Source organism: Helianthus annuus, chromosome 3, assembly GCF_002127325.2.
Source record: "Helianthus annuus cultivar XRQ/B chromosome 3, HanXRQr2.0-SUNRISE, whole genome shotgun sequence".
NCBI classification, from domain to species: domain Eukaryota; kingdom Viridiplantae; phylum Streptophyta; class Magnoliopsida; order Asterales; family Asteraceae; genus Helianthus; species Helianthus annuus.
Genome location: NC_035435.2, coordinates 175,172,846 through 175,314,907, shown reverse-complemented (window position 1 = coordinate 175,314,907; position 142,062 = coordinate 175,172,846). Strand labels below are relative to the sequence as shown.

Sequence of the window (142,062 nt, the reverse complement as noted above, 5' to 3'; positions counted from 1 at the left end):
TTTATAAAGTCTAATATACTTTATTTATTATTTAAAATCAGTAGCAACTGGAATCGGGTCAAAAGACCTTGTAGAACTCAAGTTTTGGCCGAAAAGGGCATATTTGGTATTTACCGAACCGTAGCAATAACCGCAGGTTATGAGCAAGGTAAAAACTATTAAAAATCTTTAAAATTCCAAAAATATTATTTTACAACAGTGGGTAAAAGTTCTGGTGACGAAATCTTGGTTTAGATAGGCGTTATGCTAATTGCGCCGTTTATTACAAAAGTTTACTTTAATTGCGCTTTTTAGCATAACTCTCATTCTAGACCTCGGATTGACGTGAAACTTTAAGTACATGCTTATAATTTAGTAAGAAAGGTTATGGTCCGTTCACGTGTCCGAAATACTCGTTTTATTTTAAAAAGGGCGTTACGGTCAACTTTTAGGCGATTAACGGAAATGCGTAAAAGACCCGGACAAACAATGAACCGGTCACAGAGAGTTATACCATCATGTAACCTGGTACTAAGAGAGTCCTAAGGCATATCTATACCTCACTAAAACGGGTCAGAACTGAAGTCAAAGCAAAAGTCAAACTTTTGCGACATTCGGCTCCGAACCGGGTCAATATAGCAAATGGTCGATTTGAACGAGCGTAAACAAGTTTATATACTTAATATCATGTTTTAGGATCATCAAAACAGGTTTCATAGCATACACATTACAGATTATGCAAGATTCGCAAAAACGGCTTTCTGTTGACTTTTTAAACGTTCGTTTGACTCGACATTTGAACTAGTTAGAGTGGCGATCAGAGGGAACCCTTTTAGGGGTTTATTACCCACATAATTACCAACTCATAACTACTTTTGATCCGTCATAAGACTGAGCCATTACGGATTTATTTTGAAGTCAAACCGTATTTACGACGGTTTGGTTTTTAGCTATCTTACTAAGTAAAATCAAACTACAAAGGATATAAATGACTTACAGAAGCTTAGGCTTGCATAGAGAACAAAGAAGAAGGTTTGAAAGCTCTTAGAATGATCAGAGAAGGTGTTTTGAGTTGTGATGTAACTTATGAACAAAGGAGGCCTATTTATAGTGCAAGGCAAGCTTCAAGATCATCACACATTGGTCTACAACTGATCATGGATGATGGGCAGGTGTCCCATGGTGCTATGGGTCGAGTAGGGGGCGCCCATGCCTCTGGAGAACCCATCATTTATTGTTTTACCGCTTAAAAGTGCCAACAGCCATTTTTCTGTCGCTGGGCATCGCTTACGGACCGTATGGCTTAGGCCTTGCGGTCCGTAAGCCATAGGCGGATCAAAATCAATCATTCCCCTCCTTACGGTCCGTAAGGCATAACCTTTACGGTCCGTAAGGGGTTAAAATGAATATCTTTTTAAATCTTTTGTAATGATTATAAAAATCTTGGTAATTAATTACCTGACATTTCAGGTTTGAAGGGGTAACTTTGCGATATGGCCCTCGATTAATTACATTTAAGGACCTCGCGTTATTTACCCGCATTGTTAAGCCCCCGGTTAATTTATTTATTATCCGGAAAGTCTTAAATTATATTATTGACGCTTTTAACCCTTCTCTTACGAATTTGATCATAACTTTCTCGTTTTAAAACGGAACTTCGCGGAATTTATACAGTATATTCTGGTGAGCGTATAATACTGTTACAAGCCTCGGGAACGTTAAAGGGTCACTCAGAGGTATAATTTAAACATGTTGACACGGTTAACCCCTGTAGCTCGTAATCTCTCACTTTCTTCCGCGTTTCCCTTCTGTACGATCCATGATTTATTCGTTTGAAGGTACGAGCATCATTTAGGGTTACTATACAGTATATTTACCCTTTGTTGACATTTATAACCCTCGAATTTACATACTTTCAAGGCTTGTCAAAATTAGTCCTTTATTTAATATCAATGCCACGTGTAATCAAATAACACGTGTTAACACATCATTGGATACAAAAATTCGAGGTGTTACATCCTCACCCCCTTAAAATAAATCTCGACCCGAGATTTACTCAAATAAATAAGGGTACTTTTCTTTCATTGTGGCTTCGACTTCCCACGTGTATTCGGGACCCCTACGGGCATCCCATTTGACCTTTACAATCGGTACGTGCTTTCTTCGAAGCTTTTTCACCTGTCGATCTTCAATCGACAACGGCTTCTCTACGAATTTCAAGCTCTCATCTATATGCACATCTGTGTGTGGGATCACCAATGATTCATCGGCGAAGCACTTCTTGAGATTGCAGATGTGGAACACATTGTGAATTCCATTGAGCTCTTCTGGCAAGTTCAACTTATAGGCAACCGATCCGACACGTTCAATGACCTCAAAAGGTCCTATGTATCTCGGACTCAGTTTACCCTTCTTGCCGAAACGCACCACCCTCTTCCAGGGTGATACTTTAAGCAACACTTTTTCACCTACTTCGAAGTGAAAATCCTTACGCTTCGGATCAGCGTAGCTTTTCTGCCTATCTCGGGCAGCTTTGAGACGTTCCCGAATCTGGACAATCTTGTCCGTTGTCTGGAAAACTATCTCCGGTCCTGATAATTGGACCTCTCCCACTTCTGCGCAACAAACAGGCGATCTACATTTCCTACCGTACAATGCCTCGAAAGGCGCAGCCTTTATGCTGGTATGGTAGCTATTATTGTAGGAGAATTCGATTAGGGGTAGGTTCTTATCCCAGTTACCACCTAAATCGATCGCACATGCACGAAGCATGTCTTCTAACGTTTGGATAGTACGCTCACTCTGACCGTCCGTCTGTGGATGGTAAGCCGTACTGAAGTTCAAACGCGTGCCCAAAGATTGCTGGAAACTCTTCCAGAAATGAGACGTGTATCGAGTATCTCGGTCTGAGATAATAGACACAGGTATGCCATGTAAGGCTACAATCTTATCAACATAAAGTTGGGCTAACATATCGGAGCTATACGTCTCCTTGATGGGTAGGAAATGAGCTGATTTAGTCAGCCTATCGACTATGACCCATATTGTGTCGTTTCCTTTCCTTGTTTTGGGTAACTTGGTTATGAAGTCCATAGTTACGCATTCCCACTTCCACTCAGGAAGTTCAGGCTGTTGTAGCAAGCCAGACGACTTTTGGTGCTCGGCTTTGACTTGAGCACAAGTTAAGCACTTTGCTACATGGGCGGCTACAGACTTTTTCAAGCCTATCCACCAATAATTTGCCTTTAAGTCTTGACACATTTTATCTGCCCCAGGATGGACCGAATATTTGGAACAATGGGCTTCCTGGAGGATAACATCTCGTAGCCCTCCATAAATCGGAACCCATATTCGTCCGTTCAGTCTAAGGATTCCATCCTTGCTAAGAGTTAACTGCTCTTCAGTTACTCCTAACTTTTTCTTAGGATAATTAGCTTCCAACACAGCCTCTCGCTGTGCAGCTAATACCCTTTCAATCAAGTTATTCCTGACTTCAATGCTCTTGGCATTGATCCGAATAGGTTTCACCCTTTCTTTTCTGCTTAGGGCATCAGCGACTACATTCGCTTTGCCAGGATGATACCTGATCTCACAATCATAATCATTCAAGGTTTCCATCCAACGGCGTTGCCTCATGTTCAACTCCTTCTGGTTGAACAGATGTTGAAGGCTTTTGTGATCAGAATAAATCACAAGTTTAATACCGTATAGATAATGCCTCCATAGTTTCAGTGCAAATACAACGGCACCCAACTCCAAGTCATGGGTGGTGTAATTCTTTTCGTGCACCTTTAATTGTCGTGAAGCGTAGGCAATAACCTTGCCCTTCTGCATAAGCACACACCCCATGCATGTGTGTGATGCATCGCAGTAAACTACGAATTCTTCTGTACCCTCAGGTAAAGTCAACACAGGTGCGTTGCTCAGCTTTTGCTTCAGGATTTCGAAGGATTCTTGCTGCTTTGGGCCCCAAATGAACTTTTCTTTCTTCTTGGTTAGGGAAGTCAAGGGCGCGGTAATCCTCGAAAAATTCTCAATAAATCTCCTGTAGTATCCTGCTAACCCCAGGAAACTACGAATTTCGGTAGGCGTCTTTGGCTCTTGCCAGTTCATGACTGTCTCTACCTTAGCGGGATCCACCTGGATACCACGCTCACTTACAACGTGTCCCAAGAATTAGACTTCTCGTAGCCAGAATTCACAGTTAGAGAATTTGGCGTAGAGTTTCTCACGCTGTAGCAATTCGAGAATACAAAGGAGGTGGTTCTCGTGGTCAGCTTGGTTCTTTGAATATATAAGGATATCGTCGATGAAGACGATGACAAATTTGTCCAAGTACGGCTTGCAGACGCGATTCATGAGATCCATGAACGCAGCCGGTGCATTCGTGAGCCCAAAAGGCATCACTAGGAACTCATAGTGACCGTAGCGAGTCCTAAATGCTGTCTTATGCACATCTTCATCTCTGACCTTTAGCTGATGATAGCCCGACCTCAAGTCGATCTTTGAGAAGTAGCTCGCTCCTTGCAGCTGATCGAACAGATCGTCGATCCTTGGTAAAGGATATCTATTCTTTATGGTAACTTTATTTAGCTCACGATAATCAATGCACAAACGCATCGATCCGTCCTTCTTCTTCACAAATAGGACAGGTGCTCCCCAGGGAGACGAACTAGGTCTGATAAAACCTTTTGCCAACAGTTCATCCAACTGGGTCCTTAGTTCCTTCATTTCTGTTGGAGCAAGCCTGTAGGGTGCTCTAGCAATGGGAGCTGTTCCAGGAATGATATCTATTCTGAATTCCACTTGCCTATCTGGGGGTAACCCAGGTAGTTCTTCAGGGAAAACCTCGGGATATTCAGAAATGACAGGAAGATCCTCTATCTTCGGCTTGGGCTCTTCAATTATCACCTGAGCCATGTAAATGACACAGTATCTTTTTAAACATCTAGAAGCCTTGAGCATAGATACGTCCTCGGGTAATCCATACTGCGTGACTCCTCGAATGGTAAGCGATTCACCACTCGGGATCTTTAGCACTATAAGCCTTTTGTTGCAAATGATTTGTAACGCCTCGCGTTTTTTAACTTTCTATTTATAGCTTGTTGACTTATACTTTCCTATTTTAGACAATTGTACTCTCGTTTATTCCCAAATTTCATTCCGAGACTTGAATCCTAATGAAAAATTCATGATTTTGTTCATATTTGTGTTTATATGCTATGTTATGTTATTACACGTTGAAACACGTTGAAACTATGTTAAGCACGTAAAATGTAACACCCCGAAAATATAAAACTTTATATTAGAGTTATAAAGTATAAATAAATGAGAATTTACCAACTAGGAATTTTAACCTAGTTAGTTACAAGCCTAGAAATAGCTTATAATAAGGTTAAAAGCAACTAAACTATAAGTTGAACAAAGTGGAAGGGCCTAAGTTGTTAAAAATGAAACTTAATTTGATAAAACAAATAAAAAACAAACCAAACACCCCATTTGGGGTGTCTGGTCGTACAAGAACACAGGGGGCGACACAGGCTCCCCACCAAACCCTTGTGCATGTCAAACTTGATCAAATTGAGGGTTCAAATCAGCCCCAAATCGAATTTCAAGCACAAATTCATGAACACCTAGTTGAAAGGATCACAAGGTATGTAAAATTGTGATGTTTTGATCCATCTTAAATTCTAGGTTATTTGTAAGAAACTGAAATTGAGCTTGATTATGTCATGCGTGGATGAATCTTGAAGTAATATGATGTCTAGGAGTAAACCCTAGTCAATAACATGTTGGATTATTGAATAATCTATGAAATTCATGATGATCCATTGATAAGTTAAATGGGTTTTGTAAATTTAGATGAACACGAGAATCATGACTACCAAAAGTGGTGTTACTTGATTACTATGAAATGATTTTGAGATTAGTATGCATGTTTGACATGATGAAATCAATATGTATGTTTATATTGGGGCAAAATATCAAGTTATGAACTTGGTTTTAAAGATGTAAAATTATACCCGTTAGGTGTTCGTTAAAATGCCTAAATGAAAGATAAATGTGGAAAATTGGACAAAAACGCATGCTTGATGGACATGGCAAATTATGCGTTAAGACTTATAAAAAGGGTTCTAAACGGATTGTGAATTGAACTCTTTAGGCAAGGAATCCGGATCGTCAAAGGGACAAGCCGGTGGAAATACGAGTTTGAAAAAGGTGCTTAAAAGGTACGTAACTACGATTCCGTTACGTTATGCTTGATTCCGTATTTTCGCTAGTAGACTTTAAATTAGCATAATACACGAAATTGGCATTTGCTTGAAGTGACGAAGGTCACTAGGTAAATAAACGGGTCAAAGGGTGAAATTATCGCCCTTTGACAATATTGTCTAATGGTTTGTCGAGTTACATGTTTATAGGAATAAATATCAAATGGATAAGTACATCGCTAGTGCTTAGCGGCTACTAAGGCAAGGTATTGAAACGGGTCAATATATTGATCCGAGCCAGGTATGTATAATATCATAACTCATCATGTAGAATTTGGAGTTCTATAAGAGTTATACAATGTTAAAGTGTAGATATTCGGTTATCTTTAAGGTAAACCGAATAAATTGAATTATGTTCATGATGTTTTAGAAGCACATGGGTTTACAAATAAGATTATAGTTAAAAGGGTCGGATTTTGGGTTAATCAAGTATTTAAGGACCCTTGTAGTTAAAGAAGGATGAAAGTTGACCAAATTGCCCTTGTAAGCCAATTCGGACGAACGACCCTTAAAGGTGGTTCGGAAATAAGTTTTATGATTATATAAATGCTTGGGATAAGTTAGATAGTGAAAAACGTCAATTCTTGGGTCGAAGGGCTTTATATGAGTCTTTGCCGTAAAATGGTAATCCGAGAGGTAAAACTCGGAATATATAGGTATCCCCATTAAACCCAATACACATATAGTTGTAGTGGGAGGTTACTAGATAAGAAATGTAGAACTACAATGCTAGAAGGGTATGAAAGCGATTTCTAGCTTTAAAGTGCTTAAAATACCCTTAACGGGTCAAAATAAGCATACGAGCGAAAACGGGTCTAAATTGTGTAATAAACCTATGATTGGAACCTAATATAGTAGGTAATATTAATTAGAAGAAGTGTATGAGATATAGGAATCAAACAGATACATTTGTTTGATAAAATGCATAAACGGGTTAAAATTCGGTAAAAAGCTAACGAGTCGAAGGCTTAGAAGTCTCAAAATTTCTTATGTTGGATGTAGGATTTTAACTCCATAAGATGGAGGATTAAATTACGGACGCGTAGGAAAAAGAATCGGGTAAAACGGATCAATAACGAAGAAGTTATGGCCGTTTCCGTAAAAACTGGCATAGCTGAACTGAGCTGCAGACCTGCTGGAAAACGGTCTCCCTCGCGTGGCGCGAGGGAGCAACTGGGTTCCTTCGCGTGGCGCGAAAAACCCTGTTTTGGCGAAAAATTTTTATTTTAATCAGTTTCGCTTCCCAGACTCGTTTAAATACGTTTTAAGTTACGTATGACTAATCCAACTCATGTTTTATGAGTTTCAGGTATAATTTTAGCACCGGAGGACGATCAAGCACAACGAAGAACCGAACACGATCAAGATATAAGCTTCCGCACTTTGTATCGTTGTTATGTAAAATGACGAACTCACCCATAATATGTTGTATAGTTTTTAATTCTGTAAATAAAGTTTAATGAACCCGTATTTTCAATGTATTTGAAATCATAATTACTCGTTGTTTTCGTAAATTATACAAAACCTTTAAATAATAATAAGGGTGTTACATAAAAACAGTGAAATTCCATCTAAATCTCAGCTCCTAAATTCATCGTTGCCAAGAGATTACCCTAAACCGTACGAAAATTGGGAATTTATACGTTAATTCGGTAAAAATATCAAAATTTGGGTTAAAATGATAATTACAACATTTATTAATATTAAATAATTAATTAATATTTTAAATTAATTAAATAAATAAATTAAAATTTTTTTTTATAAAAATAAATAAACATAACAAATTTTATTAGTTATTAGTTAGCTTAAACTAACTAAGTTAGTTAAACCTTTGTAACATTGAGGTTAACCAAGTTAAGCCTAACTTGGTTAGTTTATTAAAGGGAACAACTAACTGAGTTTGAAAACTCAGTTAGTTCAGTTAAAACCAAAAGAATCAAAAAAAGGGGGTATCATGCCCGTGCCAGGGATCGAACCGGTGACCTCTCACTGAACAAACGAATCATCAACCACTCGGTCGGGAAAACCACATCCGCTGATTTTAGGAAACCAATTGCATTTAACCGTTAATTACGTTAAATCATATTCAAATTCTTTTAACCGCCAAACCTGCAAAACCGTGTATATGGAAACGTCCAGCCAACTTTCCTTTCTGTCAAGATCAAAAATTCCGGCCATCATCGTTAAATCATACCATTTTAACCACCTTTCCTTTTAAAACCAACCCTTCGAACTACTATAAATACCCGACAACCCCCATTCGGAAACCGCACACCCATCCCTCCTTGTCCGAACAATCCCGACACCCTCACACTCACCAGAACCCCCGAGCATCACCACCAGCCACCGCCGTGCCGCCGACGCCGCCGGAACTCGCCGGAGAAGACGACCGGCCGGTAGCCCTTCTTCTCCGAATTCCTTTTTCTTCTTTCGGTTCGATTCTTTTTACTGTTATGTTGTTATTTTATCATTTTATTCATTATTATAGTTGTTATATATACTTATATGAACTCAGTATTTATAAACATTTTTTTTACAATAATCAGAAATTAGTATTAATATTACTAATATTATATTATTCAGAAATATTAATTAAATCAGAATTTATATTTTTAGAATTATTATTATTAAATCAGTTATATTTAACAATATTATTATAATTATTCCGATTATTAATATTATTATTAATATTATTAAAACAGATTTATTAATATAAATATTATTATTTAATAGATTTATTTATATATTTTTATAATCTGAGATTTATTAATAGTACTATTAATATTATTAGCAGATTTATTTATATATTTATTTAAAACAGATTTATAAATTTAAATCTGACATAATTTATTTATTTCAGAATTTACATTATTTAAATCAAAATTATTTTTACATTTTAAATTTGAAATATTATTTATTAAATCAGGTTTATCTATAAATTTCCGAATATATATTATTTATTTTTCAGAATTTATATTCTATATTTTTAATCAGAAATTGTTATTATTTATTTAGTTAAATCTGAATTACCATTTAATTTCTAACTAAATCAGAATTTTTATTTTATAATAATTAGAATTTTCATGTTATATATATATATATATATATATATATATATATATTAATGTGAATTATTATATAAATAGATTTATCACTTTATTTAGATTGGCAATATTATATTATATATAAATCAGATTTATTATTCTAATTATTAATCACTAACTTATTTATTTATATGTATATATATATATATATATATATATATATATCCACATATCATAATTACTATCCAACAATTTAGTAATAACATTTTGATAAAATCAGTAACATTATCATAACAATATATATAAGTAAAATCAATATTTATTTTACTCATTTATTTGTCATATATTTTTTTTTAAATATAAAAAAATATGAAACATAATATTCTTTTTATAAAATGCCTTGTTATTTAATAATCTATAAATTCCCAATATTTAACAAATACTCAAAATTAATAGGGTAAATCTCTTGTGCAACGACACTTGGAACAATCCTCATAATCTCTTTCCAAGAAATACGCAACGCACTCCAAGGTGAGTATACATGACCCATTTTCGTTTTACACTTTTTGGGTGCAATATGTATTCCTTATCAAACATCACAATCACATCAAACATTTTATGCACACTCTATCCATTACACTATGTGATACATCTTAATCATGTTAGACATGTTATGCTACTGTAAACACCTAATGACTATGTGTTCATTAACTTCGTAAAAGCCTCCCCTAACAATGGTAGCGCTATAGGTTGAGAAACGCCCCTCCTGTTCTATGAGCAGGTATTGTTAGGTTTAACTATGTCAACCTACTCAAACTCGTTTGGGTACACTTTAATTGCGTTAAACTTTGGTTTGGACACATAGAGTAACATCGTTTCGAGTATATACTGTTAACATGATATTGTATTTCACATTTGGATATGAGCAACATTTTAAACACGTACTATGCTATGTATGAAAACTTGTATACTCGCCAACATGTTTTTGTTGACATTATTTTAATACATATTGCAGGTTGAAAGTACAAGATTCAAGAATCAAGCTAGGATGAACTCTAGAAACCCACATAACATTTGAATTATTGTTGAACAATATGTTGTATTGTTTGGAACTATGTATTTCACTTTAGAGTTTATGAAATGAATTAAATAAATTATTGTCACATTTAGTGCTATGTTGTTTTGAGCAATTGTTCGTCTCATCCCGATGTTTCCGCCATCGGTTGGGGTGTGACATGATTTGGGCCTGATTGCTGGATAACCAGTCCATGCCCAGAACAATGTCAAAACCGGATAATTTGAAAGGAAGTAGAGATAGAGGAAAAGAATGGTTCTTAATGGACATTTCGCATCCTTCTAGAATAGTGGAGACGGTTTCTATCGTGCCGTCTGCTAACTCTACCTCGTATTTTACGTCTAGGGTTTTGATAGGCATATTCAATAGTTCGCAAAATTTTTGGTCTACAAAGGACTTATCAGCGCCAGAATCGAAAAGTACTCTTGCAAATGTATTATTTACGAGAAAAGTACCTGTAAGTACATTGTCGTTCAGCACTGCCTCCTTTGCATCCATGCGGAAGACTCTCGCATTTGTCTTCTTGTGCTCCTCCGGTTTCCTGGTATTCTTAGGGCAGTTACTCTTGATATGCCCCTTTTCGTTGCAACCGTAGCACGTTGCATCCTTGATTTTCTTGCAGTCCACAGTCTTATGGTCCCTGGACTTGCATAGTCCACAGGCAAAAGACTTTGGCTGGGACTGTGAGTTTGACCCAAACCTACATTTCCCGGAGTGGGATTTCTGGCAGATTTTGCATTTGGGCTTTTCTCCTGCTTGCCCATCTTTCTTCGCTTCCGCCCCTCTTTTGCCATCACCGTTTCCACGGTGTTTCTTTCCTGACCTTCGTGAAGTGTCGTCCTCACGTTTCCTCTTTTCTGCCTCCTTGCTCCTTAGCGTCCTTAGACGGACAGCATCTAAAGTGAGAGACAAGGAGAGGTCAGTTACTGACCTGAAGGTCGTCGGCCGAGAGGCCTTCACACTAGCCTTTATCGCAGGCTCTAAGCCCCCAATGAAACGAGCGATCCTCCTTGGCTCTGGTGTCACAAGGTACGGAACAAAACGAGACATCGTATTGAAGCTCGTCAAGTAGGCCTGGCAGTCCAGGTTTGTCATTACCAATGACACAAAATCAGACTCGATCTTCTCCACCTCATGCTGAGGGCAGTAATTTTCTTTAATGAGAGAAATAAACTCCTCCCATGTCATCTTGTATAGAGCAGACTTACCCGACGCTTGTACCAACGCTCTCCACCACGCTAGGGCCTCGCCCTTAAATGACTGCGACACAAACTTCACCACATCCTTCTCCGCACACCCACTGATGTCCACAATAGTGTCCATCTCATCCAGCCAGGTGATACAATCAACAGCACCCTTTTCCCCTGTGAACTCCCGGGGTTTACAAGACACGAAGTACTTGTAGGTGCAACCCTTGGCACCGGATGCATCAGTATATTCCCGATCACGACGAACACTGTTCTCAGCAGACGAGTGATTATCGTCATCTTTCTTAGGTTTGGAGAGTGGTTTGGATTGTGACTTTGGTTTGGAGGGTGGTTTCGATACGGTTCTGCTTTGAGACTCAGTATATTGACGATCCAGAGCTGCCTGAACAGCGTTGTCAATCAGAGCCTTTAACTGTGCGCCTGTCAGATGCACTTGCGCATTGTCGTAGTCATCTTTATTTGTATGGCTGTTTTCTCCGTTGGGATCCGCCATTGTAACTTGTATCTGTTACAGAAGATAACAAAATTTTATTTAGGAGTTTATTATAGGATTGTCTTTTATAACAATTTGTTAATCATGGTAACAGAGACCATATCTGATTAACTTATTACTCACTTAGTTTTAGGATTTGAATGTATCCTATTTTAGCTATAACAATAATATTGGCGGCATAAAGCCTAATCACGAGGATGTTTTATAATATTAGCCGAGATTTCAGAGAATCAAAGGCATAGAGATTTGAACCATAGTTCTTTTATCTCTTTCTGACAGGGAGTCATAAACTACCACTGTCTTTTGTCCTTTATAAGACAATTATTACGGCCCCTAGGCACTCCACCACTAATGGATGTTTTAATAAGGTTGGCCCGTAGACAGTACATCACAAATGGATGTTTTAATAAGGTTGGCCCGTAGGCACTACATCACAAATGGATGTTTTAATAAGTGATCATCTTTATTGATGATTTAACCCATGATTTATTATATCATTACTTTGGGCTTTGGAATCCTTTAAGGGATTCTTGTATGAGAATGACGAGTGCGATTTTAACGAATCACATCTGTCATGATTTGTTAACATGCTTACAGAGGTTAACAGGGAATCAGAATCTTTTCAATTAGGTCTTACCATCTTGGCCGGATCTTAAAAGACACCTGGCTAGGTTTCACTCTAAGATTCTTTATTTAGGCAGATCAATTTAAAAGGAATGGTTTTGATTTATTTCATGTATAGTGATAACAAAAATGAAATTCATAACATAATATTCCAAAATTTTTAATACGATTACATACCGCCCTAAACGGGTCTTTTAAATAGTACATACCTCCATAGAGGTTTAAAATAAGTGACAAGTCCACGCAGGGACTAATACAAGATAAGTGTCCATGCAAGGACTAAAAGATAAGTCCACGTAGGGACTAAAATACGATAAATGTCAACGCAGGGACTTCTTTTAAAATAAACATTACATTAGTACGTACATAAGGACTAATGGTCACGTTTCTTCTTTTTGCCCTTTAGTAGGTTTGCTAAGCCTTTGAGAAATCCTCGGTGGCTCTTTTTCTCTTCCTCGAACTCTCTCTCCACACGATCCAGTCGGTGGAGTATCTCTTCATGCTCAGGAGGAGAGAAACGTGGTTGTGGCGCTTGTTGCGGAACTGGAGGTCTGGGAGGTGCTGGATACCCATGTGCTGAGTAGTCCGGTATTCCCATGTTCCCATGAGCTCCGTCGGGATAGCGTGCATTATACCTAGCCGACACCACATATGGGTCGCGCTCATAATTGTAGTTGTAATGCGCTTGTGATGACGGTTCGAACGGGCTGTAAGCCGTTGGACCCGTGTAAGCAGGTATGGGTTGGTCATACCCAAATGGTGGCGAATTTGGTGCAGCTGGTGCGGAGTTCGCCTCCTGTATAGGACTTGAAGGTCCTTCTTCTTGTAGTGGCGGGTAGTGGCTACTACTAGAGCGTCGAGGGGTGCTGAAGTGGAAATCCCCTCCTCCTCGTGTGGACATACGAGCATTTGTTCTCCTACGCCTTGGCGGATCAGGCATTACTGGCTGTACCGGTGGCGGAGGTGGTGGCGTAACTGCCACTAAGCGTGAATCCTCGGAGGGATCCTGCGGATGTTGCGGTTTTTGTGATGTCTGCTGAGGTGGTGTGTAGTACCACTCATGTCGGTCGAACAACGCTTGGAAGCTATCTGGTCCCTGATAGGGTGTGCCATGGAAGGATGACCCATCAGAGACTTCTATTGGATGCGTGGGCGTACCACGAGCAGGTTCTGTCGGATCAGTATCCTCGTCCATATGATCTTCGGAGAAATGATCTTGTGGCCCTAACGGGACAAAGCCTGAAGGTTCCTGGATGTAGTCAGCTGGATTGAACTGACCTCTGAAGTATGGAGTAGGGTCGTCAAAATTTCGGTGCGATACCGAACGTTGTAGAGGTATGAAGGAGGGTTGCGGGTTGTTGGGATCATTCTCTGAATTTGGCCCGAATGAGTGCCGGTATGATGGCGTCGAGCTGTGCGAGGTAGAATGCCTCGCAGGTTCATAAAGGTCTCTTCGCCTCTGCGGTTCTTCACTCCTTGTAGTTGAAGGAGCTCGCGTATTTGAAGGCCCGACTTCGTGATCGTGGTGAGTAACGATCTCTCCTCTGCCTCTTCTTCCCCTTCCCCTTCCTCGGAAAATCACTGGCGGCATATTTCCTGCTTTATAAAACTTTAGATACCAATAATAAAAGAAAAAGACAAAGTTGGAATAACAATTTGAATTTGTCCTATGTTCTTGTCTAGACTCAAGTATGTGCAATTGTGTCACTGATATTAAACACGTTAGGATAGTGTTTAATTCACTCAATGTTGGCTCTGATACCAACCTGTCACACCCCGATTTCCACGTGTATCACCGGTGGGCCCGGTGGGGGATTACCGTGACGTAGTTGGCAACAATATAGTCAAACCACACAATTATATGAATGCACAGCGGAAGCATAAAGATAAATATAATTCAACCTTTTGAATGTAATATCAAGTGTATTACAAAAGTCGAATTGTATCCACAGGGGATCATAAAAAAAATAAAGTATTGTTCAGTCAGATACAGCATCAAGTTTGCGAGACTATTCGTGATGCTAGGAAGCTATTACCAGCCAAATTTCGTGTAGTACCTGCACTTAATCTTTTGGGGAAAATACGTCAGTTTACACTGGTAAATACGTTCAACTGACACATTTGAAAAATGTTTATTAAAATTGATTTGAATGCACGAGGCACAAACTCTTTTATAACTTGGGAAAATTATTAAAATCTTGTGAACGAATTACATGTCCTTTTATGCGTTCAGTAGCCCGGATCCTGTCCGGGTTAAAGATTAATAGACACACCACATTGCGTAAAACCGTAGTGTAAAAACCAACGGCTACGTCTTTTAATAATAATAATGTCGACATAATATACCGGGTGTACGCCTACACCGGGATGTCGAGGTCGTGGCCATTTCGTAAAATGATGCCAAGGATATCCGGGACAACGGTCATTAACCCCCCAAAGGCTTTTAAGTAACAAGACTGTTTAAATGAGCCGATCACATTATTCAATTAACCACCTAAGCGATGGAAGATATGATGCTCAATCAAGCGGTATTAATATAACCGTATCCCAAGCCCGTATAAGGGAAAATAAGTTAAAAGTATTTACCTTTGCAAGTATATTCCTTAATGGATTACGTCACATGTAGCTTTTACTGGGGCTCCTATTCTGGAACGAAGGTTTTAATTAACCTATTAGAATCCTAACGGGTCTTTATATTGGCCGTAGCCTAGACCGGTTGGTTCCGAAATATAAATATGGTTTAATCGCGCGAAAAGGCGAAAACCGAGAATGGAGTGTGATTCCGACCCAACAAGTTCAGAGGCTTGTTTTATATGGGTTCAAGGTTCACACTCTGGATTTTGGGGTCAAAATAATATGGTTTGACCCATGTCGGCTAATTTATGAAAACTAGTTCCATAAGCCGAACCGTGCGCACAATAGGCGAAACGGTTAACCATGAGAGTCCTACGTTTATTTCCTAAGTCAATATGCCTTAAAGAGGTTGTGGTATCAGTAGGATACCTTCCGTGATGCCCGTAACGAGTTTTAGTTAATATATCGCCCCGTAGGGGTTTTTCGGTCATTTTAAAGATTTTTAAAGAGCTTTTCGAGTTCTACAGGAAATCTGAGTTTCCCAAATAGTTTATAAAGTCTAATATACTTTATTTATTATTTAAAATCAGTAGCAACTGGAATCGGGTCAAAAGACCTTGTAGAACTCAAGTTTTGGCCGAAAAGGGCATATTTGGTATTTACCGAACCGTAGCAATAACCGCAGGTTATGAGCAAGGTAAACACTATTAAAAATCTTTAAAATTCCAAAAATATTATTTTACAACAGTGGGTAAAAGTTCTGGTGACGAAATCTTGGTTTAGATAGGCGTTATGCTAATTGCGCCGTTTATTACAAAAGTTTACTTTAATTGCGCTTTTTAGCATAACTCTCATTCTAGACCTCGGATTGACGTGAAACTTTAAGGACATGCTTATAATTTAGTAAGCAAGGTTATGGTCCGTTCACGTGTCCGAAATACTCGTTTTATTTTAAAAAGGGCGTTACGGTCAATTTTTAGGCGATTAACGGAAATGCGTAAAAGACCCGGACAAACAATGAACCGGTCACAGAGAGTTATACCATCATGTAACCTGGTCCTAAGAGAGTCCTAAGGCATATCTATACCTCACTAAAACGGGTCAGAACTGAAGTCAAAGCAAAAGTCAAACTTTTGCGACATTCGGCTCCGAACCGGGTCAATATAGCAAATGGTCGATTTGAACGAGCGTAAACAAGTTTATATACTTAATATCATGTTTTAGGATCATCAAAACAGGTTTCATAGCATACACATTACAGATTATGCAAGATTCGCCAAAACGGCTTTCTGTTGACTTTTTAAACGTTTGTTTGACTCGACATTTGAACTAGTTAGGTGGCGATCAGAGGGAACCCTTTTAGGGGTTTATTACCCACATAATTACCAACTCATAACTACTTTTGATCCGTCATAAGACTGAGCCATTACGGATTTATTTTGAAGTCAAACCGTATTTACGACGGTTTGGTTTTTAGCTATCTTACTAAGTAAAATCAAACTACAAAGGATATAAATGACTTACAGAAGCTTAGGCTTGCTTAGAGAACAAAGAAGAAGGTTTGAAAGCTCTTAGAATGATCAGAGAAGGTGTTTTGAGTTGTGATGTAACTTATGAACAAAGGAGGCCTATTTATAGTGCAAGGCAAGCTTCAAGATCATCACACATTGGTCTACAACTGATCATGGATGATGGGCAGGTGTCCCATGGTGCTATGGGTCGAGTAGGGGGCGCCCATGCCTCTGGAGAACCCATCATTTATTGTTTTACCGCTTAAAAGTGCCAACAGCCATTTTTCTGTCGCTGGGCATCGCTTACGGACCGTATGGCTTAGGCCTTGCGGTCCGTAAGCCATAGGCGGATCAAAATCAATCATTCCCCTCATTACGGTCCGTAAGGCATAACCTTTACGGTCCGTAAGGGGTTAAAATGAATATCTTTTTAAATCTTTTGTAATGATTATAAAAATCTTGGTAATTAATTACCTGACCTTTCGGGTTTGAATGGGTAACTTTGCGATATGGCCCTCGATTAATTACATTTAAGGACCTCGCGTTATTTACCCGCATTGTTAAGCCCCCGGTTAATTTATTTATTATCCGGAAAGTCTTAAATTATATTATTGACGCTTTTAACCCTTCTCTTACGAATTTGATCATAACTTTCTCGTTTTAAAACGGAACTTCGCGGAATTTATACAGTATATTCTGGTGAGCGTATAATACTGTTACAAAGCCTCGATAACGTTAAAGGGTCACTCAGAGGTATAATTTAAACATGTTGACACGGTTAACCTCTGTAGCTCGTAATCTCTCACTTTCTTCGCGTTTCGCTTCCGTACGATCCATGATTTATTCGTTTGAAGGTACGAGCATCATTTAGGGTTACTATACAGTATATTTACCCTTTGTTGACATTTATAACCCTCGAATTTACATACTTTCAAGGCTTGTCAAAATTAGTCCTTTATTTAATATCAATGCCACGTGTAATCAAATGACACGTGTTAACACATCATTGGATACAAAAATTCGAGGTGTTACATAAACTAACGTATTTACCAAAAAGGCTAAGTGCAAGTACTATACGAAATAGGCTGGCTACTCCAGGCATCAATAATCAAGTCTCGCAAGCTCTAGATGTTAAAGTCTGTTGAACAAAGTTTCCTTTTTATTCTATCCGCCTGTGGATCATTTTCAACTATCTTGTGATACTTAATATTACAATTTATTCGATTGAAATGAATCTATCTTTTGCTTCCGCTGTGCATTTAAATTTGTGTTGTTTGACTATGATGATATCAACTACGTCACGATACTCCCCACCGGGCCCACCGGTAATAAGTGGAAATATCGGTGTGTGACAAATACCCTCCCCGAGACGGCATTCCAATGACCACGTCGGACAGAACCACGACAGCCGTTACGGAACCCTAGATCAATCGGGCAGAGTATCTAATACGTCTCCAGGGGTTATGATACTTACATCAGAGCATAACCTTGCTATTTAGGGGGTTATTATACCCGAGTATAATGTATACTACGTAGAAATTGAGGGAAAGAAAGAAAGTTTGAGCGAATTCGAGTGAAGGCCCCAGCTCCAGCTTTATAGGAGCTGAGTTCGGGTTCTACGCGGCCCGCGTAAAACAAGAGAAGAGCCTACGCGGCCGCGTCAACATCGGTCAACGTTATAGTTGATCCGGGTCATCGACTAGACCTGCTGGGTGTTGGGCCAGGTGGCGGCCCATGGTCGTGCCAGGTTTCACTTTCACGCGGCCCGCGTAAGGGTTAAGGGGTGAAAAACATGCTTATTTTTTATGAAATCAACACCACCGAATCTGAAACCAACAACTAACCCATCCATATTCCGATCAAACCGTCGCTGCACTGTCACAGTCACTATCACGTTCATCTCCTAAAAACACCAATTCCACAATGTCATGGTTCGCTCGATCTATCACCAACACCTTCAATCTCGACGACGATGAAGAAACCTCACAACAACACTCTCCAAACACCTCAACAGATCCACACCTCGAACCAGAAGACGATTCATCTTCACCTTCATCTCAAGGCGTCAAAGAAGGCTTATCAGAGATTGGAAGGAGGTTTCGGAGTGGGATTTCAAAGCTGTCGAGTAATATTGATGTGTCGTAGATTATGAAACTAGCGACGAATATTCTCCAACTGTCGCCAGACGGTGCGGAAGCTATTGGTGTTACGGATGAGATTTTGGTGTTTGTAGGTGATGGTTAGGAGAGAGAGAAGGCATAGTTTCTTTCTAGAGGGAGAAAGGGTTTGGTGGGGTGGGTGGGTTTTATTTGTTTTTAAATAATAAAATTATTTATTAATTTCTTTAAATCAGGTTAAAGACTAATTTGTCCTTACATGGGGTCCACATGGTCATATTTAACCATTAAAAGTAACTGAGTTAGGGCTAAAGGACATAACTTGCAAGGGTTTGCAAACATCGAGTACGTTTTCTGTAATTATTAAAGACAAAGGACACAGTTTGCAATAAGTAACATACATAAATGACGATTTTTGTAATTTACTCTAAAGTTAAAAATAAAACATACTCTAACAACAACCTTGTCTTCAATGGTATCTTCTGAGTGCTTGTAAGCCATCTCTAACAACATCCTTGATATTTGAAATCCAGTGGCCGTATGGTCTTTCAATATATAGTCTGTATATAAGATGTAATGATAATAAAAGTACCGATGAATTACCATTAAGAAAACCATAAGATACTGAACTACCTTTAATAAAAACGGTACAAGAATTAATCATGGGTTAAGAATACTGGTCTTGGAAGTATATGGCACCACTATCAACACCGATTTCCCAAACAAAATAAGTTCAAAACGCAAGAGTTTGACGCACGGTGGTGATTGAACACTAATTTTGGGGAGTTACTCAACCGGTGTTGGAAATAAGGAGCAAGAGAGAGTGCTAAAACTGTTGCCAACCTCCCCTTCTAGAAGCTTTTTAGTATTTTGAATGGTCATGATTAATAGTTGAAGACTTTGGAGGGCTGAGATCATCCCAAAAATCAGTTGAGATTAATGGGAACATTAGTATATATAATGATATTCATGTAGATAATCTATCATGCGTTTTATGTGGCCAGGAACTCGAATCTACAGACCACATATTTTCTGCATGTGAGTTTGCATATAGGATCTGGGTGAATATCGGATTATGATGCAAGGTCCCTCTTAGCTTTGCTTTTTCGGTTAGAGATGTTTTGGAAACGCGTAATCGCGCCGGACTAAAGATCATTCGGTAGGAAGGGAAGGGTATCAAGTAATTAATATTGTAACGTGTTGGAGAATATGGAAGGTAAGGAACGAAAGAAATTTTTTTCATAAAAAGAAACAAAGGTAGAAGAGATTATAGGAGATGTGAAATCTTTATGTTTTTTGTGCTACAAAAATAGGTCCAAAAATAAAGCCTTGGAATGAGAAAAGTGGTGTAGTTTCAACTTAATGTAAATATTTGTATTGTTCGGGGCGACTTTGCTTATTGGAAGAGGCGTGTGTTTTAAGGAAGTTATAATAGAGCGCTATGATCCTCTCTTACCCAAAAGTTCACTTTATTGTGTTAGCGTTTATTAATTTGCTTATATATAAATGAAATGATTTACAATTTAAACACTCACAATATAATTAAGGTTTATAATGACATCGTATTGGATTAGTTGGGATATAGGTTTAGTCAAGAGTGCGAAATTTCCAACAAAACATAAACATACATCACAAACTAAACTTGAAGTTCATTGGTGTAATATAGTCTAAATGGATTCACGTCAAACTCGATTCACACTCACGAACAGTGGCGAAGCTTGAGATTTCCGACCGGGGGTAAAAAAACATATATACCCAAAAATTCTATACGAAAACTATATACTCTCCGCTACTGAGCAAAAAGTTCGGGGGGTCGGCCGTCCCCTCCGCCCCCACAAAACCCTTGCTCACGAACATGTTTAGTTGTAAGTGATTATTTTTTGTTGCTCTAATGGGTTCGGTGGTTGATTCGTTCATTTAGTTTTCAAACATGTTTTTGTCACAATTTAAACCTATTGGGTTATTTTGCCTTACAGTTTAAAAAGATAAATGATAGATGAACACCACGTTTTATAGTTTAAAAATAATCAGCTTATACACTATCATTATTTTTTAATATATATTTTAAAGGAGTAAAATGTCATTTTAGTCAGTGAGGCTTAGCTAGTTTTGCAACATAAATCCAAAGGTTTCTTTTTTTGCATTTGTATCCAAAATGTTTTAAATCATGTCATTTTCATTCGATTCGTTAATTCCATCCATTTTCTCCGTTAAGTCAGGGACATTTTCATCTTTTTTTTCGAATACTTGTACCTTACGCTAAATGATTGAACATAAAGTAAAAAAAAAAAAAAACCGAATTGCCCTTTAAGTTAATAGAAAAGACGAAAATACCCCAACTTAACGAAGAAAAATGGATGGAGTTAACGAGCTGGACAAAAATGGCAAGATTTCAAAACGTTTGGATCTAGATGCGATAAAACAAACGTTTGAACGTACGTCGCAAAACTAGCCCAACCTAAGAGACGAAAATGACACTTTACTCTTTAAAGTATTAATGTGTAATTATTATTATTATTATCTATCTAACAAATATGAATATGAAGTGGGTCATGTTCGCCAGTTCGCCAGTTGCTTGGTTATTTTGTTTTTTTCTTTTTTAGTTTGACTACCTGTTGATATAAGATAAGAAATTGGGTTCGTTAATCAAAAACCTTAGACTATCTTCATTGGTGACCAAACCCAACCCAACCTTTTATTAAAAAAATCAATATCTCTTTCTTCCAACTACACAACCCAACATTACTCAATTTTTAACACACATTCACAACTCATCCCCACCTAAAAAATATGTTTTTTTAAACGAACTCGGTTTCTAATAAAATTTATATCAGGATGTTCACAAAAAAATAAATAAGAAATACCATGTATTTAGTTTTTTTTAAATGTTTGAATATTATAAGTTATTCGAGTAATTAAACTAATAGGGGAATTAGTTTGGGTTGCAACCAAGGTTACTCAACCAACTTGATTGCCAATTTTAATTTCATTTTTGATTTTATTAATTACCTAAAGTTTTGTCTTATTGGTGACCAACCCAACTTTAGGTCACCAGTGGACATAGCCTTAGGTATCTGAAATTTCTTATTCATTACCTACCAATTAGCACACACACCCATTTCCATTTATAATAACGAGTGATATTCCCCCGCGCTTCGCGGCGGGAATTCATTCGGTTTCTATTCGGTTCGTTACAATACTTGCACTCGTTGTAGTAAACGAAAGAGAAAACCTTACATCGATCGAAAACAATAAAAGCAAAATCGATACCGGTACCGATGTTCAGTTGAAGTTGATATCGGTTTAGTTCGTTTGCTTCCTATGTAAATTTTTTCACCATTGCCATATAAACTTTTTTGAAAACTACTATTGTGCCGCTATCGTACCAAACCAAATCCAAACCAACTGAACAATATTTGTATCGAATACTGGTATTTATTTTTATTGTTTTGCTTTCAATAAGCTAAGATCATATCGCTACCATACCGTACCGAACCTAATAACATCAGTACCGTTATTTATTACTTTTTATGGTTTCTTGTTTGATAATAGATATCGTAGTGAACCGAATCGAAATCGAATGAACAACATCAGTTCGGTACCACTATTTATCTTTATTGTTTTTTTCTTTCGATGAACTGATATTGAATAGATGGCGTACCATCCCAACAACATTGGAACCGATACGTATATTCATTTTATCGTTCCCGTTTTCAAAAGATTTTCATTTTTACAACTCTGTTTGTGACGATAAACGAATATCGGTACCGGTATCGTGACAATCTGAATCGATTGATACCGTTCGAACAACACATGTTGATTTCTATACCGAGCACATAAAGCATATCAGTACTGTAACGAATCAAACCGATAGCGATCCAACGCCCACGGTAATGTACCATCACAATGCGCTGGCAAATAACTTGCAATCTTAAAAAATAAATAAATATAGATGTAGATTTACAAGTTTACAAAAAGCTAACGAATAATCAAGTTAACGATGGCTTACCGTCCCAAACAACATTGGAACCGATACCTGTATTCATTTTTATCGTTTCCGTTTTCAAAAGATTTTCATTTTTACAACTCTGTCTGTGACGATAAATGAATATAGGTACCAAGATCGTTACAATCTGAATCGATTGATACAGTTAGAACAACACATGTTGATTTCTATACCGAGTACATAAATCGTACCGGTACTGCAACAAATCAAACCGATACCGACCCAACGCACGTAGTAACGTACCATCACCATGCACGGGCAAATAACTTGAAACCTTAAAAAATAAATAGGCATATATTAGATTTACAATTTTACTAAAAGTTAACAAATAATCAAATTGAATGCTAAATAAATAAAATACTACCATAAAAACAACTACAAGAATTATAAACAACTATTTTATTACTAAAGTAAATGAATAAGAAATAAAATATAAAAATTAACAAATCACTATTCATCAAGACTTTGTATTCATATAGATAATTTATTAATAACATAACTAATTTAATAGTTTTTTGTCAATGACTTTATTAACTTACTAAGTTTACTTAATTAAAACCTTATTAATAACCAACTATTTTATGCATATCATACTTGTACAATTGGCTTTGGGAGTTTTTCAAAATAAATTTGAAATTTTCATTTCTAACCCTAAGGTTTCAATTTTGGCAAGTTAAGTTTAAAATTTTAATCTTTGTTTCTTTTTTAACCCTAAAGTTTTAATCTTTGACAATTTAAGTTTAAAGTTTTAATCTTTGGTAATTTAACCGCTTTGATTAATTTGATTTTTCACTTCTAATTCAAAAGTTTCCATCTTATACAATTTCAACCCTTTGATTAATTTGATTTTTCACTTCTAATTCAAAATTTTCCATCTTTTGCGATTTAACCACTTTGATTTTTTTACTTTTAACTCAAAGCTTTTCATCTTTTGCAACTTTGGTCCCTTATACTTTTCATCTTTCGCGAAGTGTTGTAATCTTGGCTTTGGGGGTTTTTCAAAGAAAAAAAGGTTATGCATATGGTTGTTGTAACCATGGCTTTGGGGGTTTTAAAAAATTGATCTTTTTACTTTTCACCCAAAAGTATTTGATAAATTACTTTTAACCCAAAACTATTTGTTTTTTTACGTTTAACCCAAAACTTTTAATCTTTTGCAATTTATCCTCACAACTTTTTTTTCTTTCAACTTCGCTCCTTTATAGTTTTCATTTTCCGCAAATTTTCCGCATTATGCTTCGTTCTAAATTTTATGACTTAACACATCGCAACGTGCGTCTTTGGTTTAACGTTTTTACGTTTCGTTCTAAATTTTGCGAGTTAACACGACGCAACGTGCGTGTGTGGGTGAACGTTTTTACATCGTCTATTTTTTACCGTTTGACATGTTCAACAAAACGTGCAGGTCCTAAATTGACTTAGTTATAACTAAAAAATCCCCGCCGCATTGCGGCGGGTCGTAATTCTAGTTATTATAATTAAACAAGTTACAATCATAGTTTAAAATTCTTATTTGTAAGATCCTTTGTTTATATGATTTTTGAAACTTGATTTCCTATTTTCTTCCGTTCATTTCTACAATCACAAATTGGTACGGGTACCAATATCTATTTTTATGGTTCTTATTTGAATGTGAGCTAGTTTCGATATTTTTCAGTATTTTTGCACTACGAGTACTAACCCATTATGTAACTATGTTATTTTGTGTATATACCAAAATTCCGTCGCAATGCACATGAATTCTACTAGTTATATAGTATAACAGAATTTTGGTTAATGAGTTGTGTCCTTGTCAACCTGCAAACACTCATGTCTTGTTTAAGTTCATGTGGTTGGCACAGTTTTCAACTTTATATCATGTTCGGATTTGTATTAGAAGATTGGGCCATGTGTCGCCAGGTGCTTGGTGATTTTGGTTTTTCTTTTTTACTTTTACTACCCACTGATATAAGATAAGAAATTGGAAATGTTAATAAAATACCTTACCTTCTTCTGGTGAGGTACTTGAAACTTCTTATTAATTGCCTACCAATTAGCCCCCCCCCCCCCCCCCCCCCCCCACACACACACACACATCATTTTCATTTATAATAATTTATTAATAATTTAATTAATTTAGTTGCTTTCGTCAATGATTTTATTAACTTATTGAGTTTAGTTAATCATTACAATTAATCAAGTTATAGGCATAGTTTAAATTCTTATTTGCAAGATCCTTTGTCTATAAGATTTTTTTAAACTCAATTTCGTATTTTCTTACATTCCTTTCTACTACCACAAATTTGGTACAATATCCATTTTTATGGTTCTTATTTGAATACGAGTCACTTTCGGTATTTTTTAATATTTTTGCACTACGAGTACCGATCCATTATGTAACTATGTTGTTTTGTGTATATACCGAAATTCTGTACAACGTGCTTGAATTCTACTAGTTATATAGTATAATAGATCTTTGGTTATATGAGTCGTGTCCGTGTCAACCTGCAAACATTCATGTCTTGTTTGAGTTCATGTGGTTGGCACGGTTTTCAACTTTACATCATGTTTAGATTCGTATCAAATTTTTAGAATGAACTAATAAACTCGTGGATACAAAACATATTTTACTCCCTTGGATTACTATGAACTATGAAGTGTTCATTTTACCCGGTATTAGCTTTTTATATATTGGGCGTTTAACCAAATTAGTGAATAAACTTGTTTTAACTCCCTGTTAAGAAAATCAATGTGAGCTTTAAACTTGACTCCCTATTAAGAAATCCAATGAGCTTAAAGCCTTAGCCCGTCATAAGCCCAATAACGAACCCAATTGCCAATTTGCCATATCTCATTGGGCTTTGCAAGTCTGTTTATGTTCATGTTAATTCTTTTTCTAAAGATTAATAGTATTTTCAACTTTTATTTATTTGTTAAAAAACTGATATAAGATTTTTTTTTTTTCTGAACAAACACAATAGATTAAATACGAAAACTATAATTTTTTATGTATTGTTGAACTATTTAGATATAATATTTGAGTATTTAGCTTTTACTAATTACAAATATGAATTTAGCTTTTGAAGTCGAATCCATGAATTTATATATTGCTGAACTACTACGACTTCTCGTATTTGGAAAGGATGGTCCGTGAAGATTGAAAGCAACAACTAAGAAATATAAGTACGCGTAAACATTAGCCAAATTATATTCATTGTGTTAAGTGTTGACGTTTACTTAAGAATAAATGTCGTAGCTTACACCTCTAGTCTCGAAGCACATTACACAGCCTCTGATAGTCCAATGTCACACTTTTTAATCAATATTCCGCCATCTGGTCACACGCTGCTACATTATATTGTTTGTTCACATGATCAAGGTTAATGTGTATCATCCCATTGTAATAGGAAAAAAAATCTGAAAATGTGAACATCAAAATTATCATGCCCTACTATAATGTGGTAAGTGCTATCATGCCGTTTGACTAGCCAGTCCTACGGGCGGCGTTCCTCTTCACGGGTGTCCCGTCCCATCCCATCTTTCTGCTCCCTTCTCACCAACCGCCTATCATTTATCATAGGCATGCCCTTCCGCCGGGGCAACCCCTCCACGTACTCTCTCCTCACAACGTTTGCAGGTCCCGTCCTCTCTCTTCCACATACCCTACGGGTGTCTCATGAGTGACATGGGAGAAGGTCCACAAGCTGTGAACTGTAAGATTAAATATTTTATTTATATATTTAATCTAGTAGCCATCATTATCATTTATATAATATGGATCAAAATATATTAAAACCTATAATAAATTAGTTGGTAATTGTTGATGGGCCAGATTACCCTAATTAACTAATTGGGTTTCTCCTTGGGTGTATATAAGGAGATTACTAGAGAGGGATTAGGGTTAGACCCTCATAACATCACACTAAAATCGCCCTCCTCTCTCTCCATTACTACGAGTTCTTCAACCCTAAAGAACTCGGTACTACCATCAAGAAGATACATCCTAAAGGGGAACCAGACCAATCTGACGAACATGACGTCTACTTCCCTCTCTGGTGTGGTGACTGCTAATCAGGTACACACCTCTTATTTTATTGTTCATGATTGAATTTACATCATTAGGGTTTATGTTTTACCCTTGTTCTTATGATATAATCAACATGTGGTATCAGAGCGATGTTGATCATATCAATTCAATCATGAAATTCGTTTTTTTTTCTAACCTATTATTATGATTATTAAGTTCCTTAATCATAAATAATAATAACAAACTGATTCTGTAATTTTTTTTTTCTAATCAGTTTCATCATATCGCAACATGAATTGATTTGCAATTGATGATGAAAAGAATCTATCATATCATAAATGAAGTTTGCGGCAATCCTTAACCAAATTTTGTCCATTCTATTATAAATTAATAGAATTGAATGGGAAACACTTTTACTAATATTATATTTATGATATCAGAATGTGTGTTGTACCTTTAATCCAACGTTTTTTTTTTTGTTGGTAATAATGTAAATAACATTTAATTTTAATGAAATCCCCTTATTTAGGGATAACTTAGATTTTGATTATATTTCCTAAAGTTATGTATCTTTATCTTCAAGTTTCGTATAAATATTAATTTTATTTTTTAATTTATAATCGAATAACTAACTTGGATAGATAGAGATATTTTCAAATTATAATCAAATCCTTTAAAATTAGCTGATTCAAACTTATCACACTAATCAGCTGTCTCAGGAGTTTCGAGATAAATTTTAACGAGCCGATACCAAGATCTCGACTCGAGACCACAAGGTCACGACTCGAAATCATAAGTGTTCTCAAATCTTTATAACTCGAGACAAGGATTTCGACTCGAGACCATAAGGTTTCGACTCGAGACTACTGAGGTTTCGACTAAGGGCTTCAATCTTCACTACTCGAGATCGTGGTTGCGACTCGAGACCTCATCATTGAGTCGAGATCTCGTAAAACACAGTAGTCGAGACCATGATTACGGCTCGAGACACTGAGGTTGCGACTCGAGACCTTAATGAGTCGAGACCTCATAATGTTACAGATGAGTCGAGACTTGACTCGAGATCTCACTCGAGAACTCATAGCTGAGTCGAGATCTCACTCGAAACCTCATTATTTTAGGCTTTTTAATGTGAACTAAGACTTAGCTAATTAATAATTGGTTTTGTAAATACTTAGTTAATTAATAAGGATCAAATAATCTTTTACAAAACCAAAATGGCTTAACTTGAATGAGCTTCTGATGTATCACTTCTGGCCAAAGCTGATTTGATGCATCTATTTATTGTTCAAGTATTATAAAAGCTATGTTAAGTATGCATTACAAACGTGAAATGTCTTAATTCTGGCCAAAGCTGATTTAATTCATTTATGTTTAGCATGCTTGACAAGTGCATAACTAAAGTGATTGTCTCATTTCTGGCCAAAGCTGATTTGTCACGATTACTTTGCACACATACTTAAATGATTACACTTCTGGCCAAAGCTGATTTGTCTTTGTTTAAGTAGGACTTTAATAAGTCTATTATTTTGATGTTAGTAATAGACATATCACAATCTCTTCACATAATGATCCTTATATTAATGATTCTTACTTAATTTTATGATCATTTCGTCTGCCTTATTTTAAGTACCCATAATTTTACTCACTATAATTTACTTCTACATATATCTCATCCACTCTAATTCCTAAACCCAAAATGTTTGCTTTATTTAAAGTTTCTATTGGAATTAGCTCTTAAATTAAATCCTTGATTATTTCTTAAGACACGATAATCCTATTGCTCTCTTCTGATAAAGATTATAAAGAAGAAAATTAGAGCATGATGATCAGGACAAATCGAACATGATGTCTCTTATGATAATCAAGAACTCTCTAACATAATGCTATCACTAAAGTTATTTCAGATTAAGATTTTTCTAAGGCTGATCTCTTATATATGGAATAATCACTAGAACTCCTAAGATGCATGCCTTCTTTTAAAATTCTAAACTATAATGTTAAGTGGTATAAGTGAATACATAATAATGTACAATACCATGACCCATAAAGTTAAGGGCTTACGCATGGAAATAAGTACATTTTCCAGTACATTACATATTAAGATTTTCACTTGTACAATTTGATGCCTTATAAATCAACTATAACACTCAACAATACCAAAGTATAATGAGTAGGTTGATAAGCAACATATGTACAAAGAAATAAATGTTTGAAGCTGGAAAATAAGTTGTTACTCACCTTACAACCACTTAAACTTTAAAAGAGGATTGTTCTAAGGTCCATTGACAAAACACAAGTACAAAATCCCAACTCTAAGTTTCTTCAAAGGAAAATCTCACTGCATAATTATGTCATTAGACTAAACATAAGCAACGAGACTATCCATTATTCTAAAGAACAGTTGGATGAATTACTTAGATAGTCACTTATTAAAGATATTTAAGTCTACTAATTATAATATTCCTATTAACACATGATTACTTGACTCTAGTTTTACACGTTTCCTTACCAGAAGTTGACAAATAACTAACATGAGAGTTAGTGACAAAATTAAATGTTAAGGCTATAAGAACAATAATAAGCAATCTTCTAACAACGTTTTTCGATACCGTACATATATTCTAAGTATTAATCAGAATATAGTATCATAATTAAGCAATGTTATGAAGGTTGTGAGGTTTGCATGGTCAACATAAAGTCACACTTACCTTAAACTCTCATCTTATTTGTTCTAAATATCTGGATTGAAACATTACTAAGATAAAACTAGACGATACCTTACACTTTCACAACTTTTGTCATCATGCAAATGAGAATTTGAGAAAAAGAAAATGAGACTTATAAATCTTCATCCATTATAACCAAAAATTCATGAGAAATCATAACATGGTTCATGAGGATGATTTTTCAACTAATCTCATTCTAAGTGATTTTAAATCATGACGTTAAAGCCCTAAATATTACTTGGCTTAAGGAATAAGTATGGGTCCATCATAAGTCATTCATTGACATTCGTGGAACTTATTCCAAATGGAACATTCAGACATAATTCATTTATCATTTAAAGACTATCCACTTGTATCTAAATTTGTCGTATATGGCCCACAGTTTTTAAAAGAAATCTATTCATGTATGTACTTAATAAGATTTCTATTAAATATGTCCATGAGTTTTCTTATGACATTTGGACATTAAAGGAATCAAATAAAGTCTAACGTATATGTGATAGGTTCCCACGTCACGTAGCTCATTGAAACTTCTCTTGTAGCATTCTAGAGATATTAAAGATCAGTGGGAGCATTAAGTGTCTTAATAATAATTTGCAATAGTTGCAAGAGGTGGGGAGTGAAAACTTCATATTACCTAAATTTACACCTCTTGTACAAGACACTGCTCCATCTTGACACTGTTCTATTATAACTCGTCTCTATAAAATCTAATGCTACTCTTACAAAAGTTTCATTGTTGTTTAATTGTGGGCACACTTAGATTTCTCACCTAAAATAACATAATCCTCAACAAGAAAAACTACAAAGACTGACGTCATTAATTTGTTGCTCTATTAGAATTTGTTGGTCGTTAAATATTGACCCTAAGCATGCTGAGTTCCTAAAGATTTCTAAGGTCAGTGGGAGCAGTCAAAGTTCTTATCATGACTTGCAAGGAATACAAGAGGAGGGGGGAAGAGTGTCATTAAATTTCACTCCGAATTTAACTCCGATTACACCTCTTGTACACCATACTGCACCACTCTTACAAACTTAGAATCCTAAAAATGATAGCAACCTAACCAAGAGCTAATCCATAAAACTGAAACTTCTAACAAACCCAATAATCAACTCAGGAGGTCATCTAGGTTTAAAAACCTACTAACTTTGATGATTACATAACCTCTCTAATTTGGAGTTGAAATGGATTTTGGAAAAGTTTACTGATCCTATCTCTTCTAATTAAGCCATTAGTGTCAATCAATCTTCTGAATGAAATAAAACAGTTTTCTAGTAAAACTGATTTTATGTGTCCGCATAACGTTTAGGATTTGATTGAATTACCTAAGAGTGTTCATAACTAAACCAAATCCTGATATAAACGTTAAGACACAAAGAAGCATGATTGATTATCAAAGGTTGTACTCAGGAAGAGATAAATTATTAAAGAATCGTTATTACATATCTAACAAAAGATTTCTTTTAGGATCATCACTGTTCTAGTAGCTTATAATAGTTTTGAGCTACATTAGATGAACATAAAAACAATTTTCCCTAACAAATGGCTGACATATTTACATGTTCATAAAACAACCTGAAAGTTCCAAACTAAAGGTTAAAGAACACTTTATTTGTAAGCCAATAAAATCCATGTATGGTTTAATGCAAACATCATAATGTGATGAAATCTTAACGTGATTATTTTCATCAACAACCAAGTGGATTAATGTACCTACCTCAAGATGGGTGGGAGCAACTAAAATAAACTTGTCTATATAGATTACATTCTTTTGACAAGTATATGTTACATAAGTCAAAGCATTGTTAACACAAACTTTGATATAATAGATCTCAGAGATATCTCTTACGTGATAGATATCATAACATGCCGAGATAGACCTAATGGGACATTAGTTTCGTTCCATAAGTTTAACCTTAAATGGGTCCTTACATATGTAACAAACATTAATGCTCTCCTTCAGAGGATAACAGGATAAATGAGATTATTTCTTACGCTTCATTAATTAGAAGCCTTATGTAAATTCAAGTCTATACTCGTTTAGATATTACTCACATTGCAACACACTAGATATGTCTAGATTAATGTGAAGCATCTAATGGAGTATTACAATATCTTTAAAAGAAACGAGAGGCTGCAATTTAAAGAAGAAGTGAGAATTAAAACCGGTTTATTACTTTAACTTTGTGATATTCAAAGATGACAAAATGTAATTTCGGGTATATCCTTATGTCAGCAGACAAAACCTATCCCATGGAAGAGTCATAATGGACTGATATCAACAACCTAAGTTATAACGACATAATATAGTCACTAAATGTTGTTGGAAATTTATCAGTGGACTCATAAGTTTATTAACTTATTATAATTAATATATTGAAGACTTATTGTGATAAAGTCAGCTACCATGTCTCCTTGAACAGTAACAGTTCGAGAGGTGCTGCATTAAATTTCGATACACAATTAATTATTCGTTTATGAACGAATTGAGGAAACTAAATCTTTGTATCGAATGCATTCATGATATGCTTAAGGATCCTATAACTAAAAGTCTATCACCCATAACTATTATGTAAGCGCTTATAATAATCACGGGTTTATTGATGACTATGTACAACTGCATATCGTACTATGAGTGATTAACTTTTAATATTCCTCATCAGTTTGATTTTGTATGTCTCTTACATATGTTCTGCCGGTGTAATGACATATAGACAACTATAAATACAAATCAAACGCTAAAGGGCTTGTTTGTATTTTGATCATAACTGTTAGGTTTTAAATTAAGGCTATAGTATGACTAATGGGGGTCCTGAGTCGCATAATGATTCAACGGCTGTATTTCTCTGCTATAGTACTTGTTTAAGGCTAAAATGAGTATTAACTTCTGATCAGACTAATCTAATACTCATGATAAATGATTATTCGGCTAAGTGGGAGAATGTAAGATTAAATATTTTATTTATATATTTAATCTAGTAGCCATCATTATCATTTATATAATATGGATCAAAATATATTAAAACCTATAATAAATTAGTTGGTAATTGTTGATGGGCCAGATTACCCTAATTAACTAATTGGGTTTCTCCTTGGGTGTATATAAGGAGATTACTAGAGAGGGATTAGGGTTAGACCCTCATAACATCACACTAAAATCGCCCTCCTCTCTCTCCATTACTACGAGTTCTTCAACCCTAAAGAACTCGGTACTACCATCAAGAAGATACATCCTAAAGGGGAACCAGACCAATCTGACGAACATGACGTCTACTTCCCTCTCTGGTGTGGTGACTGCTAATCAGGTACCAGGGGCGGACCTAGCCTTAACGGGGGGGTAACCTCCGCTACGGCTTGGCTCGGAAAAATTTGACGTTTTTAGTGTAAATTTTGGAAAAATTTGATGTTTTTTCGATTTCGTTACGGCTTATTTATAAAATGTTACGGCTTGGCGTGAATCCTAAATCCGCCACTATCAGGTACACACCTCTTATTTTATTGTTCATGATTGAATTTACATCATTAGGGTTTATGTTTTACCCTTGTTCTTATGATATAATCAACATGAACATGTTCAACACTATCAATTTTTATTTTTTTTAGAGAAAGTATCATAAGTGGTCAGGCTAAAAGAGATTACAATGTTTACAAATCCAATCAAGATGGCTAATGTTATTGATATCGGATATCCAAATAAAGGTCATGTTTGAGTTTCTGTTTCGCCAAGTAATAAATAACCTGGAAAGTACGTCGAAGACATGATGCATATGTCATACCACGTTTGAGGGATAATTTGAACTTATCTCTACACAAAATTGAGCAATTACTTATCTTATTAATAGAAACAGATAAACAGAAACTTATATAGGCATATAAAGCTCGAGCAGGCTTGCCTTATGTTTTTTTTTACATTAATATACACTTTTAGTTGTAAATTTTAATATGTATATAACTAGTTAGATTACCCGCTCTACGCTGCGGGGTTTTGGTGGACATCTATTTTGGTTCCATATAGCACCCGGATATGCTTTTAAGAATAAAAGAATATCGACACATGTTTTACATCACCGAAAACTATAAAAATAAATTTAAAATTAGACAGCGAGACGGGGTGATTTTAAATTAAATGAAAACGGAAAGGTAAACGTTATCTCAAATATACTTTAACGAAAAAGGAACCTAAAACTGAAGCACTAAACATAAATAAAAGTAAAAAATAAAAATAAAAATAAAAATAAAAATAATAAAATCCCGAAAAAAATAAAGAAAGAAACAAAAAAGCCAATATAGAATGAAAACACTATTCACACAACTTGCTAATTGTAATTTATGTTAAAATGTAGACCAACTTAAATTTATACCAATACGTGCATAAAAATAAGCACGTAAGAAAATAGTTGCGACACGTTGTGGCGGTGTCGAAATGTAAAGTGACTCGAATTTATACCGTCTAATGAAAACGTCTTATATTTGATCCGAATCATTTTCGAAAACGTAGAAAACTGAAAACTTACATAATAATAAGCATAAAAACATATAATATTTAACCCAACTCATTTTCAAAAAAATTTTACGTCTAAAAGTAAATTAATTTGAATTTATACAAACATATACATTAATATAAAACTCAATTATAAAGTTGTTAGAAAATTAAAGGGTTTATAAAAGTCAACACTAAATGTTATGGTACAACTATAAAAAAAGGACAAAAGGCAAAAGAAAATTAAAAAGCAAAATTCGAAACGACAAAAGGAAAAAAAAACTAAAAAAATAAAGTTACTGTATATGCAACATCTTAATATAATATAATATAATATAAAATATAATATATTATATGCCGTCCCTGAAAACTCTTAAAAAAATTTAGGCCTCGGGCGACGAAAAGAATTGGGCCTAAAATTATGGTTAAGGTAAATGAATTACAAAAATTAAAACTTAGTGATAGAGTAAAGACTTAAACTTGAGATCTTTACATTATTTTGAGATGGTTTTTATCACTAGACCACCAATATTTGTTTACAAAATAAATGGATGAATATACTAAATATATAATTTAATAAATATATACAAGCTTATAAAGATTTTTCGGGCCCTTTGAAATATTGGGCCTCGGGCGTCGGCACGGGTTTGCCGGGCCCAGAGCCAGCCTGTAATATAATATAATATAATATTTTGTATGTATTTGTAATTTTTCAAACTACAAAACTCTATTAGACCAGAAGTCTAGTTAAATTAGGAATATGAACATTGGCTCGAGCTCATCTAATATATTGACTCTTTTTAAAATTTAAAGTAGCTAATCTTAAGTAGCTCACGAACTATTACTTCACTTTGAATAGAGTTAAATGCCCGGATAGTTACTGTGGTTTCTCTTTTTTCACCTTTTGTCTATAACTTTCTAAAGTTATAGCTATAGTACTAAACTTTTCAATTTTCCTTCTCGGATAGTCTCTGTGTCTTACATCAGTTAGTTTTCTCAGTTAAGAGGATGTGAAATGACTAGATTACCCTTGAACAATAAAAAATAAAGATGACCCACTCTCATCTTCTTCCTTCCCCCCCTCTCTCTCTCTAAAACCCATCACTATCGTGAAACACAATCCCTAAATTGATCAGATCTGACAGCGCCGACTTAACCATTTTAGAGGCATAAAACGAAGTGAAAATCCAGGGCTTTTATTCCATTGTCTTTGATGAAATTTTTTTGGTAATTTTTTGAATACTTACACTGATAAATTTTAGAAAAAAATGTCATTTCTATCCAACATACTAGAAGCTTTACACACAACCACACGTGTGCCTCCCACCCCCACCCCCACCCCCTCTTATATAGAGAGGGACACATACCACCTCTCTTTATTCTTGTTGAATTCTTCCTGTCTGTGTGTGAGAAAAAAAGATCAGGGTTTCTAAGAAAATGATGAATGTTGAAAGAGTATGTTGTATGTGTGGCGATGTGGGCTTCCCTGACAAGATTTTCCGATGTATCAACTGTCACCACCGCTTTCAACACTGGTATGCATGTCTCCCTCTCTCTTACACATACACAGATACACACGTATGCACGCACGATTAGACCTGTGACGGACCTATGAATATGTGAATAGAGCGTTTAACCAAAATTTCAAGGAGTGAAAGTGTGGTTTTAGCCTATAAAATTATTAGATAATATAAGCTAGATAATATTTAGTTCGATTATGTTATTATGTTATGTTAGTATAAGTTTAGAGACGGTTATGGTCTTCCATCCGCTCGAGTATATATGTATCATATGTCATATTTTATCATTTACCAATTCTTAATAAAAGAACACATTCATATTTTCTCTCAAACCCTAATATTCAATCACAGAAAACAGATTCAGATTCAATAAAAATACCCTAATTTTTTTTCAATGGGTGCACCCGACCACACGGTGAGGGGCGTGGAGGGGGAGAGGAAACGCCTCCACGCCGCCAACACCACTCAGTATCGGCGTGGATGGGCATTTGCCCAGGGGCGGATCTAAGGGGTTTTATGGGGTTCTGGTTTGGAAAAAATAGAAAAAAGTAGTGGAACACTTGTATGATTTTGAAAAAATATTGAGAATTAGCAAGAATCTACCAAAAGGAACCTAATGAAAAAAATTATTGGATCCTCCCGCTCCGTTTGCCCCATGGGACTTGGAGACTCTCACCGGCACGGGGGCATATGTTTTGGCGGTGGAGCTTGAATGCTTGATGATTGACTGCTTTGGGTTTGGAGGTTTGATGATTGGACGCCCCTTGCCCACCCCCCACCACCCCCATGTTTTTTAGGGTTTGGAGGACAAAACCCCGTGTGCTGCTGACAGGACAGACACGTGACTCAACGCCCCCTTCATCTTTAGAACCACACCTTGTAGTCTTAGGGTTTGTTTAATAATCTCAAATATAGAGTTCATGTGTTGTAAACTATCTTGAGCACACACCACTTTCACTGCCACCGCCGATGTTTGCGCCATCATCATAATCATAAAAATCATATTTTTAAAGTTTAAACTTTTAATAAATGGGAAAATAATTTGTAAATTAATTCATATAATATCTGTATCGTTTTGCATGTCTCATCGGTCATCATCAATAACATTTATGTGACAGTTTCTACTTCAAGTTTCGTATTCTTGCAGTCAGTTGTTATTTTGCTACAAATATGGTTATTAGTTATTACCAGTATTTTTTTATAGTAATATGTATGGTTTGTTTTAGCATGTTAGCTACTAATTAAATCTTTAACTGACTTCTTAATAATGCAAAGGTGCTTTTATAAAAAAAATGCAAGTGGTGCATATTGTAAATATTTTCTTTTGTTTTTATTTTATTTTGTTTTATTTTATTCATCAATTAAAACACGCTTCTAAGTTCTGAAGCAGATTAAACAATGCAGATGAAAGCTGTTCTTCAGACAAGGCAATCAGAAAACAATATTAGATTTGTGTTTAATAACACATGTTACAATGTTTAAATGAAGCATTAATATATTTTTCACATATAATAATATGAGATTTGTTTTTCACGTAAAAAACTTAATACATTATAGCAAGTTAATAAAAAAAATACTTACTAATATATATATCTATTATTACTATGATAAAAACAATATATTCTAATAAGTGTTGTCATATAATTCATGCAATCTGTATTCATCAACCTTGACCCAATTTTCATGGCAAAATTTATAGTGGTCATACTTGTTCAATTTATCTTTCAAAAAAAAAAAAAAAAAACTTGTTCAATTTATCATTTTTAACATGTATGTTAGTTCTTTATTTTTAAACTAATTTCATCATGTTTAAATTACTAGGCACGCTATATATATAACCTACACCGATTTCTTTCTAATTCTACACCGTTTTTAGACAACCGTTTGAGGTTGCACCAAATAGTTGTTTGACACTTAGGTCTTGCGTCATAGGCCCACTATCTTTAAACGGCCATTTGAGGATTTTCAAACATCCGTTTCGGGTATGGGAATAGCATGAGCCTGATTACTATATACATGTAGGTATTGTAGCAATGACTATAATGAATCATTGGAGCCGACGGAGCTTTGTGATTGGTGCCGAACCGAAGAAATCAAAGCCTCCAAACATCATAGTTCATCCAGGAAACCAAACTCAAAATTAGACAGTGGAATAAAAAAATGGACAGAATATTCCGGTTATAAGAAGATCAACCGACGTAACCGTCAGCATGGTGAAGGAAAGCCACCCACCGGAGCTCCTTCACCAAGGATTAGTACTCGAAGGTACAAGCTTCTAAAGGATGTTATGTGTTAAGGGAATTAAAAAAATTAATAATAATAGCTTTAGGACGTGGGGTGGTGTGCCTTTGTTTTAAATATATAACTGCAATCTTTTACTAGAGTATGCGTAAGTGTTACTTGTTTGACTAGGGCTTTTGTTTTTATTGAATATGGTCCTCCTTCATTAACTTCTTATGTGATCTATCTCTGTCAATGTATAATATGCATTATTGAGTTGTACCTTGTAACCTATCGACATGATCTGGAAGTGTTAATTAGCATTGTGGAGTTGCACATTTTGATTTGTCAACATCACCATGGCCTCTAGAAATATTATGTATGTATTATTGAGTTAGTACGACAAAATTTATGTTTGTTCATTGTTTATGATGCAGTATTTATGGATTGCATTTATAATACTGCTTATTGATATTTGTTGGCATGTTAAAAATTAAAACATATGTGGGTGCAAAGGTATCAAACGGACATTATGTGTATTCGAGTTGTCCATAACACTTATCGATCGAACAAGATCTTTTGTTTTTGTTTGTGTTCGTTTATTAAGGAAATGAACGTGTTCATGTTATTTGTGTTCGTTAATTAATTTTAGGTAACGACCACAAAAAAAAACGTTCATAAATATAATCAAACACGAAGAAGCGTTCATTCACTGATTCTATTTGATATTCTTTGATTGAAACCCAAAAATTAAAATTTTCAGAATTATGATAAATCAAAAATCATATTCAACACACGGATTACATACTTCATTACATGTGTTATACACTTAAGTTTGCAATACTTAGTGAGAAGACAAAGTTGGTGGTGGTTGAGCTTGAAGACGAAACCGTAGAAGGTTGTAAACAAGAAAATTAAGTTGTGATATATCCAAATAACATCGATACGTGTCGACATCCTTTAAATAATATAATTTACTTTGATGTAACACCGTTGACAGGATCCACCAGCATCGGCACCTCATTGCCATCATCGAAGAATGTTTACACGAGTCAGATGAAGAACAAATGTGCTTTGTAAAGAATTCTTTAATGACTTATGATTTTTTCTTATTTCTTCTTTTTTGTTCATTGTAATTTCATCTTTACATAAGTAATGGATCAAGGAGTGTCCGTTATTTAGGTTTATTATTCAAATGGCCTGTTTCAATGGCCAGTGATCAATAACCAATGTGTTTACCCAAGTACATGGGCACAGTTAGGGGGGAGGGTGTTGGTGCACTTGTGTCTGTACTTTGTCTGTATTCGGTCTGTATGTAAACGATGTCCATGTCAGTTCTGTAAGTTGACAAAGTCAACCATCCTCCGGTTTGACTTAGTCAACAGTTAGAAAGATGTTTGTCTGGATCGAAGGATAGCCTCGAAGGATACAACTGATCCTTCGAGATGCTCGAAAGATATGGTTCGACCATTAGACCTCGAAGGATGATCCTTCGAGGTCCATGTTGATCTTTCGTGTAACATGTGGTCGACAGATGATCCTTCGGACCATCTGTCGAATCCTTCGGACATAGCATCTTGAGCTGGGTATAAATACCCATGCATGTGTTGAGTTTCAGCAGACACACAGACAGAAAGATACCGAGAGATAGGTTGAGAGCATTCTGTCCAAAACTCACACACACACTTAGAGAGTTTATAGAACACTTCTGTAAACATTGAGCTTGTAACCGAACCCTCATTGCATTAATACAAGTTGTGTTAATCGGTGAACTTGTGTGTTTGTTTCTCTACTTGCTACTAACTCGGTTTGCTTGCTAGCTTGGATTCCGCACTCGCTAGTAGGTTTGTATAACAAGGTTTAGGTTCGTAATCCTCCGCGAAAAGGGACCTACAAGTGGTATCAGAGCCTCGCTCTTTACCTTGTTTAAAACCGGGTTTTTACAAGTTTTGGTGTGTTGAAACACTTGGTTTTGCACCTGTTTTTACTAAGTTTCTTGCATTTTCTTTGAGTAAAAACGTGTCTAAACTAACCGGGAGTGTTCAAGGTTGGGTTGGGTAACATAAAAATTGGTTTTTAGAAAACTTTGTGTTTTCCGGTGGTATTCCGGTGTGTTTCCGGTGACTGAACTTGAGGATAAAGTTTTGCCTTTTGGGGTATAATTTTTGAAAGTCAAAAGGTTGGTGGAAAGTTGTGCAGAAACATCCCTTCTGCCGAAAGCAACTTCACCAACCCCATCACCTTTTTCACCAACCTTTCACATCAGATCAGTTTGTGTCAGAAGTCTCGAAGGATATCTTTCGATATCGAAAGATCATCGTTCGATCAAGAGAGGATCGAAAGATTATTATCCTTCGATCCATCTTTCACAGTTTGAATTATATCCTTCGAGAAAGGAATCTTTTCGAAAGATTAGTGTCCGAAAGATTAGGATCCTTCGTATTGGTGAATCTTTCGAGATCTGTTATTCAGAAGATAAGGATTTGGCTCGAAAGATAAGGATCTTTCAAAGGGAATCTTTCGAGTTCTTGAATCTTTCGAAATCATTGTTCGAGAGTCAACAGTAATCTTTCGAGTACTGTTGATCCTTCGAACAAGGTTATATCTTTCGATTGTGGTCTGTCTATTGTTAACTAGTTTCTGTGATTTCAGATCTTTCGACCAGGATCCTTCGGTTGTGTTATCTTTCGGATCATTCTTACTTAGCATTTATTTTGCTTATCTATCATGAATCCTAGTTGGTGGAATCCGGCTCCAGACAATGGTGAATATACAAGATCAAATGTCACTCCCTCATGGTGGGGTACATCGGCTCCAGACGATGGAAAATACACGAATACCAGGTCATCTCCTTTATGGGCCGAGTCGCCGGTATCGACATCTTCTCAGGGAAATCAATGGGCTTTGGTATCGAATCAAACTCCGAGCATTCAAAGTATTCTACTAAGCGAAAGTGAAACAGGAAGTTTGAATCGACCTCCAAAGTTGATGCATTTGAATGAATATCCAGGATGGGTTGAGAGATTTAAAACATATGTTCTTGGTCAAAATACGGAACTGTGGATACGTTTCACCACAGATTTCGATCAAGCCATAGAGGTTGCTGCTTCAGATTCTACTACATTTGCTGATCTTCCAGAAGATAAAAAGAAAACCTATGATCTGGAAAAGAAGGCATACGCCATTCTCACTCAGGCGTTGAGCAAGGATATCTACCATCAGTTTGTCAGCTTCAAGACAACAAAGAAGTTATGGGATGGATTGAAAAACAGAGGAGTGGGAAATGCAGCAACACGTCAAATGCGTCATGATCTTCTCAAGAAAGAATTCGAAGGCTTCACTTGTATGGATAAGGAGTCCTTGGGAGATATGACAAGCCGATTTTATCATCTGCTTACGGAATTGGATAATTATAGTGTAGTGACAACTCAAGCTGAAGTTGTGAAGAAGTTTGCTGATGCTTTGCCCCCTCAATGGAGTAGTTTCTTGGAAATCCTGAAGTACAACGGGGTGTTGAGAACCACGAATATCAACGAATTCGTTCAACTGTTGGAAAACAAGGATCAGGAGGAAACATTGAAGGCGAAGAGAGTTCCATTGCCACAGAATCCAGAAATGTACTGTGGAACTTCCAATTCTTCGTCTGCAAGAACCAGTTCACATGCTCCACTTCAAACAGCGTTTGTCACAAGCACAGATTGTTTTGGCAATCCAATACAAGTTCCTGTTAAGCCACCTCCCACCACAGACATGTATGGAAATCCAATCCAGCCACCTCCACCTCCTCCTGCTCAACAACAACAACGTGCATGTTATGGAGGAACATCATCTGCTGGTCAACAATCAAAGTCAAGTACAGTACAGCTCGACACGTCAAGCTTCTCTAAAATCAGTGTAGAAGTGGCTAAGGAACACATGGAGCTGCTTAACACTGTAGTGAGCGCGTACTGTGGGTTGATAGAAGGTCAGATTGGCAACATTAATCTGACACAAGAAGATTACAGGCAGATTGATAAAGAGGAGATGGACTTGATGGACATCAAGTGGGCCTTTGCTAGTGCTGTGAGAAGAGCAAAGGATTGGATGGAAAGTACTGGCAGAACCAGCTTAGAAAGTAAGCGAGACACCAAGTATGGGTTCGATAAGCAAGCTGTAAAGTGCTTCAACTGTGGTGAACGGGGTCACTTCAAAAGGGAATGCACAAAGCCAGCCCAGCACGGGAATCAAAACCCCTTCAGGAACCAAGGCAACCAGCAGAACAGAAACAATGATCGTACATTGGTGCCTGTCAACAACCAAACCAACCGAGCACTTGCAGTTCAGGTGGATGAAGGTTGTGACTGGTCAATCCAGTTGGGTGGTGATGCTCCTGATGGAACAGCATGTTTTGCTCAGATTGTGAAGGAGCTAGTTCACACCAGTGGTGGAGAATCTTCTGCCAGTGGTGATGAATCGTCTGAAGATGAAGACTCCTCTGGATACAGCAGGAGTGTTGATGAAGAATCATCCAACTCTGGTGATGATCATGTGGGTGAGACATCTAATGTTTCAGACGATATTGACATTGATGAACTCTTGGGGGAAGCTGTAGCAGAAACTCAAAGAATATCTATTCTGGTGGATCAAGCTGCTTACTCTTCGTCTTCTCTCCATTCAGCCTTTATGGCTAATGTCGACGGTTCATCAAGTCAGGTATGTGTCGATGAACCCACTGCTGTTAATTGTGATGAATGTGCTAGGTTGCATGCTAGATGTGCTGACATGGAGAAAAGTATGTCTGAGTTGCAAGGCAAACATGATGCTTTACAAGCTAGTTTGTTTGACTTGCAAGACAAACATACTACTGTGAATGAAAATTTGAGTGACTTGCAAAGTAAGCATGACGCTTTGCAAGAAAAATATGATGTGACCTTTCTCCACAATCAGAAATTGACTGTGGACCTCTCTAAATGCACAGAAGCCAACATGTTTTATGAAAACCATGAAAAAGAATTTAAGTCAGTAATTGAGACATTAAAGAAGGATAAAACTGAACTGACTAAAATGGTTTCAAGAAAACAAACTGATATTAATTTGTATATATCTCGCCTTGAGAGTATGCAAAAAGAGATGGCTTGTGTGAAAACCGAAAGTGATGCGATCCAACTCAAGCTAGACAGTTATTTGAGTTCTAGCTATGTTTTAGATCACATCATTGACGTTCAGAAGGAAAGGAGAGATGTCACATGCATAGGGTACAAGAAGTGTCCACCTCCAGTGAGACATAATTATGATGCCATGCCTGATGAAGAGGACAGGGTTTTCTTTGAACCTTCTGTGCCTCTAGATGTTAAGGAGTTTGCTGCAGGACTCGGATACCAAAAGGAAGTATCCTCAGATTCAGATGTGTCAGCAGATACATTTGTGAGTGCTGAACAGAATCAAGATCCTCCAGTTGTGATTGAGGATGCTGATTCGTCTGATGATGAATCTGACGATACTGTCCCAGCAAAGTCTGATGCGGTAGCCAAAAATGAGGACATACCTCTTGAGAATCACATTCTATGTGATCCCCCTGTCAAACCCGCTAAGACTGTTGCAGCTGAGTCCTCGTCTGAGAAGGAGCCGGAGAGTGTGAATTTGCTGTACACTCTAGTTGGTGATGATAAAATTTACTCAGACAAAGATTTTCCCATTAAGAATGTCAATCAATCCTTAATCTGTAAAGTCTTTGAGAATTCGACGAGTAAGTTCTTGGGAAAGGCAGGACCTAAAGTTACAGTTACACAGTGTCCTCCTATTCCAAAGGCTGAAATTCGAAAACAATGTGGTAACAAGAAATTACCAACAGTGCCAACACAGCAAAATCACATCAAACCCAAAGGTAAAACACCGGCTCAGGCTAACAAGAAGCCGAATCAAAAGAAGAAGAAAAATGTTAACTTTGTGAAATCGACGGGAACAGACAAAATTGAAAAGTTTGAAAATCAATCTAACTTAGATTTTGTCAAGAAAGCTATTGTCGAGAAAAGAAATGAACCAAGCAATTCAAAACCTAGTACCTCGGGTTCACAAAGTTCAACATCATCGGCTAGACGATCACATGATTCTTCGGGGTTTGTAGAACGAAGATCATGTTTTGAGTGTGGAACCATTGGGCACATTATTAGAAACTGCCCATATCTTCATAAACAAAAAGGAAAGGTTGATGATCCCCGTGGCAAAACTGACCGTAAGCCAACTGTTTCCACAAAACAAGATCCCCGCCTTGTAAAAGAAAGGGAAAAGAAACAGAAACGCCAACAGGTCAAAAAGATAGAAAAAGCGATTAAAACTGATGCGGTTCAAAAACAATCTGTTGTTGTAAAACCAGAAAATTCTAAAACTTCAAGTCATCAAGAAGTTAAAATTTTAAAGAAAAACACTGGTGAAACCAAACAGACTTGGAAACCAAAAACGGTTGTTGAATCAGGGGGACCATCACAATTCACCAACCATCAAAGACAAGAAGTTATTGTCATTGATGAAAATGGAAGACCCAAGACCACAATGGCTTGGGTCCCCATCTCCAACTAATTCATTTGAGTTCATGTGCAGGGTGCTTCAGGAGGAACTATTAGTAGTCATTGGATTGTTGATAGTGGGGCATCCAGGCACATGACGGGCGACATGAAGCTTCTCTACGACGTTAAATCTATTAGAGGAGGTTATGTTGCTTTTGCTGGAGATAAAGGTGGATACATTACGGGTGAAGGAATGATATCTAACGGGATTGTCAGCTTTGACAAGATCAACTTTGTGCAACAACTTGATCACAATCTTCTTAGTGTTTCTCAAATCTGTGACAAGCAGTTCTCAGTACACTTTGATGCTAATGGATGTTATGTGCTGAAACCCGGCTTCAAAATTCCAAAAGAATGGATTCTCTTGTCGGCTCCAAGGATAAATGATCTGTACGTCCTTGACATGAGCCAAGCTATTACTACGTCTGCACAAGCAACATGTTTCGTTTCAAAAGCCACAGAAAAAGACACTATCTCTTGGCACAGACGAATGGGTCACATTCACTTACGAAAAATGAATCATTTGGTTTCAAATGAATTGGTGAATGGTGTTCCCCTCAAAAATTTTCATCTTCAAGACGTCTGTGTTTCGTGCCAGAAAGGAAAGCAAACAAAGAAGAAGCACCCTATAAAGAAGATCAACACAGTGGCAGTTCCTCTTGAACGTTTGCACATGGATTTATTCGGTCCTGTCAAGCACAAGAGTATTCGGGGTGATCAATACTGCCTCGTGGTTACTGATGATTATTCAAGATTTTCTTGGGTTGCGTTCATGGCACACAAGAGTGAAACCTTTGGTATTATCAAAAACTTGATCATTCAGATTGAGAATTTGTATAAGTTGAAGGTTAGGCGGATACGTAGCGACAATGGTACTGAATTTAAGAATCATTCCATGGCGGAGTTCTGCACTTCAAAGGGTATTCTTCATGAGTTTAGTGCAGCTTATACTCCTCAACAGAATGGTGTCGCTGAACGTAAGAACCGCACATTGATCGAGACTGCTAGGACAATGTTGGTAGAGTCACAGTTACCCATTCCATTCTGGACTGAAGCTGTGGCCTCTGCATGTTACACATTGAACAGAGTTCTTACAGTCAAAAGGCACAACAAGACCTGCTTTGAGCTTCTTCAAAAACGGAAACCAGATTTGTCTTATCTCGAACCGTTTGGAGCTCCATGCACAATCATCGACCCTAATGGAAAGTTTGGGGCAAGAGCAATTGATGGATACTTTCTTGGGTATGCCACCCCTAACTTACGAGTCTGGAATCTAGAGACTAAAAGGGTTGAGGAATGGTCTGAGGTCAGAGTACAAAGGCACACCTTGCCAGTCAAAAATCCGGGTCAACCTTGGATGTTTGAGTACGATGACTTTTTCAATTCGATCAATGTTGAAGCAGTTGAAGAAAATGCTGCGGCTAGGATGTTTTTCGAGAGTGACAATGCAACAGTTTCACCGGTGGTTCGTCCGATTCTTGTTAATCAAGAACCATCTTCTTCGGTGAACAACAATACTCTCAACAATGAGGATTTTCACGATGCAAACGAATTGAACGAATCTTCAGAGGATGATGAATTTCTAGATGCAGATCAAGAAGCTCCTACAACAGCAGTTCATGGTACTTCAGAGGGTACTCCTCCAGTGGATACACATAGAACAGCTGAGACTACTGCATCATCCTCTTCGTCAATTCCGGGTCTTGAATTGGTTGTTGATCTTAATCTTAACAACCTGGGTATAAATGTTCCAGTTCCAGATAATCCAGAAACAAGGATTCATAATACCCATCCTCAACAAAACATCATTGGAAATGTGCAAAGTGGCGTACAAACAAGAAACATGTTGCGAAACAACAACAATGCAGGCTTGTATGCAGCTATTCGAGAATCCGGGCAACAAAACGACTGGTCCTTTGCGTGTTATGTCTCACAAGAAGAACCAAGAACGTGGAAAGAAGCCTTGAAAGATAATGCTTGGGTTGAAGCAATGCAGGAAGAACTGCAACAATTCCAGAAGCTGGGTGTCTGGAAACTCGTAGAGAAACCTGCTGGATACAAGAAGATTGGTACCCGTTGGGTTTTCAAATGCAAAAAGGATGACCGCGGAGTTGTTATCCGAAACAAAGCTCGTTTAGTCGTTCAAGGTTTTCGTCAGATTGAAGGGATCGACTATAACGAAGTCTATGCACCAGTGGCACGTCTCGAAGCAATTCGAATCTTTCTAGCCTATGCGTCCTTCAAGGGATTCAAGGTTTATCAGATGGACGTGAAAAGTGCATTCTTACATGGTGTGGTTGAAGAAGAAGTATATGTCGAACAGCCTCCAGGTTTTGAAGATCCTATCCATCCCGATCGGGTTTGGTTGCTAAACAAAGCTCTTTATGGTCTTCATCAAGCACCACGAGCTTGGTATGCAACCTTATCACACTATCTGCTGGAGAACGGTTTTCGCAGAGGTCTTATCGACTGTACTCTCTTCATCAAGGAACAAGATGGAGATTTTCTTCTGGTACAGGTATACGTTGATGACATTATTTTTGGTTCTACTAATGATGTCTTGTGTAGGGAATTCGAGCGCATTATGCAGGATAAATTCGAGATGAGTGCTATGGGGGAAATGACCTTCTTCTTGGGCCTACAAGTACAACAAACGGAGTCTGGGATATTCATCCATCAGACTAAATATGTTGGTGACATCTTGAGCCGGTTCCAGATGTCTGATGCAACGCCCATTGGTACCCCATTGCCAACTAATCACGGAATTACTCCAGACTTGAAGGGAGAAGCTGTTAGTCCCTCAAACTATCGCGCTATGATCGGATCTCTCATGTACCTCACAGCATCAAGGCCAGACATAATGTACCCAACGTGCCTGCTTGCCAGATATCAAGTTAACCCGAAGGCCTCACATCTTGCTGCTGTCAAAAGGATTTTTCGTTATTTGAAGGCGTACCCTGACACCGGTCTGTGGTACCCTAGGGATAATAACTTTGATTTGGTAGCTTTCAGTGATTCTGATTTTGGCGGATGCAAAATCGACGGCAAGTCCACAACGGCTGGATGTCAGTTTTTGGGAAATCGCCTAGTTACATGGCAATGCAAGAAGCAGACGTGTGTAGCTACATCAACATGCGAAGCTGAATACATTGCTGCCTCAAGTTGTTGCTCCCAAGTTCTTTGGATCCAACAACAGATGCGGGACTACGGTTTTGAATTCCTAACTACTCCTATTTACGTTGATAATTCTGCTGCCTTAGATATCACTAGAAATCCTGTGCAGCATTCAAAGACCAAACACATCGAAATCAAATATCACTTCATACGTGATTGCTTTGAGAAAAGGCTAATCGATGTTGTTAAGGTCCACACCGATGACCAACGTGCCGACTTATTTACCAAAGCATTTGACAAATCAAGATTTGACTTTTTATTATTGGTAAACGGCATTAAGGTCAAGCAAGAGTAAAACCAACATCGGAAAATCATTTTTGTAAATATCTTTGTGTGTTTTTAAATTTATCTTAGTTTGTTGATTTTAGGGGGAGTAAATCCAAAAATCGGAAAATACAAAAACATCGAAAAATTTCAAAAACCTGGCGAGCAAAAGAGAAAATGATAGTACATCAGTGGTCTATCCAAACCTTTTTAAACCTTAAATGAAAAACGATAAGCATCTCTATATAAGATGTATCGGTAGGCTCACAATCATTTTAAAGTGTGCAGGGTGATATAAATCTTAATCGACTGAAGACCAGGTGGGAACCATTCATTGGCATATGGTCTTAGTACCGAAATTTCGTTTGATAGATTGCCGAGGTTCTGAGATATTCGGTCTTTATGCTGCTTATCATCTGGGTATCATGGTTGTATCTTTTACCGAAAAAAATAACGGGGACGCAAGTCTAGATCTTCCATGATATTATACATACGTGTACATATTACATACTGCATTCGACCTCAATAAGTGATAAACAATCACATGTCCAAATCAAATAAGTGATAAAATATCACATTTATCCGGGTGTCAAGTTCGTCTCTCTGCTGTACGGAAGTACTGACCTGTTCACGGACTTGCACCTGTGCCCTCATGCATACGAAAATCAAGTTCCTCATCAATAAGTGATTATATCACATAGGGCTTGTTTTCAATTCAAAATAAGTGAGTATCTCACAATTTATACGGTCAAACAGATGATAATCGGTATACTCACCGGTAAGATGAACTCTCGTGCATACCTTGATACGGGAATGTGTCGTGATGTGGATGAACATCGGTCGGTAAGTATAAATCATACATTAACGTATCCTCTAAACATGATTACATCTGATAAGTTGAGCTTAAGTGGACAACAATACCGATAATTGTTATAGGATGCTTATCTTAATGTTAACTAACTGAACAACAAGAGTGTTTTGGCATGACCGTACACTGATATGATTCTCTTACCCTCGAAACTCGCAAAAAGAATGTTTGTATATATTTATTTATTTACTGCTTAACTTTTATTGTCTTTTCTTTTAAACAGTTTCGTCGTTTGGTGCATATCAGCACGACATTAGCGGTGATGTCGTTTGATAACACTCAAAGGATTTTAAATTGTTGTCTTTTACTTTCAAAAATACCAAAAAGATTTTAGGAGTGTTTTAATATAAACTTTATAAAAGCCAAAAAGATTTTGTTTCTACTTTATTTTCGATCGTACGATGTTGGAGCTCAAGTCTTCGTTACCTGAAACCTGACTGAAAACCGAATTGACTAAATCTTCATAAACGGTCGAAATTTGCATGTTTGAAAGTTAAAGACTAAAATTGAAAAATTTATTAAACTTTCAAACTGTCGGACGGTGTTTGATTATGACATGGTCATTCGTGTGTCATGTGTTTATGTTAACTATATTCCAAGCAGTTGTTCTCATTATGCGTTTAGATTTCTTGCATGTGCAGATTCTAAAGGCTAGGAGAACATGGTCGATGACGAGCTTTGGAATGAAGACACGAAGGCACTCAATGAGTGAAGATGATCGAGTTGCCGCTGGCCATTGTCAACACCACAAGGATCTCACTTCATAAAAATAAAGTCTTATTCACGAGCATAACTCAAGGGGGAGCTTATGTTAAGGGGGAGTTTGTCAACACACTTCCTACATGATACGGGTAGTTTGTTGATACACTTTCTACTTTCAAGACGTGAAGACTTTGAAGATCCTCCGACATTGAAGACATGATAGGACATCAGAGTCTTGAAGACCTGAAGACCAAAGACCGTCGAAGTTCAAGACGAGTCTACACTTTTAGAAGAACAAGACAAGCTTAGAGATCAAAGACAAAGCTACAGCCAAGGGGGAGTTTGTTGGTGCACTTGTGTCTGTACTTTGTCTGTATTCGGTCTGTATGTAAACGATGTCCATGTCAGTTCTGTAAGTTGACAAAGTCAACCATCCTCCGGTTTGACTTAGTCAACAGTTAGAAAGATGTTTGTCTGGATCGAAGGATAGCCTCGAAGGATACAACTGATCCTTCGAGATGCTCGAAAGATATGGTTCGACCATTAGACCTCGAAGGATGATCCTTCGAGGTCCATGCTGATCTTTCGTGTAACATGTGGTCGACAGATGATCCTTCGGACCATCTGTCGAATCCTTCGGACATAGCATCTTGAGCTGGGTATAAATACCCATGCATGTGTTGAGTTTCAGCAGACACACAGACAGAAAGATACCGAGAGATAGGTTGAGAGCATTCTGTCCAAAACTCACACACACACTTAGAGAGTTTATAGAACACTTCTGTAAACATTGAGCTTGTAACCGAACCCTCATTGCATTAATACAAGTTGTGTTAATCGGTGAACTTGTGTGTTTGTTTCTCTACTTGCTACTAACTCGGTTTGCTTGCTAGCTTGGATTCCGCACTCGCTAGTAGGTTTGTATAACAAGGTTTAGGTTCGTAATCCTCCGCGAAAAGGGACCTACAGAGGGGGTGGTGATCACTCATCACTCACTCATCACTCGCAACATCCAATCAAGTTCCGCCATGTTATCAACCACTATTCCATCATTCACAACATTTTTTAGTGGCAATGCCCATCACTCACAACACCAAACAATAAACCCTCACACCCTCTCACATCCTTTCCTCCATCATTCAGTTGATTTTATCACGGGATCCAAACTTCCACGCGTTGAATATGTTGGTGGCGGTGGTATGTTCCAAACTTCCACTCGTGATATTGTTCCATCACGTGCCCATCCCCACTCCCCTTATTGTGTTGCTTATTTGATTTGTGGATCAAGCTTTTAGATATGTTGGATTATACAAAATGAACCAGTATATTACAGGTACTCACTATATAATGAATAACATCAACGCTTATGCATGTCGCAATGCATGGGCACTCTTTGAACAGGTGGTATAACAAAGAACAAACATCTCTTTCATACTTCATACCTGTCCCAAGCAAACCGAGAGAAGCATAAGAGAAATGAAATATTTCTTTCATTTTGAAATATGATTTACAACTTATCATTTCAAATATTTGACATTTAAAGTTTATGACAACACTCTTAAATAATATATTTTATTGTGAAATCACCCGTGTAACACACGGGTACTTAAAACGTACAGGGTTACATGTTTAGTGTATAGTATAAGTCTCGTATATGTTCTCTATAGGTCTTGTATATGCCTATACGCTGCGTATAGCTCTATACGCAACGTATATAAACCCTGGTTGTCTGTGCCAATGATTGCTGGGCATGCAGGCTCTGAATTCTATGCAACTTATACGTTGCGTATAGCTCTATACGCAACGTATAGGTGTAACCCTATACGCTGCATATAGCTCTATACGCAGCGTATGTACAAATAGCTAGACCCAAAAAACATTGAAAAGCTTGTTCATATCATACCATAGCAAACCTTACTAAAGTATCATTTCTCTCATCGAGATTTGTTTCGCAAATGAAGGTTTCTAGTTTTCTTTGTGTCATGTTGTTGTTATGATAAATCTTATGGTGCAAGTGCAGGTAGGTATGGCAGTAGAATGCGACCGGACGAAACTATTCCCGTGACTTTCGTTTATACTTGACAATAAACCACCACCTCCAAGCTCACCGTGTTGCAACGGTCTCCATGAACAAAGTGAGTGCCTTTGTGGCTATGTGAAGGACCCTTCACTTCGGAAATATCTTAAAATGCTTGGTGCTAAAACAGTTGCCAGTGCTTGTAATATAGTAATTCCAGATCTTGGAACATGTCATTAGTTATAAGGTAAGTCCTATGTAATTTAAGTTGATTACTGAATAATATCATTATGAAACTTTTTAATATATGTTGGACTCAAGAATAATTTGATTACTTACATGGTTATGTATTGTTTTCTTATTTGGGACGAAAAATCCATTGAGATATTATGATGTTTAAGGAAAAAAGAAATACTAAATTTGTCTCAATATATAGAACGTGTGTACAAGATTTATACTTTTAATGTATTAGGGTTGCTTAATGCATAGTAAGTTTCAGCTAGAATTCAGGCTCCAAAGATGTAAGCACAACTTGTCTCAAAATTAAGTAAGTTAACTAAGTTCGGATTTATCATTTGAATATACGAAAATACATTGTTCAGTTTTGGAAAAAAAAATTATCATTTGAATTTGTTTGTGTGTGTATATATATATGTATGTGTATATGGGAGAGTTCCATTTAGAAGATAAATAAATATGAGAAGTGTGAAAAGAAGATAAATAATTTATTTTTCAATATCAATAGCTTTTTAAATATAAGAAAACTAGGTTATAACCCGTGAATACTCACGGGTTGTAAATAACGAATGTAATAATTTAATTAAAATGTACGATGTGGGGAAAATAATTATATTTATAAATTAAATAAATACTAACTATCGAAAGGTTAATATTAATATTAGTATGTTATAAAATAAAACGATATAATTCATAAATTTATAAACATTTATAGTTTAAGTCGAATTCATAAATATCCAGTGATTGAATCCACTAACACAGACCAAACACACCCGAGCCATAAAATACACACCTCTTGTGGTCACGATTCAAACACCAAAACGCACAGCCCCCAAAAGATACCCACCTAAATCCAGCCAACTAAACAAAAAATAGGGGCACTAAGCACCTCTGAACTATAGCCTTTTATATTGAATCATACCGTATTACCCCAATACAATACATAATCAACATACCACTGAATAATTGCAGAGATAGGTCCACCAAATAACACCAACCCACCCCGATGAACGGAGACGACTCAAACACGATATCGAAACCCGAAAAGTAGGGATCGGCCATCTACTACACAATGCAAGCCATCCAAAATTATAACCATACCAAAAAGAAATAAGAGCATACGTGGGAAACAAATAATAATATAAATGTAATAAATTCCAAAAACGTTATCTTTGAGTAAGTATGGAAATTAAATGATTGTAAAATTATGGGTAAGTTGGTTTGTAGAATTTGTAAATTTAAACAGCATAACATTGGTCCCCATAATGAAAACATGTTTAGCAACTTTTAAACATTGAGAATGTTAAAGTGTGGTGAATTGAAATGTGAACAGCTTTGAAATAGTTAAGCTTTCATCTTGTTAAATATAAAACCTAAAAACATAATTCAACACCGAACATGAACATAAAACCCAAAAATATAACTCAAAACCAAACATCACCATAGTGGTTCCAAAAAACATAGCTCAAATCATTCAATAAAACCCTACTAAATTCCAAAAGCTATAACCCCAAAAGTTTAAGTTTTTAACCATGCCATCATTGTTTCGTGTATGCATTTGAAATTAATAATATACATTCTTTCCTGGTAGTTTTGAAAACTCATTGATCACAACTGGATAAACCATTGTCTGTCAAGTACATTTCCCATCCTTTTACAGCATACCTCTTGTAACCAGTAGAAAGTTCCATCCGAACTTATTCTATCAACATTCTTTGCTCTCAATTGCGATACATTATCGAATCCAACCACCCTAACAAAACCAATCAGAAAGCACTACAAAACAAATAATTTAACGTTAAAATATGATTTGCACAGTAGATGAATATATATATATATATATATATATATATATATATATATACTAATTAAAAATAGAAGGTTCTACTTCTTACAAAGCGGGACGTCACATTTATAGTGACAACAGGGTCATTTTCATCCATGGAACTATCTTTTTCAATATCAATTACATCATGTGCAGACTACTGGCCATCATCTTCACTAATTGTTTGCTCATGTAGCTAAAGTTGATGTCCATTTGGCCTAAAAATTGGCATGTTAAAAACAGAATCACCAACCATCAAAGATTAAAAACATATCTTGTGAAACATATGTCCATCCTTCACTCCTTCACTGAAGTAGTAAAAACTCCTTTTTTCTTCATTATGACACTCCATTGATGAACCTCACTTGTACAAATCATACGGTCATTGGCTTGGCTGATTTGGAAGATTGTTTGAAAAATAATGATTCACATATGAAGAAGGCAAAAACTGCATAAATAACCCGTGTATCAATATTAACTTGCAATAATAATAAAAATTATTTAGATGTGCACTCGTGATTTCAGAAGAAAAAAAATCTTACCTCAAAGTCTTAGATAACTCCTGAATAACTTTGCCAACTTTCATCCATAAGGGCCTATATATTTATATCAATGCGATTATTAAACCGAAGACATTCATTGTGATAACTAATGTATACACCATTATTACTTGTTCTTGAAGTTTTAGATTTGATATTGGAATTTTAATCTACCAAATTTATTATCTTTGTTTAGACACCTTTTGTTATTTGAAAGAAATCTCAAGGTTATTTAAAATCTCACCTTATGTATATTTTTGTGCAAAACCAACTTTATCAACTTCATCACTTCCAAACATAGCCTAAGTTCTTCTTTTTTTCCAAATCAGCCCTAAACCCATTTAAAAACATGCTTTCAGTTCGAGAAAATCAACAAAAACGTTATTAAGCATAGATATTATAAAACCATTTATGATAGGAGTAAGTAATCATCACCCAAAACCCATTAAAACCATTGAAAATATTAAAACGTGGACGTTTAGAACTCACCTATAACGTTCGAACTCAAACTTTGTACGTACACCATGATTCAACCCCGAAACCGAACCCAAATCACATGACGTGGATGTCTCGTTTTCCATTATGTTCTAGCAGCCATCACCCCCATTACCCGGTGTCATTTGCAGCCCTCGAGCAACTCCCACTTAGCCACAAACAACCCGAATCGCTGTTGCGAGATGCCCCGTGATTTGCTCTCGAAACCACCCCGGAACATAAGACGACGTGATCTCATTCGCTGCACTTTATGGGGAGATTTATTTCACCTTTCACAGCAGCGAAGTAGCCACTGTTCACCACCGGATGTGGTCGTCGTACCGACATAGCCAAGCATTGCTGCCATTATCTTGTTTAGCACGGCACCGTCGCCCTTCGTAGATCGCCTCTTGCCTCTTGCCACTTTAGATCGAATTGCATCCACTATTGCAACATCCCTCGGAGGAACGATATAATGGAATTAACTATGGTTTCAAAATTCTCATGGAAGTTTTACCTATCATAAAGTTATGCACAATCATAGCCTTCAAGATCTTCACCATTGGATGCAGATCGGAAAATAATGGATCTTCTTATGAAAAGGCCAATGGGTTTGCTTGGGTAACCCAAAACCTACAGATTCAACATGGTTGTATATGAAACTATAATTTTTAATTCCTTTTAATTAATAAATTTATTCAGAAAATGAAATTTGGAAATAGACTGATGTACCTTAGGAGAGTCAAGCTTGTCTTTCTTGGCAATTAAACTTAAAGCCCGACCTGGATAAGCTCCGAACAAAGTCTCCCCAAGTCCCTTTACAACCTGTTAGCACAACAAACAGTTACAGACAGTTTTATATTTCCATATCTGTTCAACTGAATATTATTAATCCATTGTAGGCAACATAAATGTAACATTCGAAATGACCCATTAAAAACGTTAATATTTTTTTTAATTACCTCGGCGTATATCTCTGATGGATCTCCTGAAGATGGATTTGTGGTATGAATAACAAATGCATAGTCAGCATTTATTATTTCCTGAACCAGGACAGCCATACATAAGAGGTCATGATCTAGCTTCACTTTTCTTGTACTAAAGTACGCTCTCTTGTTCCATTTTGAAGCCCAAACCTGAAAAATGACAACCATATCCATCCCTCATCTATTTTAACATGTGTAAGTGAAGTGATAAAAAAAACATTAAAATTTCTAAACCGTATTGCTGGTGGAAGTGTAATTCAGTTATCATTATAAACAAAGTGGAAAACTTGTTTCGATAAACTTGAAAGTATAAAAAAAATTCCTGACCTTCTTTATAGCAATCCATGCTTGTTCCCATCTCTGCTGACCTTCATCCCCAGACCATGGCATACCAGAGCTTCTTGTGCCTGAGATAATAATAGCCATCATCATTTTTTTTTTTATAATTTTGACCATTATATATACTATAAATATGCTATTATGTCACATCAATCAACTTTGGCCCCTCAACTTTGGCGTTAACCAACTTTAGCCCCTAAACTTTAATAATTGTTTAGCCCCTCAACTTTAATAATTGTATTCCCTATAATATTTTGATGAACACCAGACATGTTTTGACTGTTCTGCAAGTTCGAATTCCGACCAACAACATTTTCCATGGAAAATTGATGTAAACGCTGCCAGGTCGCAATGTGGATGACTGGATCTGGTTTGATGCCAGTAACCATATCACAATACCTTTAGAATTTTCATTCACAATGAACATATATGAACAATAAAAACCCTAAATAAGAACGTATGAAAACAAACCTTTAACCACTATACCAATCTCAATCTCAATTTTCAACAAAACCCGCATCATAGATAAGTCAGTTCTTTTAATAATTACATTAATCATTTTAGACACCTAATAAATTATACCAAAAGCAAGAAATCAAGAGAAAATTTAAACTAAAATCTAACAAAACAATAGTGCAATGATATGTACCTTGTTGAGGTTACGCTTCTTTATGAGTCCTTATTTTCTTGAGGCTTCAGTAGATCCCTAGGGAGCGCATCAAGCAGAACATCACTCTTGTGACAGTTAGGGCACTTAGGGTTACCCTCACGAACCATGACATAAAAGATGCAATTGATACATCTCATTAAGATAAACTCTGGCCCGTGCTCAAGTTCAGATTTAGGGGTCAGAACATGGTTCAATTCATGTTGGGAATCACCTTGTTTGTCTGTTGCTTTCTTTTTGTTGTTACCAGCCACATACACACTCTTGAGACTTTGTTCATTGATGACATGGCGGTTCAATGAGACCATTTCAAACTACAAAGTATCAGAGGTTTATTATTTCTCTAATGAGTCCATTCTTTTAATAATTACATTAAAATAATCATTTTAGACACCTAATAAATTATACCAAAACCAAGAAATCAGGAGAAAAATATAAACTAAAATCTAACAAAACAATAGGGCAATGATATCTACCTTGTTGAGTTTACGCTTCTTTGATGAGTCTTTATTTTCTTGAGGCATCGGTATATCCCAAGGGAGCGCAGCAAGCAAAACATCACTCTTATGACATTTAGGGCACTTTGGGTTACCCTCACCAACCATGACATAAAAGATGCAACTGATACATCTCATTAAGATGAACTCTGGCTCGTGCTCAAGTTCAGATTTAGGAGTCAGAACATGGTTGGATTCGTGTCGGGATGATGATGAATCACCTTGTTAACATGTTTCTTTCTTTTTGTTGCTACCAGGAATATACACACTCTAAGGTTAATGTAAAGAAGATAATTTCTAATCTCTTCGGCTCTAGCAACCTGTAGGCTGCATCGCTCGTCGAAAAACCTGCAGCTGCAGATCGCTGAAAAAAACAGCATTTCGTTCGTCGAAAAACCAATCCTTAAAACCTGCAGCGGCACGTTTTCATCCATGGAAAAAACCTGCAGCAACGCTGCTGGTTCGTTTTTTCGCAGAAAAAAACAGCGTTTTTTTGTTTTCGGAGAAAAAACCCGCGTTTTGTGAGGTTTTTTGCTGAAAAAAATGAAGTTTTTTGCTGAAAAAAATGAAGTTTTTTGCTGGAAAGAGTGCTGAAAAAACCTACACTTGTTTAGTGTTTTTTTGCTGGAAAGAACATGCTATTTTGGGGGTTTTGTTTTGAAAAAATCCGTATGTTTTTGGCTTTAATTTGCTGAAAAAGTAAGGTAGATTAACTCCAAATTTAATCACTCACAAACAACTAACAAATTAGGCTATATACATCGTTACAAAAGGAAATTCAAAACAAAAATCCAACACATAAGGTCAAGAATATTAGAAGTATTATAACAGCTGAATTAAAGACCTTTTGATACCTGCATGTGAAACCTCAACAGATCAACAGATTGATGCACATTATTATTAAAACCATCGCCATTCTTAATCTTATACAGGTAATCGAAAAATGCAATCAACTACCTTAAGCTCGTGACAGCGTGTACCTATATTAACAATCCACAAATCACTTGCATCACCTAACAAACAGTGAAAAGTTAAGTTAACAATGCCACAAACCTAAAAACATAAACAACAAAAACTGAACACATGAGCTCTAAGACCAAAGGCACGTGTTAAGAAATTAAAAAAACACTGCACCAAAAGTAGAATGGTGTAAAAGAGAACGGGTTCGCAACCTGTCGCGACCGGTTCATGTTAAATTTCATAGCCCACACCTACTGGTTTAGTGAGATTATTCAGACTGCATGGAGGTTGGTTGATCAATGTTTACAGGATGAGAAACATCTCTTCCACCACTGCAAGGTGATAATTCTTGTCAACATCATCAATGTCCACTATTGGTTCCTCATATACATCTTCATCCTAATAAACAGATTCAAAAAATTAGTCAATATAACTTTAATATGAAGAATAACAATGAAGGAATAGATGATTAAACCAGTTCACGCAAGGCTGCAATCTACAAAGATGCAATGTGTCCTCCATGTCAACCTATAAAAGCAATCGTGTCAAGCCATGTTAATAGACTGCCCAAGCACCACCCGATCCCGCCATATGAGATGGTGGAAGCACCATAAATGCTTCACCTTTGATCATACACACCAAAAGCCATGAAGAATTGGCCATGTTCACCATAAAGAAAAAAAAATTAATTCACCTGTAAGCCTTACAAATTTCTTAATATACATTATAGCACTAATCCCTCACCTAACCTTGTCCACAAATTTGACTTCTATTTTAGGTTTGAAATTATTTATAAAATATAACAATTACACATCTCAGTTAGTTAGTTTGCAGTAATATTTCATGGCAATTCATCTCACCGGCGTAGCATCCCTCACAACTTTAAATCCAATCTGCACCATGTTAAGAGTTTAGCCATTGATCACGGAGCAAATGGAAAGAATAGCTCAATGTTTAAGAAACCAAGAGAGAACGATTAAGTAGATACCTGTTTAGATCGAAGAACACATAAGATTTTAGGCAAGATTGATGGAATCAGAATCACTTTTTGATAGTTAGGGTTTCAATTACAAATAGCGATTGATCTGCTCAGTAATTCTGAAAAATAGCAAGCAACATTCAAAACAATGACCAGAAATTTCTTGATGAAAAAGGTGAAGTTAGGGTTTAAATACATCATGAATCTACTCAAATCGATGGACGATTCAAATGAATCAACCAATTTTGTATGGATTGTATTGCAATTAACATCAAATAAAAATTTGATAGCGAAAAATATGACCCTAGTTTGAAAGAACGAACCTGGTAATTGGGGATTGAAGAAGAAGATGTAGCGATCAGGATGATGAATTCGAAGTTGATGCAGAGATTGATAGATTACAAAGAGCGTATGAGAGTATCACAAAGCGGCGTGAATGAGAAGAATGAGACATTTAGGTTTTGAGTAAATTATATCTTGAATGAAAAGCAAACATCACAGCTCCATTACCCGTAATGCACAACGTCAAAATCTACACCAGCAATTCCCCAAGAAGCTGCATCCTGAAACCAGCAAATCAAGCCTTTAAAAACAAAACAAAACACAACACACATATATATAGCATTGCACATGCATATAAACCTAATAAGATGAAAACAATTCAATAATCACATTTGAAACCTAATTTTGAGCAAAAAAAAAAAAAAAAAAAAAAACAATACCCGTCGCTCGTTGTTAGACCATCGCCATTCTAGACCATACGAACCCTCGCCATCACCGAGAACCTTTTTAGTCATCACGAACGGCTAAAACAAAGATCTGGAAAAAATATATAAACAAAAATAAGATCATCTAAAACGACATGAATGTTAAAATCCCTAAATACGATATAATCGAGTATATATCTATAGAAAATACAAACAAAATCTATTAGATGAACATACTAATTTGAATAATATGTGAGAATTTCGAAATCATACCGTGTTTTGCACAGCAGCATTGTTGAATGAGGCGAATGAGTAATTAGGTTAATTAAGGAGTTTATGTAGTCGGGTCAAAATCCGGGTATGGTAAAACAATAACAATGAGAGAGAAGTGTCAGCTTTATGTGGTGGTGGAACCCTAGCCGCCGCCCTGTGCCTTGAACCACAACCATCAAAAGTAAAATCAAATCAATGAAAACAATTGATCAAAAATCCTAATCTTAACAAAAAAATTTGATGGAGAGGAATCGAACGGTAAGATAAACATCAAAAGTAAAATCAAATTAATGAAAACAATTAATCAAAAACAAACCCTAGTCTGAACAAAACAATGTAATAAATCTGGAAAAAAAACCCTAACTAAAACTAATTCGAAAAAAAACGAAATCTGAATAAAAATAAATCATAATCAAACCTGAAAATGTGAAATGGATTATCAAGACATCAAAACACAACACATTCGATCACCAAAGCTTGAATCAGAGAAGATCGCTTGAATCCGAAATCAAGATTGAATCAAATCAATGAAAACACAACCAAAACATATCCAGATTAAACCTTCGGAGCGGTAAATAAAACGGGGCTTCAGGCTATTTAATCGGCATTAGGGTTTGATTAGATGAATCATGTCATTGACGTTAGGGTTTGGGAAGAATAGCAAAACAAAAAATCAAGACTACCTGCTTGTCGATCCGAAGGAATGCAGAGGATTAAGGAAAAATAAGGATTGTTTGATTTACAGGACGAATGAAGAAGATGAATACATGATGATGGATCTGATGTAGGAGATGAAGTTGTCGGTTAGGGTTTAGAGAGAATAATAGGTGAAAAAGTGATGGTTGTGGCTTTTTATATAGATCCGAATGAACGGGTGTAGGATGATCCGAACTCAAAACGGATCCCGCCTATTTTGTGTGAAAATAGTGAATGTAGAAGCAAAAGCCAATTTCCCTCCTAAACTCACTAAAAAAAGTTGCCACATCAGCAAAATTGTCCAAAATCCAATGCCACCTAGCCCACATCACATCTCATTTATATATATATAGAGATTGTTGAAATATATACAATGTTGGCTGTTCAAAAAAAAGTGCTCACAAATTTCCACATTAAGAAAGAAGCAGAATTAAATGTCCAACAAATCTAATCGTAATTATCTCCTAAAGGCAAAGACAACATGCATGTCTCTCTAACTGGCAAAGACAACATGCATGTCTCTCCTAAAGGCAAAGACAACAACATGCATGTCTCTCTAACTGGCTAAGACAACATGAATTACCTTCTTTTAGAAGGAAGGACGAAACGTATTCCTAAAGATAAGCCAAAAAATCATGTCGTATTCATCTGATGGGAAAGCCACCGATTACAAACTAAACTCCCCTAATTGATATATAAATTTGCATTAGGAGTAGCTCTTGACATAAGTCACCAAAAGCAGTGAGAGATAGAAAATGTGGCCAACAATTGGTGTTGTGTTACTTCTCACTTGCACCACCTTTTTCAATACTAAAGCCAGTGACCTCAAAACTTACATTATTCACTTAAGTTCACCTGAAGGCCAGGTCCGCGATATTGAAGAATTGTATACCTTGTTTCTGTTAAAAGTAGCTTTGCGATCAAATGAGAAACCAATGATGGCTTACACGTATCGTCATGTGATTACAGGATTTGCTGCAAAAATGTTAGCAGATCAAGCAAAGGTGATGGAGAACTTGAGTGGAGTTTTATCCGTAAAGCCTGAAGGTGTGTATCAGTTACAAACAACGCGTTCACCTTACTTTTTGGGCTTGCGCCAAAATTCAGGGTTGTGGAAAGAATCAAACTATGGGAAGGGAATCATAATAGGGGTTATGGACAATGGAATTACTCCTGGACATCCGTCGTTTAACGACGATGGTGTCCCAACTCCACCATCAACATGGAAAGGGAAATGCGAAGTGGCAGGATGTAATAACAAACTAATCGGAATAAGAAACTTTGTTAAGGGATTTCCTCTGAAAGATTATGATGGCCACAGGACACACACTTCGAGTACTGCGGCTGGGAATTTCGTAGACAACGCAAATGTATCCGGATTGGGGAATGGCACTGCGAGTGGGATGGCGCCACTGGCACACTTAGCCTTTTATAAAGTATGTTTCTTTTTTGGTTGTCTGGAAGGTCCCATATTAGCGGGCATGGATGCAGCCAGTGGCGGATCTAGGATTCCGACCAAGCGGTAACGTTTTATAAATAAGCGGTAACGAAATCGAAAAAACGTCAAATTTTTCCAAAATTTACACTAAAAACGTCAAAAATTTTCCGACCAAGCGGTAGCGGAGGCTACCCCTTGTTCCATAATACATCCGCCCCTGGATGCAGCTATTGAAGACGGTGTTAATGTGATGTCTCTTTCGCTTGGTCCGGCACATGCCTTGCCCTATTATAAAGATAATGTAGCAATTGGCGCCTTCACTGCCATGCAAAAAGGGATCTTTGTGAGTTGTGCAGCAGGTAATTATGGGCCAAACAGTACTTCATTATCAAATGAGGCCCCATGTGTCCTTACAGTTGGGGCTAGTACAAATGATGTAAGATTTAGGACAACAGTGGTTCTTGGAAACAAGAAGTTACTTCATGGTGAATCATTGTATCAACCAAAGGATTTTGATCGTAAGCTTCGGCCTCTTGTTTACCCCGTCAAAGATGAAGAACGTTTAGCACAATGCAATGAAGGATCACTAGACCACATTGATGTCAAGGGGAAGTTGGTGTTGTGTGATGTGAGTGACGATCCCATTGCAATGGGAATGGTAGTTAAGAATGCAGGAGGAGCTGCCATGATTGTTGCTAATGACATTGCTTCCGGTTGTTAGCGGAAGCCGTCATCATAATTGACATCGTATCCGTGTTCGTGTGTGTGATTCTGTACGAGTGTGCGTTTGTACAGAGAACAACAGAAACATGAATGGATATTATTGAATCTTGGTGAAAAAAATAATGTTCACAGAGATTACATATATATATATATATACCGGTCGGTTAGTTTGATAACCGCCACTAACATAATAACCTATGATAATTATAATATTACATAATAATAATAATAATAATAATAATAATAATAAACAATATATGCTAAGTTTACATTCTAACACCATCCCCTAAACTTAGCATCGGTAATGGCTCGTCACGTCGGCTTTGATGATAAACGCATTTTTCTTTAAACTTGTCATGATGCGTCCATAGATCCACCTTGATTTGTTTCGTGATGCCGAGTATAATAATATTGTTGCTCATTTCCCATTTTGTCGCTGAAAGTCTTTGAACTGTCGTTAATGCCAATTCAGTGTCGCTGAATCGTTCTGTCGCTAATCTGTCTTCTGTCGCTATCTTTCTTCTTTTGTCACTAACTGTCGTCGCTAAAACTAGAAATCCATTCTTTCCTTTTTGTTCCCGCCATTCATGCGTCCTTTTTTCCTTCATTTTAACATCTAATTTCATTAACTTCTGCATTCTTTTCTTAATATTCTTGTCTTCATGAACGGTTCCGGTCACCGGAACATCATCTTGCATATCGCCTTCAGTTACGAAGACATACGAGTCTTCATCTTCTTCATCGCTGCGGTCACCACCGGAATCGTAGTATTCCGTTTCTTCAATTGAATCATTGTGATCCTTCTGATCACTGATTGGTTCTTCCTGATCTTCCCGATCGTAACCAACCATATAGATATTCGGGTGAAGCATCCCCCATCGTGAACATCTTTACAGGCCAAATCATCTCTTTCGGAATCGTCTTCTTCTTTCCGTGTCATAACTTCGCCTGCATCTCCGTTATCTTCGTGACGTCCCGATTCGTATTCCAGTAATGCAATTTCGTATTGCAATTCCATTATTGCAATCTCTTGTTTCAAGATTGCAATCGCGCGTAATCGGGGACTCATATAATCTGAATCGCTATTTGTTTCTCGCCTCTTCCCGTGTTTGTTTTTCATCTTCTTCATCCGTATCTTCCCAGGATCATGTAATTTTGATCCTAATTCTTTGTTTTCTAACCATGCGCTCTGATACCACATGTTAGCGGAAGCCGTCATCATAATTGACATCGTATCCGTGTTCGTGTGTGTGATTCTGTACGAGTGTGTGTTTGTACAGAGAACAATAGAAACATGAATGGATATTATTGAATCTTGGTGAAAAAAATAATGTTCACAGAGATTACATATATATATACCAGTCGGTTAGTTTGGTAACCGCCACTAACATAATAACCTATGATAATTATAATAATACATAATAATAATAATAATAAACAATATATGCTAAGTTTACATTCTAACACCGGTTAGACTATAGTATCATTAAATTATGTTATTCTCGCATCATATATTGGTTACAGAGAAGGGATTGAGATTAAGAAGTATATCAAGTCAACTTCTTCTGTGGTTGCCACCATCCTTTGCGGTGGAACTGTGATCGGGCTAAAATCAGATCCACAAATGGCTTTTTTCTCTTCAAGAGGGCCCAGCTTTACAAGTCCTGGAATCCTAAAGCCAGACATTATCGGACCCGGTGTGGACATTCTTGCAGCATGGCCTGTATCAATCGACAACGAAACAAGAACCAAAGCAACTTTTTTTGTCTCGCATGGCACATCAATGTCTTGTCCTCACCTTGCTGGCATAGCAGCGTTGCTCAAAAGCGCACATCCAGAATGGTCTCCTGATGCTATCAAGTCTGCAATAATGACCACTGCTAGTCAAGTAAACAGACACGGGGAGCCCATTGTAGACGAAAGAGCACTTCCTGCTGATGTATTCGCCATGGGCTCTGGTCATGCAAACCCACCAAAAGCCCATGAGCCAGGGCTTGTTTTTTACATCCAACCAGACGACTACATTCCTTATCTTTGTGGGTTAGGCTATACACCCAAACAAATTGAAATGATCATTAGAAAGAAAGCTAGTTGCTCAAAAACAATACCGGAGGCCCAGCTGAATTACCCTTCTTTAGCTGTATCTCTAAAAAGAGGTGATCGCAAATCATACTTGAAAGTTATAATCCCTACACATCCTTAAGTACAAGGGTTGTATGGTAATTAGAGTAAAGTATGGCGGTTACATGGCGGTTACAAAGTTCAGGGGCTGTTTATGACATTTCAGAAGTTTGTAACTTCCACCCCAAAGGGTGCGAAACCCCTAGGGATGCCTCTCTTTGATCGATGGCTTCAAGGGGCACTACCAAGAGACACATCTATTCAATTAGTGGCTGTGATTAAAAAGGAAAAGACACACCTCTTCAAGATTCATTCTCATCCACACAATCTAGAGACACACCCGTTCACGAAGAGACGCGTCCATTCACTCGTACCCTTAGAAAACTATAAATAGGGATAGTTAGATTCACTTGTAGTTGTTCATTACATTCGATCATTCCATTGTACAAATTATCAGTTTATATATTCAAGTTATTCGATTGTCTAGAGATCAAAGATCCATTTTGGGGCCAACAATTGGTATCAGAGCATCAGGCTCTAGGCGTGGGAATCGTAAGGCATCGCAGGGAATTCGCGATCAGGTTTCAGTTTCGTTTCAATTCGCAAGTTTCAATTCAGAATTTTGTTTAAGAGTTCGGTTCTAGGGTGATACGGTTGAACCGGGTTATTGGTTAGGAATCTAGGATTGTTGATTCCGGGGTTTAGTGCGAATTAGATTGTTTGATTGTTTGATTGTTACACGATTCGGGTAATCGTGGGTTTGAGATTTATTGAAACCAAGAAAGTAAAAGTTTAGTAAAAGTGAAGATTGTTCGGCAAGAAGTCATGTCAGGAACATCCGGACAAAATCAGATAATAATACAGAAGGAAGGAAGTTCTCTTTCCCAGTTTCAGTGTCCAATTCTGAAACCAACAAACTATACGGTTTGGGCTATTCGTATCAAGACGATTCTTGAAGCGAATGGTTTATGGGAAACGATCGAACCGACAGAAAATGCAACGGTAGACACTAAGAAAGACAAGTCTGCAATTGCATATCTGTTTCAAGCAATACCAGAAGATGTTGTATTGCAAGTTGCAAGTTGTAAGACTGCAAAGGAAATTTGGGATAATCTAAAGGTTAGACACGTTGGTGTTGATCGGGTACAAAAGGCGCGTATGCACACGCTATTGTCAGAATTTGAATTGTTGCAAATGAAGGATGACGACACTATTGATTCGTTTACCGCAAAGATTAATAGTATCGTTACCCGGGCAACTGAAGTAGGAACGACATTGAGTCAACCGACTCTAGTACGCAAACTCCTAAATGGCGTACCGGATAAGTTTACTCAAATCGTTGCCTCCATGGAACAATACTCCGATCTAGAAACTATGACGCTAGAAGAAGCGGTCGGAAGATTAAAAACGTATGAAGAAAGGTTAAAGTTGAAGAAAAAGGAAAGCCCCGTGAACAATTTAGAAGAACTCTTGTATGCGGGTCATGGACAACATGTTGGAAATCATGGACGAGGGAGATTCCGTCCATCACGAGGCCGAGAGAGAGGCAATTATCAACATAGGGGTGAAGGAAACACCTCTTACGAGTCGGAAGGAACCGACAAACCACAAAGTGATGATAGCAAGCAAGAGACACCGACTATGAGAGATAAGTCGAAAATCACTTGCTACAGATGTGAGAAACTTGGGCACTATGCCTACGAATGCCCAACCAAGAAAACCAAGGAAAATGAGACACTCTTGGTTGAAATGGAAGATGATGATGAACCGGCACTTCTGATGTGCCTACACGTTGAAGAGAAGTAGAAACATGGAATTTGGTCGTGTGAAACGATCAAAAGGAAGAACCGTGTGATGCGGAGATAACCTGTGAAAGGTATGATAAAACAGTCCAGTAAATGGATCGGATCAAAGCGAAGAATCCGTGAGGGAAGCAATCAATAATGAAGAACTCGTTGTGAGAGACAACCGTGAAGAAGATAAATCAAGGAGAAGACGCGCGTATCCTGTGACTGGGTCAGAAGAAGGAATTGTTGTGTGATACAACCACAAGAGAGATCTGAGTGAGTCAGTTTATCAAAATCTATGAGAAATGGATTCCGATCATGTGATATGATGGTGGCAAGTCAATCAAGACCGGGTGAAGTTCGTGTTGAGACAACTACACAAGAAAAGAGGTTCATGTGATACAAATCAAGTGTGGTCAAGGCAAATGTGAAGCAAAGTATTCGTGTGAAGCAAGGTTCGTGAAGAACATGGTTAGTGAGAAGCAAGTTCGTGAGAAGCAAAGTTCGAGAATAAAAGATCCATGTGAAATGTTAGATACCGAGGAGACTCGAGATGATAAAGCTACTCGGAGTTCAAGATCTACAACTCAAGGATGTTCGTGATTAGGGGGGTGAATGAAAGTTATAATCCCTACACATCCTTAAGTACAAGGGTTGTATGGTAATTAGAGTAAAGTATGGCGGTTACATGGCGGTTACAAAGTTCAGGGGCTGTTTATGACATTTCAGAAGTTTGTAACTTCCACCCCAAAGGGTGCGAAACCCCTAGGGATGCCTCTCTTTGATCGATGGCTTCGAGGGGCACTACCAAGAGACACATCTATTCAATTAGTGGCTGTGATTAAAAAGGAAAAGACACACCTCTTCAAGATTCATTCTCATCCACACAATCTAGAGACACACCCGTTCACGAAGAGACGCGTCCATTCACTCGTACCCTTAGAAAACTATAAATAGGGATAGTTAGATTCACTTGTAGTTGTTCATTACATTCGATCATTCCATTGTACAAATTATCAGTTTATATATTCAAGTTATTCGATTGTCTAGAGATCAAAGATCCATTTTGGGGCCAACAATACTCAAGGACAGTGACTAACGTTGGCTTGGCAAACTCGAGTTACAGCATCACAGATGTTTCTTTACCAAAGGGTGTAAGTATGGAGGTGGTTGTTGAAAATGATCAGGATGTCATGAGCTTCACAGTGGCGAAGCAACAACAAACATACGAGGTTACTTTTACTCGAGATGTTGAAGATAAGGAGAAAGGATCATATGAGCAAGGGCATATGACTTGGGTATCTCAATGTGGTAAGTATACTGTTAGAACACCATTTTCATTCAAGTTTGAATGAATTGTGCACACATTTTCTATAGAATCTACGCTTAATTAATTAAATTTATAGTGAATTACTATATATATAAAAAACGATCTTTCGTGTTTAATCTTCATTAATTGCATGAATCGTCCTTTACATTAGGGTTTGTACACATTTCGTCCTCTCCAGTTACTTAACTGTAACTGGTGTTAATGTTTATGTTAAGTGATCAATCCGTTTCGGAATCAGAACATGTTATGTACAACTTTCATCACAATCGCAAAACTAAAAACATAGGGAGCAATGCCTCTTTATAAAACACATTGGGTGCAACTTTGAAACAATCTCCTAATTAAACCATACATCCAACACAATGTTTATATGATTTGCATTGGAACACAACCCTCATTTCCTAACAAACCTAGTAGCTTGACCAAGTAAACCAGCTCACTGGATTGGTAATTCATCATGATAAAAAAAAAAGATTTTATTTATTTATTGTAAAACCATCCCTTTATCTTTCATTCAAACACAAAATTGGAATCGAGAGTTCTTGATTGTTCTTGGGGGTATGCTTATCCGTTTATGTAGTAAAATTCAAACGTATATACATTATATGTGCATACCGCAAGCGGGGCTACATCTATTTCATAGATAACTGTGATAATGTGGATTTTATTACTTTTTTCCCTTTTATTTGCTGGTAACGTCGAGTGATGACGTGGATTGTAACTTGTTTTTAAAATTTTTAATGTAATTAAAGTGTGTTTATTTTTAATAAATATAATTTCATATATTAAAATAATCCGACTCCAACATCTTATGCTCCACTTTTTTCTTGACACATGAAAAAAGGACATGACTCGATTTGAGTGTTAAGGTATCTAATTGGGACAAAAACAATACGAGTGATCTAATTAGAACAATTTTAAAACTTGGTTACTATTCTGTGACATTTTCCCATAAAATAATTAAATATGATTTTTGCTGTAGTAAACCAAGAACAAAGTATACCAACCTTCACAATAAAACTTCCAAGAGAAACAGTTTGCTTTGACCAATACGATGAATTCTCATGAGCCCTTCAAGAAATTTGTTGTTCAAAAAATAATAATAAAAATAAAAATAATAATAACAATAATAATAGGACTGTATATTCTAAACAACATCACTCAATAATTACTAGACGTAGGTTGCTTATAAATAACTTATAACAAGTCAATTCAAGCGGCCAATTTGGTACCACAATTGACTCCTGATCCAAGAAGAGATGCTGAGCTTCACAAGAAAAGGGTGTTATGTTCCTCGATTTTTCGACATTCGAAGAAGAAGAAGCTTTAGCAACAACACTCTCTCGGATTCATCTGTGAGTGTAACTCAACTTCAGTTGCATACACACAACACAAGCAAATGTTCACATGATTTTACAGGTACTGGTGGAAGGCAATGGAAGTTCACGAACCGTAATTCTCAACAGACCGTCGGTCCTCAACGCTCTCAACACTCCAATGTTAAACAAGTTGCACAAACTGTATAAAAGCTGGGAAGACAACCCTAATATAGCTTTTGTGGTAATGAAGGTAATAAATAACAAAAATTGCTATTAATTAATTTGGTTTCTAATTTTTCTCTTGGTTTATTTAACAAATGTTAACTTGCATTTCTTTTTCAGGGAAGTGGCAGGGCTTTTTGTTCTGGTGGGGATATTGTTTCCTTTTATGACATGATAAGAAAAGGTAAAATGTGCATGAATATGCATGCTTTAGGTGACACTGATATATTTAATTAATAATTATGGGCTCAAATTTTACTTATATGAAGGTAATATTGAGGAATGCAAGGAATTCTTTTCAACGCTATATGAGTTTATATACTTTCTATCTACATACAAAAAGCCACAAGTAAGTGCTCTAAAATCAATGTTACTGCTTATTGAAAAAAGAAAAGTAGAAATGATATGCATATATGATTATTTTAACCAGATTGGACCACTGGATGTCAATGTAGGTGGCTGTCTTGGATGGGGTTACCATGGGTGGAGGGGCTGGTGTTGCCATTCCAGAAACCTTCAGAGTTGCAACTGATAAAACTGTCTGTTTTTTTTATTATATGATTTTAGGAGCCTAAAAAGTTAACAAATTTATATTTGTGTTTTTCTTTTATAATTTCGGATATATAACGTTTTATTAAAAAACGAATATAGTTTTGCGATGTGCTTATTTTATTCTGCGTTTTGATATAAATATAAAACTGTCTGTTTTTTTATTATATGATTTTGGGAGCCTAAAAAGTTAACAAATTTATATTTGTGTTTTTCTTTTATAACTTCTGATATATAATGTTTTATTAAAAAACGAATATGGTTTTACGATGTGCTCATTTTATTCTGCGTTTTGATATATATATAATAAAAACGGAGGTGTATCAAATATAACGTTTTATAAGTCGTTATATGTTCCATTTTTTATAAAATTTATATCAAAACGTAGATAAAAAATAATATATTGCAAGACCATATTTGTTTTTTTAAGTAAAACATTATATGTCGGAAGTTATGAAAGAAAAACACAAATATGAATTTGTTAATGTCACATCACTTTGTGCAAATAGTAAAAATTTTGGTGTAAATAGAATCACCTTAATTATAGTTGTACAATTAGACTACTAACTTAACATATATGACTAGAGATGACGAGAATATCTCATTTATTATTGTTTAAAAATATTATTGGTAAATATTCTTTTGTATTTTTAAACAACCAAAGCCTCGCATAGTTGATGCACATTCCTCACGCATCAGCTTTTAGGATTAAAATTTAGAATCAAAATTTCATATTTCATTTTCTGATATTGTAACTTCAGGTCTTCGCTACACCTGAGACGTTAGTTGGTCTTCATCCTGATGCCGGAGCTTCCTTTCATCTTTCACGTCTTCCTGGTTATTTAGGCATGTTTAAACTCTTCACTTATCTCAAAATAGAATAACTTTTTAGGCTCCCAAAATCATATAATAAAAAAAACTTAATTTGTATGCAGGGGAGTTTTTGGGTCTAACGGGAAGCAAACTCAATGGAGCCGAAATGATTGCGTGTGGGCTCGCTACACACTATTCACACAGTCAGGTTCGTTCTCTTTTCTAATTATGACATCATTATATCCAATGTTGCAAAAATCGGCCTAGGCGGCCGATTAATCGGCGCCTAGGCGCTAGTCGGTGGGTTACTGCCTACATTTAAGCTAGTCGGTCAAAAAAAATCGGTTATGGTCAAAATCGGTCAAAGTCGGTAAAAGTCGGACAAAATCGGTCAAAACCGGACTAATCGGGCCCATGTTTTTTGACCCAAAAACCCAATTTTTGAAACCTTGCCCATGGTTTAAAACCCAAATTTTAGTTATAAACCTATTTTAACATTTAAGTTTAGGTATTTTAACATTTAACCCCCTCTATCTTTCACTAGTTTACATATGGTTCCTAAACTTTTAAATTTATTAATAAAAAGTATAAAGTTATCTTCTAAACTTGTAAATTTATTAATAAAAAGTATAAAGTTATCTTTATATATATAAAAATTTGTAAAATTATACTTAAGAGGTCCAATCCCGATTAATCCCTATTAATCCCGATTAATCCCTAGGCGGTACCTCACTGCCCGACTAGCGCCTAGCGCCTTCAGAAACATTGATTATATCTTATTTTGCGACTGATATGATCACTTGTCTTACAGAATGTTCTAGCAATTGAAGAAAGTCTCAACAATTTGATAACCAATGATCCTTGTGTCATTGAAAGTTGTATTCATAACTTAAGTGACCTTAACCATCTAGATAAAAACAGTGTTTTCAGAAGGTGGACTTCTTCATTTTCATTGTTCATTTTACTAACGGGTCGTATTATTTTGTGCAAACCACAGTTTAAGTTGATGATTTTTCCTTCATTTGTATGTAGGATGAAAACTATCAATAAATGTTTCAGCCTTGATACTGTTGAGGAAATCATTGAGGCCTTGGTAACATTAGAACCTTTTACACTACAAGTTTTAAGCTATTTATATAATGCGTATGTTCAACCGTCAGGAACGTGAAGCTGCGAAAACTCATGACCCGTGGTGCTATTCAATGTTAAAGAACCTAAAAAATGCTTCACCGTTGAGCTTGAAGGTTTCCTTAAGATCAGTAAGTCCCTTCAAGGTTTAACTTCTTCGCGTCCATTTTGATTTTATTTATTTTATTTTATTTTTTTGTTAATTTTGTATTTAGATACGAGAAGGGCGGTTTCAGACTCTTGATCAATGTCTAATTCGCGAATACCGGCTGACATCACGAGTTGTGTCTTGCCAGATATCAAGTGATTTCTGTGAGGTATATTAGTTCATTACTATGGGTCACAAAATGGGTTGGCTAGGCGAAGTTGTGCCAACTTCCAAAACATTTTTTTTAATAGCCCATGTAGTTATTAAATATTATTTCTACTAAAAAAACTTATTAAATATTATTACAAAACTATTATCACTATAATAAATTAAAGTCTTCTTTATAATAAAGGGATTTAGAAGGTTATATGCATTTAAATAACTTTTGGCTAATTTTCAACCCGTTTCACTTTTTAACACGGTCGAAATAAACCATAACTCAAATAACGTGACATTTCCATCTACTAATATATCATAACATTTTAATCAGGGTGTTCGGGCACGAATGGTTGATAAAGACTTTGCACCCAAGGTACCAACATTTCGTATATTATAGCCGAAACAATCTTGATTCTAAGATTTTGGATTTTTAGGTTCAAAAATTCGGTAGATGTTTGTTAAGAGTTTAAAAACGAATCAAGTATTTTGCTTTTGAAATGTGCAGTGGAACCCGCCGAGCTTGGAACACATATCGTATGACATGGTGGATGAATACTTCTCTCCCCTAGGAGCATTCGAGTCTGAACTAGAGTTGTCTACTCGAAAACCTGAGCCATTTCATGAGCAAATTCGAATTTAAAACTTAGGGACATCATTTACTTTGTTGTTTGTTGGATTTTAATCCAACTGGATTAGCTCATTTGGGCAGCACATAAATGATCACAACTTCGTAAATAATAATCATATACTTTGAAAATCTAAGTGGTTGTTGGTTCATCTTAAAAGGCAGGTGTTGTAAGTTTAAAATGCTTGCGAATGGGCTTGCTATTGGGTTCTTTTGGGCCTTTTCTTATTTATATATCACTAGGTTATCACCCGCGAACTTCACGGGTAGAAAAATTTACTTTATATTAATCGAGTTATGTCATTAAATAAAATAAAAATACATGTTTTCAAACGTAATTTTTCTATAATTGTTTTGAATTGAAAGTTGTAGTCAATGGGTTGCGAGTAAGGTCAGAAACTTCAGGCAAGAATCGGAGACAGAAACTTGCCTCTCTGAACGACCCATGAAACAAAAAAAAAACTTTTATTTTTTATAATAAAATATACACATGAAGTTGTTCGAACCTGCAAAACAAACTCATTTAATTAAATTTAGAAGTTAATTAAAAGTTTAAATTAGAAAATATAAACAACAAAAACTTTATTCATTAAAATATACACATGAAGTTGTTAACCTGAGCTTCTCCAACATCTCTGCATCATCGACATCGCAGAGTACATCCAAAATCATTTAACATACTAAACCTGTAACAACCACCAGATAAGAGACTTAATCTTCCAAGTACCTCGAATGGTTTGTCGGATCGTTCAAAATCCAGTATGTTTAACGCAACTTCACAGCTCTATGAAACAATCGGCTCTGGATCTTTGGAGAATTCCTCAAATAGAGATATACATTCGTCATCTACAAAAATGGTTTATTAAGGTCAGAAACATCAAGTTTTTCATAAAAGTGTCCCGAGTCAACCCAACACAGCCGTTTTGACCCTAAAAACCATGTTTGACTACCTACCCAATGTAGTCCATTTTCCACAAAATATTATTAAAAAGTATAGTAGATTTTAGAAACATGGTTACCTATATTTTTTGTTTTAAAAATGTGGCAACTCTCTCTCTATCCTCTTTTCTGTGTGTTAAATTATTCTTTTTTTCCTTTTCCTTTCAGTTTTTTGTTCAGAATATAATTCAGATTATAACAACCTCTCATTTTTTATACTTAAATGTGAATCTAATTGTTCAAACTTATTTGTCTACAATCAACAAAATCTCATATAACCAGCAATTTCATGCACAATCAAAGGTGTCACAATCAAACACAAACATAATTCAATCTACACATTTCTCAAAACACAATCTCTAACATCACTAACCTGTAGCAATAATTCAAAACCCTAACTAATGTGTTGTGCACTCACTAATATCTGCTACACATGTCTCACTTATTCATCTTCACAACTTCAAACACATCTTATCTAACACCTTATGCCAATCAACAAAATCTCATATATACATAAACCTTGAATATTACTCAAACACATCTTATTTAATGAATCAAAATAAAAACACATAAACCTTGAATATTACTCAATTTATGACTACTATCCCACAAAACAAAACTTTGTCAACAAATTATACTAACTTATGCAATGGTAAACCATAAAAATAACAAATTAATTTAGATGATTAGCCTTGCAGAAAACCCAAATCGGGAAAGTTTACCAGAATTGTTAACGAAAAAAGCAGACTCAGATTGGGTTACTCAAGCGGATATTAATCACGAAAAAAATCAGACTCAGATTGCCATTACTTCAAAATTTAAATTTAAAATAATGATTGAGTTCAAAATTTAAAATTTAAAATCTGAAAATCAAATCACTAATATCAATCCCGTAAATCAAGCAAACTTATTAGGAAAGTCTAACCTTTCAAATTTAAATTCAATTTACAGTTTCGAAATTTAAAATCAAACACATTAATGGCAAATTTTCAAATCTAATAAGTTCTGTTCAAACTTATTTGTCTACAATCAACAAAATCTCATATAACCAGCAATTTCATGCAAATCAAAGGTGTCACAATCAAACACAGACATAATTCAATCTACACATTTCTCATAACACAATCTCTAACATCACTAACCTGTAGCAATAATTCAAAACCCTAACTAATGTGTTGTGCACTCACTAATATCTGCTACACATGTCTCACTTATTCATCTTCACAACTTCAAACACATCTTATCTAATACCTTATGCCAATCAAGAAAATCTCATACATCAATCAGCGATACAATGCACAATCAAATACCTCACAATCAATTTCAAACATCAATCAATATACAAAATTTCTCAAGGCACAAATTTTAATATCACTAACCTAATGCGCTACTACTCAATAATGTGTCGGTGCCATGAAAAAACATCATAACCTTAACTAATGTGTTAACTTACCAAGGATCAAGGCTGTATATTTTCCCAATGTTGTTTGTCCGACGCATCGTCACAAATCTAACAACCGAGTCAATCAAATTATTAGTTAAAACCCAATAAACAAAGTATACTAATATCCAATCCCGTAAATCAAGCAAACTTATTAGGAAAGACTAACTTTTCAAATTTAAATTCAATTTACAGATTCGAAATTTAAAATCAAACACATTAATGGCAAACTTTCAAATTTAAATTTAACATAATAATTGACTTCGAAATTGAAAATTTAAAATCAAACACAATAATGGTGTAACACCTCGAAAAATTTCGTCCAATAATGTCTTGACACGTGTCATAAGGTTCCGGTATGTGAAAACATACTTTAGAGGGACTAAAGTTGACAAACGGTGAAAACTATGGAATGTAAGGGTCCAAAGTGTCAACAATGGATAAATAGACTCTATGATAACCCTACATAATGTTTATAACCTTAAACGGATGGTTCATGGATCATACGAAGCGGAAAATGCCCAAAAGTGAGGAATTACAAACTATAGGGGCCAAAAGTGTCAACATGTTGAATTTATACCTCTGAGTGAACTTTTGGCAGACCCGAAGCTTTGTAATGCTAAAATATACTCACTAGAATATGTGGTAAAAATTTCAAGAAGTTTCGATAACGTATGAGAAAGTTATGGCCAAAACCGTACTTGAGGGGTTAAAAGCGTCAACGTCGAATTTCATGGCTTTTCGGTTGAGCGCAAAGTTATCCGAGGACATTACCATGTTGGTAAATGTCCCAAGGTTCTTAAAAACCAAATTTGGGGGTTTACGAGTCAAAATAAGTAGCCGAAACATCACGTGCAAAGACAGGGACCAAAGCTGCCAAAGTTTGAAAGTGTTTGGCTGACCAGCAGGCCAGGCGACCCGCCTGGACAGACCCAAGCGGGCCGCGTGACCCTATCAGATGCAGAAATTCGCGAAATGGGCATTTTGGGTCCGAAATTTGAATGGGAAACAGCTTGCAACACCTCCTAAACTCACCAATGAGAATGCTTGCATGTTGGGACACCTGTGGAGCTCTGGCAACACTTGATTTCATCATAAATTAGATCAAAAGCTCTCATTTTTGGGCACATGCATTGTAAACAAGAACACTAGCAATTGCAAGAACTCTCAAGACTTCTCCAGGAGCTTTCTGATCATCAAGGCAGACTCCAAGTGCTTGCTAGGCTTCATTAGGACCTTGGTAATCCTTTATATCATCCTATAATTCGTTCTAGCATAGATTAATTGCTAAAAGTCAAACCGTTGTTCTTATAATTTGACTTTTCGATTAAACAAGTGTTACTCTGTCATTTCTCAAATTGAAACCACTGATATGTTGGTATTTATGTGGGAAACAAACCCTCAAAAGGGTATTCTCTGATTTCCACCTTATGCATGCTAATTGTCGAATCAAAGATGTTATTAAAAAGTCAACAGAAATCGTTTTTGCGAAAAATAGCTTAAATGGTAATGTAGATGACATGCAATCAGTTTGATCATCAAAAATAAATTATAATGAATATAAGAATGTGTTTTATCATAATAAACTCGACAATCCTTAGTATAAATACGAATCAGAACCGAAGGTCTTGTAAAACGACTTTTTCGTAGACTATCGATTCGGATCCGTGCATGCATGTTTGAGATCTGCATTGGAGCATATTTTTGACCATTTATATTTTGGTTAAACTTTCTGGAATTTTTATATCTCGAGTCTATACTTAGCCGATTCATTTGCATGTTTCCGATTTATGCTTAAAGTTGACTATTTTGCCCTTTTTGATATAAAACGTGATTTTTGGAAAAGTAAAAGAGTAGAAATCTTTATTTCTAATATATAAACTTGCACCGAAAATTTGAGATCAGTTAGTGGTCCAGATTTTGAGTTATGGCCGATATCGTAAAACTATATCTTAAAGTTACATAAACGGCGCATTTAGCGTATAACCTATTTCAGGCCACGTTTTGATATAAAACTTTTTACCCACTGATGTTATATATTATTTTGGGATTTTTGATGATTTTTATTTAATTTTTGGCTGATCGTATCATAGATCGCTTAGTCGATTCGGTTAATGCCGGTTTTGACCATTTAAGCCATAAAATGAGTTTTACACATTCTTTTGACCCCAAATCTTTTTCTACTGATTTTATATGTTAAATAAATTATTTTGAGCATTCTGGAAATATAAAAATCTCATCTTTCTTTTAAAAACCCGGAAACGGCTCTAAATCGCATTTTTAAGCGTTTCTAGCGTATAGTAGGCGTTATACTCATTTTAAACATATAAGACTCATACCTACTGATGTAATTAGTATATTTTCATATAATAACAGTAAGTATAAATGTTTGAACTCAGATTTCCAGTTTTGGCAGTTTTAGCCCTTGTGAAATTACTAAAATACCCCTACGGTGCATAGTTTGGTTTTAAATGATAAGTTTTGTATACAGGTCATACTCTACTGTTATAATATATCAAATGAAGTATATTTACTGTATAAATCAGACCCGTAACTCAGATTTCCAATTTGACTCTTTTATAATCTTTTAAATGACCAAAATGCCCTTAGGAGGCGTAAATTGAGTTTAAAATCATTCGGGGCATAATAGAACATAACTTACTGATATTATATCATATTTAAAGCATATTATCTCAGGGAACTTGCATTTGACTCTTTTGGCTACCCGTAACGCCCTTTTAGCGTTCGGTTCGGTTTACGTAACTAGTTTGCGTAAATTGACCGAAACGGGTCAAACGTTATCATTTTTATCTCAAAATCCAGAATGTAATTAGTATACCCATATTATACAAGTATTCAAACTTGTCGGGTCTAAATCACATTCTATCCGGTCTTTCGCTTAATCGTGCGCTTGTACCGTATCGTCCTTAAAACTAACCGGTCAAAGCTTAGGCTTAAATAAAAGACCCGTTAGGAATCTAATAGGTTATTATAAACCTTTGTTCCAGATTAGGAGGCCCAGTAAAAGCTACCTACACTTACCAATTGTGATTCATACTTGCTCAGGTAAATACATTTTGACTTATTTTCCCTATACGGGCTTGGGGTACGGTATATAGAATACCGCTTGATCGAGCGCACAAATCCTGCGCCCTTGGGTGTCCAGTCTTGAATAGTTTGTGCGACTCGTTTAAACAGTCTTGTTTTACTTTAAGGGTTTGGGGGGTTATTGACCGTGTCCCGGATATCCTTGGCATTATCTTACGAGATGGCCACGACCAGAGCACGGGGTGTAGGCGTACACCCGACGTGTATAACTCTTTAATGTGGTGTGTCATTTAATCTTTAGCCCGGACAGCAGATCCCGGGCCACCAAATGTACGAGTAGCATGTAATTCGTTCACAAGTTTATATTGCATAATTATCCCAAGTTAATAAAAATATTTATGCCTTGTGCATTTAAATCAATTTTCAACCATTTTCAAAATGAGTCAGTTGATTTGTATTTACCAGTGTAAACTGACGTATTTTTCCCAAAAGGTTAAGTGCAGGTACTAAACGAACTAGGCTGGCTGTTTCCTAAGAGCGTCCACTATAGTCTCGCAAGCTCGGACGACAAATAAACTGTTGAACAATTTATCTTATTTTATTTGATCCGCCTGTGGATCCGTTTCAACTACTTATGATGTTATTATTACATTTTAATTAAAGTTGAAATGAATCTATTTCTGCTTCCGCTGTGCATTATTATATTGTGTTGTTTGTCTATGACGATGCCAACCACGTCACTGTACCCCACACCGGGCCCACCGGTGACACGTGGAGATCGGGGTGTGACAGGTTGGTATCAGAGCCAACGCTGAGTGAATTAAACACCAGTCTTTTGTGTTTGATCTCAGTTACACAATTGCACATTCCTCGATTTTCGAGTCTAGACAAAGAACTTAGGAAATGTTCAAAATTTCGTTTGTTTTATTTTTTTTTCATTTTCTAACTTTGTCTTATATATTTTTGTTATGCAACTTGTTTGATTTTTGACAGGTTCAACATGCCGCCACGAGTTCGAGGAAGGGGACGAGGAGGATTCGCCACCTCGCATGACCACGAGGCAGGGCCTTCGCACAGGCGAGCCCCATCAGCATCGCACAACACTGCAGCCCATGATCTTTGGAGATCATTCGCCGAGCCAGCCAGGCACTCGGTATCATTGAGTACCTCGCCATCCCTACCCCACTCATTTGGGCCCCATTCTGAAAATGGGCCCCACGACTCCCATGGATCTTTCATACCTCTTCACCAGTCACCTCACAACTACCCAGCACCCGTTTATCAGGGCCTGTACAACCCTGATGCCTACTTGGATGAACCAGTGGGTCATAACCCACTAGGACCTGAAGACCACTTCTCTGGTGGCAACGAGATGGAGGTCGACGAGGACACCGATCCCTCCATGCCACCGTCCGGCACTCCCAACCATCCCATTGAGATATCGGATGGGTCACCATACAGGGGATCACCTTTCAATGGTGTTGACAGCTACGAGGAGAGGTTTAAGCAGCACGACTGGGTCTATACCCCCAGCTACCATAACTCCCCCATGCACCAGTCTTACCACGGTTCTCCCGTGCACTCTCAACACCACTCCCAGCAGCAGCAGCATCAGCAGTAGCCCCAGCAGCAGGACCCATCTGAGGCCTTCTGGCGCGACGTGGTCACTCCGTCGCCACCACCACCACCGGTTTTGCCTCCTCCGCCTCAGAGGCCAAGGAGGAACGCGCGTATGTCTACGCGAGGAGGGATTCGCATTGGCACCCCTCGACATTCAGGTAGCAGCCGCTACTCGCCGCTCCACGAGGAGTCAGAGATGGGAGAGTCTCCGCATCCCGTCTCAGAGGTTTCTTCTGCGCCTATTGCGCCACTACCGCCGCAGAACTTTGGAGAGCCCATCCCTGCGTATGCTAGCGCAGCACAGTTCAACCCTTTCGAGCCGACTTTTCCTCCCGGTTATGATTATACGGGAGATCCCTACTGGTTAGCTTCAGGCTACAACCCTCTCAATCAGGAGAGTACTTTTGGAGGTCCCTGGGTTACGGGACAATCAGCTTTTGGATTCCCACCGCAGGGATACCAGCAGCCGCAGCCTCCACAACCACAGCAGTATCAGCCACCGCCGCCGGCGCCGATGATGTCGCCACCGCAAGTCCAAGAAATCCTGCAAGGGATACACGACGTGCGACGGGAATTGCAACATGATCGCCGACACAACCGCGGTATGTTCAAGAAGATGGTTGACTTGATTAAGGGTAAGAGTAAGAAGGATTATTAAATCCTGTGTTGTTAGCTCTTTTACTCATGTCCCTGCGAGGACATTTATTCCTGTATTCTACCCCTGCGTGGGTATATTTCTCTTGTTCTACCCCTGCGTGGGTATGTTGTTTCTGTTAACCCCTGCGTGGGTTCTGTCTGTTTGTTTGTTTTGTTTGTTGTTATTTGGTTTAGCCCCTGCGCGGGCATGCTATTTGAGAAAAGTCCCGTTTAGGGCAAAAGTTGTACTAGTTTACTTTAATTTAAATGGTTAATTTAAGTTTTTCATTTTATCTATGTGCATGAATTTAATATTCAAATAAATGGAAAATATCAATTTTTATTTGATTTGCCATTTTAATAAGAATCTTAGTAAGGTAGAACCTAGCTTGAATGTCTTATTAAAAGGCCTAGCCAATATGGTAAAACCTGGTTGAAAAGATTCAAATCTCTGTTAACATCTGAAAACATGTTAACATTCTTGACTAAGCGTGATTCGTAAAATCACACATGTCACCCTTTTTAATAAATTATCTACAGATTATATCTGTATACAAGTCTGATTGTGACTTGATACCTACGGGTTATGACTATGTCGTATAAAGCAAAAAGGCAGTTGTGGTCTATGACTCCCTGCCAAGTAAAGGATTATTTGTTTAATTATACAATGCTAATCCTATAAAAATCTAAATTTATAATTTAGAAGTTGTCCGAAGTGACTAGGCCTATTGTGCCAATATATATATTTCATTCCATAATATAGTTGCTAATAAAAGCCCTGAATGATATTAAATAAATTAACTATTATGATTCTTAATATCATGGTTAATAAATCGTCTAGAACGATAATACTGTTAGGTTTCTAAAAAAAGACCTTGTCCTTTTATGTAGCTTAAAGCTACATGGCCAAATCGGAGGAGACCAACAGTCATTCTGGAGAACACCCAGATGATACAAAGATTCACGTCACTGGTGCGGAACTGCAAGCACTGGTTGAAAACGTTGTTGCCAAAGCTATGGATAGGCAATTCAGGGAATCTAGCAGGACTCGGAGTAGAACCCAAACCGTATCGCACGTCAAGCCCAAGACTCATTCAGAGGCTCATAGTAAGCCACCTTCTAAGAAGAATGAGCCGAAGAAGGATGAGGGGGATAATCACTCCTCCAACCACAGCAGTATTCCTAAGCAAGAAATCAAGCTGAAGCATGATACGCACAGCAAGTCCTGTACGTACAAGTATTTCGTTTCATGCAAACCCAGGGATTTTACTGGGGAAAAAGGAGCAGTTGACTGCATGACATGGATTGATGAGATGGATACAGTTGTTGACATCAGCGGGTGTGCTAATAGGGACGTTGTGAAGTACGTGTCCCAGTCATTCAAGGGAGATGCTCTAGCATGGTGGAAGTCTCTTCTACAAGCTGTCGGTAAGGCCGCTCTGTACAGCTTGACATGGGATCAGTTTGTAGCCCTAATCAAAGAGAATTTCTGCCCGCAGCACGAGGTCGAAAGGATTGAGTCGGATTTCGTATCCCTGGTAATGAAGAACCTCGATTGTCAGGCATATCTCACCACGTTCAACACCTTATCTCGATTAGTGCCGTATTTGGTGACCCCGGAGCCGCGAAGGATTGCTCGATTTATTGGGGGTCTGGCACCAGAGATCAAAGCGAGCGTTAAGGCATCAAGGCCTACGACATTCAGATCCGTAGCTGATCTATCCCTCTCCCTCACTCAAGATGTAGTCAGATTGAGAGCTATGAAGAGCTCAGAGGAAAACAAGAGGAAACGTGAGGATGACACCTCACGAAGATCGGAGAAACGACACAGAGGGAACAACGACCATAAGAAAGGGTCGGGATTTAAGAAGGGAGATCATCAATCGGGTGAAAAACCCAGATGCAAGACCTGCAAGAGACACCATTTTGGGAAATGTCGTTTGGAAGCGAAATCCCAGTCTCACGAAAAACGATGTGGAATCTGCAAGTCCACAGACCATAAAGCCTTAGATTGCAAGAAGATTAAGGACGCAACTTGTTTTGGTTGCAATGAGAAAGGGCACATCCGGCCAAATTGCCCAAAGAATGCGAAGAAAGCTGACGACGGAAAGAAGACTAATGCGAGAGTCTTCAGAATGGACGCCAAGGAAGCAGTTCTAGACGACAACGTCATTACAGGTACTTTTCTTGTAAATGATGTTTTTGCTAGAGTCCTATTTGATTCAGGAGCTGATAACTCATTTGTAGATGATAAGTTTTGTAAATTGTTAAACCTTCTTGTTAAAACCTTAAGTGTGAAATATGAGGTGGAATTAGCCGATGGAACCATAGAAACCACCTCGACTGTTCTAGATGGATGTGTTATATCCATTAGGAATCATTCTTTCCCGTTATCCTTGCTTCCCTTTAAGCTAGCTGGATTCGATATAGTGATAGGCATGGATTGGTTAGCGCAAAACCAAGCCCAGATTGTGTGCAACAGAAAGCAAGTAGTAGTGAAGACTCCGTCTGGTGAGTCACTCACTATTCAAGGTGATACCCAGCATGGATTGCCTGAGCAAGTGTCCATGCTCAAGGCATCCAGATGCATGCAGAAGGGATGTGTCATTTATATGGCACAAGTTACCATTGATGAGCCGAAGCCGAAGATTGAAGATATCCCTGTTATCTCAGAATACCCTGAAGTATTCCCTGAAGAACTACCCGGTTTGCCACCAGATAGGCAAGTGGAGTTTCGGATAGACATCATTCCAGGCGCTGCGCCTGTAGCAAGAGCACCATACAGATTGGCACCAACGGAGATGAAGGAGTTGAGGACGCAGTTGGATGATTTGTTAGCTAAAGGTTTTATTAGACCTAGCTCGTCTCCTTGGGGAGCACCAATCTTGTTCGTTAAAAAGAAGGATGGATCGATGCGTCTGTGCATCGATTACCATGAGCTTAACAAGGTCACTATCAAGAATAGGTACCCGTTACCCAGGATCGACGATCTGTTCGATCAGTTGCAAGGAGCAAGCTATTTCTCCAAGATCGACCTGAGGTCAGGTTATCATCAGCTAAAGGTCAAGGAGGAAGACGTACACAAGACAGCGTTTAGGACTCGTTATGGACATTACGAGTTCCTAGTGATGCCGTTTGGGCTCACCAACGCACCAGCCGCATTCATGGATCTCATGAATCGTGTCTGCAAGCCCTATCTAGATAAATTCGTCATCGTCTTTATCGACGACATCCTTATCTACTCGAAGAACCAAGCTGACCATGAGAAACACCTTCGTTGTATTCTCAAACTTCTGCATCAGGAGAAACTTTATGCCAAATTTACGAAGTGTGAATTTTGGCTTCGAGAAGTCCAATTCCTTGGACATGTCGTAAGTGAGCGAGGTATCCAAGTAGATCCCGCTAAAGTAGAAGCAGTCATGAACTGGCAGGAGCCGAAGACTCCTACTGAGATTCGCAGTTTCCTCGGATTGGCAGGATACTATAGGCGATTCATCGAGAACTTTTCAAGAATTGCTGCGCCCCTAACATCGTTGACTGGTAAGAAGATTAAGTTTGATTGGGGCCCTAAGCAGCAGGAATCCTTCGACATTTTGAAGAAGAAGTTGAGCAACGCGCCAGTATTGACATTGCCCGATGGCATAGAGGAATTTGTGGTGTATTGTGACGCATCACACACTGGCATGGGCTGTGTACTCATGCAGAGAGGCAAAGTCATTGCCTACGCTTCTCGACAGTTAAAGGTGCACGAGAAGAACTACACCACCCACGATTTGGAATTGGGTGCAGTTGTATTTGCTTTGAAGCTATGGAGACATTACTTGTATGGAACCAAGTGTATAATATATTCAGATCACAAGAGTCTTCAGCATCTGTTCAATCAGAAGGAATTGAAACTGCGAGATAAGATACCATCCAGGCAAGGCAAATGTAGTTGCCGACGCCTTAAGCAGAAAGGAAAGGGTGAAACCAATCAGAATCAATGCCAAGCGCATTAAAATAAGAAATAATTTGAATGAAAGGGTGTTAGCTGCACAGAAGGAAGCTGTGTTGGAAGCTAACTATCCTGCAGAGAAGTTAGGAGTAACTGAGGAGCAGTTATCCTACGACAAAGATGGAATGCTACGACTAAGCGGACGAATATGGGTTCCAGTTTATGGAGGACTTCGGGATGTTATCCTCCAGGAAGCCCACAGCTCTAAATATTCCGTTCATCCTGGAGCTGATAAGATGTACCAGGATTTGAAAGCAAACTACTGGTGGATTGGTTTGAAAAAGTCAGTAGCTGAGCATGTAGCTAAATGTTTGACTTGTGCGCAAGTCAAGGCTGAGCATCAGAAGCCGTCAGGTTTGCTTCAACAACCTGAAATTCCCAAGTGGAAATGGGAAATGGTGACAATGGATTTCATCACCAAGTTGCCGAAGACGAAAAAGGGAAATGATACCATATGGGTCATAGTAGATAGACTGACTAAGTCAGCTCATTTTCTACCCATCAAGGAGACGTATAGCTCCGATATGTTAGCTCAATTATACGTCGATAAGATTGTAGCGTTGCATGGTATACCTGTATCTATTATCTCCGATAGAGATACTAGATATACATCGCATTTTTGGAAGAGTTTCCAACAATCGTTGGGCACTCGTTTGAATTTTAGTACGGCTTATCATCCTCAGACTGATGGTCAGAGTGAGCGTACTATTCAAACTTTGGAAGACATGCTTCGTGCATGTGCGATCGATTTGGGTGGTAGTTGGGATAAGAACCTACCACTGATTGAATTCTCCTACAACAATAGCTACCATTCCAGCATAAAGGCTGCGCCTTTTGAGGCCTTATACGGTAGAAAGTGTAGATCGCCCATTTGTTGGGCAGAAGTTGGAGATGTCCAGTTGTCAGGACCAGATATCGTTTTTGAGACGACGGACAAGATTGTGCAGATACGCGATCGTTTGAAAGCTGCCAGGGATAGGCAGAAAAGTTATGCGGATCCTAAGCGCAAAGATTTTCACTTCGATGTAGGTGATAAAGTATTGCTTAAAGTATCGCCCTAGAAGGGTGTGATGCGATTTGGAAAGAAATGCAAGTTAAGCCCGAGATATATAGGACCTTTCGAGATTATCGAACGTGTCGGGTCAGTTGCGTATAAGTTAAACTTGCCTGAAGAACTCAGCGCTATACATAATGTGTTCCACATCTGTAATTTAAAGAAGTGTTTCGCTGACGAATCACGGGTTATACCGCATACAGATATACACATAGATGAGAGTTTGAAGTTCGTGGAAAAACCATTGTCGATTGAGGATCGACAGGTTAAGAAGCTCCGGAGGAAGTATATACCTATTGTAAAGGTCAAAAGGGATGCCTGTAGAGGTCCCGAATACACGTGGGAAGTGGAATCCACGATGAAAGAGAAATATCCTCATTTGTTTCAGTAAATCTCGAGGGCGAGATTTCTTTTAAGGGGGTGAGGATGTAACACCTCGAAAAATTTCGTCCAATAATGTCTTGATGTAACACCCCAAAAATGTTTAATACGGGAATAAGTGAAAAATGAATAAAATTTAATATAGATGGTGAATTATGAAAAATGATAAGTTAAATCATGGGAAGTGTTTAAAACCAAACACTTAACAAACTTGAGGGGGTAATGTGGAAAATTGTAATTAACTAAGGGATTAATGATGTTTAACCCAAAAACACACATTCTGTGCGTGATTTGGGATCGATCAAGAAGAGGAGAAACAAGGGTTTACCCTTGTTCTTGCAAAACTCATCAATTAACAAAGGAATTCAATGTTAATCGGCTGCATGTATTAAATTTTCGATCTACTAAGCATACCTAGTGAAGTGGTAAGTCGAATTTCTTGATTTGGTGAATTGTAGAAAAAGGGTTTCAACCCAATCATGAGTTTGTGGTATGATTTGTGTAAATTGGATGTTAGGGTTACTACCTAGAGTAGAAATCATGCTTGATTTTAGTTTAATTGAAAGAAAATTTTATAAACCCACTTGATGAAGAATTAGCATGAAAGGATGATCAAGTAGAAGTAAATATGGGTAATCTTGATATATGATCTTGCTTGTAATATACTAATGCTAGATAAATTGATGTGGAATAAAAGAATTGTATGAGCTAGATTGATTATCAATGATATCTAAGATGAACTAGTAGAAGTCATGCTTTGAATGCTTGTACATTATGCTTTACTAATATGATGCACACTAAGTGTTTGATGAAATGCTTAAGAGAATAAATGTGTGCAATTCTAAAAATTAGTGATAATGTTTGTCACTTGAAAATGAGAAATTTATGTAAACGATGGAATGAAAGTGTTGGGCTAAATGAATGAATGTGTTTAATGTAGGCGTGAAAGAAGAAGGCCCAAACACTCAGAAGACGGGAGACTCACAAGATCGAGGTACGTTAGTGTACACCCTATTTCTATTATGATATTATATGCATTATAATCTCAATCAAATTGTGTTGTTATGCTTCAATTGTGGGAATTGAATTCTATGATTTTTCGAAAGTAAAAGTAAGGTTCGTCATAACGGATTGTAAGGAATGAAGAAGTTATGAAAGATAATGCATCATATCCGGTTCTTTTAGTTGAACCGGGTATGGGAAGTTATGTATGCAATGGACGAAAGCCTACCCGATCCGTCTTTCTCGGATCGGGGTATGATGTAAGCATGAAATGACTATGATTGTTCATTATGAACAAATCGAATGAAGGTGATGTAATGATGCTAGTATCCGTTCCTAACGGGTATGTTAAGTAAAGTATGCTTAGCCTCTATTTGAGACAAGCATGTAAGGAACCGTTTAACGGTTAGTAAAGTAATTGAATGATGCTTATCCGAAAAAGAAATAAATGGGTTTATTACCGAAAATTGTTAGTGGCGAAATACTAACCTATTTGTTATGTCAAATGTAGGTAAATCCTTAATGTAGGCGACTTGGCAAATTGGAGCGAGCATATGCACACTTTATGAACATCAAGCGCTTCCGCTATTATGTATTAATGTTTTGGGTCAAATGTCCGTTTTTGGTATAACATTGTTAGTAGTTACACTTGTTAATACTTGGTGTATGGTCTTAGTCATGTCTAGTCGAACGGGTCGTAAACTTGTTTGTTTGTTGATGGTTAATACAGGGATACACTCGTCTTGCGGACGGGTCATGCCCAATTTTCGTTAAAATCATGTGTTAATGATATTAACGTTTTTTTTTACCTTTTAAGTTGTGAAAGATTTGTACATTTTAAAAGTTTGTGTTTTTAGCGTCTTTTGGATGTCATTTCTTCTAGACGCAAATATGGGTGTTTCAAGTTGGTATCAGAGCCCAGGTTTGAGGGATTCGAGCACAAGTAGTAGTGCTTGAACTCAAACTGACGGCTCGCTCGAATGTGTGCTCGCTCCAAGATCGACAATGAGGTAAAAATTTAAGTTTCGGTAAATTTAAGTATGTATAGTGTGCTTACGATGTAAATGTTTAAGTTAAGTATGTGGAGGAGTAATAATGGGAGGTGAAACGGGAAGTTCTAGGAACCGTAGGGCTGGAACCGACCCGAAAAATGATTAAAAAGGCCTAAAACAAGTCTGCAACGAATTCAGCAAACGGGAGGCCGTCGCCGACGGGCTTCTGGCCGTCGTCGACGCCCCCCTATTTTGAGCCGACGCCTTATTCGACTGCTTATGGGAAGTGTGGCCGACGCCACTTTACAGGGCCCGTCGCCGACGGGGTCCTTGGGCGTCGCCGACGGGTTGTGTAAAGGCAATCTGCTGAAAAATTTTGTTTTTCACATTTAGAGTTACCGGGTTATCCGAAAGCCTATTTAATGATTATGTAGGGTCCATATAAGGCCTAATAGATGTATGTAACCACAATTAGTGGTTACGATGGAATGGATTCGAAAGAGTCGAAAGTGATGAATCAAATGACAAGATAAGAGTTATGAAATTTAAAAGATCAAAAATTGAAATGTAAGAATGTGAATTAAGTAAATGCAGACTAATGAACCATTATATAATGAAAGGCATGTAATGGTGTGAAAAAGAACGACACGAAATAAATGATGGAACGTAGAGAATTAGAAACTTGAAATGCATGATTACAAATGTTGTAATCAAAGGTTGAATTATGTGTTATATTGAAAGCTTGTGAATTATAATTTAAGTTCCCGTACTTCTCAGAAATGCCCGTTTTATGTTCTTGTCAAGTTATTAGAAGATATAATAAGTTATGTAAAGTTACGTAGACCATTAGCGATAAAGTAAAATTTAGAAAAGTCGAATGTAACGTATGGAATGGCATGAAATGGATGACGAATGTATAAAATGAAGTTGGAAACGTATGATAATGAATAATGAAGGAAGTAAATTAGACTAAAGTACTTGAATATGTGAAGGAACCTGAATTGTTAATAAATGACCATAAAAAAAATGATGATGAATGATGAGATTAATGGTGAAAATAAATTGAAGAATGTGAGTTAGATGGAATTCGTATGAGAATTCGGATAAATGTATGCTTTGATCAGAATTATGCATTAGAGGTTAGTACCCCGTGTTTGGAATGGTGTGATACTTATGCGTATATAATGATTTGCTTTAGTATGATAAAGAGGCGAATATGTGCTAAAAGTGAATCATACGAGCTTATTAGTAAAGGATATGTTGAAATTATGTTATATAGTTGCTTCGAATGAAATTTGCTATTTGTAGAATCATGAAGCATTAGCCATTAGCATGTGAAAGTACGTGAAAGTGAATGCATATATGTGTATTACTTGGTAGAGGCTCTTGCCTCTTAGTGGGAGGTCTTGGGTTCAATCCTAAGCAAGGGTGAGTTATTTGTAAATATAGGAGTTTGGGAGAGTAACGTTAGCCATTCAAAAAAAAAATTTATGTGTATCGTTTGAAGGATTACGTAAATTGTATGTATGAAATGCGAGGAATATTAATATTACAGTCTATCATATTTAGATGATTACATGTTCAAAAGTTTGAAGTGTGTAAGCAAGACAGTTGACTATCTAAAAGTCAACAGTATAGGGATATCATGAAATGGTCATCAGACACAAATACTAAAGTAAAGAGTTAATGTATTATGTATTAAGTGATTTACGTGTTATGCTTGATGATAGATTAGTTGTATGGATTTGAAATGAGATAGCTATTAATAAATGTCTCGTTTATACGAAATTTGACTAACGAAAGCCAATTAACGTATGAATAGAAAGAAAATGAATAGTTGTATGTATGCTCACATAAGCTAATAATGTTACGAATGTAATAATATGCAAGGATGGAAATCTCGTCAGTTGATTCAAGTATGGATGGCAAACGGGGTAAGAGGAAGCAATGAGGCAAATATGAACGTGAACACTAAAGGTAAGTGATTTTGCAATCACTTCAAATTTATCTACATGAAGGTGTATACATGTTTGCATATTCGAAATCAAAGTGAAATGTATAAATAAATTAGAAATGTTATGGTACGTTTTGTTGAAATTGTTGGCATAATGTTAAACCGATAAGACCTCATTATAAGGGTAAATCAGTCATAAATTTTAGTTGAGAAATTCTAAGACGGGAATGAAAACTTGGCAATGTTGATGAAAGGTATGGAAAGAATATTAGTCGGGATGTTAGCTAAAGACATTTTGTAAAGATGATTCGAATTGAAAGTAAGTACAACGCATACAACAATACTTATATACAATAAGTACTAAGTGTGATTAATTTTAAAAGGTTAAATTGTAGAAGACAGTAAATAATAATTACTTACAATTGCTAGAAGTATTACGTAAGAAATGACATGGTAAATGATACGACAGAAGAACGAAAGGTACAGATGAAAATGCTAGAATCTGAGAAATGAATTCAAACTGGTAAGAATGAAAGGTAATAAATTAAAAGTTCGAATCCGTAAGTGAAGACGGATTGAACAAGTGGGAATAAAAAGTAAGTACCAAACTCAAATAAGTTATACAGGTCAAATGGCGATCACCGTTTGAACCCGGTATTTAATGTTCGGTTTGTCAAGTTTATTACTTATAGGTGGGCATAATGTATGGGCATGCATTGTCACGGTTTGGAAAGCATTAACCGTTGCAAAGTATAAATAACGAGTCAAGGGTTTTGACCCGCGCCAGGTACATATAAAAAGATTATACTTTTAGTAAGAGCTTAGGGCTCGACTAGATAATGATGTGTCAGAATAGGATAACTGATACCCCATATGTAAGAATGTATTTACAATTAGACTTCCGAAAAGTCAAACGAAGTAAATGAAGTCCTTGCAATTATGCAAGTATAAAGTACGAATGTGTACCTCGATGCGACCACAATAAGTAAGGGGGTGTTAGTCTGACCTTGAAAGGTCAAACTGCGAAAGTTGATGAAATAACCAATAAAATGAAAGGATAGTATGTAAGAAATAGAATGTATGATATGTTTTAGCATGTACGTAAGAAAATTGTGAAAGAGACAATCGGCGAACAAACACCCTGTAGGACGCAAATATGAAAGGTTATGTGCTAACTTTTATTTATCGATAATATGATGGAATTCTTAGTGAGATGATAGTAATGAAGCTAATGGAAGGATGCTCACGAGTGGGAGCATATCTCATGAATGAATGAGACCAATTCTGGTACGGAAGTACATATAAAGAAGCGCATCGATCCGGCACACGGAAAACTGACTTATGCATTGAAGGACAGGTTAGTAAAATGTTTAAATCTTGATTAATGATTAAGAATCCGTAAATTTAATTGTAAGTGTGAACAAAATGAATGGTAGAATAATTATGGTATAGTATACAATGATCGACTTGTAACGGTCAGCGTGAGAAGGTATGAATGTCATTAAGAGGGAGATCTAAAGGCCTTAAATGAAAGTTGAGATGAATTGGTTAAACGCTAGTATGGTGCTCGTACACAACATACCTAGTTGTTATCATAAGTAGTTCATGCAAGGAGCTAATAATATAGTATGCGGGATTAAATTTGAGGCTAAACTCAAATTTGTAATTAATTCAAGTGACGGTAGTAACCGTAGAATGATGCCTTATACTCATATTAAGTATGAAAAAGTAATTAGGAAGTGGGTAGCTTTGTATTAGTACCACTAAGTCATTAAATGTTTATAGTATACGTATAATGTTATGCTAAGCCCTCATATGAACAAGAAAGTAATTAGAAGAACGTTAGTAATGGGATAATGGGGTTTGCTCATGATTACAATAATGAATTATATCGTGCATGATCCATGTGCGGAATGAAATAAATCGATTTATTTATATTAATAAATGTATGAATATGTTACGCTTATTTAGAAAGATAGAAACAAGCCGTAAGCATAAGCTTGTACGACCAATAGTATACATTTGGAATAAATTTCAATGAACGAACCGCTAGTGATGACGTATGCTAGGAACTAGCATTATAAAGTGAAAACGACACTAATAAGAGCTCTAGATCAGATTCTGACTTATATGTGATTATGAAAGTAATTTACTTGGTTTAAGAACGAAGGGACAATGTGTACAAATACGTTTATGCATAAATGAAACCCTTGCCAAGATCCCGAATGCATCCATGTTGAATTAAGCATCGTGAATGAATAGATGAAAAAGTAAGAGTAGAAGTGGTCTAGTTGGAATGAGAAAGGTTTCGGGGACGAAACCTCCTTTAAGGGGGGTAGACTTGTAACACCCCAAATATGTTTAATACGGGAATAAGTGAAAAATGAATAAAATTTAATATAGATGGTGAATTATGAAAAATGATAAGTTAAATCATGGGAAGTGTTTAAAACCAAACACTTAACAAACTTGAGGGGGTAATGTGGAAAATTGTAATTAACTAAGGGATTAATGATGTTTAACCCAAAAACACACATTCTGTGCGTGATTTGGGATCGATCAAGAAGAGGAGAAACAAGGGTTTACCCTTGTTCTTGCAAAACTCATCAATTAACAAAGGAATTCAATGTTAATCGGCTGCATGTATTAAATTTTCGATCTACTAAGCATACCTAGTGAAGTGGTAAGTCGAATTTCTTGATTTGGTGAATTGTAGAAAAAGGGTTTCAACCCAATCATGAGTTTGTGGTATGATTTGTGTAAATTGGATGTTAGGGTTACTACCTAGAGTAGAAATCATGCTTGATTTTAGTTTAATTGAAAGAAAATTTTATAAACCCACTTGATGAAGAATTAGCATGAAAGGATGATCAAGTAGAAGTAAATATGGGTAATCTTGATATATGATCTTGCTTGTAATATACTAATGCTAGATAAATTGATGTGGAATAGAAGAATTGTATGAGCTAGATTGATTATCAATGGTATCTAAGATGAACTAGTAGAAGTCATGCTTTGAATGCTTGTACATTATGCTTTACTAATATGATGCACACTAAGTGTTTGATGAAATGCTTAAGAGAATAAATGTGTGCAATTCTAAAAATTAGTGATAATGTTTGTTACTTGAAAATGAGAAATTTATGTAAACGATGGAATGAAAGTGTTGGGCTAAATGAATGAATGTGTTTAATGTAGGCGTGAAAGAAGAAGGCCCAAACACTAAGAAGACGGGAGACTCACAAGATCGAGGTACGTTAGTGTACACCCTATTTCTATTATGATATTATATGCATTATAATCTCAATCAAATTGTGTTGTTATGCTTCAATTGTGGGAATTGAATTCTATGATTTTTCGAAAGTAAAAGTAAGGTTCGTCATAACGGATTGTAAGGAATGAAGAAGTTATGAAAGATAATGCATCATATCCGGTTCTTTTAGTTGAACCGGGTATGGGAAGTTATGTATGCAATGGACGAAAGCCTACCCGATCCGTCTTTCTCGGATCGGGGTATGATGTAAGCATGAAATGACTATGATTGTTCATTATGAACAAATCGAATGAAGGTGATGTAATGATGCTAGTATCCGTTCCTAACGGGTATGTTAAGTAAAGTATGCTTAGCCTCTATTTGAGAAAAGCATGTAAGGAACCGTTTAACGGTTAGTAAAGTAATTGAATGATGCTTATCCGAAAAAGAAATAAATGGGTTTATTACCGAAAATTGTTAGTGGCGAAATACTAACCTATTTGTTATGTCAAATGTAGGTAAATCCTTAATGTAGGCGACTTGGCAAATTGGAGCGAGCATATGCACACTTTATGAACATCAAGCGCTTCCGCTATTATGTATTAATGTTTTGGGTCAAATGTCCGTTTTGGGTATAACATTGTTAGTAGTTACACTTGTTAATACTTGGTGTATGGTCTTAGTCATGTCTAGTCGAACGGGTCGTAAACTTGTTTGTTTGTTGATGGTTAATACAGGGATACACTCGTCTTGCGGACGGGTCATGCCCAATTTTCGTTAAAATCATGTGTTAATGATATTAACGTTTTTTTTACCTTTTAAGTTGTGAAAGATTTGTACATTTTAAAAGTTTGTGTTTTTAGCGTCTTTTGGATGTCATTTCTTCTAGACGCAAATATGGGTGTTTCACTTGACACGTGTCATAAGGTTCCGGTATGTGAAAACATACTTTAGAGGGACTAAAGTTGACAAACGGTGAAAACTATGGAATGTAAGGGTCCAAAGTGTCAACAATGGATAAATAGACTCTATGATAACCCTACATAATGTTTATAACCTTAAACGGATGGTTCATGGATCATACGAAGCGGAAAATGCCCAAAAGTGAGGAATTACAAACTATAGGGGCCAAAAGTGTCAACATGTTGAATTTATACCTCTGAGTGAACTTTTGGCAGACCCGAAGCTTTGTAATGCTAAAATATACTCACTAGAATATGTGGTAAAAATTTCATGAAGTTTCGATAACGTATGAGAAAGTTATGGCCAAAATCGTACTTGAGGGGTTAAAAGCGTCAACGTCGAATTTCATGGCTTTTCACTTGAGCGCAAAGTTATCCGAGGACATTACCATGTTGGTAAATGTCCCAAGGTTCTTAAAAACCAAATTTGGGGGTTTACGAGTCAAAATAAGTAGCCGAAACATCACGTGCAAGGACAGGGACCAAAGCTGCCAAAGTTTGAAAGTGTTTGGCTGACCAGCAGGCCAGGCGACCCGCCTGGACAGACCCAAGCGGGCCGCGTGACCCTATCAGATGCAGAAATTCGCGAAATGGGCATTTTGGGTCTGAAATTTGAATGGGAAACAGCTTGCAACACCTCCTAAACTCACCAATGAGAATGCTTGCATGTTGGGACACCTGTGGAGCTCTGGCAACACCTGATTTCATCATAAATTAGATCAAAAGCTCTCATTTTTGGGCACATGCATTGTAAACAAGAACACTAGCAATTGCAAGAACTCTCAAGACTTCTCCAGGAGCTTTCTGATCATCAAGGCAGACTCCAAGTGCTTGCTAGGCTTCATTAGGACCTTGGTAATCCTTTATATCATCCTATAATTCGTTCTAGCATAGATTAATTGCTAAAAGTCAAACCGTTGTTCTTATAATTTGACTTTTCGATTAAACAAGTGTTACTCTGTCATTTCTCAAATTGAAACCACTGATATGTTGGTATTTATGTGGGAAACAAACCCTCAAAAGGGTATTCTCTGATTTCCACCTTATGCATGCTAATTGTCGAGTCAAAGATGTTATTAAAAAGTCAACAGAAATCGTTTTTGCGAAAAATAGCTTAAATGGTAATGTAGATGACATGCAATCAGTTTGATCATCAAAAATAAATTATAATGAATATAAGAATGTGTTTTATCATAATAAACTCGACAATCCTTAGTATAAATACGAATCGGAACCGAAGGTCTTGTAAAACGACTTTTTCGTAGACTATCGATTCGGATCCGTGCATGCATGTTTGAGATCTGTATTGGAGCATATTTTTGACCATTTATATTTTGGTTAAACTTTCTGGAATTTTTATATCTCGAGTCTATACTTAGCCGATTCATTTGCATGTTTCCGATTTATGCTTAAAGTTGACTATTTTGCCCTTTTTGATATAAAACGTGATTTTTGGAAAAGTAAAAGAGTAGAAATCTTTATTTCTAATATATAAACTTGCACCGAAAATTTGAGATCAGTTAGTGGTCCAGATTTTGAGTTATGGCCGATATCGTAAAACTATATCTTAAAGTTACATAAACGGCGCATTTAGCGTATAACCTATTTCAGGCCACGTTTTGATATAAAACTTTTTACCCACTGATGTTATATATTATTTTGGGATTTTTGATGATTTTTATTTAATTTTTGGCTGATCGTATCATAGATCGCTTAGTCGATTCGGTTAATGCCGGTTTTGACCATTTAAGCCATAAAATGAGTTTTACACATTCTTTTGACCCCAAATCTTTTTCTACTGATTTTATATGTTAAATAAATTATTTTGAGCATTCTGGAAATATAAAAATCTCAGCTTTCTTTTAAAAACCCGGAAACGGCTCTAAATCGCATTTTTAAGCGTTTCTAGCGTATAGTAGGCGTTATACTCATTTTAAACATATAAGACTCATACCTACTGATGTAATTAGTATATTTTCATATAATAATAGTAAGTATAAATGTTTGAACTCAGATTTCCAGTTTTGGCAGTTTTAGCCCTTGTGAAATTACTAAAATACCCCTACGGTGCATAGTTTGGTTTTAAATGATAAGTTTTGTATACGGGTCATACTCTACTGTTATAATATATCAAATGAAGTATATTTACTGTATAAATCAGACCCGTAACTCAGATTTCCAATTTGACTCTTTTATAATCTTTTAAATGACCAAAATGCCCTTAGGAGGCGTAAATTGAGTTTAAAATCATTCGGGGCATAATAGAACATAACTTACTGATATTATATCATATTTAAAGCATATTATCTCAGGGAACTTGCATTTGACTCTTTTGGCTACCCGTAACGCCCTTTTAGCGTTCGGTTCGGTTTACGTAACTAGTTTGCGTAAATTGACCGAAACGGGTCAAACGTTATCATTTTTATCTCAAAATCCAGAATGTAATTAGTATACCCATATTATACAAGTATTCAAACTTGTCGGGTCTAAATCACATTCTATCCGGTCTTTCGCTTAATCGTGCGCTTGTACCGTATCGTCCTTAAAACTAACCGGTCAAAGCTTAGGCTTAAATAAAAGACCCGTTAGGAATCTAATAGGTTATTATAAACCTTTGTTCCAGATTAGGAGGCCCAGTAAAAGCTACCTACACTTACCAATTGTGATTCATACTTGCTCAGGTAAATACATTTTGACTTATTTTCCCTATACGGGCTTGGGGTACGGTATATAGAATACCGCTTGATCGAGCGCACAAATCCTGCGCCCTTGGGTGTCCAGTCTTGAATAGTTTGTGCGACTCGTTTAAACAGTCTTGTTTTACTTTAAGGGCTTGGGGGGTTATTGACCGTGTCCCGGATATCCTTGGCATTATCTTACGAGATGGCCACGACCAGAGCACGGGGTGTAGGCGTACACCCGACGTGTATAACTCTTTAATGTGGTGTGTCATTTAATCTTTAGCCCGGACAGCAGATCCCGGGCCACCAAATGTACGAGTAGCATGTAATTCGTTCACAAGTTTATATTGCATAATTATCCCAAGTTAATAAAAATATTTATGCCTTGTGCATTTAAATCAATTTTCAACCATTTTCAAAATGAGTCAGTTGATTTGTATTTACCAGTGTAAACTGACGTATTTTTCCCAAAAGGTTAAGTGCAGGTACTAAACGAACTAGGCTGGCTGTTTCCTAAGAGCGTCCACTATAGTCTCGCAAGCTCGGACGACAAATAAACTGTTGAACAATTTATCTTATTTTATTTGATCCGCCTGTGGATCCGTTTCAACTACTTATGATGTTATTATTACATTTTAATTAAAGTTGAAATGAATCTATTTCTGCTTCCGCTGTGCATTATTATATTGTGTTGTTTGTCTATGACGATGCCAACCACGTCACTGTACCCCACACCGGGCCCACCGGTGACACGTGGAGATCGGGGTGTGACAAATGGTTTATTTCAAAATTTAAATCTATAATATATTAAAAAGGAGAAGTGACGTACAAAATGGTAATTTTACCATGCGTATCAATTCTAAAGCAGCATGTACAATGTGCTTAAAGCATGTAAAATTGCAAGTTCTTCAAAGTTTTAAGACACTGTAGGGTTAACATTGGAATTTCACATGGAATTCTAAAGAACCCTAAATAAAGGCATGCAAATGAATCGTTTGTCGTTCAAGAGTCATCAACGGGTACAGAGTCCAGGGATTTCACCCCCTGCCCCAACCGATTTCTCCCCTTCTGATTTCTTTCTCTCAGTTGTGTAATGTGTAATTGAAAGTTAAAACCCTTATATGCGAATATACAGATTGTTGTTGCGGAAGGTGATGGGGCTTCTTTCTCTCAGGTGGAAGGATTGCAGATTTGGGGTCGCCAATTGGGGCTTCGACTCTCGTCGTCGGTTTAGATGATCAGAGCTTTCTATCCAGGTAAATTCCTTCAACATTATGTCTTCTTTGCTAAATTTGTGATTAATCCGCAAACCCTAGGTTAACGGTCACCATTCATTCGTCTGGATTTTCTATCTGGATTTTCTAATCAAATCGTGATTAATTCACAAACCATAGGTTATCTATTGATTAATCAGAATGAATTTATCTGAATGAATGTTAATTAATTCACAAGCTACGACTCTCGCTGTAAGTATTTTGATCAATTGAATTGGTTTTTGAGATTCAAATTTAAGTGTAGTTTATGCAGAGTTTTGTTAACAGGTTGTTGTGAAATGTAAGGTGACTCTTCTCTAAGAATTTTACAAGTTTTTCTGATGGGTTTGTTATGTATGAAAGAGTAAATGTGTGTGTACTCATAGGAACATGGCATTTAGCCAGTATCTGATTTCTTTTTGCCATCGATATAGTAAATGTTATTCCATTTTGGCATTTAAAAGGTGGACTGATTTGTTTCTTTTAATTGTATGATTACAGGTTTATGAAAAGGCGCTGAAGTCGTGCGCATGTACAAAACATTATTGGGAAGTCAAGCGTTCCGAAAGGTAAAGAAAGATGTTTACGTCGATATTTTGTGATAAAAATGACACATTTTAATTTTAGGGGACGGATTTTTACTTTTAAAGGCACGATGGACATGTGCTATGTGAGACGCTAAGCAGCAAGGATATGCCATTATCATCAAACAAAAACTGAGCATTTAAAAGACGGTAGTTAACTATTTTTATTGTTATTACAGTTGGGAAGCTGGACAAATATTGGCGAGGAAATTGATGCTTAGCCAAGTTGTTAATTTCTAAAAAGGTTGTCCGTTGGTTCTTGGTCCACAATTTGTGCATGGTATTAAATGCAGGTTTGCCTACTCTTCGAATGGCTGCACTATATGCGCATGTTGGTAGTTTGTGTTTACTACCTGAATTGGGGGCATCTGTGATTAAAGAGGTAAAGTCCTTACCCATTTTGTATGTAGTACTAAATCAGAGGTGTCAATTTCAATCTTGTGATTTATATCAATGGGTCAAAACAGAGGAATGGGTCAAGTGGGTCAAACGGATTGAGCCACTTCGCATATAACGAGAATGTGGCTTGCCAGTTATAACCAATCAAAATATTCCAGTAACACTAGCAACCAATAAGAAAAAGGAACACACCAAAAATCTCTCCCTATATTCGGAAACCAAGGTCCACCAATCCCTATATATATGCGTACATTAAATGGAAGATTGCATCATGAATCTTACAATCTCTCTATGTTTAGTTGTTTACATCTGATTGTAAGTTTTGTTTCGGTTATTAGTTTCTTGAATCTAGAAGACAATGGCTCATACCAAGCAAACCGCTCGCAAGTCTACAGGTGGAAAAGCTCCCAGAAAGCAACTGGCTTACAAGGTACGTACTGTTGTAACCTTATTGTTTTTGATCAAATGTGTATCCCACTTATATAGTTAATGATATACCACACCTGACAATGCATTGAGCGGGTTTTTCATCCCGCCGCAACGCGCGGCAAAATGGATCAAGAACGAAACTAGATACATACTTGGGTGGCCGTAAAAATTTGAAGACTTGGGTGATCTCCCTGTACATCATCCTTAATAATTTAAAAAATGGTTAATATTTATCGGTATGCTGTATGGCCCGTAACAGTACCATGGTGGGACTAACTTTGGCCATACTATTGGAGGTCCGTTTATTGCGACAAGTTATGATTACGGTGCTCCACTTGATGAGTATGGTATTTTTCTTCTTAACCTTGTTTCGCGGGTCATTTTGTATATGTTAATCTGTATGTGTCGTTTTTTTTCTCACAAAGATTATATGTCTGATGATTACTTGCAGGAGTGCCTCGACAACCGAAGTGGGGCCACTTAAAAGATTTACATAAGGCCATCAAGCTTTGTGAAGACACGTTGGTAGCAACCGACCCAACAACTACTTCTCTTGGTCAAAATTTAGAGGTGAAGTACTCCTGTTCTTGATCCATTTTTAAACTAAGGATGTACTTTAACATTTTTAAACTAAGAAATGAGCCTAAAAAGGTGACACGACAAACGGTTAAGTGTAATTTTTATGTGTACAACTTAATAAATATTTTTTTTAAATGAGGCCAGTGTAGGATTGTTAAGGGGGCCGTGTCCGCGAGGTCGAACCCGGCTTAAACCTGAATATGGCACAGACCTGAAAAAACAATCAAATTCTGGAAGGTACCCAACTGCCCGCTTTAACTCTATCTTTATTAACTTTTCATGGCACTGTCTTAGTCAAGGCTTTTATAAGAAAAGAGAACATGTTATCCATGCTGTTTGCTTGATGACAGCCTGGTGCATCTGGCTGCACCGAAACAATAAGGTTTTCAATCGGAAAAACAGTTCGGTCAACATGGTGGCGGAAGAAATTAAAGTTAGCACTTTTTGGTGGATGACAAGAAGGGCCAAAAGAGCTGGCCTCACTTTGGATAGCTATTTACATGATTGAGCAGGATGCTTTACCAACAATTCCAAAATGTAGAAGCATTTGCACGTATCGAAAAAGAGCCAGGGCTTTCATTTGATGTGTTCTTTTTGTTATGAAGATGCCACTCATAGTAAAAAAGATTACTTATACAGGTTGATTATTGCTAGACTGATTGAACTTCCAGTAGATCATGTGGAAAAGAAACTGTCATAGATGATATTGGACAACAACATAGAACACTAGATCATGATATTGACTTATATATGTTTTTTATATCGTTTTAAGGTTTGAATTATGCTACTGTCCCTTATTATCGACTCCGCAGCAACGCGCGGGTTACCCACTAGTTTAGAATAATGATTAACTTCAAAATTTAAAATTTAAAATCTAAAAATCAAATCACTAATATCTAATCCCGTAAATCAAGCAAACTTATTAGGAAAGTCTAACCTTACCAAGCAAAACCAACCGACATGGTACCAATTTACAGCAATAGCAAGCATATCTCTGTCCAACATAGTTGCAGCCAAAAACTCCGGACCATCCAAAATAAACACCTAATGAATCAAAATAAAAGCACATCCCTAAAATTACAAATAATATAGTCAAAGCATCTCATAAAAAAACATCAGGATTTCAAAGCATTCAAAATTTAAAATCAAACACAATAATGGTTTACTTCAAAATTTAAATTTAAAATAATGATTGACTTCAAAATTTAAAATTTAAAATCTGAAAATCAAATCACTAATATCCAATCCCGTAAATCAAGCAAACTTATTAGGAAAGTCTAACCTTTCAAATTTAAATTCAATTTACAGATTCGAAATTTAAAATCAAACACATTAATGGAAAACTTTCACATTTAAATTTAAAATAATGATTGATTTCAAAATTTAAAATTTAAAAATCAAATCACTAAGGAAACATACCAAAAATATAGGATCATATTACTCAATCAACTTTAACAACGAATGAGAGTTGTTTTTAGGATCCATAACTGCAAATGAAGTAACCATTGTTTAAAAAAATATATAATGGTAATATATTTATAGAAACGAAGACTATTTACAGAAACCGAATCATAATTCCGAATACAAAAATAATCTTTAACAACAGTAATATGTTTATAGAAACAAAAACAACTTTAAAATTGAAATCAAAAGCATCTTTAAAGAATTAACAACTAACTAAATACAAAATTTATAACTCAATGACTCACGATAAATCATCATCAATAATTTTAACACATTGACATATGGAAGTTGTTCTCCCCACAATAAGGTTGCAAAATCATATGGTATTTCCTATCAATCGAAACAAAAAAAAAAAAACATATAAGTTGCAATAACTTATTGTGTGCACAAAACTGAAAACTTAAGAAACATACCAAAAATATAGGATCATAGTCCCCAATCAACTTTAACAACGAAGGAGCGTTGTTTTCATGATCCATAACTGCAATGCAGTAACCACTGTTTTAAAAAAAATATAACGGTAATCTATTTATAGAAACAAAGTCTATTTACATAAACCGAATCATAATTTCGAATACAAAAATCATCTTTAACAACACTAATCTATTTATAGAAACAAAAACAACTTTAAAAAGAAATTAAAGACATCTTTAAAGAATTAACAATTAACTAAGTACAAAAATCATAACTAAATACAAAAAATTATAACTCACAAAACAAACCATAAGAACTTCAAAAGATAATCACATAAAATTTCAAATTAACACCTAAAGACAAAAATAAAAAAGAAAGACTATACATATCAAAAAACAAACAACACCAACAAAACTGAACTAACCTGTTTTTGGTCGACGAACAATTCGAAAAATATAGGATCATAGTCCTCAATCGACTTTAATAACGAAGGAACATTGTTTTCATTATCCATAACTGCAAACGAAGTAACCATTGTTTAAAAAAAATATAACGGTAATCTATTTATAGAAACAAAGTCTATTTACAGAAATCGAATCATAATTTCGAATACAAAAATCATCTTTAACAACACTAATCTATTTATAGAAACAAAAACAGATTTAAAAAGAAATTAAAGACATCTTTACAGAATTAAAAACTAATTAAATACAAAAATTATAACTAAAATACAAAAAATTATAACTCACAAAACAGTGCAAGATATACCTTTTCTTCAACTTCTCATAGGAACCCATTCAATAGTTTCTTGTAGGGGAAGGAGTCTGAAAGAAGCTCTTCACCTAAAATTACAAAACACAAAAAGTTTGTGAGATATGCAACTCGAGTACAAAAACAATAGTCAAAGACTCGAAGCATCCCTAAAATTACAAATAATATAGTCAAAGCATCTCATAAAAAAAATCAAGATTTCAAAGCATACAAAATTTAAAATCAAACACAATAATGGTTTACTTCAAAATTTAAATTTAAAATAATGATTGACTTCAAAATTTAAAATTTAAAATCTGAAAATCAAATCACTAATATCCAATCCCGTAAATCAAACAAACTTATTAGGAAAGTCTAACCTTTCAAATTTAAATTCAATTTACAGATTCGAAATTTAAAATGAAACACATTAATGGAAAACTTTTAAATTTAAAATTTAAATAGAAACCTTAATTCCAGAAAAATTATCATACCAAAAATAAATCACTAAAATTTAAATTTGAGGTTTCAAAAAAAAATCATTAACGAAATTTAATCTGTGACAATCAAAATAAGGATTTTTTTATTAGTACTCAACAAATGATCGTTAAATAATTAATTAAAAGTGTAATACCATATAAGAAAACAAATATTATATATATTTTGATAAAAAAATAAATTATATACATCAAAATTATTTGTCATTCTATTGTAGTTTCCATTTTACTTAAATATGATTGTTAATTAATAAAGAAACAAATTTATCTAAAATAACTTTGATATGTTATTGCATTATAAATGGAAATATTACTTTACAAAACTTTGGAAATTACGAATAGACAAAATCGACCAAATAATTTAACATAAATAAATTATCATTGTTTTGTTAATTATTATAAATTTTATAAGTTTCCTAAAATTAATAATAAGTTAATAAAAATATAAGATATACATCTAGAAATAAGTCAACATACAAATTCAAACATCAACTTATTTGGTAATTTGACTGTTATATTTTATCGTGTGTAAGATATATTCAATTGTTGTATTTTTTAATAAAAATATATAAAACTAACATTCGTATTGAAAAAAATACATACGTAACTATCATAATTCGAACAAAATATCAAATCAGAAATACTCACATCAGAAAAACTATGGAGGACAGACTCGGTTCAGAAATAAATATCTATAACTGCAAAGGAAGTAAGCAATTTTTAAAAAAAATATAACTGTAACATATTTATAGAAACAATGTCTAATTAAAGAAACAGACTTGTAATTCAAATTTCAAAAATTAACCTTAAAAAACAGTGGTCTATTTATAGGAAAAAAATAAATTTTAAAAAGAAATTAAATGTTTCTTTAAAGCTAAATTGAACAAATGATAACTGAAAAATCAAAGAATATGAACTTCAAAACATTGATAATTTAATAAGAATAAAACACACTATATATATAAAAAAATATGATAAACTAACCTCTGTTGCTTGACGAATGGTGGGATTCAAATTGTTATAACGGATGTAAGGAATCACATGAAAAAAATACAACAACCAAAATCATTAACTGCGATAATTGTGGAATAGATGATTAAGAAAAACCCGGAAACTTGATTTTATACATAACAAAAATCAACAAAAAATATCTGATGTAGATTTTGGTTTAAGAAAAAAATAAACATGTTCAATCTCTTAGATTAAAGATGTATACTACATAAACAACCGAGTAAAACAACATACCTTCAAGATTTATGGTCTGATCTACAAAATCAGAAAAAAAGAAGTTAATATAGTTAAAAAAATTAAACATGTTCAATCGCTTAGATTAAAGATGAATACTACATAAACAACAGAGTAAAACAACATACCTTCAAGATATATAGGCGGATCTACAAAAAATCAGGAAAAAAAAAGGTTAATAGAAGTAGAAAGATTAAACAAAATAAAACATCATAAAATCTTTAAAAAATCTGAAATGACTATTAAATCCTGAGACTACTTTTCCAGCTTTGCTTTCAAATACAAACCTTCATTGTTCTCACAATCACCCATACGCGGTTTAGTGGAAGACTGAGAAGAACATAAATCCACATCATAAACGGCATCCAAATTACGCTTAAGTTCATTCTCCAGCATCTTCTACCCAATATTGTATTAAGATTCTGATAGTAGTTAAAATATAAATGAAAGCGTATTAAGATTCTGATAGTAGTTAAAATATAAATGAAACCATAATTTAAAATGAACAACAAAATATAAATAAAAATTTAGTTGATAAAATTAGAAAAATTAAAATAATAAATTTTGCTCACTTTTCCTTAAATGTCAGTATCTGATCAAAATTGTCGTTAAATGAAAAGCCGTGTACCATCAAAATTTGTAGATATCCCCCATTTACCTGTTATTAAGTAACATAAATACACATCACATTTACTCGAGATATTGAAGCTTAAGATTGAGCCGTTTTCAAATTAACATGAGATTGAACACTTACCTTGCATAACCCAACTTTGATCAAAACAAAACCTCAATTGCAAATAGAAAACTGTGACAATCAAAATAAGGATTTTTTTATTAGTACTCAACAAATGATCGTTAAATAATTAATTAAAAGTGTAATACCATATAAGAAAACAAATATTATATATATTTTGATAAAAAAAATAAATTATCTACATCAAAATTATTTGTCATTCTATTGTAGTTTCCATTTTACTTAAATATGATTGTTAATTAATAAAGAAACAAATTTATCTAAAATAACTTTGATATGTTATTGCATTATAAATGGAAATATTACTTTACAAAACTTTGGAAATTACGAATAGACAAAATCGACCAAATAATTTAACATAAATAAATTTTCATTGTTTTGTTAATTATTATAAATATTTATAAGTTTCCTAAAATTAATAATAAGTTAATAAAAATATAAGATATACATCTAGAAATAAGTCAACATACAAATTCAAACATCAACTTATTTGGTAATTTGACTGTTATGTTTTATCGTGTGTAAGATATATATTCAATTGTTGTATTTTTTAATAAAAATATATAAAACTAACATTCGTATTAAAAAATACATAAGTAACTATAATAATTCGAACAAAATATCAAATCAGAAATACTCACATCAGAAATACTCACATCAGAAAAAACTATGGAGGACAGACTCGGTTCAGAAATAAATATCTATAACTGCAAAGGAAGTAAGCAATTTTTTAAAAAAAATATAACCGTAACATATTTATAGAAACAATGTCTAATTAAAGAAACAGACTTATAATTCAAATTTCAAAAATTAACCTTAAAAAACAGTGGTCTATTTATAGGAAAAAAATAAATTTTAAAAAGAAATTAAATGTTTCTTTAAAGCTAAAGTGAACAAATGATAACTGAAAAATCAAAGAATATGAACTTCAAAACATTGATAATTTAATAAGAATAAAACACACTATATATATCAAAAAAAAATATGATAAACTAACCTCTGTTGCTTGACGAATGGTGGTATTCAGATTGTTATAACGGATGTAAGGATCACATGAAAAAATACAACAACCAAAATCATTAACTGCGATAAATGTGGAATAGATGATTAAGAAAAACCCGGAAACTTGATTTTATACATAATAAAAATCAACAAAAAACATCTGATGTAGATTTTGGTTTAAGAAAAAAATAAACATGTTCAATCTCTTAGATTAAAGATGTATACTACATAAACAACCGAGTAAAACAACATACCTTCAAGATTTATGGTCTGATCTACAAAATCAGAAAAAAAAGAGGTTAATATAGTTAAAAAAAATTAAACATGTTCAATCGCTTAGATTAAAGATGAATACTACATAAACAACAGAGTAAAACAACATACCTTCAAGATATATAGGCGGATCTACAAAAAATCAGGAAAAAAAAAGGTTAATAGAAGTAGAAAGAACAAAGATTGAACATACCTTTAAATACAAAGGAATAACATAAATTCAACATCAGATCTTCATTCGGAACATATAATAACGAAGATTTAAGTTCGATTTGGTGTACGGAATAACATAAAATCAACATCCGATCTTCATTCAGAACATATAATAACAAAGATTTAACTTCGATTTGGTGTATTTACCTTTGATCTTGATTCAATGTTGAAAATCCGGTGAGAAGATGACGATTCTAGAAGAAAGAGAAGAGAGAAAAGAGTAAAGTTGTGGTAGGTATGTATGATTGTTATGACAATTCACATAAGTTTTATATGATCCGAATATATTCCGGAAAAAAAACCCGACCCAATACATAAAACGGATCCCGCCTCTTTTCTATAGAAATTGTGAATGTAGAAAGCAAAATGGGATTTCCCTCCCAAACCAAATTGCCACATCAGCCTACATGGCCAAAGACAAATGCCACATAGCCCAAATCCATCTCATTTATATATATATATAGATATAGATATAGATATATAGATTATTTCTCTTATAGAACGTTGTCTTATGGTGCAAGTACACCCATTACATAATTACTAAAAATCAAAAATTTGATTTGAGCCTTCAAACTATTTGGGAAAACATGAAAGAAGATCACCTTATGAAAAGAGGTTTCATAATCATCAGAAATAAAGAAATTTGATCGTATCACAATTTTAATCTAATACCGTATTATAGCGCGTTACAGACCTAAGCGCGTTACGGACCTAAGCGTGTTAGGGACGATTTCAACTAAAAATTTAAATATTTTATATTTACGACGACTTACGTTTCGACGCTCGTTACGGACATAAGCGCGTTACGGACAATTTCGACTAAAAATATAAATATTATATATTTACGACGACTTACATTGTTACGGACCTACGCGCGTTACGGACGATTTCGGCTAAAAATATAAGTATTATATATCTACGTCGACATACGTTTTGATGCTTGTTACGAACCTAATCGCGTTACGGATGATTTCGACTAAAAATATAAATATTATATATTTACGACGACTTACGTTTCGACGCTAGTTGCGGACCTAATCGCGTTACGGACGATTTCGACTAAAAATATAAAAAAATTATATATTTATGACGACTAACGTTTCGACGCTCGTTACGGACCGACGCTCGGGGCACAACAAACTAAAAAAAACGGGTAATAAGTAATGGTAAGTTTAACGCCGAATAGAAAAAAGTAAATAAATACTTACCTTGTTGAGGTCTGTCAACAACGATTCATTATGATGGGGACGAAAGCCAGACACGACATCCTCCGCGTGATCAACATTTCCTCTCCTATTGTTAGAATCAGGGACATCAGACCACTCCTAATACAAACGGTGTGCTAAGTATTTCATAAAAAAAACAGAACACGTTAAAAAAATGATATACCACACTGCTTTCCGGAATAAACATGCTCATGTTTGTGTCAGACGACTCGCTGAAAATGTGGTTGAACCAAGACATGTTGTTAGTGAATGTGAATATACAACGAAGACGATATATATCACCGTCTTCTTCATCGTTTAAATAGGGGAAGCAAAATGCAAATTTACAATTCAATACGGGTCGTATAGGCCTATACGACCCGTATAGGGCTGACGCCATACGATGCGTATTAGGGTTGCATGTGAACCCTAGATGTTAGCTTTGAAGGACAACCTAGTACTAATACGCATCGTATAAGCCTATACGATGCGTATTACTACGCATGATGGGGACATTGTCAGCCTTTGACTGACCTTAAAGTTTGAATCTCACTTAATACGCATCGTATAAGCCTATACGATGCATATTGAAGGTGTCGGTTTAATTTTCCAAGATGTGTCAATAATACATACGACCCATTCTAAAAATTCAAAAAAATAAAATAATAAAATAAGAAAGTAATAGTGTTTTTTTTCAAATCGTAAATGCTTGAAAAATATTGATTCATTAAAATTTATTTTTAATGATTTTTCATTGTAGAATGTATATTTGAAGAAATCGATAGAATTGTTGGTGACACGATAGTTTCTCTCAACAGTCTCACGATGAGTCAGGTTTCGAACAAGATCATTAGCTAACAAGAACACGATTTCGAACAACCCGATCTCATCAAGACACGATATCTCTCCATTAGCACGATGACTCGTAAATTAAAATTAAAGGACATGATTTCTGAAACATTATGATAATAAATAAAGTATATATGGGTGTTATATATCATCTTTGATTTGATTATTATTCTCTATAGTCTACCATACCATGTAGGCAATTGGATAAGCCTTTACGTGGACTTTGGGAGATAAACATTACATCAAAGATGGTGGTGTCGTGATAGACTTCTAGTTAAGTTGTTGGTATGTAGTATATACTTTTTCACATCTATATTCAAATCTTATGCTTAATATATAGGAAGCAAAAATAATATTGTGAGTTCTATGTATGTGAGAGAGAGAGAGAGTAGCTAGAAAACTGGTATGATCGATCAATCCATGTTCTTTTTGATGCGGCTCAACACAAATAAAAGAAGCGATTCAAGTTGATCCGAAATTTGAATAGGTTAGGTTAGTTTATGTCTTTTTTAAAGGGAGATCGGAGATGTTATACATACATATTACATAACTATATTTTTTACGATAAAAAAAATACATGTCTATATCCTTTAACTTTTCATCATCTTATTTAAAAAAAAATCCCGTCCTTCTTACTAAACATGAGTATGTCGTAACCATTAAAACTCATTTTTTCTTTTCATTCATGTTTAAGTTTTATACCATTTACCTACATATCTATAGATAAAATCTATACATATAATAAACTAAATCATATGGGGTACACATGGCGCTCTATGAGGTGATCTCAATAGTTTTTTCCCGCCTAAATAAATAGATATAGATAATATTTGTTAATCAGATTTAAATAAAAAATATATTATTTTAATCCATAAATTTTATCTTTTTATCTTTTACCCTAAACAAATTGATATAAATAATATTTGTTATTAAGATTCAAATAAAGAATATATCCTAAACAAATAGATATAGATAATATTTGTTAGTAAGATTCAAATAAAGAATATATTATTTTAATCTATGAATTTTGTATTTTACTATTTTTGTTCTATTTATATTTATCATGTCTTTACTTTATAATAGGTATTAATTAATAAAATTGAATTATAATAAAATAAGCATAGGTAACTCATGACATCTACTAATTTTTAGATTTTTAATGTAAAAATATAAATGAAAATACATGTAATAATTTTATCTTTTTATCTTTTACTGTTTTGTTTTTCATTTATATTTATCCATTTTATTATTTGGTATATAAAATTAAATTTATTCAACACGTCCAATACACAGGGTTTTTTTAAAGATAATTTTTTTATTATTTAGTATATGAAATTTCATTTATTCAAACTGTGCAAGACACAGGTTTTTAAAGATGTAACTTTTTTTTATATATATAATTTTATTTATTCAACACGTACAACACACGTGATTTTTAAAGGTATAACTTTTTTATTATTTAATATATAAAAGTACATTTATTCAACATGTGTAATGCACGAGACTTTTTAAAGATATACAAACTTACACTTATTATTTGACATACAAAATTACATTTATTCAGTCCCTGCTTCAACATGTACAATACACGAGTGATTTTTTAGTGATATAACTTTTTTATTATTTGGTATACAAAATTACATTTATTCAACCTGCATAATACATAGGGTTTTTAAAGATATAACTTTTTTTATTATTTGGTAAATAAAATTATATTTATTCAACCCGTACAATACACGAGGTTATATAATAAAAGAAATAAAATGGGGACATTTTCCATTGGGTTGAGATGCATGTATTGATACCAAGACTTTTCTTTTGAATAAGTAACGCACACAAAATAGAAAACTGAGTAAAAAAAAATTTAAAATAGTTGCATGTTTCTTTAGGGAATATTGGATTTCAATAATAACAACTATTCGTCGTTGGCCACCAACAGTCTAAACTTAAAAAATAACCACTGTCCGTCCCAACTATTAACATATTGGCGATCAGACCTTAGATCGGACCTTTAGGAACCTTTTTCAGGCGATCAGAGACTAACAACATTAGGTTTTCGTTAGTCAGAGTCCATTGGATGTTAATAGTTGTGACAACCAGTAGTTATTTTTGAAATTGGAACTGTTAGCGACCAACGGCGAATAATTGAGATTATTAAAATCCAATATTCCTTTCTTTAGTTCAACTTTCCCAAGTTTTGTTGGTGTGAATCTAGATGACTTTGTTTTTTATTTTATAATTTTAGGAGGTTTATCCCCATGAAATTCAATGTTATTAAAGGTTTGTCCCCTGAAATTCAATGTTATTAATAAAAACCGATGAATTTATTATATATGTTCAATCAAAACTATCAAGAGTAGATTAAAATTAATAAGTATTTACAAATAATAAATTATATCGTTTTCATTAATCAACCCGTGTAACACACGGGACCATAACCTAGTAACTTTATATTATGTATTATGTGTAAGTCATATACATAAACAAAAGAGTTATATGTCATTTTAGTCCCTATGGTTTGAGATTAAAAAATAATAATTATTTTTGTCAGTTTTCTTATCACAATAATTTGTGTTTGTATGTATAGATAACTCCAGGGCTGTAAATGAATCGAACAAACACGAACAAGACCTTGTTCGTGTTCGTTTGTTAAGAAATATATGTGTTCGCAAACCGTTCACGAACACATATCGAACGAGATTTTATGTTCGTGTTCGTTTGTTAAGAAAATGAACATGTTCGTCTTCGTTTGTGTTTGTTTGTTAATTTTAGGCAACGAACAAAAACGAATATTGACGAACACAAATGAGCACAAACTAAAGTTCATGAACACAAATGGAAACAAACGAACACAAATAATCGTTCATGAACAGAATATATAATACACTGACACTTGTAAGATATTTAATTTGTTGGAATTTTTAAGTATTTAAATACATATAAAATCTAAAAACATTAATGAACTAGCGAACACAAACGAACACGTTACCGAACGTTTACGAACATAAACGAACGAACACGACATCTGTTCATGTTTGTTCATTTAACTAAATGAACGAAATTTCTTGTTCATGTTCGTTCATTTAATAAACAAACGAACACAAACGAACTTCCCACCGAACGGTTCACAAACTGTTCGGCGAACGTTTGGTTCGTTTGCAACCCTAGATAACTCTCCCCCTCATGTGTTAAGACTTTTAAATTGTAAATATTAGCGCCTATCAGTTTTTGTTTAAATTCATACTTTATATATTTTATTATTTAGAAAAATTATAACATATAATCGAAAAATAGGTTGACTGGCTTTTAAAAAACATTAGGTTCTAGAGACGCCACCACAAAGTGTAGGTTCTCATTTTTGGCTTGCATTAAAGCACCATATAAATATAAAATGGGATAACAATTAGGGATGAGCAAAATGGACCCGGTATCGGTACCGAACCGGTACCGGTACTGAATTTACCGAACCGGATACCTTTTCGGTACCGACTTTTGACATTTTCGGTACCGGTTCAGTACCGGTCCGGTACGGTATTGGTTCGGTACCGGTATTTACCGGTTTTTACCCTCAAATACCGATACTGTACCCGTACTGAACAGGTACCGAACCGTACCGTACCGGGTATATTCGGTACCGGTACCAGTACTTTCGGTTCCGGTACCGTTTCGGTACCGGTCGATACCGAGCTCATCCCTAATAACAATATCCTACTTTTAATAATAAAAAATGCATTCCATGCTTAAGCACATGAGCTGTTACTTAAAACAAAACTGCACATGATATCACTACGAGTCCATGAAGAAAATGGGATGTCACTATAATTCAAAAAAGTGGTCCCTAGTGACAAATTAATAACAGAAAAAGTGGTCCCCTAGAGTTATGAAAGTAACTTATTAAGCATAGACATAGTTTATTTTTTAACCAAAAATGCAAATAATTGCAAGAACAAATTAAGGCATCTGTCTTTCATGTCAAAAGTAGACCCCTCCCTGATTATTATTATTATTAGAGTAAACTGCAAAAATGGTTCCTGATGTTTGGTCACTTTTGTCACATTAGTCTAAAACTCAAATATTTTGAATATGAGTTACCGTGGTTTCAATTTTTTGTCATTTTTATCTAAAATCAACATCTGGTCAGATTTTTCAGTTAATATCTAACTTTTCTGTCTTTTCCTCCTTTTTAATGAAGGGCACAATGGTCTTTTAAGGTTTTATTATAACAAATTAAAAAATCTGATCATTTTACTTTTTATTAAAAGGGAGGAAGAAGACAAAAAAACTGGATGTTAACTGAAAAATCTGATCAGGTTTTGCTTTTGGATGAAAATGACCACAAAATTGAAACCACAAAGACCCAGATTCAAAATGTTTGAGTTTTAAATTAAAATGACAAAAATGACCAAACATCAGTGCTAGAAAACTGGTATGATCGATCAATTGATGTTCTTTTTGATGCGGCTCAACACAAATAAAAGAAGCGATTCAAGTTGATTGGTGGATTTGGTTCGTGAACGCCGGAAACATATTTGAGGTCTAGTTGATCCAAAATTTGAATAAGTTAGGTGAGTTTATTTCTTTTTTAAGAGGAGCTCGAAAATGTTATACATACATATTACATAACATTATTTTTTACGATAAAAAAATATATATCTATATCCTTTAACTTTTTATCGTCATATTAAAAAAAAAAATCCAGTGCTTCTTACTAAACATGAGTATGTCGTGAATTTAACTCACTTTTTTTTTTTCATTCATGTTTAACTTTTGTACCATTTACCTGCATATGTATAGATAAAATAACTTCACATTATGTGTAGGTAATATACATAAACAAAAAGTTAAACTAATTTGCTTATATACATATAAAATTTTCTAAAATTAAAAAATGAATAATTATTTTTGTCAGCTTTATTATCGCAATAATTTGTGTTTGTATAGATGACTCTCCCCCTCATGTGTTAAGACTTTTAAATTGTAAATATTCGCGCCTATAATTTTTTTTTAAATTCATACTTTTATATATTTTATTATTTAAAAAAATTATAACATATAATCGAAAAGTAGGTTGACTAGCTTTTAAAAAAGATTAGGGTCCAGAGACCCTGAGCCTAGATTCGCCTCAGATTTTAGACTTGCATTAAAGCACCATCTATACCTATAATAAAGTAAACCAATGTGTGATACGTGTCATTCATTGGATGCACCTATTTTTGGGTTTTCCCGCCTTTCTTTCATATTTATTTTCTAATAATTTATCTTCTAATTTGTAGATAATATTAAATAAAAAATGTTTAACTGATAATTATAACCCTTTTATTGAAATTTGAAAAGGGTTTCACGCTTTTTTTTGGATTTTATTAAAATTCATGACTACATTATATAATTATAAGTTTGAATATATATGTCAAAATTAAAAATTATTCTTCAAAAATTCAGTAACATCCATACGCTATATATACATTTAGAAAAATGTTAATAATTGCAAATAATACTAAATAGAAAAATGTTAATTGAATACAAAAAAAAAAAATATAGGATATCATCAAATGTATATCGATTACTTAAATGAGTATACACATGCATGGGCGGTGATAAGGGTTTGCGGGGAGGACCACCGCACAGGGTCTGTGATTTCGAGGGGCACGTGTTTTTTATTAAAAAAACCCGATATCTATGTTAAGTTTTTTTAAATAGCATACCAAACATGCTCTTAGTGAGCCCAATACCCATTGGCATCTACAAAATGATGTTTGACAATATGGGTGTATGTAAGAGGAAAAAACCAATAAGTCAATAAGTCACTCCATACTGACTTTTCCAAAACCCCAATAAGTCTATAAGTTGTTTCAAAAAACATAACCAAACATGCTCTTACTAAGCCCAATACCCATTTTATTTTAAAATTAAATAATAATATTAAAACATTACGAAAGAACATATTTTTTCGAGCTCAAACAGGGTACATGAATTCTTATAGACGACTCTGTACACATGTATGAGATTTTTTTACTATTATTATTAGTTTCATTATTTATCAAATATATATAAATGTCTCCGTCTTTAATTTGCATTTACAAGAAATATTTATTATATAGTTTAAATTGTTCAACCCGTGTAACATACGGGGAATTAACCTAGTATAAATATAAAACGGGATAACAATATCCTACTTTTAATAATAAAAAAATGCATTCTATGCTTAAGCACATGAGCTGTTACAAAAAATAAAATTAGGCACATGATATCACTAGGAGTCCATGAAGAAATATAGAATGGGATGTCATTATAATTCAAAAAAGTGGTTCCTAGTGACAAATTAACAACAGAAAAAGTGGTCCCTAGAGTTATGAAAGTAACTTATTAAGCATATACATAGTTCATTTTTTTAATCAAAAAAGTAAATAATTGCAAGAACAAATTAAGGAATCCTTCTTTCATGTCAACAAGTAGACCCCTCCCTGATTATTATTATTATTATTAGAGTTAACTGCCATTTTCGTCCCTGTGGTTTGGTCACTTTGGCTATTTCAGTCCATTTTTCAAAAATGCGCCATTTTCCTCCCCGACGTTCTGAAAAGGTGTCATTTCAGTCCAAAAATCATAACCCAGTTAAGTCGGTTAGTAAATAAGGACTGATTGTGTAAATTTGAAACATAAAGGACTGATTGTGTAAATTTGTAACACCACCACCACTAGCCCTGCCACCACCACCACTCCGCTGCCACCACCGCCACCACAGCCACTGCCACCACCGCCACCACCGCCACCACAGCCACTGCCACCACCTCCACCACCGCCACCACAGCCACTGCCACCACAGCCACTGCCACCACCACCACTCCGCTGCCACCACCACCACTCCTTCTCTCTCTCTCTCTCTCTCTCTCGTCGTTATCTCTCTCTCTCTCCGACTGTGATGATGATTGATGAAGATGAGTTGCAGGTTGTCGGTTTTACAGCGGTGAACGGAGGTGATGACAGAGGTGAACGGTGGTTTACGGTGAAGTGGTGGTGGGTTATGGTGATGGTGCAGCGGTGAGGAGACGATGGAACGTAGTGGTGGGTTATGGTGATGGTGCAGCGGTGAAGTGGTGGTGGGTTATGGTCATGGTGCAGCGGTGAAGTGGTGGTGGGTTATGGTGATGGTGCAGCGGTGAAGTGGTGGTGGGTTATGGTGATGGTGCAGCGGTGAAGTGGCAGTGGCTGTGGTGGCGGTGGTGGCTGTGGTGGCGGTGGTGGTGGTGGTGGCAGTGGCTGTGGTGGCGGTGGTGGCAGCGGAGTGGTGGTGGTGGCAGGGCTAGTGGTGGTGGTGTTACAAATTTACACAATCAGTCCTTTATGTTACAAATTTACACAATCAGTCCTTATTTACTAACCGACTTAACTGGGTTATGATTTTTGGACTGAAATGGCACCTTTCCAGAACGTCGGGGAGGAAAATGGCGCATTTTTGAAAAATGGACTGAAATGGCCAAAGTGACCAAACCACAGGGACGAAAATGGCAGTTAACTCTTATTATTATTAGAGTAAAATTTTAAAATGGTCCTGATTATTGATTATTTTTGTCACATTAGTCCAAAACTCAAATCTTTTGAATATCAGATCCTGTGGTTTTAATTTTATTGTCATTTTCATCCAAAATCTAAATTTGGTCAGATTTTTCAGTTAATTCCAGTTTTTCTGTCTTTTTCTTCCCCTTTAATGAAGTACACAATGGACTTTTAAGGCTTTATTATAACAAATTAAAAAAATCTGATCATTTTACTCTTCATTAAAAAGGAGGAAAAAGACAAAAAAAAAAAAAAAAAAAAAACTGGATATTAACTGAAAAATCTGACTAGATTTTGTTTTTGAATAAAATGACAACAAAATTAAAACCATAAAAAACCTTATATTTTAGATTAAAGTCACAAAAATGACAAAAGCTCATGGACTATTTTGGCTGTTTATTCTTGTTTTTATTATATTATTGCCTAAACCAAATTCATCAACATTACACAAACGCAGAGATGCAGAGTTTATCAACAACAACACGACGTCGTTTCCTTCATCGTTCCTCTCTAAACTTGATCAATCAAATCATAAGACGATCATCAAGTACCCTCACCATCAACACCCCTCTCTCCGATCATCCACCCATCTCCGATCCCGATTCCAATTCCGCCGTAAGCCCAAACTCAATCGACTTAAATAAACACATTTCTAATCAATCTTTTTTCTTTTTATAAAATATGATGACTTTACAGGTGTTAGCGGAACACAATGCATGCTCAAGAACCGTGCTTCTCAACAGACCCTCGTCCCTTAACGCACTCAACACTTCCATGGTTCCATAATTATTATTATTATTTATAACGCACTGGCTGTTGTTGTTTCATTAGCTTATATTTTTAATCTCGATTAGGGCTGTAAACGAACCAAACGTTCCGCCCGAAGTTCGTTTTAACGAACACCAACAAGAAATTCCATTCGTTGAGTTAAATGAACGAACATAAACAGAGGCTGCGTTCGCTCGCTTATGTTTGTGAACGTTCGGTAACGTGTTCGTTTGTGTTCAATACTTCATTAGTGTTTTCAGTTCGTTTTTTTATTAAAAAATATATTATTACAAATTACATCGAAATGGAAGGTAAACGGGCAACAAGCTGCCCGCTACCCTTTTTAAATAGCAAAACCAAGTCTTTTAAAAACTACATGAACGCTTGTTTGTGTCGGCGTATTAGATAATATGAAGGCTTGCTTGTGTCTGTTTGTTTACAATTGTGTTCACGAACATTAGCTTATGCTCATTTGTGTTCATCAACGTACGTTTTTCGTTCATTGCCTAAAATTAACAAACAAACTCAAACGAACACGAACATAAAATCTCGTTCGGTAAACCAACTGGGGTAGCCCAGTTGGCCACCGACACCCACCTCTTCCTAGAGGTACCGGGTTCGAGTCTTGGGAGTGGCATATGTTGCCCAGGGTAAGAACTAGGTATGGGGAAGTCACCACGAAGCTAGCTTGGTCGGATAGCGGCTCCCGGAGTGAGATCACTCCGGCGGTTGGGAGGACTGTGCACTATCCCCCCCCCCCCTAAAATCTCGTTCGGTAAGTGTTTACGAACAGTTCGTGAACACATATATTTCTCAATAAACGAACATGAAAAAAGTCTTGTTCGTGTTCGTTCGGTTCATTTGCAGCCCTAATCTGGAAGGTTGACTAGATTTAGTTAGTCCAATTTGTTTTTCATTTATGTACTTTTTGGTCAACTTAATTGTTTATATCTTTATCTTTATGTTGATTTCTTTCTCTTTTTTTTTTTTTTTTAATTTCCCATGTGGTTATTTGTTTATTAATTGATATATTGATATAAATGCTCTGTTATCTTATAGGAATTCTGGGTAACTTTATTTATTTGACCAACTTTATTTATTTTGTTCAGGGAAAGAGGTTGCAGAAACTGTATAAAAATTGGGAAGAAAATCCTGATATAGGTTTTGTGGTAATGAAGGTAATTCTGTAAGTTAATATACTCAAAGATCTTGATTTATGCTACAATTAATGTATCGAAGAAGTCGTTGATAACGTCGTCGAGAGTTCTGCATATTTTTTGTAGGGTAGGGGCAGGGCGTTTTGTGCCGGTGGAGATATTGTTTATGTTCATGATATGATAAGAAAAGGTAAAAAAAAATAAAATAAAAAAAAAAAAAAAAAAAAAAATTATGTATGTTGGTTTAAATTAAAGCTGGTGCATTTGATGTTATTTGTTACTGGTGCAATGAATGTATAGGTAATATTGAAGGATGCAAGGAATTCTTTTGGACTCTATATAAGTTTATGTATTTTGTTGGGACTTATTTAAAGCCACATGTAAGTAGTATTTACAACTGTACCTTCTGGCAAAAAGTAGGCCTGTAAACGAACCGAACGAACACGAACATGGGCATGTTCATGTTCGTTCATTTAAGTTTAACTGAACATGAACACGAACATATAATTGAACACATTTTTTTTGTTCGTGTTTGTTCATTAAGAAATCGAGCATGTTCGTGTTCGTTTATGTTCGTTCGTTTAAAGCTAAACGAACATTAACAAACACAAACGAACATAAACAAAAAAAATTAACTGAACATATTTGAATAAATATAAACAAACATAAATTAACATGATTGAACAAACAAGTCTAATATATTACAATTCATCTGAAAACACATCTAATTTAGAGTTCATAAATATACTAATTAGTCATATTAATATAAGTAGTTAGAAAACCTAATATTTATATAAATCTAACTATTTATGTATTTACTAAAATTTAAACGAACGTTCATGAACATAAAAGAACGAACATAAATGAACAAACATAAACGAACGTTCATTTATGTATTGCCGCAAAAGGGTTGGTAATGTTTAACTGGAAATGACGAGTATTGAAACCGGATTGGATTACTGGTGTCGAATTGTCGATGTAGGTGGCTATCTTGAATGGGATTACGATGGGTGGAGGGGCTGGAGTTTCCATTCCAGGAACGTTCAGGGTTGCAACTGATAAAACTGTAGGCGTTTCACGCCTTTTTTCTAGTAATATGTTCCTTTTTGTAGTTCTTTTTAATTTTAATTATTATATACTGCTCTGCAGACTTTTGCTACACCTGAAACATTAATCGGTTTTCATCCTGATGCGGGAGCTTCCTTTCATCTTTCACATCTTCCCGGTTATTTAGGTATGTCGTAACAAAAAACACTATTTCATCCTTGTAAGGTAAGTCATGCACTGATGCTGAATTATTATTATTATTTTTTTTATTTTTTATTATTATTTTTTTTTATGCAGGAGAGTATTTAGCTTTAACAGGAGACATGGTAAATGGAGTAGAAATGGTTGCATGTGGACTTGCTACACATTATTCGCTCAGTGCAGTCGGTTTTTTGGGCCTTTTTCTACGTGTAACACGTGAATTTTTCTACATTTCATAAGTGATTATACGATAATTTCTTTTACAGAATGTTCCGGCAATGGAAGATTGTCTTAAGAAACTAATAACCGATGATCCTTCTGTCGTTGAATCGTGTCTTCAAAAGTATAGTGATCTTGACTATCCCAGTAATGCAAGTGTTATCCGCAGGTATGCATTTATGTTTTATTTTTTTTTTGAGTAAACTTCCGTTTTGCTCCCTGTGGTTTGGTCACTTTAACGGTTTTGCCCCAAACCTTTCAAAGTAGCCATTTTACTCCCTGATCTATGAAGACCTTCATGATTTTGCTCCCCGCCCCTAAACGTCATCCATTTTAACATTTAGGGTTTTAAGCTGGAATTGTAAAGGGAGGGTTGGGAAAAGACATAATTGCCCCTCAGGTGTTTTGCACGTGACATACTTTAACTGTTAAAGTGGATGACGTTTAGGGGCGGGGAGCAAAATCATGAAGGCCTTCATAGATCAGGGAGTAAAATGGCTATTTTGAAAGGTTTGGGGCAAAACCGTTAAAGTGATCAAACCACAGGGAGCAAAACGGAAGTTTACTTTTTTTTTTTAATTGGCAGAGAGACATTATAAATTTTCATCGACGATTTACTTTCAACCTTTTCAGGACCGAGACACTTAACAAATGTTTCAGCCTTGATACTGTCGAGGAAATCATTGATGCCTTGGTAACAACAAAGTCGTTTACACCTCAAGTTTTCGTTATTTTATATCTTAAGTATTTTTTCTAATAAAAATGAAAACCGACAGGAAAGTGAAGCTGGAAAAACTAATGACGGATGGTGCGACTCCATCTTGAAGAAACTAAAATACGCATCACCTTTGAGCTTGAAGGTTGCCTTGAGATCCGTAAGTCATTTCGAGATTTAGCTTCTTCAGCTCGGTTTTGATTTTATAAATTGATTTTTTTTTTTCGAACTTTGTATATAGATACGAGAAGGCCGGTTTCAGACTCTTGATCAATGCCTAATTCGTGAATACCGGATGTCATTACAAGGAGTTGTTGGACAGATTTCAAGTGATCTCCATGAGGTATTACCGTCACTTCTTCATCTAGTCGTTAAGATTAGAGGTGGCGAGATGGGCGGGTCACGGGCCTGGGTGATTGATTAAAACGGGTTTGGATCTTTTTTAAGGCGGGCCTGATTCAAACATTCGTTGTCAATTGTTTTATTTAAATAATAAATAAATGTTAGATGATTAAAAATCTATATTGTCAAATTGAAAATATAATGGGTTAGGAGCGCTAAAAACACAGTTTCGTTGATTTATAACCAATTTCACTAGTTTAGACTACTTGCGTTTTTTAGTTAAATTTCTTTATTCGACCCGTTTGAGATAACAATATAAAACATAACCCAAATCTGATGGTCGAATCGCTACCTCTAATGTAAAGCATCTTTTGAACGAGTATCGCCTTATCTGTTAATGTCTTCATCAGGGTGTTCGGGCACGATTGGTGGATAAAGATTTTGCACCAAAGGTATAAACTCTTTGTATGTTTTTTTTTTTTTTTTTTTTTTTTTTTTTTTTTTTTTTTTTTTTTTTTTTTTTTTGAGACACAATGACTTATTTGACAATTACAAAATTGCCCTTCTAACTTTAATTTGCTGTACTTGGTGGTCCTGGGTCCTTTTGTTATTTAATGCTTGTATATCTATGTTAATAAATATAAACTTGATCTTTTACTTTCAAACTCTATACAGTGGGACCCACCAAGCTTAGAACACGTAACGCAAGACATGGTGGATCAGTACTTCTCTCCCCTCATTCCACTCGAGCCTGATCTGGATTTGCCTACGAAACAACGAGAGGCGTTCACGTAAATAGAAAGGAATGTAAAACTAATGATCATTGTGTATACTCTTTTAACTTTTGTTGAAGGTTTGGTGCATAGTCACATAAATCGCTCAGAGTCTCGCGAATTCCATATTGGTTCGTTTTGTACCAAAACGAAAAGATTTAGCCGAACATACCAATTAAACAGAAAAATTTTAATTTACCACAACGTTAAATTTCGGGTTAACCAAACAAAAACCATATCTTCCATTGAAACGCAATAACCGAATTAACCAAAAACGATTGGTTTTGGTTTGTTTAAAACCAACTCATGTTTACCCCCGAGTACAAATCGTTTTTGCACAGTTTTGACATTTAAAGAATAGACTGTCAGTATCCTTAGTTTAAACACACAAAAAAAGCATAGTCCGTAAAATCTCACTCGAAGCAAAAGCTACTAGCAGGATCTAAGACCATGTGTAGTGGTTAAACAATATAATGCCCCCACCATGGGGCGTTTTGCGCCATGTGGCAGCCCAGTCAGCAAGGGGCATTATTTAGCGTTTTTACAAAATGGGTGTAGTGGGGATGTGGGGTATTATTTTAAATGAGATGTAAAATAATTAAATAAAAAAAAACCTCAAAAAATTCTTATTGGATAACATATAAATGAGATGGAAGATGATTGGAGAAGAGGATTGGGGCAAGGCGTTTTAAACATAACGCTGAATCAAATTTTTTTCAAAAAAAAGGCCCTAAAACGCCCCATGTAATGGGTTCCGGGCGTTTTGGGGCGTTATTTTTTATTTAAAAAAAAAAAAAAAAACGCCCCACTACAGGTGGTCTAAGGAGGGTAGGACAAGCTATCCCAAGGAATAGAGAAGTTGCTGCCACCGAGACGTTGGCTCCAAAAAAACACCCATAAAGTGTTTATTATAAAGTTACACTAGAGAATCTAATATCAGGAAAACAAAACATAACAAGTAGTCCAACAATCAACTTTCTTTTTGTTTTGGTTTCTTTAAATTACTTCCTTTCAAAGTAACCAAACAAGGTTTTTCTCCTTCCGTTTACTGCCGAACCACTAGACAGAAAAAGGAAGGGATGAAAATGGTACAAAATAGTCATATCGAAAACTGACAACAGGTTCAAACCCATTCAGACCGGTGTCTTGAGCTTTATATATCGGCAAAACAGAGGAGTGCTTGTTATCATTTGCCTGCATAACACAAACAACCATTATGTTGTGTATATAGAGGTCAAGATATATGGCCTACTGTTTGCAACCTTTATGTATTACTGACGTTGAATTACATAGTGCATTTCTTTAATCAGGCGGGAAGATAAGATTCAAGCAGCATCCTTGACGGGGATGGCGAGTGTATCTCGACTTGAAGATACATATACTTCCATTGCTTGTCCTCGTTGTCTTTAAACATCTCGGCGAAAACCTTGCCAGCTCCATGTGGGCCCCGGATATAAAAATTTACCTACAAATATCCAATCATTAAATAAATTAATAACAAATTATATGAATTTAAACGGAATTAAGAGGAGTAACCTCAACATGCTCAACACCATCATCATCCTTCCAGACTCTATTAGGGATTCGTTGACGAGCTGCCCGGTTTCTGCTTTCTTGACCGTATCCAGTTATAGGCGAGCCAATCCTAACCCTCACCTGATGCCCGTGAAGAATATTAGTATGTTACAATAGATAACATTATATTTAAAGATTTCTTGATAAAAAAGTTGTCTATAAAACAGAAATGCGTAAAACAGTGAGCCCAGACAATGAAGAAACCTGACTATCATCTTGAATTCTCTTCAGGGCCTTGTTAAAAACCTTGTACCTAATGAAAATAAAAGAACAAAATTCAGTAAAACAACAAAAAAGTAAAAAAATAGAAAACTTATGATACCGAGTCTTACTCTTTGGGTTCAAATATAAGTTCTTTAAAGACACCATATCCCGCTGCAGCAGCAATTCCAAGTCCTGCCAGGATAACAACACTATACGAAGCTCCTTCGGTAAATGTCATTGGCTTTTCCGGTATATTGTAAGTGGGTGCGTCAAATGGATCTTCAACGGTAGTAACCTCTTTCCTACTCTATAAAGCAAGACAAAAATATAAGACAAGTTTAATTCCAGATCTCAACTCTAAATGACTAGACAGTAAACAGTCCAACATATGTTACTATAAACACATAAAAACTTGTAAAATAAACGAGTTCTCACTACAAAATGTTCTTACAGAAAACCTCCCCCATTGAAACTTGTTATGTGTTGAGTGGTATATGACCTTTAAGACTACAGCTAAAACCAAACACACACATACACACACACTGATACGTACCCACGTTCATCGTCATGTTTTATTAAGTTGTTTCGTTCAGTTTGCATTAGGTTAATAGTTCCACGTTCCCCTTATTCTATTCCATGGTTCCATGTCTGTTTAAATTGTTTCCAATCCTTGTTGCATGTTTGTATGCTTATTTAAAGGCCTTCCATTTTAGTAATTTGTAGCAAAAATTTGAAGTAAAGTTTATTGTATTTGTTTTCTTATCTAGTTCTTGGGAAATTAGCCCTCTCGAATCGGCTATCTCTCTCTCTCTCTCTCTCTCTCACACACACACACACACACATTACACACACACACGCACACCCCATATATCAGCATCAAATAAATTCATTAATTAACATCAACAGACCTTGCCACTTTCCACTAAAACAACTTATTTGGTGTTACCAAAACAAACCTTAGGCTGAACGGTATGGTGACGGAGGGAAGAAAGAAGACGGGGGTGGCGGGATGGGGTGACGGAGCGGCGCCGAGAAGAAAGAGGGGGGCCCACATGTTTTGGTCCGTCGCAAACGTCCATATTCGGACGGGGACCGGGGGGGGGGGGTTGGTGTAGATGCAGTCGCCGGAGCAAGACGGGTGGGGCGACGCCCCCATACCGTGTAGCCTTATTATTCACAACATAAAAGATTGAAACAGATCAAAAGCTAGTTTCTATATGACACAAATTCATACTTTCTAAAAGCCAAATTTGTTCCCTTCTAGACAAACCAACTAACTTACTACCTTTCTCATTAAAGTTTGCTAATATTGTAAAGCATCCATCTCAGCTATTATCAATCCAAAAACTGTTTCCCCTAATCTAAACACACAATAACATTTGCCACAAATCCAAAAATAATTCTACAAAAAAATCTAACCTGTGACGCATTCTCACTTGTTGATCGTGAAGCTTTTGATGCAAACGATCTCGCTTCAGAATTAACCCTAGAAACATGAAATCTCGACCGTAGATTAACTAAAGAGCTGAAATTTCCTGCAAAAAACATGCAAATCAATAACAGTAACAATTTGTTAGCAAATGTAGAAACACAAATCACTTAATTTCTAACATACATACCGGTTTCTCGTCTATTAAGTGACGTCACATCGGTTGTTAACCGGCGAATGGCGGTGACAGTTATCTGTGAGGATATCGGTGATCGGGATGATGAAACGGACGACCAGGATCTACACAACGAAGCTAATTTGTGTAACGAACGTGAAGAAGATCGAATCATGATGTTGATTGCTGTTGAAGAAATTATTACTGGATTGATAAACCCTAATTTTGAGTTTTGGGGGTTTTGTCAAATTAAGGGAACTTTGCGGGTCGGGTCTCCGGTTGCGGGTCGTGATACATAATGAGTATCCGGGTGTCGTTTAACGTTACCGCCTTTAACTTTTTACCATGCATCATAATTTTCCCTTCAACTTTTATGATTTACTATATTAAATTTGAAATCTTAAAAGTCACGAAAACTTAAAGTCGTCGTCGTCATCGTCATGCCCAGTAAATCTTACTAATAGCAAAGTTAAGGTAGAGTCTGAGGAGGGTAAGTTTCAGTGGCGGACCTAGAAAAAATTTTCAAGGGGTGCGGATAAGGGGTTTAACCAAATTTTCAATGGTTCAAGGGGTGCGAATAAGGGGTTTAACCAAATTTTCAAGGGGTGCGGGGAGAATTTTACCTTATAAAATACACTAAATTTTTTTTTTTAGGGGGTGCGCCCGCCCACCCTGGACTCTTACTAGGTCCGCCCTTGGTAAGTTTAGACAACATTACCTGTACCTCGTAGGAATAAAGAGGCTGCTTCTTGTGAGACCACCGGCTCGATAGTAGTTTTACATCAAGCCTTGGACATAAGGCACATAACACTTAGCAATTGAGACAAAGGCCGATTAGTGCATGTACCACATTGTCTTTCGGTTATCAACGCCATCACATGATGCATGTTAACCATCCCCCTCTATTAACGTTATTTTTACGAAATTAGTAAAATAACGTTAAAATCAGTGCACTTTCACTTTCTCACCGAGCGACCACACATACATAGATTATATGCGCATACCGCAAGCGGGGCGTTGAAAACTTAAAGTCATAAAAGTAAAACGATAGTTTTCCACCAAAGAAGTTAAAAAGTTAGTGTGTGTGTTTTTTCCTCGGTTTTAAGATTATGTCGAAATAGAAATAAGATATGGAATCCATATATCAAATTATCTATCTTAACTCATTTACCATCGTGATATTTACCATCATCGTAAGGATTAACGATGTTTGTGGTGCCTTTTTCACTCACATTTTGACCACTCGAAGCTTCGTTTCATGAATATTATTAATTGGTTACTTTATGAAAAAGAAAGTGCTACATAGTATGCCTTTAGCATTCATGCCAATATAAATACTAGGGTTGGAAAAAAACCGAACATACACAAATAAGTCCTTATTTGTGTTCATTCGCTAAGAAAATAATGCATTCATGAACGGTTGAAGAACACTTACCGAACAAGATTTGTGTCCGTGTTCATTCATTAAGGAAATGAACGTGTTCACGAGCACAAGTAAAATAGGTGGAGTCGGCGTAGGCTAGAGGTGGACGTTTGATTCATTTGCAACCTTAATAAATACCCTATTAGGATTCATTTCTAGGATGAATGTAGTGATTGCGGATCAAGCCATGCCACCTTCGACACAAACATGACACATACATGCATTGTTTGCAGAAATTCCCTCGATTTAAGGATCTACATTACGCCCAAACAACATACACAAACCAAAAGGTCCGATGCTCGTCGACAGGTGGCTCATGTGATGATGGCAAGACTTGCCCACATTCTGGGCATAGTAACTATGAAATTGGTGTTAAGTTTAAAAGCTTGGTAACCTAAAGATAATAAATATGAACAAATAAAAGGTGGCCATTCAACCAAGTCATGCAGATGGGTCATCCGACGCATGAAACTGTTTATTTTGCCTTTTGCCTAAAAAAGTAAAAATGATTCTAAGAATTTACATAACCACAAGATTAAGTTAAACAATATTGTACTAACTTTTGATGCCTATCATCATATGATTCATAGTAACACTTTTGTTCTGATTATATTCCTTCTATATTGCTAATTCAATACGAATATCATATTATTCTAATTTAATTTAACGAAATATCAATATTTTTAACGCTTGAAAATAACTCAATTTTTCGCAAGGAATTGACACGTCATTGCATATTTTAAGAGCAAACTACAATTTTACCCCCTGAGGTTAGGGGTCATTGACATGTCTACCCCCCCCCCAAGGAAATAATTGCAATTTTACCCCCCACCCTGCAACTTCCAAAACCCTTCCCGCCAAAATCAAAAACCTGATCTATGATTATATAATCAAAAATCTGTGATTTTTGAACACGTAATCTGATTTTGATCATATAAACACCTAATTCTGAATCAATTCACTGTGATTTTGTTTTATTTCTTAAATCATCTGACCTAATTATGATTTCTGAAATCAAGCATAGCATACCTGTTCAAAATCAAGCATACCTGTTCAAAATCAAGCATATTTGATCATGTATGTTGCACTAACAATGTGTTCAGGTATGCTGCACTAACACATTCATGTATGCTGCACTAACAACCATTTCCTGCTGCACATTCACTAACAATCTGATCATGTATGCTGTACTAACACATTCAGGTATGCTGCACTAACAACCATTTCCTGCTGCACTAGAATCTGTTATCACATTCACTGATTAAGCACACTCACTGCTGCACATTTTGAGTTGAAAGATCATGTAACTGTCATAACTAGGCACATTTTGATCATGTAAAGATCATGTACTGTCATAACTGTGAATTTTGTTATCAAAACATCAAACATCAACTATGATCAGTAACTGCACATGTATCAAAACATCAAACATCACAACTATGATCCTAACCTGTCATAACTAGGCACATTTTGATCCTAACCTGTATCATCATCATATACCATCATATTGATCCTAACCTGTATCATAACTAGGCACATTTTGATCCTAACCTGTATCAAGAACACCAATATACCATCATCAGAGTATAAAAAAGGCTTATCAATAACACATTACCAACAATGTATCAAACCACTGATTAACCACACTAGAATCTGTTATGACTACTAACAATGTATCAAACCACTGATTAAGCAAACCACTGCTGCACATTTTGACTATTAACCACACTATAATATGTGGTGACTATTAATCACACTAGAATCTGTTATGATTACTAACAATGTATCAAACCACTGATTAAGCACACTCACAACTGCACATTTTGATCATGTAAGATCATGTAACTGTCATAACTAGGCACATTTTGATCAAAACATCAAACATCCCAACTGCACATGTAACTGTCATCAACTATGTTCAGTAATTGCACATATAACTATCATCAACTATGATCATGTAACTGTAAACATTGGTCATAACTAGGCACATTATATTAAATCAAAAAGATCCTAATATATATACAATTAGATCAGTATTAAACCAAAAGATCCTAATATATTTAACCAAAAGATCCTAATATATAAAACATCAACTACACAACCATTTCCTACTGCGGGGGAAACTGGAAGTGCAGGAAAGGGCGGCCCCGCATTTTCACCACCACGGACACCACAATCGATCGGGCTGACCACTGAATCCTCATGTCCACTGCAAACACAAAAAGATCGATGTTTCAATAACCCCCTGTTTTTTACTTGTTCGGAAAGATCGATGTTTATACCTGAAATCAGAGACAACAGGGAGGATCAGTGGTTGTCGCCGGCAGCCAGGTGCATCGGCGGAGCTGGAGTGGACGCCGGAAGTGGAGGTGGAAGCATGGGGTTCTGCGATTCACTCATTGTGGAGTGGAAGCCGGTGGGTGTTGACGTTGCGGTCGCCGGAGCTGGAGTGGAAGCCGGTGGGTGTTGACGTTGTGGTCGCCGGAGCAATGGAGGTGGAGGTGGATCGTTGGTGGGTGAAGAAGAAGAAGTAGAGTGAGTGAAACTTAGGGGGTAAGGATGATGGTGGAAGAGAAGTACAGGGGGATTATAAAGATCCAAAGGGTGAAATTACCTTTATGCCCTTTGACCGTTTAAAGATAACATTGACTTTGACCACGGGGGTAAGGTTGCGACATAAGAGTGAACAGTGGGGGTAAATTTGCAATTATTTCCTTAGGGGGGTAGACATGCCAATGACCCCTAACCTCAGAGGGTAAAATTGCAGTTTACTCCATATTTTAAATACTTAAATGATATACAAGGGCACCCACAACAGTATGTGATCATGAGGCATGGTTTGTAATTCCTAACTTCCCCATTGTGAGTGTTGGTCCGGAACTCCTGCTTCTACAAGTTCGTTAATCGAAATCTATCAAGGAGTCTTTGATGGCCCCTACTCAAACATCTCTCTCACACAAATATATTATATATATGTATTAGGTTTTAGATTCGTGTATTACATGAGTTTGAAGATTAAAAATATGTATTGTATAATGTCTACACAAAATTTACATAACTGAATTACTTTTGTTACAAACAAATAAAATCTAATGACTAGATTTATTGAGTTGAAAAGGGTAAATATGGTACATAACTGAATTACTTTTGTTACAAACAAATAAAATCTAATGACTAGATTTATTGAGTTGAAAAGGGTAAATATGGTATGGTTATTATATTTAGAGTAAATTACAAGTTTTGTCCTTTATGTTTACAACAAATTTCAGGCAATGTCATTTGGTGCCAAACTTGACAAGTTTTATATTTAGCGTTTCACAATCCTCCACGTTATGTCTTTTAGCCCTAACTCAGTTAGAATTTTTGGTTAAATCTGGTTACCCAAGGATATTTTAGTCTTTTTACCCATTTATTTCAAATAATTAAATCAGTTTTTTTATTGTTCTCATCTCTATCTATCTCTCTCTCTCTCTCTCTCTCTCTCTCTCTCTCTCTCCCCACCACCCACCCCACACATGTTGCCACCCACCCAACCACCAGCACCCACACACCTCTTAAACAGACCACACAACCATTCTTCATCGCACCACATCACCACCAACACAAACCACTGCTAACCAGAACTCCGTCGGCCTCCACCGACCTCCAATCACTTCCATATCTCTGCGACCACTTTGATTTAAAATGGTGAAATTATATACACACACCCATTGAACCTGAGGAGTTTCTTCAGTAGTAATTGGCATCTTTAATTTCAGGCTCTCCCTAAGTAGCACATGTGCTAGAATAAATCAAACTATTAACATTATGTGTAGCTATAGACTCTATATGAACCGAATCCCGGCCCGGTTCTAGAATATAACCATCCTTCCTCGCACCCCATCACCAAGCCTGGTTCTAATCCCTATGCAAACCTTGAAAACTAGAGAGCTCATATGCATTAAACAGTAACAAATATAATCTCATTACCACATAATCACTTTCTAACTAAACAAATCAAAGCATTAACTCGAAACACATTTATATTTATATTTATGAAGACCTCTTAGACCACCATCCATGTAATCCCTCTTTTTATAAAACGTGCAAACGAAAATTGAGGATGCGATGGACAATAATAGGTGGCGGATTGTGGTGGTGGTGGCCGTAAGTGATACGACGGTGATGATAGAGATTGTTGACGGAATTGTTAGTGTAAGAGGATGAGAGAGAGGGGTGAGGTATTTTTAGACCCACACTCTCTGCCTCCGATGGCTTTTCAACTTTAGGCGGTAATGGAAACACAATGTCGGAAAAACATGCACAAAATTGATAATTCTATTGGTTTACATAATATGTTTTCATAATCTAAATGGTTTAAATAATATGCATTTGAATTTGGAGAGAAAGAAAACATGTAAAGCATAGGGACAAAGGGGAATAAAAAATAAAGCACAGGGACACGCATTGCAAGGGAACGTAAGGGCTAAATAGTCTTTTCACTGCATAAAGTAATGTCGTGTCTAAAAAAGACTTAGAGCATTCACATCCATTCCATCATTTTTCACCCTAAATTACACTAAAAAACACTACATATTCTCTCCTTTTCAATTAAATAATATTCTTTTATACCTTTATCATTACATTTTCTCTCACCTCCACTCACAACCACTTTCAAAATATATTAAAAAATTATAGGGGGTGAACAGTGTCCTCTCAAATATACAGATGAACAGTAACATTTTCTCTCTCCTCCACTCACAACCACTTTTTATACTCTTTATATTATAAAAACTACACTCACAGATTTTAATGGGTTGGATGTGAATGCTCTTAGAGTATAACAAAACGTAAACCACGAAGGGCTCAGAATGCGAGATTTTAAAAATAAGGACGCAAGTTGATCCTGCTTATAAACCACATGGACGCAAATGACACTTTACTCTTTAATTTATTTTAGATAAAAACATAAAAATCTTTTAGGGAGGAGGAGTTGTTGCCCTATGACATTATTTGAAATTATTTATTAGAAGCATCTAATACTAATAAAAGAGTAGCTTTAATGCCATATGGCATTCTTTTATAACAAAGGATTTTATCAAAATGTCATGTGTCAATTTATTATTATATCTCAACCATATAATAAATAATAAGTAAATTAATATAAAGATTATTAAATGACTTAATTTAATATATATTACAAATAATCTTATATTATTGATTATATCTCTTCAATATTTTTAATAATTAACATTAGTTATCTACTTACCTATACTTTAGTATAATATCACTACTTTAGTAAATAAAAACATACTTATCAAAAGAAGATGAGATAACCAAAAATTTATATACCCGTCACTATTTGACGTAACCAAAAATTTAAAACATCATCATATTTATAATTTTTTATTATCGTTTTCACAAATGTTAAACATATGTATAAACAATATATATATATATATATATATATATGTTTAATATATATAATCTTAGATCATGAACTAATTCCATTCCATCATCTACTTTGATAACATTTTTTAAAATAAGAAAATATAATTTGAAATAAGAGAACTAAAATATACTAATTATTTTGTATTAAAAAACAAAATTCTTACTTCGTAAGCGCATCATTTAAAATAGGGATGAGCAAAATGGACCCGGTACCGGTACCGAATTTACCGAACCGGGTACCTTTTCGGTACCGATTCCGTACCGACTTTTGACATTTTCGGTACCGGTTTTTACCCTCAAATACCGGTACCGTACCGTACCGGGTATATTCGGTACCGGTACCGGTACCCACTTTTGAGGATTTTTGGTACCGGTACTTTCGGTACCGGTCGGTACCGAGCTCATCCCTAATTTAAAATGAGTAATGTTATAGTTTCTTTAAGTTTGTATGTATAGTTCATATTAAGGTTATATGTATTCATATTAAAATTTATATTGATTATGTGCGATGCAAGAAATAATATGAAATATAAAAAATAATTTAAAACTTATAATCGTTATGTCCTTCAAACGCAACCGACCTCAACAATAATATATTTATTTTAAAAAACTCATTTAAGTTTATATAAATGGAAAAAAAAACATTTATTTTCCCAAAGAACTCAATCAACTCTATGATTATCTTAAAGCTTTTTATTTTCTATCTTCAATCCTATGTAATAGATGGGTCTATAAACTAGTGAATAATATAATGTTTTTAATGAGGGTTTGAAATTTTATAGTGTTGTGAAAAATTGAAGACTTTTAAGAAAGGTTTGAAATTTGATGTGGGAGTGGCATGCTAAGATGGGTCTATAAACTAGTGAATAATATAATGTTTTTAATGAGGGTTTGAAATTTTATAGTGTTGTGAAAAATTGAAGACTTTTAAGAAAGGTTTGAAATTTGATGTGGGAGTGGCATGCTAAGATGGGTCTATAAACTAGTGAATAATATAATGTTTTTAATGAGGGTTTGAAATTTTATAGTGTTGTGAAAAATTGAAGAATTTTAAGAAAGGTTTGAAATTTGATGTGGGAGTGGCATGCTAAGGTAAAGGCTTGTGAAGTATAGTGCTGTGGATGCTATAAACTCCCCTAACTTAATGTAAAATCCTCAATTAATTAGTATATTTTAAGGTATTCAGATTTTCTTAAAAATAATAGATATATATATTTTAAGGTATTCAGATTTTCTTAAAAATAATAGATATATATTTTTTTGCTTATTTCAGTATTTTAATTCTGGTTCACGCCTTGGTTGAAAAGTGGATGATTTTGCATGTCTCCCTCTAAGAAATAATTTGAGATATGATTCTTGATTTACTTATCCCATCACACCTCCTACACCACTGAACCCAATTGAAATTAATCCAAGAGTAATTCTTAAGCAATTTTATAACCTTTTCATGCTGAATCAATTCTTCTCCAAACCAAACTTTCTCCAAGAACAGTCTAAATCATTCCTTATATATACATCCAACTTCATCAACTTATATCCACCAAACTTTCAACTTGTTCCTCCCATAAGTAACCATGTCAAAGATTAACGACAACGGTGCATCTGACTCATCGGCAACTAGGCGTCTTCCTACTCCAGGAAAAGCCACCGTGCTAGCAATCGGCAAGGCCTTCCCAAGCCAACTCGTTCCACAAGATTGCTTGGTTGAAGGCTATTTCCGTGACACAAACTGTGCCGACTTCGCTATGAAAGAGAAGCTGGCACGCTTGTGTAAGCTACTTTATTTTATTTACTATAGTATAACTCTACGCCTTTACTTGTAATTAGGCATGTAAATGAACCGAACATACAATAATTTGTTCGGCTTAAAGTTTGTTTATATTCATTTATTTAATATTAAATGTGAAAAAACTTGTTTGTTCATTTAGTTAAACCAAGGAAAATGACTTCGCGTATGTCTTGTCCAGTGGCGGACCTAGAAATTATTTGCTGGGGTGCGGATAAGGTGTTTAACCATATTTTCAAGGGGTGCGGTCGGGTTTTTTGCTTAAAATATACACAATTTTTTTTTCAAGGGGTGCGGCCGCCCACCCTGGCCAAAGGGTAGGTCCGCCCCTGGTCTTGTCCGTTTATTTATGTTCGTGTGTTCATTTACAGTCGTTCGTTTAAATTCTGTTTAAATTCATTTATGTTCGTACACATTTGCTGACTATGCTCATCAGTGTGCATTTGTTTAAGTTCATTCTATTTTATATTCACTAAAAATTGTTAGATCTTATTACAATTTAGTCTAGTTCTCTTAACCTTTTAGGCACAACAGATTAACGTTTGCGTGGTGTTCGATAATGTTTGTTCATCTACGTTCATTCGTTTGTGTTTGTTTAGGTATGTGAACCGTTCGTTTTCGTTTATGCTATTAACAAACGAACATGAACAAAAAAAAAACTTTGTTCATTTACTTGTTTCGTGTTTTATCATTTGTTCGGTTAAAGCTAAACAAATGAACACCAAAATACCATGTTTGGTTCTTTTCTAATTGGACTGCTAGTTTTTATTTATCTATAGTAATTTTTTTATAAGTCTTCGATGGAATAATTATGGAAGTACTATATTATGTCCTTAAGGAACAAAAGAATTAATGTTCTAATTATTTTTGTTGCTTTTTGCATTATTAATATATAGGTAAAACAACTACTGTCAAAACCAGATACACAGTTATGTCAAAGGAAATCCTTGACAAATATCCAGAACTAGCAACAGAAGGCTCAGCAACTATTTCTCAAAGGCTCACCATAGCAAACCAAGCTGTAACCGAGATGGCAAAAGACGCTAGCTTAGCCTGTTTCAAACAATGGGGAAGGCCTGCTGAAGACATCACTCACATAGTCTATGTTTCCTCAAGCGAAATCCGGCTTCCAGGAGGTGATCTTTACCTTGCTAGCGAGCTCGGGCTGAGAAATGATGTTAACCGTGTAATGCTATACTTCTTGGGATGCTATGGAGGCGTTACAGGCCTTCGAATTGCTAAAGATATCGCGGAAAACAACCCTGGAAGCCGAGTGTTACTGACCACTACCGAGACTACCATTTTAGGGTTTCGCCCACCAAACAAGTCCCGTCCTTATGATCTAGTTGGAGCTGCTCTCTTTGGAGATGGAGCCGCTGCCGCTATTATCGGGGCGGATCCAATATCCCATGTTGAGTCACCATTCTTGGAACTTAGCTATGCAGTGCAACAGTTCCTCCCAGGTACGTATTAGATAGAATATAACAGTTAACGTTATGGCTATAAAAATAGCGTAAGGTATTATGTATTATTAACATGGTTGCAAAAATCGCTAGGCGCTCCCTAGTCGGTAGACCTGGGAGTTGAGAGTACTCGGTCTAGGCGGAGAGTACTCAGGGAGTACTCGGACATGTTAAATTATAAAGAAATTACTTTTTGGAGATTAAATATATGTCAAATAACACAAATTTACTAATATTTATAACAAAATACGTGAAAATGATATTCATTCTTTAATGTGATAGGCATAGAAATTTTGTTTTATTGTTATTTAAGTCAAACTAGGCCCGAGTTGACCAACTAGATCCAATTCTGGCCGAGGTTGACCGCATTTGACCGACTCCGAGTAATTAGGCGGAGTCGAAGAAAGTCGCCTCGGTAGCCTACTTTGTAGCGACTACTCGGGGAGTACTCGGCCTTGTAAACCTTGTTTTACAACCATGATTATTAATCAACTATATATGAATATTACAAAACAAGCGTAAACAAGATACAGTTAGGATAACTACAAAGGAAACCTGCTAATTATAGCAGAGATGATTGCAATAAACCCTAACTGTCGAATGCTAGGGACTCATAATGTGATCGATGGAAGGCTTACGGAAGAGGGAATAAACTTCAAACTTGGACGGGACTTGCCCCAAAAGATCGACGATAACATCGAAGGGTTTTGCAAGAAGTTGATGGAGAAATGTGGAAAGAACTTGGAGGACTTTAACGATTTGTTTTGGGCGGTGCACCCTGGCGGTCCGGCAATATTGAACCGATTGGAAAGTACATTGAAGTTAAGAGGGGAGAAGTTGGATTGTAGTAGGAGGGCTTTGATGGATTTTGGGAATGTGAGTAGTAACACTATATTTTATGTGATGGAGTATATGAGGGATGAGTTGATGAACAAAGAGAATGCAGAAGAATGGGGGCTTGCTTTGGCTTTTGGCCCTGGGATCACTTTTGAAGGCATTCTTTTACGAAGCCTCAATTAACTCTCTTTACTATACAAGTATTGATTAATCATTACAAGTTGGTAATATATAGTTCTTATGTTATAAGAATGTTTCGTGTTACTATGTCAAAAGTGTTCTTCATAATATATATTGCAACAAATTAAGTGCTATTTAAGTATTATTATTTTCATAAGTTTTAATGTTTACATATTAGTTTCGTTTGCATCTTGTGGCCGGAAACAAGTTTCACATATATGCAACACAAGGTCATCCAATTAATCAGAATGATATAAGTGCTTTCAAAAGAGTATATAAAATGAAAGAGTGAATTTCAAGGATTGTCCTTTATCTTTATACTCATTTTCAGACGTTGTCCTTTATGTTCAAAATTGACGAGTTATGTCCTTTATGTTTTCATTTCATACACGTTTTGTCCTTTAGGCATAACTCAGTTAGTTTTTTTAGTTAAATTTGGTCATATGCTTTGCACATGAGGGCGTTTTTGTCAATTCAAAGGTATTTTCAACGGCAGATTTACAGCTCAAAGCTTCTACAACCTTTGAATTGACAAAAATGCCCTCATATGCAAAGCATATGACCAAATTTAACTGAAAAAACTAACTAGGTTAGGCCTAAAGGACAAAACGTGTATGATATGAAAACATAAAGGACAAAACTCGTCAATTTTAAACATAAAGGACAACGCCTGAAAATGGGTATAAAGATAAAGGACAATCCTTGAAATTCACTCATGTGCAAATAATGATACGAAAATATAACTATATGTATGTAAACGAGATTATACTAAGTTCACACAAAATATAGCGGCTCCTGATACGGATCGCTTGTGTGACATCATTGGAAAACCCGCTTTCTCATAGCAAGCTCTTAATTCGTAACTTTTGGACTCTTGTACCAACGAATATTTCTTGTTTAGGATTGATCTCTAAACAAAATCTTCAAGAACACAAAGTTTGATGAATAATACGAAATCTGTTTTGATTGAATGTTTGTGGGTTTGTTACCCGTGCAATGAACGCGAATGTCTGTATATATGGTTCTTGGAACCAACGCGTCGTTTACATCATACGACACATACACTTTCGTGTATTTACATATAGACCCTTCAAGTTTACATAATACTAACAATAAATACATAATAAAATAAATACAAATATGATCCATATAACTTGTGTTGTGAGTGATTATATCTAACAATATTGTCCGTTTTGCCTAAAAGAAACTCACAAACTGTTTTTTAGTATATATGTTGTCTATTTTAGTACATTAAGTGTATTGTCTATTTTTCTTTTTTTTTTTTTTCACTTTTATTGATCATTCAGACTCTCTTAGGATGTAACCTCATGTTCAACACGGATCTAGTTATAATGTTTTGTCTTTGAGGTTTCAGAAATTCTCATTTTCAATAAGGTGAACACGTCTACTACGTCTTTTGTATGTTGTCTATCATATATTAACTGATTTATTATGAGTGTAACTAACTGGCATTCGAGTTTAACAACTAACTAGAACCGTTAACCCTTTGTGTCCTTCACTACATCAGCACTTTCAATACTTTTACATATTAATTCAGATTATGTGATATAACAGCTGATAATTACCAAACTTTCATTTTTTTTTCAACTTCAATCTTCATTGGTATCAAATGCAAGTCACCCCTATAGTTAAGCATTATTCGATAAAGGTTAATTGAGTAGAGAAAATTCTCCATTTCCACAAGTGACTTGGATTGAGAAAGGTTCTTCTTTTATATAATCTACACTTTCAGTCATCTATATCTATAAATCATAGAATTAGGGTTGTTCTTAAATGGCTTCCCCACAAGGATATTACAGTTTGATCAACTTGTGGTGCTTAGACTACCCGTTGTCGCTCACTCACTGGATGACCCGAATTTATCCAGTAATATTGCAACACATGGCGCTGACTAGACGCCTACTCATCACCTTGCTCACTCGTGCCTCCCCTCACTTGAGCCTGTTGTGGACCTGTGGTTAACCTCTGCTCGCCCAAGCTACCACACTCCAAAACACCTGCTCACTCAGGCTACCACACTCACTTTGGCCACTTGCACTGGCGCTAGCCTGACTGGATTGTGGTGCTCGCAAGCTAGGTGACGGATGACGTGGCTAGCGCCGGGTGCTCACCCCTTCCACAACATGCAGCCTTACAAATTGTAAATCATGATGCAATACAGACGTCTATAGCAATATCATCTCACAATAGGTCTAACTTAAGTTGACCTAGTCCAAGCTAACCAATGCTTCTAAGATGGTCAAAGTTGAACTTACTTTAATAGGGGAAACTAACACTCACTAGCATATCTCAAGCATTTCACTACCGCTTGAGCTAACATTATCTCATAGTTTGATCGAAATTTGAAATTTGAAATTTGGTATGTCATATTATGGCGTATAATGGTGTGACCATAACCATGACAAACCGATAATTTTTTTTAACTTTTATTATCCGAAACAAACATTGTTTATTTTGGGTTTTTTTTTAAACACGTCTATTGGGCTACATATGTTGGTCATAGTCATTGTCTAGTCCTCAAAAGGCCCAAAGATTCCAAATGCCTACAACTTTAAACGTCGACCAAAAGGTTTGGCTTGATGGCTGTGATAATATACATATACATATATTAATATTCAAAAATCAATATAAATGCATAATTAATTAATTACACTAATTGTACATACTAAAACATATACGCCACTTATTAATTTTTAGCCACACCATTAGCTTCCACGTATCGTACATACAACACGTTTATATCCATCTAAAACTCATCTTGTACCCTATGTATCAAAAGTTGTAAGAGATGTTTTAAAAAAAAATCTATGAAATTACATTTCTATATATTCCAAAGAGATACTTTATATAGTAATATAGATAAATAAACAAAACAATACGTAATCATGTTAGGTATCATCTTAACTTCTGATTTCAAACCCGTCTAATCAAACACTTCCTTATATCATCCTTAAAGGACCCTAAAATGTATGCTATAATATGTATAAATTAACCTAGAGCTTACTTCGCTTGTATATCTGTGTATAGCTTTATAATCCAAGTATATAAATTAAGGAATTGATTACACCAATGCTTCATTGCTTCTTTTCAAGTTTAATATCAAACACACTGTTGGCAATCAGGGCTTGAAAACAATGAAGTTGAAGATCAATATGACCTTTTACAAATTAAACCATATATATAGGGCCGGCTCAAGGGGAGTGAAATAAAGCAAGTACTTTGAGCCTCAAACTCTAAAAAAAATTATATACGTAGGTGATTTTGACTTTGAGATTGTTGATATTGAGATTTATGATCTATAATTATGCATAAACAAAGATGATACATCAATAACATGATCTTAGCAATTTTTTTATACGAAAAGGGCACCAATTTTGTTATCTGCTTTTGGCCTATAAAATTTTAGGCCGGCAGCGCCCATATTTACAATATCACACTTGACCCTAAACATAGTTTAGAACATTGACACAACAATCCGTATACATACCTAATAACATAACTAGTATTTAGTTTGATATCCAATACACATTACTTTGATTAATATTGCTAATATTTCATTCATATTTATCTCTATTGAGTTGCTGTGAACCTCTCATCATATGACTTGTTGTGAACGGACCTCTCATCATAAAGAATGTAAATCTAATGACTATAATCATGTATCCCCTTGATAAAAAGTAGTACTTTGTGATCAAACTTAACAAAAAAAATAAAAAATTAAATATTTTCCAAAAACTACACCTGTTACTTTTATATAATTTCTGGGTCATACTGTGATTTGTCTTTTTATTATTATTTTTGTTGCTTGAGATCAAAAGCGTAATCGAAGTTTGGGTCTCTCAGCTATTATTAACATACAAAAAACAGATAATGAAGATGTCTGCAAATAAGTCCAAACACAAAGTTAGGCTTTAGTTCCCAAGAAAATTGCAATAATGTCCTTGGGTAATTGCATCAACTTACAAACTCCAAACATGTTAAAGGTTGTACAATATATATATATATATATATATATATATATATATATATATATATATATATATATATTTTTAATGGCTAACGTTGCAAACCATGAGGATTGAACCCCTGACCTCTTCTATCCTAAGCTTTATATAAACTCACCAACACCACTGGGCTATATATTTGAATACCCTTCAAAAGTTAATCAATTACATGTAAATAAATGGTATGAAATTAATAATCTTAATACTTGAATAATTAACTAAGAGCACCTCCAATGAGAGAATGATGAGAGAATGTGGCACCCGTCCGAATTTTCGGACCCAAGCCACAATTGAAGTAGCTCCGTCCGTGGACAAGGACTCGCCCGGATCAAGTGTGTGTGAACAACAAACAAACATTCTCTTTTAGTATATTTTTATAAAAAGTGGAGTCTGATGTAAAGGTTTGTATAGATATGTTGTTGGACGAAAAATAATGTTTTTTGAAGGTTGTTTTGAAATCTGATGTAGCATATTAACATGACACTTTTTGTTGGTCAATCTTGTTCACCACTAAAGATGCTCTAATAATTTACGTGTGAATAGTATAAATCAATTAAGATATCTAATGTATAAATACGTAAGTTTCATAATAAGTAACACAAACCAATTAGGTTGTGATGTTAACTTGTTTTTGTAGAATAAAAGTTTGTTTTCTTGCAGTGGCGAAGCTTGAATTTTTCGGCCGGGGGGGCGAAAACGTATATACCCAAAATTTTCTATAGAACCGGAGGGGCGAAAACGTATATACCCACAAATTTCTATACGAAAACTACATATATAACACTACTGAGCAAAAAATTCGGGGGGGCGGGCGCCCCTCCCCGCCCCTCTTATCCTTCGCCCCTGTTTTCTTGTGAATGTAGCAATCACATGTGAATAATCACGTTTAAAATTTCAAAAACCTAAAGAGGTATGGTTCTAAATGTTATGCAGAATGCAGACCGCGACCAAGCCTCTGCGCGCGCAGAATCGTACCCACATCTATATCTCAAACACTCCGTTGGTTTTGCTCGCGCAAAATCATACCCACATCTATATCTCAAACACTCCGTTGGTTCTAAGGTTCCTTCACGGGTGATGTGTCTGAAAGAAAACATTCTTTTAAAGTCTAAAACCCTCATTTTTATAGTTGTTTATTTCAAATTTCACTTTGAATAGATTAAATGTACGTTTCTTAGTGTCTTGCAGGTTCCTAGTTTAAATGTTGGATTTTCAGGCCAGATTAAGAACTTTACTGAAGAACTGAAAAGATCAGTCGTTTGAAGACCACACGAGCCGTACGGTTTGGGGATCAAAGATCCTGATACTATGAAAAAAAATAGAAAGAAAGAAAAATAAAGAATGAGATAGAAGTTGAAGAATTGTCAAAGTTAAGGAGTTGTAAAGTAAAGAAGTTGAATTATAGTATGATCAGCCTTTTGTTTACCCAATTTCATTTGTTTATTTGCTACGTACCTTTAACCCTTAAACCAAAACTCATATAAAGACCTTATGATCCGTTTAGTGTTATTTGTTGAAATAGGCTGATGATTTTTGTACAAACTTATGAAGATTGTAGTTATATCTAGATTGTGAGGTTAATTAGTAGTAACTAGCACATTTTACACTAGATTTAGAAAATAGTCGAGAGGAGAGTTATGTAAATTTTCGTATATGATTTTTTTTTCTTTTTTGAACAAGTTACATAATTTAAAAAAAAAAAAAAAAATTGGCGAAAAAACTTTAAAACAAACCTTTTCTTTAAAGGAGTTCTCAATTTCTCATAACTTGAGGGCTCTCATTTTAACTATTCGCTATGTATTATAATGGACAAATTTAATAGTAAAAGCATATATTTGTATGTGATTTGCATTTTATGAATAAAACTTTAAAAAACATATATTTTTCTGTTTGTATTATCAGAAAGCACATATCAGTAGCTTGCC

At 35.7% G+C, this 142,062-nt stretch overlaps 7 protein-coding genes and 4 long non-coding RNA genes across 31 annotated transcripts; 7 read left to right on the top strand and 4 right to left on the bottom strand.

Moving 5' to 3' along the window:
* The first annotated feature begins 35,496 nt into the window (after positions 1-35,496).
* LOC110931044 lies at positions 35,497-39,092 on the top strand. Its single transcript, XM_022174443.2, has 3 exons — positions 35,497-35,654; positions 37,662-37,904; positions 38,860-39,092. Exons 1-3 carry the CDS (start codon positions 35,557-35,559, stop codon positions 38,993-38,995), a joined length of 477 nt encoding a protein of 158 aa, XP_022030135.1. The 5' UTR covers positions 35,497-35,556; the 3' UTR covers positions 38,996-39,092.
* Positions 39,093-54,340: 15,248 nt separating this feature from the next.
* LOC110932661 (alpha-glucan water dikinase 1, chloroplastic) lies at positions 54,341-56,608 on the bottom strand. 2 transcript variants are annotated; one of them, XR_004888998.1, is made up of 6 exons: positions 56,476-56,608; positions 55,815-55,894; positions 55,464-55,637; positions 55,234-55,326; positions 54,517-55,134; positions 54,341-54,358 (listed from the first exon to the last, which is right to left on the bottom strand). XR_004888998.1 is itself a non-coding variant. In XM_035987811.1 (5 exons), the coding sequence occupies exons 2-5, from the start codon at positions 55,875-55,877 to the stop codon at positions 55,030-55,032; spliced, it is 435 nt and encodes a 144-aa protein (XP_035843704.1). In that variant the 5' UTR covers positions 55,878-55,894; positions 56,476-56,608; the 3' UTR covers positions 54,516-55,029. The 2 variants fall into 2 exon arrangements, 1 of the variants encoding a protein (XP_035843704.1); XM_035987811.1 differs by lacking the exon at positions 54,341-54,358 and having other exon boundaries at positions 54,516-55,134.
* A 3,048-nt stretch (positions 56,609-59,656) lies between these two features.
* Positions 59,657-60,741, bottom strand: LOC118490285. Its single transcript, XR_004888999.1, has 3 exons — positions 60,593-60,741; positions 59,910-60,069; positions 59,657-59,748 (listed from the first exon to the last, which is right to left on the bottom strand). It is a non-coding gene; the product is annotated as an uncharacterized LOC118490285 (long non-coding RNA).
* A 619-nt stretch (positions 60,742-61,360) lies between these two features.
* On the top strand, positions 61,361-68,029 carry LOC110932659 (subtilisin-like protease). The gene is made up of 4 exons (XM_022175979.1): positions 61,361-62,099; positions 62,271-62,759; positions 64,248-64,906; positions 67,727-68,029. The coding sequence occupies exons 1-4, from the start codon at positions 61,361-61,363 to the stop codon at positions 68,027-68,029; spliced, it is 2,190 nt and encodes a 729-aa protein (XP_022031671.1).
* A 1,197-nt stretch (positions 68,030-69,226) lies between these two features.
* LOC110931049 (3-hydroxyisobutyryl-CoA hydrolase-like protein 1, mitochondrial) lies at positions 69,227-73,101 on the top strand. The gene is made up of 13 exons (XM_022174444.2): positions 69,227-69,359; positions 69,424-69,573; positions 69,666-69,729; positions 69,815-69,894; positions 70,001-70,084; positions 70,856-70,940; positions 71,030-71,115; positions 71,719-71,840; positions 71,940-72,000; positions 72,068-72,166; positions 72,251-72,352; positions 72,674-72,715; positions 72,848-73,101. The coding sequence occupies exons 1-13, from the start codon at positions 69,264-69,266 to the stop codon at positions 72,980-72,982; spliced, it is 1,206 nt and encodes a 401-aa protein (XP_022030136.1). The 5' UTR covers positions 69,227-69,263; the 3' UTR covers positions 72,983-73,101.
* A 315-nt stretch (positions 73,102-73,416) lies between these two features.
* LOC110931045 lies at positions 73,417-107,040 on the bottom strand. 18 transcript variants are annotated; one of them, XR_002588158.2, is made up of 16 exons: positions 106,928-107,040; positions 106,679-106,699; positions 106,549-106,569; positions 106,290-106,375; positions 105,293-105,343; positions 105,111-105,196; positions 104,826-104,960; positions 104,667-104,687; positions 104,278-104,559; positions 102,815-102,888; positions 102,471-102,562; positions 102,046-102,113; positions 101,106-101,212; positions 75,360-75,416; positions 73,584-73,813; positions 73,417-73,473 (listed from the first exon to the last, which is right to left on the bottom strand). It is a non-coding gene; the product is annotated as an uncharacterized LOC110931045 (long non-coding RNA). The 18 variants fall into 18 exon arrangements; XR_004888994.1 differs by lacking the exon at positions 73,417-73,473 and having other exon boundaries at positions 73,528-73,813; XR_002588162.2 differs by lacking the exon at positions 73,417-73,473 and having other exon boundaries at positions 73,528-73,813; positions 101,111-101,212.
* LOC110931046 lies at positions 92,584-94,046 on the top strand. Its single transcript, XR_002588171.2, has 3 exons — positions 92,584-92,711; positions 93,227-93,280; positions 93,800-94,046. It is a non-coding gene; the product is annotated as an uncharacterized LOC110931046 (long non-coding RNA).
* Positions 99,828-101,093, top strand: LOC110931048. The gene is made up of 3 exons (XR_002588173.2): positions 99,828-100,159; positions 100,313-100,405; positions 100,519-101,093. It is a non-coding gene; the product is annotated as an uncharacterized LOC110931048 (long non-coding RNA).
* A 9,776-nt stretch (positions 107,041-116,816) lies between the features above and the next one.
* Positions 116,817-121,738, top strand: LOC118490283 (3-hydroxyisobutyryl-CoA hydrolase-like protein 1, mitochondrial). Its single transcript, XM_035987809.1, has 14 exons — positions 116,817-117,003; positions 117,085-117,165; positions 118,266-118,334; positions 118,440-118,503; positions 118,614-118,693; positions 119,296-119,379; positions 119,463-119,547; positions 119,658-119,743; positions 119,828-119,949; positions 120,414-120,474; positions 120,557-120,655; positions 120,737-120,838; positions 121,248-121,289; positions 121,513-121,738. Exons 1-14 carry the CDS (start codon positions 116,848-116,850, stop codon positions 121,630-121,632), a joined length of 1,251 nt encoding a protein of 416 aa, XP_035843702.1. The 5' UTR covers positions 116,817-116,847; the 3' UTR covers positions 121,633-121,738.
* Positions 121,739-122,546: 808 nt separating this feature from the next.
* On the bottom strand, positions 122,547-125,226 carry LOC118490282 (probable mitochondrial import inner membrane translocase subunit TIM21). Of its 3 annotated transcripts, none has more exons than XM_035987806.1 (7): positions 125,009-125,226; positions 124,809-124,924; positions 123,518-123,696; positions 123,390-123,438; positions 123,147-123,266; positions 122,873-123,075; positions 122,547-122,804 (listed from the first exon to the last, which is right to left on the bottom strand). In XM_035987806.1, the coding sequence occupies exons 1-6, from the start codon at positions 125,166-125,168 to the stop codon at positions 122,917-122,919; spliced, it is 783 nt and encodes a 260-aa protein (XP_035843699.1). In that variant the 5' UTR covers positions 125,169-125,226; the 3' UTR covers positions 122,547-122,804; positions 122,873-122,916. The 3 variants fall into 3 exon arrangements, with proteins under 3 accessions (XP_035843699.1, XP_035843700.1, XP_035843701.1); XM_035987807.1 differs by having other exon boundaries at positions 122,890-123,075; XM_035987808.1 differs by having other exon boundaries at positions 122,900-123,075.
* Positions 125,227-133,373: 8,147 nt separating this feature from the next.
* LOC110931029 (type III polyketide synthase A) lies at positions 133,374-136,189 on the top strand. Its single transcript, XM_022174424.2, has 3 exons — positions 133,374-133,616; positions 134,529-135,095; positions 135,703-136,189. The coding sequence occupies exons 1-3, from the start codon at positions 133,421-133,423 to the stop codon at positions 136,113-136,115; spliced, it is 1,176 nt and encodes a 391-aa protein (XP_022030116.1). The 5' UTR covers positions 133,374-133,420; the 3' UTR covers positions 136,116-136,189.
* The last annotated feature ends 5,873 nt before the right edge of the window (positions 136,190-142,062 follow it).

Excerpts from the sequence above, each read along its gene's own strand:
- LOC110932661 (XM_035987811.1), bottom strand. The coding sequence starts at position 55,877 with ATGCCATGGTCTGGGGATGAAGGTCAGCAGAGATGGGAACAAGCATGG. Across the intron at positions 55,638-55,814 it reads CATGGATTGCTATAAAGAAG|GTTTGGGCTTCAAAATGGAA; the intron begins GTCAGGAATTTT and ends GTCATTTTTCAG. Across the intron at positions 55,135-55,233 it reads ACAAGCTTGACTCTCCTAAG|GTTTTGGGTTACCCAAGCAA; the intron begins GTACATCAGTCT and ends TTGAATCTGTAG.
- LOC118490283 (XM_035987809.1), top strand. The coding sequence starts at position 116,848 with ATGCAGAGTTTATCAACAACAACACGACGTCGTTTCCTTCATCGTTCC. Across the intron at positions 117,166-118,265 it reads ACGCACTCAACACTTCCATG|GGAAAGAGGTTGCAGAAACT; the intron begins GTTCCATAATTA and ends TATTTTGTTCAG. Across the intron at positions 121,290-121,512 it reads ATAAAGATTTTGCACCAAAG|TGGGACCCACCAAGCTTAGA; the intron begins GTATAAACTCTT and ends AACTCTATACAG.
- LOC118490282 (XM_035987806.1), bottom strand. The coding sequence starts at position 125,168 with ATGATTCGATCTTCTTCACGTTCGTTACACAAATTAGCTTCGTTGTGT. Across the intron at positions 124,925-125,008 it reads ACTTAATAGACGAGAAACCG|GAAATTTCAGCTCTTTAGTT; the intron begins GTATGTATGTTA and ends TGTTTTTTGCAG. Across the intron at positions 123,267-123,389 it reads GAATTCAAGATGATAGTCAG|GTGAGGGTTAGGATTGGCTC; the intron begins GTTTCTTCATTG and ends CACGGGCATCAG.
- LOC110932659 (XM_022175979.1), top strand. The coding sequence starts at position 61,361 with ATGTGGCCAACAATTGGTGTTGTGTTACTTCTCACTTGCACCACCTTT. Across the intron at positions 62,100-62,270 it reads AGCGGGCATGGATGCAGCCA|CTATTGAAGACGGTGTTAAT; the intron begins GTGGCGGATCTA and ends CCCTGGATGCAG. Across the intron at positions 62,760-64,247 it reads TAATGACATTGCTTCCGGTT|TATCATTAAATTATGTTATT; the intron begins GTTAGCGGAAGC and ends GTTAGACTATAG.
- LOC110931049 (XM_022174444.2), top strand. The coding sequence starts at position 69,264 with ATGCTGAGCTTCACAAGAAAAGGGTGTTATGTTCCTCGATTTTTCGAC. Across the intron at positions 72,001-72,067 it reads AGGAAATCATTGAGGCCTTG|GAACGTGAAGCTGCGAAAAC; the intron begins GTAACATTAGAA and ends TTCAACCGTCAG. Across the intron at positions 72,353-72,673 it reads TATCAAGTGATTTCTGTGAG|GGTGTTCGGGCACGAATGGT; the intron begins GTATATTAGTTC and ends CATTTTAATCAG.
- LOC110931044 (XM_022174443.2), top strand. The coding sequence starts at position 35,557 with ATGATGAATGTTGAAAGAGTATGTTGTATGTGTGGCGATGTGGGCTTC. Across the intron at positions 35,655-37,661 it reads CACCACCGCTTTCAACACTG|GTATTGTAGCAATGACTATA; the intron begins GTATGCATGTCT and ends ATATACATGTAG. Across the intron at positions 37,905-38,859 it reads CCAAGGATTAGTACTCGAAG|GATCCACCAGCATCGGCACC; the intron begins GTACAAGCTTCT and ends CACCGTTGACAG.
- LOC110931029 (XM_022174424.2), top strand. The coding sequence starts at position 133,421 with ATGTCAAAGATTAACGACAACGGTGCATCTGACTCATCGGCAACTAGG. Across the intron at positions 133,617-134,528 it reads AGAGAAGCTGGCACGCTTGT|GTAAAACAACTACTGTCAAA; the intron begins GTAAGCTACTTT and ends ATTAATATATAG. Across the intron at positions 135,096-135,702 it reads AGTGCAACAGTTCCTCCCAG|GGACTCATAATGTGATCGAT; the intron begins GTACGTATTAGA and ends GTCGAATGCTAG.